Source organism: Hoplias malabaricus, chromosome 16 (assembly GCF_029633855.1).
Source record: "Hoplias malabaricus isolate fHopMal1 chromosome 16, fHopMal1.hap1, whole genome shotgun sequence".
Taxonomy (NCBI): Eukaryota; Metazoa; Chordata; class Actinopteri; order Characiformes; family Erythrinidae; genus Hoplias; species Hoplias malabaricus.
Genome location: NC_089815.1, coordinates 14,600,504 through 14,739,662, shown reverse-complemented (window position 1 = coordinate 14,739,662; position 139,159 = coordinate 14,600,504). Strand labels below are relative to the sequence as shown.

At 37.8% G+C, this 139,159-nt stretch overlaps 5 protein-coding genes across 16 annotated transcripts; 3 read left to right on the top strand and 2 right to left on the bottom strand.

Annotated features, from left to right (window-relative positions):
• Positions 1-49,378: 49,378 nt before the first annotated feature.
• On the bottom strand, positions 49,379-61,371 carry LOC136671287 (zinc finger protein 84-like). 3 transcript variants are annotated; one of them, XM_066646949.1, is made up of 4 exons: positions 61,288-61,371; positions 54,727-54,788; positions 53,488-53,572; positions 49,379-53,354 (listed from the first exon to the last, which is right to left on the bottom strand). In XM_066646949.1, exons 1-4 carry the CDS (start codon positions 61,295-61,297, stop codon positions 52,720-52,722), a joined length of 792 nt encoding a protein of 263 aa, XP_066503046.1. In that variant the 5' UTR covers positions 61,298-61,371; the 3' UTR covers positions 49,379-52,719. The 3 variants fall into 3 exon arrangements, with proteins under 3 accessions (XP_066503046.1, XP_066503044.1, XP_066503045.1); XM_066646947.1 differs by lacking the exon at positions 61,288-61,371 and adding an exon at positions 57,991-58,326; XM_066646948.1 differs by lacking the exon at positions 61,288-61,371 and adding an exon at positions 57,999-58,326.
• A 6,634-nt stretch (positions 61,372-68,005) lies between these two features.
• Positions 68,006-90,745, top strand: cherp (calcium homeostasis endoplasmic reticulum protein). 6 transcript variants are annotated; one of them, XM_066647568.1, is made up of 19 exons: positions 68,006-68,182; positions 74,329-74,502; positions 75,168-75,203; positions 75,907-76,070; positions 76,337-76,474; positions 76,570-76,721; positions 76,953-77,064; positions 77,470-77,559; positions 77,987-78,200; positions 78,844-79,004; positions 79,484-79,925; positions 81,205-81,443; positions 82,319-82,452; positions 82,544-82,630; positions 83,343-83,486; positions 84,734-84,850; positions 86,494-86,588; positions 86,775-86,960; positions 90,519-90,745. In XM_066647568.1, exons 1-19 carry the CDS (start codon positions 68,158-68,160, stop codon positions 90,554-90,556), a joined length of 2,748 nt encoding a protein of 915 aa, XP_066503665.1. In that variant the 5' UTR covers positions 68,006-68,157; the 3' UTR covers positions 90,557-90,745. The 6 variants fall into 6 exon arrangements, with proteins under 6 accessions (XP_066503665.1, XP_066503664.1, XP_066503663.1 ...); XM_066647567.1 differs by having other exon boundaries at positions 78,841-79,004; XM_066647566.1 differs by having other exon boundaries at positions 75,907-76,097.
• A 55-nt stretch (positions 90,746-90,800) lies between these two features.
• c16h19orf44 (chromosome 16 C19orf44 homolog) lies at positions 90,801-98,252 on the bottom strand. 3 transcript variants are annotated; one of them, XM_066647572.1, is made up of 9 exons: positions 97,672-98,252; positions 96,375-97,031; positions 95,031-95,268; positions 94,812-94,888; positions 94,343-94,517; positions 94,067-94,207; positions 93,705-93,794; positions 91,602-91,768; positions 90,801-91,200 (listed from the first exon to the last, which is right to left on the bottom strand). In XM_066647572.1, exons 1-9 carry the CDS (start codon positions 97,786-97,788, stop codon positions 91,111-91,113), a joined length of 1,752 nt encoding a protein of 583 aa, XP_066503669.1. In that variant the 5' UTR covers positions 97,789-98,252; the 3' UTR covers positions 90,801-91,110. The 3 variants fall into 3 exon arrangements, 2 of the variants coding, with proteins under 2 accessions (XP_066503669.1, XP_066503668.1); XM_066647571.1 differs by having other exon boundaries at positions 90,804-91,200; positions 94,067-94,517; XR_010795740.1 differs by lacking the exon at positions 90,801-91,200 and adding an exon at positions 92,047-92,137 and having other exon boundaries at positions 91,633-91,768; positions 94,067-94,517.
• A 7,250-nt stretch (positions 98,253-105,502) lies between these two features.
• On the top strand, positions 105,503-125,062 carry rad23ab (RAD23 homolog A, nucleotide excision repair protein b). 3 transcript variants are annotated; one of them, XR_010795742.1, is made up of 12 exons: positions 105,503-105,739; positions 109,147-109,228; positions 109,335-109,414; positions 113,499-113,995; positions 117,143-117,189; positions 117,280-117,407; positions 117,636-117,792; positions 120,014-120,180; positions 122,335-122,475; positions 123,189-123,390; positions 123,498-123,576; positions 123,934-125,062. XR_010795742.1 is itself a non-coding variant. In XM_066647573.1 (10 exons), exons 1-10 carry the CDS (start codon positions 105,671-105,673, stop codon positions 123,300-123,302), a joined length of 1,482 nt encoding a protein of 493 aa, XP_066503670.1. In that variant the 5' UTR covers positions 105,504-105,670; the 3' UTR covers positions 123,303-125,062. The 3 variants fall into 3 exon arrangements, 1 of the variants encoding a protein (XP_066503670.1); XR_010795741.1 differs by having other exon boundaries at positions 123,498-125,062; XM_066647573.1 differs by having other exon boundaries at positions 105,504-105,739; positions 123,189-125,062.
• A 2,280-nt stretch (positions 125,063-127,342) lies between these two features.
• Positions 127,343-133,165, top strand: LOC136672320 (kelch-like protein 23). Its single transcript, XM_066648324.1, has 3 exons — positions 127,343-128,402; positions 131,551-131,959; positions 132,350-133,165. Exons 1-3 carry the CDS (start codon positions 127,391-127,393, stop codon positions 132,654-132,656), a joined length of 1,728 nt encoding a protein of 575 aa, XP_066504421.1. The 5' UTR covers positions 127,343-127,390; the 3' UTR covers positions 132,657-133,165.
• Positions 133,166-139,159: the final 5,994 nt, after the last annotated feature.

The window sequence follows — 139,159 nt, the reverse complement described above, 5'->3', positions numbered from 1 at the left end:
ATGATTAGACAGGGGGCAGGATCACAGGAACTCCACTCCGGACTAGGCTCTTCTCAAAGAGAATATACTGCATTAGCAATGCTATGAGAAGCAGCAGTGTTTTAACTTTGACTGTTGCTTTAATTTAGAATCACCCTGGACATTTTATGACTAAGTAGAGTAAATATCCTACAGATTGCTCCTTTAATGAAATTATAAGTGATAAGAATATTGATGATTTTTCTTACTGAGACTTGGAGACTTGGAAACCCAGACTTACTGAGACCCAGAGAATATTTCAAATTAAATGAAGCCACACCAGTAGAGTATATGTACATAAACCAAGGTTGTCAGGCAAAGCAGGAGATGTAGGCATTATACCAAAATACCTTACACATGCACAATATGCACAAGAGTTGCACATTTACTTCTTTTGAAATCCTTTCTGTCAACATAACCAATCCCCCTACAAACAAGAGAATAGTTTCACTTTACAGGCCACCAGATGGCCACACAGGCCACAATGTTCTGTTTTATAACTGCTGTAATTCACATTATACATGCTGTGACTGGGCAGAGTTATAAGTAAACAGTTTCCAATGTTATGCTGATAATACACAGCTGTACATATCAGCCAAACCAAATGCTAAATTTAAATTAAATAAGATCAATGACTGGTTAAAAGATGTAAAACACTGGATGTCAAATAATTTCCTTCTAATGAACTCTGGTTCTCCTTCTGGGCCCAAAAGCTGCAAGAAGTAAACTGTCAGACTTTAGGTTAATAATGGAAATTTTCTCTGTAGCACCTGGGTCAACATCAAAAAATATTGGCACCATAATGGATGAAGATCTATCATTTTACAAACATACAGGTAACATTATTAGGACAGCCTTTTTTCATCTTTGAAATATTGGTAAATTAAAGCCCTAGCAGTTCAGAATGCTAGGGTCAGAATGCCAGCCAGGGTCTTAACTAAAACCAGATAATTTGATTATATCATTTATATAATTTGTGTTTGCAAATTGTCAAGTTAATTGTACTGTAGAAAAATGCTGTTGTACATCCTCTTGATATTTATGTAGAGCACAGTTTGCTTTGCTTTGGTTTCCATCATTAATTATGAAATATGTCCAGTTTGCCAATATTTTGGGTTCTATGCTCAATTAGCGCAGCAACATGCACAAGGTACATGGTATTGGAAATTGGTATCAGAGCTTTGTATAAGACTAGGAGTATAAGTATAGAGCATGGTATCCAGCAAATACTCGATAAAGTATTGGTATACATGCATGTCTTATTATTACAAAAGTAATTTTAAAAAGTTCTTGGAGTTCTAGGAAGCAGGATTAGATCTGATTAACTGGCTGTGGTGGTATAGAGCATGTGAGGTCATCAGTTGATAACCGACATGGACCTACATAAATACTCATATAAATAGCAGCCAAATGTGAGGATATGAGGTAAAGTTGAAATAACATCTATGTCAGGTTACATTGCTTTTCTCCAACATTATGGTATGTTACACTTTCTAAGTGGTTACTTAGAAAACCTATTGGAATTAACCTTTTTACGGCTATTGCAGATTTGAGTCAGGGCATGTAAGTGTCCTAGCCTTATGAACACTGCTACGGTGGACTACAGTGCTACTCAAGCTTAATTTCAATAGAATTTTTAAAATCTCTCTCTCTCTCTCAACTTGCAGTCAGCCTGTTAGGAAGATGAAACACCAATCAATCAAGCCTTGGAAGGTGGTGTGTAGAGGGCGAATCAGAAGCACATCCATTCCAGCACAGTCAAATTACCCCAAGGCACTGCTGCTCCAGCACATGTTTTTGTATGTCTAGTGCCAGTCATGCTCCTAGCATGGGTGTGTATGTTTGTATGTGTGTGTGTGTGTGTGTGTACAGGTACAGGGAGCAGACAGATGGAGGAACATGGGGACCCCTCGTCTGCACCATCAGGATAGTGAAAATATAACAGGCAAATGGTACTGTTATGTGCATCGTAATGTAATTTTCAGGCTGAAGGGATAATACAGATATACTGTTACATCTTTAGCGTACAGTTACACACATTTCTTTGTAATTAAAAATGCAGCCTTTATTTTTATTGATTCATATTTCCTAGCATATTATATAACCAGATCAGAACCACCTACAAAGCAAGTTTTGTGTTAAAAAAAAGTACAGTTCATGCAGAAACTAAGAATTAACTTCATGGTAGATTCTGCCCACTACAAGGTCCTGCTGAGGTATAGGTGTTGTTTGCTATGATGTTGCTAGGTGTTTGTTAAAGTGTTGCTTGGTGGTTGCTATGGTACACATTTTGGTTGCTAAGGTGTTGTTGTGGTATAGGTGTTGATTGCTAATGTGTTGTTAAATGTTTGCTAAGATGTTCCTAGGTGATTGCAGAGGCGTTGCTATGCTATAACTTTTGGTTGCTAAAATGTTGCTAGCACCCAGCTAGCAAGGTAGATCTGGGCCGATTCTGGCTCAGGCTCGGCACTGTCGGCTGGCTGTCGTCTCGGCATGAATGCGGCTCGCCGCGTCTGGCCCAATTGCGGCTGCACGTTGGCACTGTCGGCTGGTGATGCGATTGCCATTGCAGTTAGCACATTACACTGATCAGAGCATTTTATTAAATACTCCCTTACAAAAAAAGAACTACAGTTACTTTGCAATTAACTACAATTATACTGCAATATTTTGCAGTATAAAGCAGTTTCAGTGAAGTACCTCATGGGCAAAACATAGTTATCATGCAGTTTGTATACTGCACTACTGAAAATACTGCAATATTAGGTTTCCAAGGAACTGCATGTGTGAGCAGAACTGCATAATTTTTTCAGAACTACAGTAAAACTGCACTTTAGTGTTAACTCCTATCACTGTATTTTGTGCAGTTGATATATTCTATTTATATTGATTAACTTAACAGTATGAGGTGTATGTTTACTTAAGCCCCTACAAAATTATTTTCTTAGTTCATTTTCAACTAAGAACATTAGTTTTAACTGTTTGAATAGTTTGTGTTTTGTGAAATGCAAAACTTGTCCATGAAATTACATGATAGGTTATGTAAGCTATTAAAAAGGTCTATGTCTATAATGCCACAGATACTTCATGGTTGTGTTGTAACGGCTTTCTGTACATTGCATTTAAAAAAAAATAACACACTGGTAACTATCCAATGAAATTTTTATTTTTTGATTATTTGATCACTATTTGATCACTACAAAGTATTTACTTACTACAAAGTTATTGTATTACACTATTGATAAAACCATTTATAAATACAGGGTAAAATATTTGAAAAGTTCAAGCAATGTTAAATGTACACTTGTTGAACAACATACAAATGCCACAGAATATCATCTTGCTCTGTCATTAATCACGTTCATGAGTGTTTGGTAAAGGTAAAATAACCAGTCCATCCTTTGTTTTTCCAACTTCTATGCACTTATTTGTTATTTCAGATGGAAGCATTGCTGCATAACATGAGGAAAATTTTACTTGAAGCAAATGTGAATCCATGCACACATACTGTGTCTTTTAAGAAAAGGCTGGCTTTGTGCATAGTTTACAAGTAAGAGTGGTTGATCTTGCACAGACTGGGTCTCAACAATAATTATCTGTTCAATTCTTGCAACTTTTTGCCCTACTGTCACCAGTGAATTACATCTTGAGTATTTTGAATCATACTGGGAAGTGGAGTACAAAGTCCCATCAAAAATGCATCTCTGAAAGCATTTTGCTTGTTTTCGCACAATAGAAATCCCAGTGGTCTGCAGTGTGATTTCAAGAGACAATGGCAGATCTTTCATCTGACCTGGACCAAAATATTTGTACTCATTGACTTGTTCTATCTTTTTACGCAATGAGTAGCCACGGAGTACTGTATTAACAAATTCATTTGCTATTGAACATTCTGGAGTGTAAACTTTTGATAATGTTTTGAGCACTTTCAGTTTTGTCAGAGCTTGAGTTATCTGCAAGGGCACATGCTGTGTGCCATTGAAAAGTTTCAGCAATCTACCATTGTGTCCTTCAAATACAAATGTTGATGTCAAAGACAAAGGGCCATGCCTCCTAACACTCTCAGCAAGGTGGGTGAGAAGATGAATGTTATAAGAGACTTCTTCTCTACCATACAAACTTTCTGCAAGAAGTACAAACTCACAAAGAGCCATATAAGCCTTGTCAATATTCACATGTGGAATGTTTGAGCTAGTTAACAAGTAAATAGCATAGGCAAGTAGCATCCAGTGTTTGAAATACACGTTTGGAATCAATCCAGCAAGAATAAATGGAGAAATTAAAAGAAAAGTTCTCCACTCACTCCCTTTCCATGTTCGTCGTTCCCTGACAGATCGAGGCAGTCTGGTTATTTCACAAGGAGGACGTACTGATTTTAAGCGAGTATCTATTTCTTTGCTTACACTTGGGATTTTGACATTTATTGCTGCCACTTTGTTATCAAACCACAGGTCAGTTATTTGACGAACTACACCAAGAAGAACACAATGTAAGTAGTCTGGGACAAAACTTTCAGCCATGTCAAAACTCAGTAAAGTTGTCAAAAGACTTGGACCTTTAACTCCATTGACTGGGTTATTTATAGTGGCTAGTTCAGCATCTTGGACCATGCCATCATGTGTTCTTAAATTAGGAATAGGTAAAGAGAGTGGATAGACCCTAGCGTACCCGTCGCCTTTTTCCACCCTTTCTCCACAATGGGTGCAGAAATTACAGCCATGATCACCATTGAATTGGTTCAGATTTTGCACAGGAGCCCTTGCAACTGAGTCGACTGTACATAGGAGTGTTGCAACTTTAGAATGTTCTTGTCTCTTTGTTGTCATGTTGTACCACAGCAGACCTTCAGTTTCTAAAACCCTGCACTCCTCAATAAATGGCTTCAGAAAGGTTTCCATTTTTGGCTTGCTTTGTCCAAACCAAAGTGCTGGCACCAGCACAAAGTTTTTCTTGTCATGAATGTCTACTTCATTTATGGTACACTGAATGGGCCACATAGAATAATTTGATGAATTAAACACTGGAACACCATCTGTGTTCCATGTTAAAGATATATTACTCTCATCTTTAAGCATGGATATTTTCCTATATAGTGTTCCATCACTGATGTCTTTGATACAGTCTGAAGTAGTTCTCTGTGTTAAGCTGTCTTTGAGGTTGTGATTCTCAAACAGATTCTTGATCTCATCACTCAGAGAAGTGTACATGATATACCAACCCTTGTTTATGTGCTCTGAGACTTTACATTCACTATTACACACTGAACAAAGTACACTGTCAACATCCAGTACACCAATGTATGCACCACAGACAGGATTTAGACAGTAATGATGCATTTGCCAGCTAGTTATGTCAAAGGCACGATTAAACAGGTAACTAGTGTATGGTAAACTGCTGTCAGGGAGAAGCATCTTAAGCAAAGTCAGTAAATCCTGACACCCTGCTTTAGTCACATGGTGTCGCAACATATAGCCCAGCAGTACAGTCAGACTTTCTCCTTTTGTGAGCTTTGCTCCAGGATACAGAGGCTTGTCACCATCAGGGATAAAAGATGTAGTCATGATCATTCCATCTTCAGTAATGTTTGAACTGTAATTCTGTAATGAGAAAAAAATAACAATCACAATCTTAAATTCTTCTGTTTCTGAATTTACTACATGAGCACATTTTAGGATGACTGCACCATGCTTTCTTGTAGGTGTGGCAAATCTATTTTCATGAATTGGTGTCTATAGTACTTTTTTGTCCTCTCATTAACACATGGGGGCGACACAGTGGTGCGGCAGGTAGTGTCGCAGCTCCAGGGACCTGGAGGTTGTGGGTTCGATTCCTGCTCCAGTGACTGTCTGTGAGGAGTGTGGTGTGTTCTCCCTGTGCCCGTGTGGGTTTCCTCTGGGTGCTCCGGTTTCCTCCCACAGTCCAAAAACACACGTTGGTAGGTGGATTGGCGACTCAAAAGTGTCCGTGTGGGTGTGTCTGTGTTGCCCTGTGAAGGACTGGCGCCCCCTCCAGGGTGTATTCCAGCCTTGTGCCCAATGATTCCAGGTAGGCTCTGGACCCACCGTGACCCTAAACTGGATAAGCGCTTACAGATAATAAATGAATTACCACATGGACATTAATCTATCTTTTCATGTAACAATTGTGAACATCCCTGTTCTTGCACAGTTCTGCTTGATAAACTGATATTTACCTATTCGTCGCTTGAACATTGTGGGCTTTCATCTTCAAAGTAAGATCCTCCCCTGTCTTCCATCTGTGCCTTTGGGAAATATGTTGAAAAGAGTGTTATGACAAACAGGTTATTTTTGTTTTGAAACTTACAATGGAAGTGTATTGAAATTAAATTGTAAACAGGTAACCTGACATTTAAGAAAGCTGGCATGTGGACTGCATTTACAAAAGAAATTTAAAGGAACACCAAGTAAGATTTGGTATTTTTGCTCCAGGGCTTAACCTACAGTTGCAGGGTGTAATTCATATTTACATCACTGTCCTGAAATCAAGAGGGAGGAGGTGAGGGACAGAGGTGGTTTCATACCTTCCTCCAAAATTTATATAATGCAGTTTCTGCTGTGATGATCCCAGAGTAGCAAAAACAGAGGCTCCATTCTCCCTGATTTTGTAGCTGTAATTTTAAGATATAAATACTACCTAGTGTTCCTATTAATTTTAATAAGTATTTGGTAGTCTTAAAAGAAGATGGTAGTATTTGGAAAGTCAACTTATACCTGCTTTTCAACATTTCTGTACAGATGCCTGCAAAAGCTTGAACACCCCTTGTGAATTTACATGTATTGTTTATTTCCTAACTGAAAATACCTTAACATCCTCTTCACATTATACAATAAAATATGGCATTTGTCTGCAAATTTTAATGCACAATTTTTATGTGCTTAGTTTAACAAAGCTTAAAAAGTGAATAAAACTACTAAGACTGTACCTCATTGTTAGTAGGATTTCTCCTTCCCCCACTTCAAACTTTAGCGATGAAGAAGAGTGATTTTCAATTTATCTTACATGAAATTTGTTTGTGATCAAGCAGTAAACGATTAATAATGGTAATGTTAACACATGGGCATTAATCCATATTTAAAAATTTCATTTCTGGTTCACATTAAAAAACTTACAAAAAAAATCCAGTTTCATGTAACAACTGTGAGCATCCCTTGTTCTTGCACAGTTCTGCCTGTTAAACTACCGCGGTCACACCATCTGCACTTCGCGAAAACGCAGTCACGCCATCTACACTAGGATTTCTTGTGCACTTCTACATCACGGTTTACGGTAGAAGGTGTGTGAGCGAGAGGGGGGACTGGCAGAAAAGTGCAGATATTGAAAATTCATAAGAAATAGAATTTAAAACATAATTCAATACAGTTAATATTAAAAACAGGCCTGATTGGCTAAAGAACGGTTTGCAACCCTTAAAAAGTCCATAAAGATCCATAAAATGGAGGGAATACAGTTTCACTGAAATAAAAAAAAAATAAAAATCAAATTGTTACCAGATAATCTTACTGTTGTATTGAAAAACATGTCCTCAGGCACACAGGGTATAATATTTATGTGTATTTACTGTAAGAAGAAGTAATAGGCTTGAAAAAAACCTCAAATATTAAATTCCATAAAATGGTTAAATCAAACTGCATTCTTGAAAAGCATGTTCTCAGGTACCCAGAGAATAATTTTCATAAATTTTTACTGTAGGAATTTGAAGTAATATTATTTGATGATGTTTAATTTACATATATGGACAATTTTGAGTCTTATTAAAGGGTTAAATCAAACTTTTACTAAACCACTCCACAGCAGCCTTAAAGAACATGTTCTAGAGTACCCAGAGAATAATTGTCGTACATTTTTACTGTAGGAATTTGGAGTAATATTATTTCAAATCTCATAAGAATTTGGTTTAATTTGCATATATGGCAATATTGTGAGTCCTATTAAAGGGTTAAATCAAACTGTTACCAGACCACTCCACTGCAGCCTTAAAGAATATGTTCTCAGAGAACAATTTTTATACATTTTTACTGTAGGAATTTGGAGTAAGAGCATTTCAAATTTCAGTAAAAATTGTTACATTTGCAAATATTGCATAATTCTGAGAGCTATTAAAGGGTTAAATCAAACTGTTACCAGACCATTCCACTGCAGCCTTAAATAACATGTTCTAGAGTACGCAGATTATAATGTTCATACATTTTTACTTTAAGAATGTGGAGTAATATCATTACAAACTTCATTAGAATAACAACACAATTCCACAAATTGCAGATTTCTGAAGGCCATAAAATGGTTAAATTAAACTGTTACCAGACCACTCCACTGCAGTCTTGAAGAGCATGTTCTCAGGTACCCAGAGAATAATTGTTGTATATTTTTACTGTAGGAACATGGAGTAATATTATTTTAAATCTCATAAAAATTTTGGTTAATTTGCATATATGGCAAAATTGTGAGTCCTATTAAAGGGTTAAATCAAACTGTTACCAGACCACTCCACTGCAGTCTTGAAGAGCATGTTCTCAGGTACCCAGAGAATAATTGTCGTACATTTTTACTGTAGGAATATGGAGAAATATTATTTTAAATCTCATAAAAACTTTGGTTAATTTGCGTATATGGCAAAATTGTGAGTCCTATTAAAGGGTTAAATCAAACTGTTACCAGACCACTCCACTGCAGCCTTAAAGAATATGTTCTCAGGTACTCAGAGAACAATTTTTATACATTTTTACTGTAGGAATTTGGAGTAAGAGCATTTCAAATTTCAGTAAAAATTGTTACATTTGCAAATATTGCATAATTCTGAGAGCTATTAAAGGGTTAAATCAAACTGTTACCAGACCATTCCACTGCAGCCTTAAATAACATGTTCTAGAGTACCCAGATTATAATGTTCATACATTTTTACTGTAAGAATGTGGAGTAATAGCGTTACAAACTTCATTAGAATAACAACACAATTCCACAAATTGCAGATTTCTGAAGGCCATAAAATGGTTAAATCAAACTGTTACCAGACCACTCCACTGCAGTCTTGAAGAGCATGTTCTCAGGTACCCAGAGAATAATTTTTATATATTTTTACTGTAGGAATTTGGAGAAATATCATTTCAAACTTATAAATATGCTGTTTATTTTACAAATATTGCAAAATTCTGAGAGCTATTAAAGGGTTAAATCAAACTGTTACCAAACCATTCCACTGCAGCCTTGAAGGACATGTTCTCAGGTACCCAGAGAATAATTTTTATACATTTTTACTGTAGGAATTTGGAGTAATAGCATTACAAACGTCATAAGAATAACAACACATTTCCACAAATTGCAGAATGCTGAAGGCCATAAAATGGTTAAATCAAACTGTTACCAGACCACTCCACTGCAGTCTTGAAGAACAAGTTCTCAGGTACCCAGAGAATAATTTTTATACATTTTTACTGTAGGAATTTGGAGTAATAATATTTCAAATCTCATAAAAAATGATGTTTAATTTACATATATGGCAAAATTGTGAGTACTATTAAAGGGTTAAATCAAATTGTTAACAAACCATTCCACTCCAGCCTTGAAGAACATGTTTCAAGGTACCCAGAGAATATTTTTTATATATTTGTACTGTAGGAATTTGGAGTAATAGCATTACAAACTTCATAAGAATTTTGTTTAATTTGCATATATGGCAAAATTGAGTCCAATTAAAGGGTTAAATCAAACTGTTACTAGACCACTCCACTGCAGTCTTGAAGAGCATTTCTCGGGTAATCAAGGTATAATTGTCATACATTTTTACAGTAGGAATTTGGAATAAGAGCATTTCAAAATTCAGTGAAATTTGTTTAATTTGCCAATATTGCATAATTCTGAGAGCTATTAAAGGGTTAAATCAAATTGTTACCAGACCACTCCACTGCAGACTTAAAGAATATGTTCTCAGGTACTCAGAGAATAATTTTTATACATTTTTACTGTAAGAATGTGGAGTAATAGCATTACAAACTTCATAAGAATAAGAATAACAACACAATTCCACAAATTGCAGATTTCTGAAGGCCATAAAATGGTTAAATCAAATTGTTACCAGACCACTCCACTGCAGTCTTGAAGAGCATGTTCTCAGGTACCCAGAGAATAATTTTTATATATTTTTACTGTAGGAATTTGGAGAAATATCATTTCAAACTTATAAATATGCTGTTTATTTTACAAATATTGCAAAATTCTGAGAGCTATTAAAGGGTTAAATCAAATTGTTACCAAATCACTTTACTGAAGCCTTGAAGAACATGTTCCAAGGTACCCAGATAATAATTGTCGTACATTTTTACTGTAGGAATTTGGAGTAATAATATTTCAAATCTCATAAAAATGATGTTTAATTTACATATATACGGCAAAATTGTGAGTCCTATTAAAGGGTTAAATCAAATTGTTACCAAACCATTCCACTCCAGCCTCGAAGAACATGTTTCAAGATACCCAGAGAATAATTGTCGTACATTTTCACTGTAGGAATATGGAGTAATATTATTTTAAATCTCATAAAAATGTTGATTAATTTGCATATATGGCAAAATTGTGAGTCCTATTAAAGGGTTAAATTAAACTGTTACCATACCACTCCACTGCAGCCTTAAAGAATATGTTCTCAGGTATGCAGAGAATAATTTTTATACATTTTTACTGTAGGAATTTGGAGTAAGAGCATTTCAAATTTCAGTAAAAATTGTTAAATTTGCAAATATTGAATAATTCTGAGAGCTATTAAAGGGTTAAATCAATTTGTTACCAGACCACTCCACTGCAGCCTTAAAGAATATGTGTCAGGAGCGAGGGGCGGATTGAGGAAGGCGGACGCATTCGCTAAAACACGGGTTCTTTTAATTAAACAGCGGCAACAAGACAAACAGAGATGAACCTAGACATATTAAGCTAAACAACAAGACAGAGAACTGGAATATAACGAAAAGGAGAATAACACTAAACGACAGGACCTCACGGAGAACACGACAAAACAAACGAGAAAGGAGAAACTGTGGAGACAGACGGACAGACTTGAAAACACGACTGACTAAACATGACAAACGAGAATGTGAATCAAAATGTACGACAAACAGGACGTGACACAATAGGGCTTAAATACAGAGACAAACGAGACACACCTGGACAGATAACGAGGACGGGTAACACATGACACGGACGAGGAGGCGGAACAAAGGCGGAGACTCGAACATAAACAAAACGGAGCCATGTGCAAATAAAGCACATGGCGGGGACAACAAACTGACAGGACGAAGGCGTGACAGATGCCCCCCCCAAGAACGCGCAACTCCCGGGCGCGTACTCCTAAACCCCCCAGGAGCTGACGCAGGAGAGGGCACGAAAAACGAGACAGGACAACAAACCAACAGATGACAGGACTCAGGACAGGACGGGGACAGACACAGGAGCTGGGGACACGACATGACCGAATATACGAGACGGGACATGGGACATGACAGGAGACTGACAAAGGGGGGTAACAAGAGACGAGAACGGACTGGACAGGACAGGAGTGGACACATGGGAATTGACAGGATTTTTGACATTGGACATGACACTGGATGGAAACAGGGACTGGACGGAAGACGGGACAGGTGACAGGACTTGGTGCTGGGACTGGACGGGAGCAGAGACTGGTGACAAGACACTGGACTGGACAGGGGTACGTGACTGGACAGAAGACAGGACAGGTGACATGACACTAGACGGATACGGTGACTGGACATGACTAACAGGGGACTGAACATAAGACCGGACAGAGGGTTGGAACGGGGACTGGACATGAGACAGGACTTGAGACTGGACAGGGGTCTGAAACAGAGACTGGACAGGACTAACAGGGGACTGGACAGGGGTCTGAAACAGAGACTGGACAGGACTAACAGGGGACTGGACATGAGACTGGACAGGGGTCTGAAACAGAGACTGGACAGGACTAACAGGGGACTGGACATGAGACTGGACAGGGGTCTGAAACAGAGACTGGACTGGAGACAAGACGGGTGACTGGACATAGGACAGATACGGAGACTGGACCTGACTAACAGGGGACTGGACATGAGACAAGACAGGGGGTTGAAACAGAGACTGGACAGGACTAACAGGGGACTGGAATGGAGTTGGTAGGGGAACAGGGACCAAGACATTTACAGGGACAGACACAAACACAGTGACCGGGACCGGGACAGACACAAAGGCAGAAACAGGTACAGGGACAAGGACAGAGACGGGAACCAGGACAGGGACAGACAGGGGAATCAAAACAACAGGTGGGTGCCCAGGGCTGGCAAATGTCTGTGGGGCAGTCCGAGGAACCAGCCTGGGCACAGTTCTGGGGATCGGCCTCGAAGTCTTTCGGGCCGACCTACGGACATGGACAGGGGAGGCCGTAGCCACAGTCACGGGGACAGGAGCGGCCGTAGCCACAGTCACGGGGACAGGAGCGGCCGTAGCCACAGTCACGGGGACAGGAGAGGCCGTAGCCACAGTCACGGGGACAGGAGAGGCCGTAGCCACAGTCACGGGGACAGGAGCGGCCGTAGCCACAGTCACGGGGACAGGAGCGGCAGGTGCCGCCATCACGGACACTGGAGCGGCGGGTGCCGCCATCACGGACACTGGAGCGGCGGGTGCCGCCATCACCGAGACAGGAGCGGCGGGTGCCGCCATCACCGAGACAGGAGCGGCGGGTGCCGCCATCACGGACACTGGAGCGGCGGGTGCCGCCATCACGGACACTGGAGCGGCGGGTGCCGCCATCACGGACACTGGAGCGGCGGGTGCCGCCATCACGGACACTGGAGCGGCGGGTGCCGCCATCACCGAGACAGGAGAACCTGCAACGTCCTCCTCGGAGGCAGGGGAACCTGCAGCGACGTCGTCCTCGGAGGCAGGGGAACCTGCAGCGACGTCGTCCTCGGAGGCAGGGGAGCCTGCAGCGACGTCGTCCTCGGAGGCAGGGGAGCCTGCAGCGACGTCGTCCTCGGAGGCAGGGGAGCCTGCAGCGACGTCGTCCTCGGAGGCAGGGGAGCCTGCAGCGACGTCGTCCTCGGAGGCAGGGGAGCCTGCAGCGACGTCGTCCTCGGAGGCAGGGGAGCCTGCAGCGACGTCGTCCTCGGAGGCAGGGGAGGCGCGCGTCGCGCTCACAAAAACAGGAGAGGCGCGCGCCGCGCTCTCGAGGACAGGGGTTTGTGCTGCTCGCCGGGCTCGCGCTGGAGCTGTAAAGGGTTTAGGGGGTTTCACAGGCGCACCCATTAGATCACCTCGAGGTGCGCCCCTGTTAGCCTCAGACTTCAGAGCTCCGGAGGTGAGGCTAACAGCCCCTACCCTTAACGCCCCCCCAAAAATTTCCCCGGACCTGAGGGGGTAATCCTCCAGCGAGGGGGGAACTCCAGCACGGTTCTTCCGCCGACTCTTTCGACTCCCGCTGGCGCAACGACTCGATTCCCGAGTCGACTCCTCCGCTATCGGATCCGGAACAGCGCCAGGCAGGAGCTGGAGCCGGCGACTCCATTCCGAGGCCGCTTTCAAAGCCTCCCCCACAGGATCTTTGGGGCCTGTGCGGAATGGAGTCCGGCGAACGGCACACCCTTTGATGTAATAGTCCGTGCTAGCTGCGTCCTGGTGGTCGTACATTCTGTCAGGAGCGAGGGGCGGATTGAGGAAGGCGGACGCATTCGCTAAAACACGGGTTCTTTTAATTAAACAGCGGCAACAAGACAAACAGAGATGAACCTAGACATATTAAGCTAAACAACAAGACAGAGAACTGGAATATAACGAAAAGGAGAATAACACTAAACGACAGGACCTCACGGAGAACACGACAAAACAAACGAGAAAGGAGAAACTGTGGAGACAGACGGACAGACTTGAAAACACGACTGACTAAACATGACAAACGAGAATGTGAATCAAAATGTACGACAAACAGGACGTGACACAATAGGGCTTAAATACAGAGACAAACGAGACACACCTGGACAGATAACGAGGACGGGTAACACATGACACGGACGAGGAGGCGGAACAAAGGCGGAGACTCGAACATAAACAAAACGGAGCCATGTGCAAATAAAGCACATGGCGGGGACAACAAACTGACAGGACGAAGGCGTGACAATATGTTCTCAGGTACCCAGAGAATAATTTTTATACATTTTTACTGTAGGAATTTGGAGTAAAAACATTTCAAATTTCAGTAAAAATTGTTAATTTTGCAAATATTGCAAAATTCTGAGAGCTATTAAAGGGTTAAATCAAACTGTTACCAAACCATTCCACTGCAGCCTTGAAGGAAGTGTTCTCAGGTACCCAGAGAATATTTTTTATATATAATAAATAAATATATAAATAATAAATAAATATAATAAATAAATAAATATAAAATGTTAAGTTGGCATCTTGTTGGCTGGCTTTTTTCTGTTCCTCCATATATACTGGAGTAGGTAACGTTATATTGAGCCTCCTCAGTGTTTGCTGAGCTGTTTAAGGTAGAACGGAAAATTCAGGAAGCTATCTACCACAACGCTCCTTTAGTCTGATATCATTTATATGAAGGCAGCAGGATGTTATTACAAGTTTAAGCCGTAAAATATACAAAAATAGCCGTATTGTCGGAATCGGTTCAACAGATGCACAGACATGAATCAGTTTGGTAAAAATGTTTCTCATTACTTTTCCACATTATGAATAGGCTTAAATAGTGTTCAGACCTACTATTTGTTTTGCTTTTAAAAGTTTGTAGGTGTCTAACAGCACTAGTATTATACCTAACACTATACTTAGCAATGTCTGTTTATCCAAACATTTAGCTAAATGTAAAAATATATATATATATATATATATATATATATATATATATATATATATATGTATGTTGAAGCACCACGGATTCCATGGTACACGCTGGCCCTGTTTTCACTCCAATTGTGTGTGTTCCTTTAAAACAGCTGGTTCCTTGAGATGTCATCTTTCAAAATGTCATAGTAAAGTATCTACATGTCACCAAAGTTCTACCTTCAAATGTGAGCTTTGTGATTACAATGTTGTTGTTTGTGATATAACCCTGCAGGGCTGAGTGAGGATTCCTTGGATGAAGAGAGAAAGGCAATGAGGGCTGAGATGGATAAAATGGGTCCAAACATGAGTTGGAGCGAACCTTTTTTTTACGGCGGAAGGAGGTTGTTGAGCAGGAACCTTTGGTTGGTCTGGTTCAAGAATGATGGCCAGCACTGTTCTCACTGTTCTGAGAGTCAGGTGAGTAGTGTGTTTGTTTGCTGTACTTGTGACTCTGGCCCATTTCAGCATATTTTGCTTTTTATAGTTTTTTGTAGGATTGTTTCACACTGCAAAACCTAGTGTGAACCAATCTAGTTTACTTGTCTAGAATGATACTTAACTTTTTTTCCCCAAACAGTTCCAAAACTCTTATAATGCAAAGTCATCAGCTGTTTGGATTATTTATTTATTTACTTTTTTTTTTATTTTTTTTTTTACTTATTTACTTATTAACCAAGAAGCGTACAGCATTGTCCAACCACAGTAATGTTATTTAAAGGCAACAAGTTTTATCGCACACAACACTTGTCATGAAAGCGTCCCAAAAGAACAATTTTCCTGTGGGCTATTTTTTTGGCCTTGGGATGACGGGATGGTTTTACTCTGGATCCCTGCATAACTATTATCAACTGAACCACTGTTTTCTAGAAATGTACAGGCTCTGTACATAATGACTGATAATCTGTATTCTCTATTTTTTACTCTTCTCTCTCTCTCTCTCTCTCTCTAGATATGCAGTGAGTTTCGTAGAATAACTGCCATCAACCTGAAGAGTCAGTTGCATGGTGCACTGGACACGTGCCAAAACTCGTTAAACTGTACAGGAATAGAAGGGCGGCCTTTGGAGGAAATGTCCAGGCCATTCTTGATAATCTAGATGAAAAGGTTTGTTGCTTATTTTAAGCACATTTGTTGCTACTGCATGTCAACATGATTGGGGCATAGGGATTGGAGGCTGAATAGACTACAGGTCATAGTGCATTCAAAATTATTGTACAGTATTTCTAACTCACTTTTTTTTTTTAAATGATTATTATTTTTTTCCCCTTTTAGACATCGGTCATATTGAAAACGGTAGAAGCCTATTTGCTGAGAGAAAAAAAATAAACAAAAGCATGTGAAGTAGTTTATTTTTGAAGCTGTGAAGTTAGTTAAATTTTTCAAAATTAACAATGAACATGAACTAATTCATTTTCTTTATGTAAATATGCAAAGATGGACTGCAGTCCAACTAGTGGGCAGTGAGAAATGCAGGTGGCAGGGAGAAAAGCGGATAGGAGGTTAATTTAATTTATTTAGATGAGATCTTTAGCATCAGTTGTAGCAGAATCGTTTGTGTAATTGTTTGTAATATAACCTGATAATATTTTACATTTGAAGTTCTGTAGTTAATGTATCTGCATGCAATATTTTTATAGAAAATATATTGAAGAGAACAGAACATACATAATCTCTATATGTTTAATTATAGAGCTGGAATTCAACAAGGAGTACAACTGAGGTGACTACACTTGAGTGTTCTTTCACTACACTGCATATCCTGAAGGTCCCTGTTGTCCAGGCTGACAGAGATGAGGATACGGCTGATATTTCCATCATTGTTGAGGGCAGTGAGGTATTGACAAAGTGTGACAACACAGCAGAGGCTTGCAAACTGTTGATCAAACTGATGTGTGCCATGAATAAGTGTAAAATGTGTACTATTACGGCTTTGAGCCTCCCCTTACCCTCATATCTGGCTACACTGCTACGAGACTGCCTCGTGTTTGGGAAATGTGAATCTACCGTCAGTATGGCTGCTGCTCCACAGCTACGAGCTCTACAGCGCCTTGAGACTCCCATTTCCTCCTCTCCAGCAGAACAGCCTCAGCGTTCCAGTAACGTGCTCTGAAACAATGGCATTCCCTTTGCTCACTCAGCTAAAGAGAGAAACCCGTCTGCCGGTGTACGAAGCCCCTGCGTAGCAATGCAATGACGTCACAACCTCCTCTCTCTCCCCCGACTCAACGCCCCCTGCTGGCGCATTCTTCATCTTCCTGTTACCCTTCCTGGTTGTGTCTAAGCTAAAGACATTAGCCTCAATGTCTTATAGTCTTTGCTGTCTAACAGGTCGGTGCCTTAGAGGGCTGTTTTGATAATAATATAATTACCTGAGCTGCATTGGATAATGGCTTGGAATCTGCAATATTCATGCACAACACAGGTCACTAGTTCACCTACACTGCTTGCCAGGATGGTCCTATTTGAAATTTTAGAAAAGAAAGCAGGCAACATGTTTAAGCCTTCATTCCGATTCGGCTCCTCCTTCCCTCTGAATACTGCCATTTAGACACAGCCTCCTTGCTCATTTCTTTCTCTTTTATCCTCTCTACACATCATCCCAAATCCTCCCTTGCTCCTCCTCTCTACATCTGTCTCTACGCATCATCCCACCCCTCCCTTTCTCTTCCTCTACATCTGTCTCTATGCATCATCCCACCCCTCCCTTCATCATCCCACCTTTTCCCCCATTGCAGCCGCAGCTGCATGCCTCAGACCTTCTAGCCCGCACCCCTCCATAGGTGCTGCGGCGGGCCTGTCTCCTCTGTGCCACCTTGCTGCTCACACTCTACAGCTTCTAGCTTCTGCTCTGTTTTCTGGTGCTTCGGTGGACCTTCACCCCCCACTTATTGCTGCTGAACTACTCCCGGTCTCTGACTTTCCGGCTCATCGTTTTCTCGGGTGCTGTTACAGGCCTTGTCCTAATCCTCTCTCCTTTTCGGCTGTCTCACACCCCGCCTCTTCCTTTACAGCGCACCCTCTATCCTATCCCAACACCATAGCTTTGTGGCCGCATCGCCCGCCTCCAACTTCACAGCTTGCACTCTCTCCTCAGAAACTGCTGTGGATGCTCATCCCTATGCCTTCCCCTCACAAACAAACAGTGCCCTGTGTTCACTGTACGGCTTGCACTTTCTCCTGCTGGATCGCAGCAGGTAGTGTCGCAGTCACACAGCTCCAGAGGCCTGGAGGTTGTGGGTTCGATTCCCACTCCGGGTGACTGTCTGTGAGGAGTTAGTGTGTTCTCCCCGTGTCTGCGTGGGTTTCCTCCGGGGGCTCCGGTTTCCTCCCACAGTCCAAAAACACATGTCGCAGGTGGATTGGTGACTCAAAAGTGTCCGTAGTTGTGAGTGTGTGAGCGAATGTGTATCTGTGTGTCTGTGTTGCCCTGTGAAGGACTGGTGCCCCCTCCAGGGTGTATTCCTGCCTTGCGCCCAATGATTCCAGGTTGGCTCTGGACCCACCGCGACCCTGAACTGGATAAATGAATGAATGCTTGCAACTAAGCTTCTTCTAGCCGCTGCACCTCACCCTGCCTCTTTATGGTACTGTTGAACTGATTCCTCCAGCAGCTGCGGGATTTCAGCTTGACCTCTCCTCTTCGCAGTCATGCTGCTCCGAGCCCCCACCTTCCAGCTTATGCTCTCTTCTCAGGCATTGTCTTGGACCAGCCGGTCTACCCAGCACTCAGGCAGTTGACGCCACCTCAAATTCAAGCAGCTTTCAAATTCATGCTATACACCTCCCCAGGTCTGGTCAGATGATTCGGACAATCGGTTTGAGGGAGTAAAACAGGTGATTCCTCTCATGGAACCAACTGAGCTCTGCTATAAACATCTGAAAACTACAATACCCATACTGGCAGGCGAAAAAGGCTGCAGCTGTGGCAGTTGCTGAAGCAAAATCCAGAGCATGGGAGGAGTTTGGAGAGGCCATGGAGAATGACCTCTGGGCGGCCTCAAAGAGGTTCTGGAAAACACTCCGACAGCTCAGGAGGGGGAGGGGGGACACTGTCCAAGCTGTGCTCAGCAAGGATGGTGAAACTCTGAACCCGACTGAGCGTACTGTTGGGCATTGGAAGGAGCACTTTGAGGAACTCCTTAACCCGAGAGACATGCCTCCTATGCAGGAGGTAGGGCCAGAAGTATCTGGGGGGTCAGATTCCATTTCCTTGGCTGAAGTCAGTGAGGTGGTGAAAAAGCTTCTCAGTGGCAAAGCTCCAGGAGTGGATGAGATTCGCCCAGAGTTACTGAAGGCACTCGATACTGTGGGGCTGTCCTGGATGACATGCCTATACAATATTGCATGGACCTCGGGAATGGTGCCTTTGGATTGGCAAACCGGGGTGGTGGTTCCTATTTTCAAAAAAGGGGACCGGAGAAAACGTGCCAGTTATCATGGCATTACACTTCTCAGCCTCCCGGGGAAAGTCTATGCCAAGGTGCTGGAAAGGAGAATCCGTCCGATTGTCAAAACTAGGATTTTGGAGGAACAATGCGGATTTTCGTCCGGGCTGTGGAACTATGGACCAACTCTTTACTTTTTCACAGATGATTGAGGGGGCGTGGGAATTTGCTACTCCACTCTACACATGCTTTGTGGATTTGGAGAAGGCATATGACCGTGTTCCCCGAGAGATTCTGTGGGAGGTGCTCTGGGAGTATGGGGTGCCAGTGTCGCTCCGGCAAGCCGTACGGTCCTTGTACTCTCAGAGTTTGAGTTGTGTTCGCATCCTTGGTAGCAAGTCAAGCTTGTTCAGTGTGGGCATTGGACTCCGTCAGGGCTGTGCCTTATCTCCAGTCCTGTTCCTGATATTCATGGACAGGGTGGTGCGGTGTAACCTGGGGCAGGAGGGCTTCCGTCGAGGAGCTCAGGAGGTGGCATCTCTGCTTTTTGCGAACGATGTTGTTCTTCTGGCTTCTTCACACGGAGGCCTCCAGCGTTCACTTGAGCAGTTTGCAGCCGAGTGTGAAGCGGTCGGTATGCGGATCAGCACCTCCAAGTCTGAGGCCATGGTTATCTCCCGGAAACTGATGGCATGCTCCCTTCAGGTAAGGGGTGAGAACCTGCTCCAAGTGAAGGAGTTCAAGTATCTCGGGTTCTTGTTCACGAGTAATGGGATGAGGGACAATGAGATTGACCGTAGGATAGGTGCAGCGTCTGCAGTAATGCGGTCACTGTACTGCACCGTTGTGGTGAAGAGAGAGCTGAGCCATAAAGCAAAGCTCTCAATTTACCGGTCAGTCTACGTCCCCACTCTCACCTATGGTCATGAGCTCTGGGTAATGACCGAAAGAGCAAGATCATGGATACAAGCGGCCGAAATGAGCTTTCTTCGACGGGTTGCTGGGCGTACTCTCCGTGATCGGGTGAGGAGCTCAGTGACTACGGAGGAGCTAGGAGTAGAGTTGCTGCTCCTTCGCGTTAAGAGAAGTCAGTTGAGGTGGTTTGAGCATCTGATCAGGATGCCTCCTGGACGCCTCCCACTGGAGGTATACCAGGCACATCCAACTGGAAGGAGGCCCCGAGGTAGACCCAGGACACGCTGGAAGGTTTATATCTCCCAGCTTGCCTTGGAACGACTTGGGATCCCCCAGGAGGAATAGGTGGATGTTGCGAGGGACAGAGACATCTGGGCTTCTTTGCTCACCCTGTTGCCTCCACGACCCTGAAATGGAAAAGCGGAAAAGAAGATGATGATGATGATGATGACATTGGAGTTTAGAGACACGGAATCTCGTTTATCTGTGCACTGCTGTGTGTTGTCTAAATGACAATAAAGTTCACTTTGACTTTGACTATATTTTAAACATATTGCCTTAAGTGCAGCATTAAGAGATGTTCACTGTTCTGTGTATGTGGTCCAAAGAGGGAAATGTTTAGGATAAGCTGTCAGTAAGGATAGGATATTTTTTTCCTCTCCCTCAGTCCCTTGAATGTGCAAAGGTAAACTAATTCCATATTCCTATATTTGGAAAGGTAAAGGATCATATATATTGAAGTCCTAGCCAAGAGCCAGAGAGAGAGGGAGAACAGCTCGCTGAATTGGACACCTCTCTCACGGGACACGTAAGACACTGTTTCTGTAAATAAAGATGTATTTACACCTTTAACCGTGTCTGCAGAGATTCTTTTCCATCACAATACAGCAAATAAACAACACCTTCCTGAAAAAGTGACTGGGGAATGAGAGAGGGTAGAAATCAACCACAGCTCCACAAGAGTATGGGCCGGGTCAGAGGCGGTATTGTCTTGGCCGTGATGTACGGCCGTAGAGTGGGAAACTCTCTGCCCAGACTCGGCCGAGTGTTGTGGCTGAGGCGCGGCTCAAATGACTCTACCCTAGTCCGGCAAGCCATAACTAAATCGCGATAACCGGACTATGGCTGAGTTTGAGCCAGAAGCACGCCATTAGTGCCAGACTCGGCCCAGATTTGGCTCATTATAATTTGTAATAATTTATTTCTATACAATAGGATTCTACCGTTTTAAATATAACCCCCTTCAACCCATTACTCACTAGCCCAAAAACACTGCTACTGCCTAACAAAGAATTAGTGTATGTGGAATTATATATTTAAAACATTACATTACACCAAAAACCAGCACTGAGTTTGAGAATGTATTTTAACCTACTTAGCTAGTACCTTATGTCTTCTTAATGTGTTTAAGCAGTTTTTTTTTCTTATTTTATTAATTATACTGAGGTGTGCATTTCTGTGTGACATAAAAACCCACAAAAATGTGCACATCGTCTTGTAAAATACGCAATCAAACCACATAATTACTCAAATTAAAATATTCATGTGTGAGCGATTGTCATGTCATTTAAATGTTTTCTATGTCAGAGGAAAAAAAGCTAGCTAGAGTTAAACAGGTTAGCTAAAGGTTGTAGCTTGAAAAAATAAACAGTTCAATATTACGTATGTAACATATAGCAGTTGATAGAATAATATACATAACATTAATGATGTTAACTACATTTGGGCGATACCAAAATACTTATGTATCTAAAAATATATAGTTAAATACTTACGGGATGAAGCTGTTCCCTGAGGCCGGGGAGAGCTGCTCGTGCGCCGTGGTTACAGGAAAAAAGTACAAACCTTCATCGTCTTCTTCTGTGTTTTTACAGTGATTCACTTCTGCCACCTTCCGTTTTATCATTCAGAGTTCATTCATTTTAAAGCTGTTGTTCCAGTCCAGTTGTCTTCAAAAATTTAAACAACTATTTCCTCCCTTCAGCACGGCACTGTCTCCTTATTAGCCCTATTTATCATAATTATTTCTGTCATTTGTGTCCCAGTCATTACATCAGTATATATATGAAATATAACAGTATTAACATAGCTTACCTATAAATATGGTGAGGTATATTTAATTATAAGGCCTTAAGCACAGTATTAAGGAATGTTCACTGTTTTTTATGTTCAGCCATATGCTCTGTGTCTGGGTTGCACAGAGAGAAATGTTTAGGATAAGCTGTCAGTGAGGGTAGGAAACTATCAATTTTACCCCTCCCTTAGAACATGCGATTGTAAACCTATCCTCTAGATTACCATATTTGGAAAGGTGGGAGAACCTTATAGAGCGGGGTCCTAGCCAGGAAGGGAGAGAGAATTTAGACATGAGAGAGAGACTTTGAGCGCTGAATTAAACACTCCTCTCACGGGATCCTTAAGAACCCGTAAGACACTGTTTTGGTAAATAAAGATGTATTTACACCTTTAACCGTGTCTACGGAGATTCTTTTCCATCACCTGTCTTCACAACACAGCAAAGTTAACAACAAAGACGGCAACGAGGATGGGATGCTGAGTTGTGGCCTTCCTGCTTCAGATGGCTCCTGCATTCAAACTCCCACTTAAAGCCGGCAAATAGAAGGTGACATTTTCACAAATTTGAGCGCTGGTTGGGTGTTTGGTCTGATGCAGAAAGAGTTGCACCGAGATAGACTCATTAGTGTATGCAGTGTTGTGATGATGATGGTGTTGGATAAAGTTTCTACGCTCTAAATTTTTAACTATAGTCATAGTAATAGAGAAATGAAGGAAATAAAAGGGAATGAAGAAAAGAGTAAAAAGGAATAGAAGAAAAAGGAAAAAGAAAAGGAAAGGAAAAGTTAAAGTGTAGAATAGCTTAATAAAGTGTAAACAGCCATAAATTTTCTGTGGGTGTGTTTAGAGAAAGTGGAGAAAGGACACCTCTGCCCAGAGAGTGTCAGAGAGAGAGAGAGTGTGTTAGAGAAAGAGGGGAAATGTGATGAAGAATGAGAGATTTAGAAATTAATAGGGAAAGAAATTTGTAATAGTAAAAATTATGAGCTTCGTTCAAGGACAGTTATTTACATGATTATGAACCTCAATAAAATGAGGGGTTTGTTTATTTATGACAATGAGCCTGAACAGAAGACATTAAAAAAATAAATAAATAAATAAAAAGTAAAAATAAATGAGCTTTCTGGGAGACCGTAAATTAAAGAAAACAGTAGAAAATGAGCTCCAGAAAAACGATGAGCTTTCTTGGAGACTATACATTAAGAAACTATAGACAATGAGCTCCAGAAAGACGTTTTTAGATGCTGAGAATAGAAGAAAGGAGAGCGAGGTGTTAAAGTTGAGTAATTAATAGGGTACATTGGGAAACTGTATGGTTTAATCATGGGAATTAAAGGTAAAATTGTTATTGGGGAAAGGAGAGAATTTGAAATCTCCATATGTTGGCTTTTATTGGGAAAAAAAGAGATCATGGGTTTAAGTTCCTATCAATTTCGCTGAAGCTTTGAGATCTTACACTTTGATTGTTCCACTCTTGAAATGGAGATAGAAAGCAAGATTTTGATTTGTGACATACTGATAAAAGCCACGTTGATTTGGTTTAAATAGAAACTAATAGTTATTTGGGTAAATTAAAAATATAAATGTATGTATATATTGATGTATAGTGCTGTGTAGGGGTTTGGAGCTCCTGAGAATGGGTGCATTTGAACTAAGTTTTTATATGGGTGTGGTGCTTGTGTTGTGCTTATAATCTAAAATTAAAGGGAATAGAGGATTAATTTAACATAGTGGGTGAGAGTGAATCGGTGGAGCAGTAATTTATTTGGGTTCTTTTTGAATACAATAGTTTGATGAAATTGAGACACATTGAATGGGGTAATTGTTTTAGGCCAGTGGAACTGAGGAATGGCCTTATTTGTTTGGTTGGATGTTGAGCTTTAATGTTGCTCATTTGGGTTTAAGGAATTAACAGTTGTTGCTCAGAAAAAGGTGTTGAAACTTATAGTCTCTGGTGTTTAGATCTCTGTGAAGTACTGTTACTTTATATGAAAAATATTTAGCAGCCAACTGATAAGTGAAAGTACTGCCAATGTGTGAATATTGGAAAACTCTGAGTGTTTGACAGTGGTGCTTTCTGGGGTTTAAACATACCACTGCAATGTGTATATGTGAAAATTACAACATAGTACATTAATCTTATCTTAGTATATAAGTTTGAAGAACCAAGATGCAGGGTTGAAAATTTACATCATTATTTTTTTTTTTTACATTTATTTTTTTTTACATTTTTTTTACATTATTATTTACATTTATCAGGAGGTCATAAAATAGTATGTGACATGTTTATGTTAAACTGGTTAAGCAGGACCAGATGTTAAAAGAAGTTGTATTGAGGATGGACTTAGTTTTGCCATGAATCACTTTAGACCCTTATAGGGGGGTTGAGAAAAAGGTAATTTAGGCTTTAAGTCAATGAAGAAATTTGTTGGAGGTGTTTACAATATTGAATGAAGGGTAAAATGTTATGAATGAACTAAATGTTGGTAAATAAAATACAAACAAGCATATTGAATGTTTAATTACCAAAAAGTAAGCTGAATGTATTAAATTTCTATTTGTCTGTTTCTCTTATCCTTTGGGGTGTGTGTGTGTGTGTGTGTGTGTGTGTGTGTGTGTGTGAGTCTGTTTCTCACATCCTGTGAGGGTGCGTGAGACGGTGAGACATGGAGCTGGCTGGAAAAAGTGGGGTTGAAGTTACCCAGAGCAGAGCAGACTGCACAAAGGCCAGTTATTTTATCCACAAACTTCTTTCACAAACACCTGCATTGATACATTTAGATTAAATCATTAATAGGTCTCATTATTAAAAAAGTAATAATTAGAAATTCATTGATTTGTTCATCTATTTGCATTTAGTCCATTGTTGGTGCTAAAGTACATGACATAGACTTTTTCAAAGAAGGCTTGGCAACAGGTTGTTCACTTTTAAGATAATGTTTTGATTATAATTCCATGAAGAGTTAACAACGAGGTTTATGAAGAAAAATTATTATTTGGAAAGGGGTTTCTGATTTAAGCTTTGCTATATGTGTAATGGGGTTGCAAATATTTAGTGGTAATCATAGTTAGAAGTGCTTGGTGAGCCTTATATAAGTTTGTATATTATTTAATTACAAGGTAGTTATTGAATGTTTAATAAATCTAAGTTTATGGTGCACTTAGTAGATATATCACTTAGTAAAGGGGATTTAGTGGTGTGAATTGTATTGCATATTAAGGTTTGATTTCTCTGAAGTTGGCAAATTCAATTGGGGTTTAATTTTTATTGATTGTGGTAATATAGTGGCCTATAAGAAAAAAGGAGAGAAATAATTAATAAGTGTAAGTTGGGAACATATTTAGTCATTATTATGCCAAAAATGGGCACTAATGTTTCAAAAGGGGTTACTCCTGTTGATATAGTTAAGAAAAATAATACTCCTGTTGATATAGTTAAGAAAAATAATCCTTTAATATAAGGCATTGCAAGAATATCAGAAAAATTTTATAAGCGATGGCCTGACATAGACCAACCATGGCCGGTAGAGGGGACACTTAACCCAGATGTAATTAAAACAATAGAGGTTCTTGTATCAACATACAAAGCAGGACAGAAGAAAGGGCATCAAGGAGAAAAGCGAAATGAAAAAAGAGAAATAGAGCTTGGCATTCTCCAGTTATTTGAACAAGAGAGTCAGAAACTGATAAAAGCGGCAAAGGAAAAGAGGGAGAAAGGTGTAGAAGCAATGAATCACCATACAAAGACAATTGAAAAACAGATGGCAGAAGTTAATGTGTCTTTTTTTTACATGTGGACTCACATGTTAAGACACCACCACCTTATGAGAAGGAAGTGAAAACTGAGAAAGTCTATCCTCAGCTTCCAGTGATCAGTCAAGGCGGAAGTTATCACATTGAAGAAGAAGATGAATGCATCATTGAAACAGGACAAGCAGAGACAACGATAAAACTGTATCCGAGTTCCAAAAGCAAGACGAAAACTTGACGTCTGCAGACTAGAGGTGAACTGAGAATGAGAAGGAGGACCATTGGAGATGAGGATCTGAGTGACCAGGAGGAGGCCATGGGTGGATACGACCCAGCCATCAGACGAATGCTGGCTAAAGCAGAAAAAAGAGGAGAAGTGAGTAGAAGGAAAGAGGACTCAAGAGATGGAAGTTCTGATGAAACAGAGAATGAAGACAGCGATGATGGATGGAAGAGTAAGGGACCTCCCCAGGTCTGGTCAGATGATTCGGAAAATCGGGTTTGAGGGAGTAAAACAGCTGATTCCTCTCACAGAACCAATTGAGCTCTGCTATAAACATCTGAAGACTACAATACCCATACTGGTATCAGAACATACACCTATTGCACTTTTGGGAAGAGATGCTTTGTGCAGACTGAACAGTACAATAAAATGCACACCAGACAGCTGCCTGGTGCCGAGTGAAATGATTGATCAATTGATGATGAAAGCAGAGACTGAAGCTTCTTCAGTATTTTGGATTGGAAATCTTAGTGAAGAATTCTTGGAACCAGCCAAGATGTGGGAGAAGTTTATTGTAGCAAACATGCCTGATGCAAAGACTCCAGAGTATCCATTTCATTGTACACTGAAACACTTTAAGGATGCTGAACAATCAGATGCAGAACTATGGCTAAGTCATCAACCAAAGCAAGTTTTGGGACCACAAGGAGCTGCTATGAAGATAGACAATAATGATTACTTGCATAAAGAGTTTGAGATGGGAAAAAGTGTATCACATGTGACTTTGCTGGTGTCTGAAGATTATGAGCAGAAACAAATAGGTGAAATGATGGCAGAAGCAGAAGAAGTTGTCTTTAAACCACTAAAAGAGAATCTTTCCATCTGGAGGAGTGAAGATCAACAATTTATTAAGATTATGATTACTGCTCAAGGACAAGGACAGCCACAAGTCGTCAGGATGACACATGAATCACTTTACAATGAGAAGATGGATTCAAACTCTTTGAAAGAGGAAATGCTGCGATATGTTCCAAAATGTTTATGGTCACAACATAGCACTGACATTGGATTTGTGAAGTCAGCTCAACCAGTGAAAGTTGAACTCCGACCAGGAACAAAACCTCCATGGAAGCCTCAGTATCCTTTGAATGAAGAAGCAATCAAAAGGATCGAACCACAAATTGAAGGTCTTGTGAAAGCAGATGTTCTGAAGATAACACAGAATCCGCAGGGTAATACACCTTTGTTGCCTGTGAAGAAGCCAGATAACTCTTATCATTTAGTACATGATTTGAGAGCAGTAAATGAAGTAGTAGCAGACTTTCCAGTAGAAGTGCCAGATCCACATGTTTTGTTAGCCCAAATTCCTCCGGATGCAAAGTATTTCACAGTATTAGATTTATGTGGTGCATTTTTTAGTGTTCCACTAAGAATAGAAAGTCAGGGTTTATTTGGATTCACATACAAGGGGCAATTCTATGTGTATAAGAGATTACCACAGGGATATAAACATAGTCCTCACATTTTCAACAAAGTATTGAAAGATGATTTAGTTGGGGTAGATCAGAAGTTAAAAAGTACTGTCATTCAATACATGGATGATATTCTTCTTTGTGCACCAGATGAGGAAACAGGTCATAAACTAAGTGTAAAGATGTACAAACTGTTGTCAAGTTTTTGTGTAGAGAAGTCATATGCAGGTGGGGACTTCCAGATCGAATATCCTCAGATAATGGGAAAGAGTTTGTGGATAAAACGGTGAAATTAATTTAGCAAAAATTGGGAATTAAACAGCGTCTGGGAGCTGTGTACCATCCGCAAAGTCAAGGGATTTGTGAAAAAATTAATGGTGTCTTGAAAAATCGGATTGTTAAAATCTGTAAGCACACGGGGTTAAACTGGATAGCAGTACTTCCATTAGCATTAATGGCGTGTCGCTCAAGTGAGCTGCGTGATTTACACATGACTCCTCATGAGTTGATGACAGGCAGACGAATGCCAACGCCATGTTTGCATACAAGTGGGAAAGGTCCAAGTTTAGCCCTTTTAGAAGATGACATGAGAGCATGTTTCATACTTAGCTAATTTACATAAAAGAATATCCACATACGTTTCAGAAAAGCAAAGAAAAGAGGAGGAGCAGGAGAGGCTGAATGTGCAAAGGAAGAATACAGTGCAGCCTGGAGACAAGGTGTTTGTAAAGGTATTTAGAAGAAAATGGTATAACGAATGCAGAGAAGGACCTTTTGAAGTTGTTCACAGTACTGGAACGGCGGTTCAAATTAAGGGGTCTCCAACGTGGTATCATTTATCTCACTGTGTTAAAGCACCAAGTGAAGAGAAGCCTTTCTCAAAGGGAGGAGAGGTTGCAGGTTCAGGAGAACCAAAAGAACATGAGGGAGAACAGGTTGAAAATAACATGCAGGAAACAAACCAGAGTAGATCTCCTGAAGAGGAGATTGTCCCTGGTTTGGATGATGCTGATGACTCTGTGTATATTTCTGACGATGCCAGACATGACACAGCAGATTGTAAACAAGACAAAAAGTTTGGGGAAATTGAATTTCAATATGTCCCAGAAACAGCAGGTCCCATTCCAGAAAGCAGTAATTCCATTTCAAAACAGTTCAGAGACTTGGATCAAGAAAAGAGTCCAAGACCAGTTCGGAAAAATGTTAGACTTAAATGGTATGAGAACTAAAGAGAATGAAACTTTAGAGAATTTTACTTTTCCAGTGTCGAAAGTTAGTGAGGGGGTAAATGGATCACATCTAACTACACTAATGCCTTTGATAATTTCAACAACGTCGTCACCTAAATTAGGTAAATCAAAAGATTTAATACAGGGAGTAATAGTCCTCCTGAGTGGAAAAATAGTTGTGGTGAAGAAGTGGTGTTACCAGGACCTGAAGTTGATCGTTTGCCTCGTGACCAAAGAAAGTATCTTTTGTTTAATGCCTTTAGGTGGTTCAGAGTTAGAGATGATTGTTCAATTCTTTTACGTAATGTTACATGGGAAGATCAAGGGGAATACACTTGTACTTATTTGGAGCCAGAGCTTAAATTTGTGCCATTTCAAAATGTGTGGAGAGAAGGGTACACAACTCACTTAGTACAGTGATAGTGATGATAAAGGACCTGAGTCCTATTGAAGTTTTTACATCTACTAAAAGAGTTTAGGACCAAACCACTATAGCAATGACTCTGAAGGTTACTAAAGAACAAATTAAGCCAATTACTTTAGCTCCAGAAATAAGTAAACGAAATAATGTAAAAAATCAGATTACTACTTTAGATATGCCATTACTGGAGATGAATAGTACTACACTGCCAATGATGACTTCTGTTTCTAGTACATCTGAATCTATCACAACTGTTGAAAATGGGAAAAATAACAAAATCACATAATGTTGTAAAAGTAACTCAGACTCCAGAAGTAATGTCCTTTCCATTGCAGAAGGAAATAAACATAACACAGGGTCCAGAGTTAAATATAGAGCATGAAGTGAATATTAGTCAAGTGACTTTTGAAGCTAGAAACCCAATGGAAGACATGGATTCAAATGGTTTAGTAACCACTCAGAAAATCACTTTAAAAGGGCAGAGAGAGTTTTTTGATTTTGACTGGACCTCTGAAGAAATGACTGACCATTACCATGCATTACAGAAAAGAGAAGCAAAATGGAAAGCATATGGATTTGATTCTTCAGTGTTACAAATCACAGACCCATGGGCAGCTAGAAATGTATGGTTTTAGCAAATAACCCTTTCCGTAAGAATGAGTAAGATGTTGACTGGTCCATGTGTGGTGAAAGTTCCATCACCAAGCACATGGCCATCAATTTTAGAGACCGTACCAGAACCACTGCATGCTATGTGTCAATCTTATGCTTTATCGTGGTTATTATATCAACAAAACTCTGAAGAAGATAGAATAATGGCTTTATCAGTGCATTTGTTTAGACCTAGATTAAATTGTACTTGGTTGATGAAGTTGCCATACGTGAATTTCCTTGATAAGCATGAAAATATACTGACAGCATTGCCGATGCGATGGAAGTAAAATCTGTGGAGACTAAAGACTGTTTTTGTTCCAATGATACTCACAATGGACAGGGGTGTTTATGGGAATATCTGATTGTGCTCGTTATAAGATGAATTTTAAAGAACCTAAACCTAAGGATGCTTTGTTTAAAGTGAATTTTCATACACCAGATAGCAAACAGAGTAGAACTGAGTATAGAACATAATGGTGCAGTATGACATTTTGCCTCTAAATGTGACTATAGGAAATTCTAAGGATATTTGGTGGGTTTGTGGAGATAAAGCATACATATTTCTACCATATGGGTGGACAGGCTGTTGTTATATGGCAACATTAAGGCTTCCTTATGAGGTTTATACTCTCCAAAAAGTTGAAGTAACTGATGAAGGGAATTCTGAAGGTAATTCTGTGAGAAGAAAGAAAAGGGAAATGGCTCAGTTTCATAGCTTGGAAGCCTATCATTGGAGAATCAGTATAGGAGAAAAATGGGGTATAGGATTATTCCCATGGTATGGTGTGACATTTTTAGCAGATCATATAGATAATATTACGTACACTTTACAAGGGTTTGCTAATGAAACAATAAGAGGGTTTCAGTATTTGTCAAATACACAGAAAAGTCACAGATTAACATTGTTAAAACATGACATGGCTCTGGATTACATTTTAGCTAAGCAAGGAGGTTTATGTGTGGCTTTGAATCTAACAGGGGATGCCTGTTATACTTTGATTCCGGATAATTCTGATAATATGACTAGTGTTATAGAAGCATTGAAGCATATAAGGGAGGCGTTTGGTCCATCAAAACCAAGCATCTGTGAATGCTTGGTTATTGGAGAAATTAGGACCACTAGGAGCAATGTTGGCTCAAGTTTTTGGAACAGCTCTCTTGGCAGTGTGTATAATGTTTTGTTTTTGTACACTGTTGCTAACTTGTGCAAAAGCTATGATTTTGAAATGGGTTGGAGTTGTAATGCCTGGAGATCAAGTACAGATGCCATTATTAAGTAGAACCGACTCAGACAAACATGAGGAGGAAATTTTGGAAAGCAACCTGGTGGAAAGATATCCATTTTGAATATCCACTATTATATATTTTTACTATTCAATTATGACATTATTCTTTTATTTTGTTAGGTTTATTATCAATTATAAAGATTGTAGGATGAAGTATATGTAACCCAGAGTTAACTATGGTTGTAACTGAAGAATTATTTTTGATCTTGTAAAACACAAAAAGTTGTTGTTTAATAGTTGTGTTTTGTTTATAGTGAATTATTGTCATGGTCGGCAATTAAAGAGTTAACCCCCCTTTTTGAGAACGGGGGTATTGCTCTTAGCCAATGGGTTGCTGCCAAACGGCGCATTGTCCCGCCCACTGCTTTTGCCTCCAAGTGCGGGCCTTGCTCTCTCTTTTCCGGCTGCAGTTTCAGTGTTGAGCGGGCTTATTGAACAAAGGAGGCAGAGATTTGCTGAAAAAGAGAGTTAGATTAGAGGCTGCGCCATGTTTGTGCTGCTGCGCTGTCCTCTTGTGAGATCGGTGAGAAAAGTTTTCTCTTTATATAGTTAATTTGCAGTTTCATGAGTTTTGTGCGAGTAAAATGTTCCTAAGTGTGAGTAAAGAAATTGTTTATATTGTAAATTTTATTAAGAATGTTAGTGAAATGGTGAATGTTTAAAGAGTAGCGTTAAACGACTCTTCATTAAATTGTAAACATGGTTAATGTTACAGAAAGTGCTAACTAGTGCTAACAAGTAACGAGTTGTGATTAATTGAAAACTCATTGTGATTTATGACGCTGTCGTTGACAGGTCAGGTTTATTTTTCCTTGGTTTTACAGCAGGAAGTGGACCTGGTATGGACAGGTTGGATCCATCCCTCCAAACTAAGGTTTTGTTGCAACAGTTGGTGAGATCAATGCAATTTGAGATTTATTTTTGAAGTCGAAGTGGTTTTATTGTGAACTGAAGCCTTTTGTAAATTAGAAAGGTGCACCCAAATAAGTAGAAAGTATTGATAACTGTGATTGTGATTGAATAGAACTATTGGTACCAAAAAGAGAACTTTTATTTAAGAGAAAAATTATTTTATATTATTTGCTCCAAATATTTGATTTATGGTTTTGTTTTGTCTAAATACACAAGCCAGGCATGTACAAAAACTTTAAGCTTTTGTCTGAGTCTCATTCTTTTCCTATCTCCCGCATGAGCCGAACCTTCTGGCCCAAACCAAACCAAATCAAAAATTAAGTATTTTACATTTATTTTAGTAAAGTGAAATCCTTTAAGTAACTTGAGTGTTACATATACACTGTAGCTTATAAAACGTATTAATCTATTAGTATTACTATTATTAAAGTTTATTTGATGTTTATTTGCATCTGTCAATTCTGCAAAAGATACTGGCTGTTGTTTCTTTCTTCCAGAAAGGAAAAAGGGGGGAAGATCACTGTAAGGGAGGATGGTTGTTCGAGATTCCTGAAATGCTACAGGGATCCAAAATCTCAAGAGGACAATAAAATAGAAGGACTTTGATACAAGAATGGTGAAGACCTGCTAAAGCTCAATATGTCATCAACATCACATCAGAAGACAAAATTGCTGAAAAGACAATATTATGTCATATGTTCCTATTGAATTGTTTATTATTAGTAATCTTTGATATTGATAAACCATTAAATGAGTGATATTAAAAATTGTAACAACTGTTTATTATGAAGACTTATAGACTGATGAAATGTAATCTGTGAAAGTGTATTGAAATCTCAGATGTTTTTGTTTTTATCGATGTTGGGGCCAAGGGGTGTGTCAGGTAGGGACATGTTCATTGGAAGGACCGATGAGTCGACCAGCCTGAATTTGGACATTGGTTTGATTTTATTTTCAGAGATTTTCATTTACTTAAGTCAACTCCCTACACATATAGAATAAATTTAATTGGACTGGAGTACAGTTTTGTGATCGCCTAGGCAGAAGGGATCGTGAGGGAATTTTTCCTGTCTAAAATGTTTGACGGATTTTCAAGAAAGATGGCTGCCTGGCAGGTTTTTTCGCCCTCACACTCCATGAAATTTTGTTACATCATAATGCAAGTGATGTTAAAATTGTGTGTAGGAAGGTATCACTTATTTGTTATGACATTAACATGTATGGGTTGCTTAAAATTTACAAGACTTTAACAGTCTCGAAGGGAGGAAATTGTGAGGTATATTTAATCAGAAGGCCTTAAGTGCAGTATTAAGGAATGTTCACTGTTTTTTATGTTCAGCCTTATGCTCTGTGTCTGTGTTGCACAGAGAGAAATGTTTAGGATAAGCTGTCAGTGAGGGTAGGAAACTATAAATGTTACCCCCTCCCTTAGTCCCTTTTGAATATGCAAATATAAACTGTCCTCTAGATTACCATATTTGGAAAGGTGGGAGAAACTTATAGAGCGGGGTCCTAGCCAGGAGTGGGGGAGAGAATTTAGACATGAGAGAGAGACTTTGAGCGCTGAATTAAACACTCCTCTCACGGGATCCTTAAGAACCCGTAAGACACTGTTTTGGTAAATAAAGATGTATTTACACCTTTAACCGTGTCTGCGGAGATTCTTTTCCATCACCTGTCTTCACAACACAGCAAAGTTAACAACAATGGCATTAAAGTTAAAATAATGATTCTATTTATTTAACTTTTTTAACATTGTTTTCCAGACAGTTACCAGTATTGTCTTTTAATTTTAGATGTGGACCACATAAATGTAATACGCAGTATTTAATAAAATGCTCTGATCAGTGTAGTGTGCTAACTGCAATGGCAATCGCCGACAGTGCCAATGTACAGCCGGAATTGGGCCAGATGCAGGGTGCCGCATTCACGCTGAGACGGCAGCTAGCCGGCAGTGCCAACGTGCAGCCGGAACTGGGCCAGATACAGGGTGCTGCATTCACGCCGAGCCTCAGCTATTCGACAGTGCCAACGTGCTGTCAGACTTGGGCCACATGCAGTGTGCCACATTCATGCAGACTCACAGAGCCAGAATCGGCCCAGATCTACTTTGCTAGCTGGGGAGGTCCTAAAGGAGCACTACCGTTCGCTTCTGGATACCGCTCGGAAGTAGACGGATGCTAGGATCATCATCTCTGGCCCCCTGCCCACCTTCCGTCGAGGATGCAAAGTGTTTCGCAGGCTCTTCGGGCTCCACTCCTGGCTCCTGGATTGTCACTCCTGGCACTGTCGGCGTGGACTACATCGACAACTAGGAGTGCTTTCGTGAGCGCCTGGTCCTGTATCGTTGGGATGGGCTTCATCCGAGCCGCCTAGGATCCGTATTTCTCTCTGAAAACATTGAGGTGGTTCTGGGCCAGGACTGACTGGTCCTTCCCAATCACATCAGTCAGGTAGGTGGACTGCATAGCGAGCAGGTAAGTAATAATAAAGTTCCTAATGTTCCACCTGACCATCTCTCTGCTGTTAGTATGATGAGTAGCATGTTCATATCACTCACTCTGATTACTTAACACTAATAGGTTCTTCAGTATTGAGACTGTGTCTGTTCCCCACAAAGCTTATCACAGATGCCCAAAAATCAGTTTTAACAGCCTAATTAGAATTAACATCAAGGCGTTCAGCGAACGCAATATTTCAGCACTTCCAGCATTAAATTAGAGCTTTTAAATATACAATCTCTAGCATCTACAGCACTCATTGTCAGTGATATTATTACTGATAACAAACTTTATGCATTATGTCTCTGTGAAACATGAAATAAACCCAATGCATACATTGCCCTAAATGAGTCCACTCCCACTGGCTTCAGCTATTACAGTTGCCCACGAACATCTGATCATGGTGGTGATGTACCCACAATTTATGGCCCTACCATAGACACAACATAAAAATCTGGTTATGATACTAAATCCTTTGAAGTGCTTATTCTTAAAGTTACTGCATCAAAAAGGCAGCACTCTTTTATGCTCTATCTATCATCCTCCTGGCCCTTCTACAGAATTTATTTGTGAATTTGCTGATTTTCTCTCAAGTATAGTTATTGTTTCAGAAAAGGCCTTAATTGTTGGTGATTTCAATATTCACTTTGAGCAGGATTATGATCCACTTAAAATTGCATTTGAATCAATTTTGGATGCGCTGCGGTTCACTCAGGATGTTACTGGGCCCACTCATCAATGCAAACACACATTGGACCTAGTGTTAACACGGGGCATTGAGATAAAGAATCTATCCAATCTCTCACTGCATGAGACCATCTCTGATCACCATCTAATCATATATGAAATTGCGTTAAACTTTGATATCTGTCCACAGACACGCTATATTCGAAAGTGCACTATAACATCCTCAACAGTTAGTGATTTTATCAATAACCTTCCAAACCTTACCACCATTTCTTTTCCAACCCACCCTAATGACCTCGAGCTCATTACAAACAACCTACAAACTTTACTGTGTACAAATGTAGATTATGTAATGTAGCATTGCACCAGTCAAGACCAAACAATTTAGAGAGAAAAGACTTGCTCCATGGTACAGTCACAGCACGCGTGCCTTAAAACTGGCTGCTCATAACCATGAACGTAAATGGAGACACACAAAACTAGAATGTTTCCGAATTGCATGGCAGCACAGCCTCACCAACTACAAACATGCCTTATCTAAAGCCAAATCACAGTACGTCTCTTCTCTTATAGAAAACAACAAAGACAACTCTAGATTCTTTTTTAGCACTGTATCAAATCTAATTGGCAACAAAAAGGAAATCAACTCAATTGTCCCCTCTGATCTCTGTAGTAATGACTTTATGAGGTTTTTAAAGATAAAATTGATCACATTCGACTCAAAATCCAAAATCAGTCCAAAGTCGCATCAGCTTTTGTAGATGAACCCCCCACCAGCTCTGAGGTGCACTTAGACTATTTCAATTCTGTCAATGAAAATGACTTACTTAGTTTAATTAGCTCATCTAAATCATCTTCATGCTTACTGGATCCTATACCAATACAATTATTTAAACAAATCTTACCTAAAGTCATTAGACCATTGCTCACAATAATAAACTCATCCCTCAACACTGGATATGTACCTAAACCTCTGAAACTACTGGTAATCAAACCAATTATTAAAAAAAACCCAATCTTGACCCTTTTGTACTCTCAAACTACAGGCCAATATCAAACCTCCCTTTTATTTCTAAGATTCTAAAAAAAGTTGTGTCGCAGCAGTTGTGCTCTTACCTACAAAACAATGACATTCATGACATTTTTCAGTCTGGATTTAGACCATATCACAGCACAGAAACAGCTCTAACAAGAGTAACTAATGAGTTACTCCTTTCACTTGATAAGGGCTGTATCTTTATTCTGGTGCTGCTTGACCTTAGTGCAGCGTTTGATACCATAGATCATGTGATGCTTCTTGATAGGCTGGAAAATCTGGTTGGAATAAAAGGATCTGCCCACTCTTGGTTTAGATCCTATTTATCTGACCGTTATCAACTTGTTTATCTGAATAATAAATCCTCTAATCACACTTTAGTTAAATATGGTGTTCCACAAGGGTCAGTGATTGGCCTTGTATTATTCACACTCTACATGCTGCCACTGGGTAGACTAATCTGTAAGCATGGTATTTAATTCCACTGTTATGCTGATGACACAGAACTGTATATTTCAGCCAAACCTAATGCTTGTCTACGTAAAACAACAGAATGTCTAACTGAAATTAAACACTGGATGATGCAAAATTTTCTCATGTTAAATTCTGATAAAACTGAGGTCTTGTTACTAGGTACAGATACTCAGAATCATTCACTCAGAAATGCTGCTATTAATCTTGATAATTCAACAGTAAGACACAATGCCATCATTAAAAACTTAGGGGTAGCCTCTCTCTCTCGACTCTCACATTTGATACCCACATATCCAATACAGTCAAAACCGCTTTCTTCCACCTACGCAATATTGCCAAAATTCGGCATATTTTATCCTTAAAAGATGCAGAGAAACTAGTGCATGCTTTTATAACTTCACGTCTAGACTCCTGCACTCCTGGCAGGGAGCTCGTGCAAAGCGTTACACAAGCTTCATTTAGTTCAAAATGCAGCAGCCAGGGTGCTCACTAGAGCTTGAAAATTCGACCATATCACCCCAGTTCTCTCGTCCCTACACTGGCTACCTGTAAAATTTCACATTGACTATAAAATACTCCTCTTAGCTTATAAATCTCTAAATGGTTTAGGCCCGCGGTATCTTACTGAACTTCTCATACCTTATCGCCCGTTACGTACAGTTTGTTCACAGAATACCCATCTACTCTTTGTTCCTCGCATTAAGAAAAACACTGCAGGAGGAAGAGCCTTTTCTCACAAAGCTCCTCAACTCTGGAATAGCCTTCCAGTTACTGTTTAGGGCTCAGACACACTCTCAATCTTTAAATCTAGATTAAAAACCAACCTTTTCAAACAAGCTTTTGGTTAATCACTCACTTTCTGGTTACTCCTTCTCTATTGGTGTTAGAGCTAGATTTCATATTATCATTTCTTTGTATTAACCCTGTCATACTTCCATAGCTACAGCTTTTTTAGTTAGCTTTCTGGTAACCACTTACACATTGCCTGTTATTGGGTTCTTTTGCCTGATCCGTGGAAGCTTTTTTTGCAGGACAATTGTGCCTGTCCTTTACCACTTATTTTTATTTGTTCCCTTTGTCTGGGTTTCTTTCTCTGCTCTCTCTCATGCTTTGAGATGTCCTGCTGCTCTCCAGGTGTTGCCCTGATCCAGACCCTGTATATCCTGTACAAGATCCTGGCCTTGTCTCATCTACAATATCATGCTTGGCCATGCTGTTTTATCTCAAATTAAATCTCTGCACCTACATTTAACTCACACAGAATCACTGATCACCTCCTCCTTCCTCAGACTCATATATCACTAATATTCTACATTGACATTACTATAACCCATTCATCTGTCATCAGATCACTTTTACTTCTGTTCTGTTCTCTGTTGTGTCTCCGGTGTTGACCCGAGGAGGATGGGTTCCCCGTATGAGTCTTGGTTCCTTCCAAGGTTTCTTCCTCGTGTGCTGAGGGAGATTTTCCTTGCCACAGTTGCCCCTGGCTTGCTCATAGGAGGCTTGGACCCAGATCTCTGTAAAGCTGCTCTGTGACGACGTTTTGTTGTGAAAAGCATTATATAAATAAAATTTGATTGATTGATTGAGAGAAGATAGTTGGAGAAGTAGTGACCAGCCCACAGCTCAGTTTTAGCTCATGATGTGCTCATGGAAGCACGGAAGTCATAGGATTTACTCAGTTCCAGGCCAAGATGGTGAAACCCTGTTTCCTAAGTGGAGTGTCTGTCTCTCAGATAAGAATGAGGAAGCTCTTCAGATGAGCTCTTCACTTCTGTCTGAGGAAAACAGTTTCTGTTTGTTTAAATATTTTCTGTCTTTGCAGGTCACTGAAGTAATATCTGAGCTTCAGAAGTGCAGGGGTAAGATCTCAAGCTCCACAAGAAGCGATGAATAATCAGCAGTTTTCAGCTCAACGAGTCTGCGCTACAAGCTCCAGACACTCAAAACAAAATGCCTATGAAATTATTGTATTGAAATTTAATTTAAATTAAAATAAATAAATTAATTAATTAAATAATAATAAATAAATAAATAAATAAATAAATGGTGTCATTTTTTTAAATGTCTTTAGGAGATAGGACATTTTTACATTGTCAAAACAAGAGCACAAATACATTTATTAATTCATTTTCTGTAATGGCTTCATCTCTATCAGGTCTGTGGTGGCTTCACATCTCAGTCTTCACAGGACAAACAGCCAGAGCCTGATAAGACTGAAGATGTGGTCCTGTCCCTGGAGTGTGGTATTCCTTCACAGAGAGGAGAGCATCTACAAAGAGAGTGTCACAGGGTATTCTTTTTGATGTGTGGAAACCTTTAATGGACAGAGATCTCTAGAGATGTCACTTCACAGCACAGTGCGAGTGAGATCTGACAGGTAGTTGTTACACACACACATATATCCTCCCTTGACTTCCTCTATTGATAAGCTGTAATTTTCAATTTTTTATTTAATGATGTCAGCATATTTTCTGCTCAGGACATAATTCCTGTTTTGCATTTTTGCCAACTGTTTGGACATAATCTCTATAGTCAGACAGTGGCCTTCAGGAGTTTCCTATTTTCACCTTGTGACTGAGTTCAGGTCCTTTTGATATAAGAATTGACCTCTCCTGAGCAAGCAACCATGATATGTATGTTCTTTGGCAGTAAAGCAATATACTTATTCAAAATAACCATATAATTCCAACAGGAGATTCTAAAAAATGTCTTTGCAGCTCTTCAAGAGGAGTGTAGTTCCTACTCCCTCCACACCAGAGTGAGGTGGCAGCAGTGGTAGAAGCTCAAAATGAGCTCCCACTGCCAGCAGAGAGGACCAGGGAAGGAGGCTCCTCTTTCAGCTTCCCAAATTTTTTATTGAGGGCAACACGGTGGCGCAGCAGGTAGTGTCACAGTCAAACAGCTCCAGGGACCTGGAGGTTGTTGGTTCGACTCCCGCTCCGGGTGACTGTCTGTGAGGAGTTTGGTGTGTTCTCCCTGTGGGTTTCCTCCAGCGTAGGTTTCCTCTGGGTGCTCCGGTTAGCTCCCACGGTCCAAAAACACACACTGGTAGGTGGATTGGCGACTCAAAAGTATCCGTAGGTGTGTTTATTGCCCTGCGAAGAACTTGTGCCCCCTCCAGGGTGTATTCCTGCCTTGCGCCCAATGATTCCAGGTAGGCTCTGGACCGTCCGCAACCCTGAACTGAATAAGCGGTTACAGATAATGAATGAATTAATGATTTTTATTGACAACAGAACTAGAAAGGGAAAGATTGTGAACGAACTTTAATGTGGTGTGTATCAGGCTTTGTAAACAAGAGAGACGCTCGTGGGTTTTTAGCAGGAAGAGGTTTACTCCAGATATGTTCACGTGCAAAGCACACCGTAAAGAGAAAGTAGTCACAGCAAAAGGGGCAATCCAAAGAATAGTGAGGTACAGGCTGAGGTCAAAAACACAACGTACTAAACAATAGCAGTCCAGAACCAAAAACACAGAGTCAAGAGGAACGTAAGAAAGGGTCATACACGGGTTGGCTTTCAGAAACAAGGTTCGCTTGGTAAGTAACATAAGGTTAGCAATACTTCGTATTTTGGGTTTATATAGTACGTGAATTATTGTGATAAATACAGAACAGCTGTAAGTTAAAACTCAGGTGACCCGGAGCGCACAAAAGAGTTCCCATTGGTTGATGGAGTCATGTGACCATCCGTTGAACCATGGGAACTGAAGTCCCCAGAGTCATTCACAGACTGAAGTGAAGGAGGAAGCGAGACATCCACAGAGACAGGTGTGACAGTTGACCTCTCCTCCTCCTGGAGTCCAGCAACCCACGAACCTGATAAACCGGGACTCCATCCACAACCACCGGAGACGGATATGCCCCGCCTGGTATCACCTCATCCAAAGGACCTGGAACCACAGGCTTTAGAAGGGAGACATGAAAAGACAGTGAAACCTTATACTGTTTGGGTAGATCCAACTTATAAGTAACTGCATTAATTCTTTCCATAACCTTAAATGGGCCGATATACTTGGGAGTCAGTTTCTTACAACCCCCCTCAGACCTGAAGTCCCGAGTTGAAAGCCAGACCCGATCTCCAGGCTGATAGAGGGGGGTATCACTTCTATGACGATCAGCAAAGTTCTATCTGTTTAGTATTTCAATGTGTTGATGAGTAGATTCCCAGACCTCTTCACTCCTCTTCATCCAGCTGTCTACAGCTGGAACTTCTGTAATCACCGCTGTCCAGGGCATGATAGGAGGTTAGTAACCCAAAATACACTCAAATGGAGTGATACCAGTTGTTGAGTTTACTAAGGAATTCTGTGCCATTTCAGCCCATGGGAGAAAACGAGCCCACTCTAACTGATTCTTGTGGCAATATAGTCTAAGGAATTTACCCAGTTCCTGGTTCACTCTTTCACATTGTCAATTGGACTGAGGATGATAACCAGAGGTCAGGCTTAGATTGACCCCCAGATGTTCAAAGAATGCTGCCCACATCTGGGAAGTAAATTGTGGACCTCGGTCTGATACAATGTCCTCAGGGATTCCGAACAGTCTAAACACAATGGAACAGGGCTTCTGCAGTTTCAAATGCCGCAGGTATCTGACAAAATGGACTAAATCTCACAGCTCTTGAGAATCTATCTACTACTGTTAACACTGGTGAATTGCTGTGAGGGAGGTAAATCAGTGACAAAGTCAACTGCTATATGGGACCATGGGCGATTGGGTAATGGAAGCAATTTTCCATTTTTGTGAGTGAATTATTGTGATAAATACAGAACAGCTGTAAGTTAAAACTCAGGTGACCCGGAGCGCAAGAAAGAGTTCCCATTGGTTGATGGAGTCATGTGAAAATCCGCTGAACCATGGGAACTGAAGTCCCCAGAGTCATTCACAGACTGAAGTGAAGGAGGAAGCAAGACGTCCACAGAGACAGGTGTGACAGTGTGTTAAAGCACTTGAAGATAATTTGGCTGTTGGGAGTGATTATGGTAAGTAAATACCATAATACCAAATATAACTAAGTAAATAAACCCATTAGTAATTAGTAGATGGCAAAATTCAGTCACATATTGGCCATTTACAGCCAATCAGAGAACACTATGACATGAAAACAAGAGACCTGGACAAAATGTAACTTAAGGTTAAATATATGGCACTATAGCTCATGATGATGGACAGACATGAGCCATGTAAAACATTTCGTAATTTTGGAATCACCAGTGACACCACACTTACACTGAAGCATCACCTACAAAAGACTGCGTTCACATGACGCCCTCATTATCCAGTAATCGTTCCCTTATTTTTAAAGTTTCTGGTTTTAACTCATACAACACTGTCATCCTGAAATTGTCCCAAAAGAGCTTTTATCACATCCATATATATAGCAATTTCCAAACTGATAACCAGATTTTGCTAAATGTTTGATGTCTTATGGATTTCAAAAATGAGCTTTTCTAGAGGGAGAAAATCTGAGATTTGTGACAGTCACATTTTAAATGAAGGAACATCTGGTGAAATCCACAACAACAAGATACATTTTTTGCTAGGTATGCCCCTATGTCCCTAACAAATATGTCTGATTTTCATTTAAAACCACATCAGGGCTAAAATTCAAAAGATATAAACATGGTGACATATTGAAGTTCTTGTCCAAAATTTTCTTAATGGTTTGATGAACTTCTCTCCAAAATAATTGAATTTTTGTACATTTCCAGTGTACCTTCGCTAACATTGCATTTAGGGCAGAGTGAGGTTACATTGTTAAACATCTTATTAAGACACATTGGAGTAAGATATGATCTATAGAAAATTTTAAAATTCTGCTCTTGTATTAATAGAGGTACATTTAGGAAATATTTTCTTACACATATTGTTCCATGCATCATCATCACATTTAATGTCTAGATCCCTTTCCCAGACATGTTTAAAAAAATATATTGCTTGAACTGATGGCAGTAGACAGAGTAGAATATATGAAAGAGATTTTACAACGGAAGCCATCTGGTTTAACAAAGAACTTCTCCACATCTGTTAGCTCCATATGGAGTTTGTTTTCCCTAGATAGAGAGTCTACAAAATGACGCAACTGCAGATACTTATAAAAATCTGAATTTGGAACTTTAAACTGTGCTCTTAACTGCTCAAAAATCATTAAAGTTTCATTGTATATACTCAACAAATCCATTATTCCATACTTAGACCAATTATGCAGTCCTATAGTTCTAAGCTGGGAAGTAAAATCCGGATTAAAGGAAATTGGAGAGTACAATGAGATGTGATTTGGGATTTTCAAATATCTTCTGATGTCCCTCCAAGCCAGAAGTGTGTTATAAATAATATATTATTCTTTATAATATAAATTTTTTCTAATGAACTGACAAACGGAAGAGATTTTAACTCAAATGGTTTACAAAAATAGGCCTCAGTTTCAACCCATCTAGAATCTGACCTGTCTAAGAACCATGATGTCATATGTTTAATTTGCGCAGACCAGTAGTAAAGTTGGAAATTCGGAAGGGAAGTACCTCCCAGTTCTTTCAGTTTAGTAAGTTTTGAAAACTGAATTCGAGGTTTCTTTCTGTTCCAGATATAGTCTGTTATAATAGTGTTTATATTCTTAAAAAAATTAGAAGAAATATAGCAAGGAAGAGTTTGAAAATAATAATTAAGTCAGGGTAGAACATTCATTTTTATAATATTAATTCGGCCAAAGAATGAATTCGGAAGAGAAGACCAAACGTAAATCCTGTTCTATTTTGCCCCAAAGTGATGGATAATTGGCAGCAAATAAATTATCAAGCTTAGGTGTAATATATACACCAAGATATCTAAATCCCTCATCAGAGATTTGGAAAGGGGATGATTGCCGTATACCGGCATCCTGTGGTATGTTAATGGGTAAGGCCAATGATTTGCTAAGATTAATTTTATAACCAGAAACCATGCTATAATCAGATATTAAATCAAGAACAACATTAACAGAAACATCTGGATTATATAAATACAAAAGAACATCATCTGCATAGAGAGAAATATGGTGATGATCTCCACCAATCTTGATACCAGAAAGAAGTTTATTACATCTGACTGACTGAGCTAGGGGTTCTAACACCAGAGAGAAAAGAAGAGGAGAGAGCAGACACCCTTGACAACAACCCCTGCCTACAGAAAACATTTCAGAGAGAAAACTGTTAGTACTAACTACTGCAGTGGAGGAAGAGTAAAGTGATTTGATGAAACTAATAAAAGATGATCCCAGGTTGACTTTCTCCAATACAGTGAAATTAAAAATCCCAATGAACCATGTCGAACGCTTTTTCAGCATCGAGAGAGACAATCATAGCAGAGGCTGTGTTTCTATAATGTTAAGAGCTCGGCGTACATTATCCGATCCATATCTTGATCTCACAAGGCCCGTTTGATCGGGATATATCAACTGTGGCAACAAACCATCAAGTCTACGAGCTAGTACCTTAGCAATAATTTTAAAATCCACATTCAATAAATTTATTGGTCTATAAGAAGAACATTCCAGTGGATCTTTACCTTTTTTTAGAAGCAAACAGATAGAGGCAGTTTTCCGTGAATCTGGTATAGTATTATGTTCATATAAATGTTGAAGGACAGGCATAAGAACAGATGATAATTCAGGCCAAAATTTCTTATAAAACTTTACAGGGTATCCGTCCAATCCAGGGGCCTTACTAGAAGGCATGGACTGGGTCGCCTCCCAGACCTCTTCTTCAGTAAATGGAGCATTAAGGGATATTCTCTCGGCCTCCATGATAGTTTGTAGAGAAATTTGATCTAAAAATGCTTCAATATTTATGCCACTCTTATGTTGAGATAAATAAAATTTTTTATAAAAATCTCTGAAAGTTTTATTGATTAAATGTGGATCATATGTGATATTGTCATTGTCTGTTCTTATTGCTTTTATGGTTTTCATATTCTGATCCACCTTTAGTTGATAGGCTAACAATCTACTCGGTCCCATATTCATAATATTTCTGCTTAGATGAGAAGAGAAGTTTCTTTATGTAATCTGTGTAATGAAGATTAAATTTTACTCTTGCTTTAACCAATTGATACCAATTATTTTGGTTGGGTAATTGTTTATGTTGCTGTTCTAAACGGAGTATCTCATCTTCCAGAGCTTGCCTAATTTTTTCACACAATTTTTTAATAAAAGAGCTCTGACAAATTAAATGGCCACGAATGGTTGCCTTGGCAGCATCCCACAGTATGCATGGGGATACTTGAGAGTGTTGATTTTCTGGCCAATAAGGCAGAAAGATAAGTGCAGCAATACCAGTATGGTGTTACCCAGCATAAAATAGCAAAGACTTTTAAGTTATCATCACCAACCGTGCATAACATCATCAAAAAATTCAGAGAATCTGGAACAATTGCTGTGCATAAGGGTTAAGGCCGTAAAACTCTACTGGATTCTCCGGGCCCTTAAACGTCACTGCACCTCAAACAGGAATGCCACTGTCAAGGAAATAACAAAATGGGCTCAGGAATACTTCCAGAAAGCATTGTCAGTGAACACAATCCACCGTGCCATCCGCCGCAGCTTGCCTGTCTGGAAAGGCACCATTAATGCAGAGAACTATGTTCAGGTTCTAGAACAACATATGCTCCCATCTAGATGTCATCTCTTTCAGGGAAGACCCTGCATTTTTCAACAAGATAATGCCAGACCACATTCTGCAGCAATCACAACATCATGGCTACGTAGGAGAAGGATCCAGGTACTGAAATTGCCAGCCTGCAGTCCAGATATTTCAACTATAGAGAACATTTGGCGCATCATAAAGAGGAAGGTGCGACAAAGAAGGCCCAAGACAATTGAACAGTTAGAGGCCTGTATTAGACATGAGTGGGAGAGCATTCCTATTTCTAAACTTGAGAAACTGGTCTCCTCTGTCCCCAGACGTCTGTTGAGTGTTGTAAGAAGAAGGGGGGATGCCACACAGTGGTAAAAAAATGGCCTTGTCCCAACTTTTTGGGGATTTGTTGACATCATGAAATTTTGAAACAACATATTTTTCCTTTAAAATGATACATTCTCTAAGATTAAACTTTTGATCTGTGATTTGTGTTCTATTCTGAATAAAATATTAAATGTTGGCACCTCCACATCATTGCATTCAGTTTTTATTCACAATTTGTTTAGTGTCCCAACTTTTTTGGAATCCGGTTTGTAGATGAAGATCTATCTAATATATCATTAAGAACGCAATTAAAATCCCCGGCCAATAGTCCAAAACCTTTGCAATGTTGATTAAACAACAAAACAACATTAGACATAAAATGGGGGCAGTTGTCATTAGGAGCATAAACATTCATTATGGTAATAGACTGTCCAAGAATTGTGCGACCTTCTGGATCCCGTATTTCAAAATCAAGAACGAACGGGATATTTTTATTTATAAGGATAGCTACGCCCCGTTTGTTAGAACTAAAAGAAGAAAAGTAGACTTGACCTACCCAATCACGTTTAAGTTTTACATGTTCACTATCAGTAAGATGTGTTTCTTCAAGTAGCCCTATCAATAATTATGGTATTCAAAACAATTGTATTGTGCAGCAAGAAATCTAACAAACACGTAATAAAACAAAGTATAACATAGACAACAGGAACATCCTTTTACCCTCCCTTCAAGCCCCGTCCCCAACTGACGGAGCAATAAAAACAAATCTGACTGGTCACCAAAATTAAACATAACAAAAGATTATCACAGTTAAGCCAGTAGGGCCTTCCAAGAGAACATGCACTCCATAAACTTCTCCATATACTTTATAAGAAAGTGAGAGACCTCACTATTAGTCCCCTTCCTGAAGAACACTTTAACAGAAAGTCCTGTTGGGTGAGGAGACCGCCGTTTTTCAAGATTCAAGATTCTCCAAAAAAAAAAGAAAATAGAATGTTATAGATAACAAAAATTTCTTTTTTTCAGAAGAAAAAAAAACATGGACTGTCATAACAAAAGCAGTCATGACAGACTCACTCAGAACCAAGGGATTCTAGGAAGGCAGTGGCGGATTTCGGATCCTCAAACAATCGGATTTGACCATCATGGAGGCATCTAAGGGTATGGAAATCCACAAAATATATTCCGCTGTACCATACGTTTTAGTACAGTGTCAAAGGCACGACGTTTCCGAAGGAACTCTGATGACAAGTCTGGGTAGAAACGAAGTCGTGGGCCTTGAAAAGACACCTCACATTTCTTAACCGCTGCCCTCAGAACAGCCTCCCTATCCAGATACCGCAGAAAACGTACGAGAATGCTCCTTGGCGGGGAACCTGATGCCAGCAGCGGAGCAAGAGAGCGATGAGCATGCTCTATATCAAGGAGGTGAAAATCCTGCAGGAGACCAACCCAGATAGGAAGCATTTTTTGAAGAAACTGAGGAAGTGGTATTCTCGGGTAGACCGATGATTTTTAGATTCTTTCGCCGGCCTCCATTTTCCAAGTCATTATTCTTAGCTAGGAGCTGACCAACGGTCAACTCCAAGGATGTGAGCAACGCGCTTTGTTGGTGGTTAGCATCCTAGCCAGCCGAAATTCTGTTTTTAGCTTCGTTGAGCCTACTTTCAGTTTGCTGGACTCATTGAGTCCGGCTGGTGACAGCACCTTCCACAGATGAGATTGATGTAACAATGGTGTTCAATCGCCCATCTATGATGTCCAGCCGAGATCTGACAGATTTAATCTCGGCAAGGATCAAATCTGTGTTAGGCAAGGTGATATTAGCATCGCTGCTAATTTTAGCAGCTGGTTCGCAGGGCGCCTGCGTTTCTTTTTTCTTGGTTCTTTGTGGGTGAGTCGATGCAAAGATTGGAAAGTCTTTATCATTTTTGGAGTCTGACATGTTTCAAAAGTAGGTCAAGTTATCTAATTGAGAAACCATGTATTATTTTCGGAGAAAAAAAAAAGTTAAATTATTATGAGCAGAACGACCTTTCAAGCAGCCATATCCTGCTGGGTCAAGTGACACTCCCCATTTTAAATTCTGAGATTTTTATTTCTGAAAATAAAATAATACAAACATTACCAACAACTGTGCGAGATATAATGTGTAGCCCTGATTAAAAATATGATGATTCTGACCCTGATCTTTTCCCATCTGCAGCTACACAATTCCGTTGTTTAAATCCTACACATATACACTAAGGTTGCTGCGCCCGTTTATGATCCAATCAGCAACCAGCTATCCTTAACAACTCTTTTACTCACTGAGCCCATCACATAAGTACCCAAACTACACTATGTATAACTAGCTCTTCACATGGGTCATCAGGTAGACTCCTCCCCTTGTCTGCGTTTTGCTAAATTAAGCCCTCGACACCTCCAAGCTAGCTTTACAGCCCTACCATACCCTTAACCACTGACTACTGTAAATCCACACTAGCGGTGATTAAGTGTGTATCTTGCCTCACTGGCTAAATAAATAAATAAATAAATAACATTGATCGTTACTAGACATAGCACAAAAGTAAGGAAATTTGTGTTTGGTAGAATTTCTCTATGTTGTAACAATGCTTCTTGGCAATAAATCTTATATTGTTGGAAAGCCTGTTAATTTCCCTTTTAAATGGTGCCACATTTGTATGGAACATGCATTTGTGGGATGAGCAGTAGAGCTGAATATGTGAGTTGTACTTATGAAAAATTTGCCAAATCCTCTCTGCCAACGCCAAACAGCTTATTTTTTGTGTGATGGTGTGGGATCTCCCTTACTGGAAAAACGAGGCTTGCCATCATTGGAGGCAATCTCAATGCAGAGCAATATCAAGATCAAATTCAGCAACCAGTAGCAATCCCATATCTCCACAGTCTAGGACCGAACTCTATCCTCAAAGATGACAACGCTCACTCCAACAGAGCGGGGTTTATCAGAGACTACCTCCGGAATTCAGGAGTGGAGAGGAAGGAATGGCCTGCCAACTCCTGACTTTAACCCCACTGAACACTTGTGGAATCAGCTTGGGCGTTCAGTTTGTGCCAGAGTGACCAACACAACCACGCTGGCTGACTTGTGACAAATGCTGGTTGAAGAATGGAATGCCGTCCCACAGCAGGGTGTGACCAGTATGAGGAGGTGCCAGACTGTTGTGACAGGTTATGGTTCTTCCACATGCTACTGAGGCTCCTGTTTGTTAAATGAATAAATTGTTAAATTGCCAATATGTCTTGTTTCTTCAAATTTCAATCATCCAGTCACCACACACCAAACAAGTCAATGGCAAAATAAACTGTTTGGCATTGGCAGAGAGGATTTGGCAAATTTTTCATGGGCGCAACCCACATACTAAGCTCTACTGCCCATCCCACAAATGCATGTTCCTTACGAATGTGGCACCATTGCAAAGGGAAATTAGCAGGCTTTTCAATTGTATAAGATTTATTGTCAAGAAGCATTGTTACAATAAAGAAATAATCTACCAAACACAATTTTCTATATTAATATTTCTAATAATATTAGAAATATCCAGATATTGTGAATATACACAATGACATTCAGTGTTTAAACAAACACAACTTTATGAATTAAACTCTGCACTTTGGGATATTATATTTGTACTACACCTTCTGTAATATCAATTGCAGATTCTTGATAATCTGACAATTAAAAAATGCCATAGGACATTGCCCCAAAGTTCATGTTTCCACATATTCATCCTGTCACTTGCAATATTCACAGGGCCATAAGAAAAATTCCACAGTAGAATTTCTTCATCTGTGGAATATCATTACTCTGTTATATTGTGTCTTCAGTGAGCCTTTCAGATTTTTCAGACACTTTGATTATAAAGAGATAATGCCAGATGAATTAAACCAAATAAGCTATTTGCCTACATTGTATTACATCTAATGCTATGTATACAGGGCCATTACAAAATAATTCTACAGTAAATATTAATAGTCTCTTATATTGTATCTTCAGTGAGCCTTTCAGATTCTTGAGACACTTTGAAAATAAGAGATAATGTTAATTATTTAATTATGTTAATTAATTTAGCCAAATAAGCAATTTCTCCAGACATTTTATCATGTCCAATGCAATGTATATAGACACTTTGAAAATAGAGAGACAATATCCGCGGAAAGAAGCTAAACGTGTAGTTTTCCACAGTATGGAAGTTGTGTTCGTATTTTGCCATCTAGCGGACACAGAATGCAACTAGTGCACCATTTAAGAAACAGAACATCCTAATAAGAAACTGGCGAGTAAGTAGCCAACTTCAGCGTCGTGGTTCGATTGGAGACAGAATCGGTTGCTTATCCTTTGTATGCCGGATGTGTAAAAAATGTGAATTTTTTTAACTCGTATTTTAGCATCTGAATTTGGCCTATCGAATTTGAGCAACTTCAAAATATATTGTTTTAATTTTTTTAATCTGAATTTATTAACCTTAAATAATAACAGGGAAAGCGTGTTCTTGAAAATTCATGAGTTCAATTCAAGAGCAATTATATTCAGATGCATAATTGCAAAGCAAAATTTTCAGAGGTGGAAATCTGAAGACTTAAATTTGAAAGCAACAAAATTCAGATACATAAATTCAGTGTAAAAAAATCCAATGCTAGAAATTCAAAGGTGGTAATATTTCAAAGTCTGATGAGACATATTTGCTTCCAGTACCTGTATGAGTGTGTGAGCTATGCTATGCCAAAAAGAGCTCTCAGAGATTGTACGATCAAAAATTGTTAATTTACATAAATCTGGAAATGGATTTCCAACACTTTAGTAATTCAGTCTATAGTAAGGTAAAATACAAATCAAGAATATTTGGTACTGTGGCTACTAAACTACCTCAAGACCACAACAAATACACATCAATGAGGTAAAGGAAAAACCCAGAGTGACAGCCAAAGATTTGATGGCATCATTGGTAAAGGGTAAAATCTGTGTTTAAGAGTGTAAACTTTGAACAAGCAAGGTATATGTGGCAGGACACCTTGAAGAAGCCGCTGCTTAATATAAAGAACATTGCTGTATGCCTGAAGTTTGCGAAAGAGCACACTGACACTTCACAATGATACTGGCAAAATGTCTTGTGGACAGATGAACTAAGACTGAGCTATTTGGAAAGAACACAGCGCTACATCTGGTATAAAAAAAAATCACCATGAAAACATCATGGCGGCACGGTGGCACAGCAGGTAGTGTCACACAGCTCCAGAGAGGTGTGGGTTCGATTCCCGCTCCAGGTGACTGTCTGTGAGGAGTTTGGTGTGTTCTCCCCGTGTCCGTGTGGGTTTCCTCCGGGTGATTAATTACCAAGCAAAATATTCAGAGGTGGAAATCTGAAGACTTAAATTCAAAATTCAAATGCATAATTTCAGTGCAAAAAATTCAGTGCTACAAAGCATATTGCAGAGGCATGTGTAAAAGTCAACAGGTACACTAAACAAAATTAGCATCAAAAAGCCTTTTTAAAGTGCAGCATTTTATGTTCTCTTGTGGCATAACCCAGTGTCTAATCAAATCACACTTGTAATAATTTACATATCTGCCCAATACATAACAGTATGCAGCACATAGAGATTTGCAGCATCCTGGGTGCACTATTTTTTTCAATGAATGTATATTGAGTGTATTTATCACATTATACCAAGCTATTAAAAATAAGGAAATTATTTTAAATCAAAATGTTAATTTGAGGGTGGCATGATGGCACAGCATGTAGAGTCGCAGTCACACAGCTCCAGGGACTTGGAGGTTGTGGGTATAAGTCCCAATCTGGGTGACTGTCTGTGAGGTGTTTGGTGCATTCTCCCAGAGTATGCATTTATTTCCTCCCATGGTCTAAAAACAGACCTTGGTACGTGGTTTGGTGATTCAAAAGTGTGTGTGTGTGTTTCGCCCTGTGTAGGAGTAATGCCCCCTCCAGGGTTTGTTCCCGCCTTGTGCCCAATGATAATGGGTAGGCTCAATCCACCGTGACCCTGAACTGGATAAGCGGTTACAGACGATGAATGAATGAATATTAATTTGAGCTAGCTCAATTTTCAAATCATGTGTTGTTATTTATCACATATACTTTATTATTAACATTGTCTAAAACAGTGGTGTCAAACCAAATCCACGGAGTGCCGTGTGGGTGCGGGTGTTCTTTTCAACCACGCAAAAGCCCCACACTACTGAAAGTCAAGATCTATTGATTATATCCAATGATTAAAAACAGGTGGAATGAGGTGTGGCTTCTGCATGGTTGGAAAGAAAACCTGCACCCACACGGCCCTCCGTGGATTTGGTTTGACACCCCTGGTCTAAAAGGTTCTGAAGAAATGAAATTAAACAGAACTACCAAACTCACAATCTAGAACACTATAATCAGTGTTTCACCTTCAGTACTGAAAAAGTGCTTGGTTTCTTTGTGGGGGAAAAAAGGAAAGAAATAATGACTTTACAAATCGCAAAAGCATTATTGGTCAGAAATCAATTAAATAATTCTGGCAGATTACTCAGCTCTAGCAAGTGACAATTGTTGACAGATATATAATGTTGGGGGCAAACTTGATAAAAAACTTGTTTCGCCCCTCAAAAAAATCTTTCTTTCTTCCTAAATTTGCTGTTGCTCAATTTCCATCCCTGTTGATTTTCCTTAGTGTCTTCTTTTATTCATTTTCATCGTACGTTTCCCTTATACATTCACCACCGTGGACTGTCAATTTCTTAATTGACATACAACCAGAACTGGTATGAATCGTTAGACTTTAAATGTAATCTGTGGACAGAAACTTGAGAAAAACTCCATCCTTAATCATTTGTGTATGGATTTATGTCTGCGAAGAGCACTTGGGTCTGCAAAGGATTTCGGGCAGATATCGCAGGCATATGGTTTCACACCTCTGTGGATATTCTGGTGGAAATTCATGCTTGCTTTTCGAGTGAAACTCTTTCCACACTGAGGACAAGTATAGGGCCTCAGGCTAGCATGTGTTTTAATGTGTTCTCTCAGTCTTCGCTCTGAAGACAATCTTTTTCCACAGAGATTACAAATAAGGGAACTTCCTGTCTGCCCCTCAGGATTATGGGGAACTGAAGCAGTCACAGTTCCATCAATCTGAATAAATGTACATTGTACATCTGGTGTCTGTTGCAAGTAAGTATCATAAAGCTGCTGTTCTTTCTCTTGTTCTCTGTCTCCTGCCTCTCCATTAGAATTAGCATATGGTATATATTGAGTGTTCTTGTTCTGCCCCTCCACAGCAAGCGAATTCTCCATTCCTTCTTCATAGTCTGTAAGACTACAGTTGTTCCAGTCAGGCTGTATATTGTGAATAATTGTAGTATTCTTTTCTGATTCAGCCTTGAGTTCCAGACTAAGATCAGAAAGCTGAGCATTTCTTTCAGTAACTACAGATCCAATAACTGCAACTTCATCACTGAACACACCTAAAGAAATCAAAGAAAAAAAAGCACAAAGAACATATGGTTATTCGTAAAATTTTAGACTAAAACATTTAATAATAAACAAATACATGTTAACTTCTCCCAAACATTATTAGATAAGTCCATAGGACCTTACCATCCACCCTATTCTCCAAATTCTGAGAAACAGACAACTCCATCAGCTCCTCTTTAACTCCCACTGATGCAGGGCTCTGTTTCTGCTGCTCCACAAACAGAAAAAAAAATCTTCAGTTTGGTGAGGTTTCTCAAATAATTACCACTAAATTCTGGCTAGTCCTGTAAACATTATTACATAAACATCTGAGCACAATTATTTTCAACATTTCTTAGCTTTCCCAAACAATGTAGTGTGAATCATGCATTTTCTTTGGTTGGGGTGAAGCAAAAGCATTCAAATAAAATAAATTATTAATTAATGCTACAACGTTCACTAAAGTAACAAATGTTCTACAAAGATAAACTAGTAGTAGTTGTATAATATACCACTGAAGCTTGGCCCTCATTTTTATGCACATAGCATCATGCCCAAGTTGCTCAAATTCCAACTTTGAGCTACATTCTCAATTAAATAAACTTATGGAATTTTTTTTAAAATTGCTGCTATCTTATCCATTATTAAACAAAAAAACTGTTTTAAACCCCACGTTTTGGTATATGGACTTTTACCCCAAATGTTTCCGGTTCCTCCAAATTATAAGGTCATTATTCAGAGAGAACAAATAGGGTCCAATTATTTTCCTACATCCACGCTGACACTGTTTTGCACCAAACAGACATCATTAAACAGACTAATTAACAAAAAATACCGTAAACATACTAGCCAGTCTGAATAGCTGGTATTGCCATCTAGTAACAATTTTAATTGTGGCAAACAGTAATAGGCAAAATGATAGGTTTAAAAAAAGTTACTACAGGGTGCACCAGTTTTCAAAAATCCAATTAATTTCTTTTATTTGAAAATTAAGCTTAGCCACAGTATTCCTAATAAGTGTATGATGCTGACTAAAGAATGACTGACAACTGTGGTAGTCTAATTGAGCACAGGCTCTCACTGGTAGCGGCTACATATCAAAAGTTTGCATGTAATATAATGTTAATCAGAAATGTTTATAAGCAATTAACTGGCTGTAATTTCATGATTATGACAGGCTTGTTTGTGAACCATTTTGTGTAAAGCAGGCATTATCTGTAAGAATACACATGCTGTTTAAGATGACTTTATTTTACATTCACATTCATTAAAGTCCTTTAGTAAATAATATTAATTTTTGGGCAACTACATTGAAAGTAGGCCTAATGAAGGAGTCACGTGGGTATGGGTCGATCAAATATGTACCCTAAATGTATATATTACCTGTTTACCACAGGTGACGATTCCAGTATCAATGCCCCTTTCAGCAGCCTTTTGCTTGCAGTCTGAAGAAAGAATAAACAACTTCACAATTTAGAACACTTTACATTAAAACCACTGCCAGGTGAAATGAGTGTTATGGTCAATTTATACTATATAGATCTCAAATATTGTATTTGAAAAACTTGATTTTGTATAAAAGTATAGGAAGCCTGTTATAGACTGATACAGCCAGTTTGCTAAATGCTGTATATGTTCACCTTCTTCTTCATAAGGATTTGATTAATCATACCTCCAATTTGTGTGAATGTTATGTGAATCCATTAAAATTGTCAGCAAACATGCTGAAGTTTGAATCCATGTTTTTGAACACAACAAACAAATCTCTCCCAATCAAGAATGAGCTTGTAGTGTCTGCTTGTCATGGAAGCTGGCAACATGATTTTGATATATTGCATCCTTGTCAAAATTATACAAATCCAATTTCCAGAAATGTTGCAAAATTTTGTAAAATACAATAAAAACTTGATTATGATTTGTTCATATTTATTTAACTGACAAAAGTACAAAGAAAATTATTCCAATATTTTCAGTGAACAACATGATTTTATTTTGTATGTATGAATACACTCAAAAAGGTAGGGACAGATGCATTTAACAATTTGGGAACATTTTAAAAGTTGTGCAAGTATAATGTTTGTGTATTCTTGTTTGATACAAGACTTGTGTTGCTCTGAGCACACCGTTGCTTGATTCTCCTCTTCATGATGCACCATGAGCAAACATGCTAGTCAAGCAAACACACAGTGTCTACAAAGCATATCATATATAGAATGATGACTGGCATTATCTTGCTGAAATAAGCATGGATTCCCCCAGAAAAGACACTGTCTTGATTGCAACATGTCTCTCTAAAAATCCAATGTTTGCCTGTTCATAAATGTAATCTTCACACATATGCAAGCCACCCATGATGTGGTCACTGATGCATTCCCTATACAATTAGAGATGTTGACATTTGCACCTATTGCTGATAATAATGGATTCTTCTGTCAGTAGCATGGAAAATCACAGTGTGTTTTTGCTGTGTTTTGGACCATCTGAGCTTGGGTCCAGATAGCTGATTAGTATTATTGCATAGAATTGATGCATGACTTTCTCCTTGCATAACGGACTTTCCTTGTTGCACTGGCAGACAGTTTTTCAGTTTTTTTTTTTTTTACTTTTTTTTACAAAACACAATCACACAAAACACTGGAAATCATTTCTCCATCCTTGAGGGAATAAGGGCATTATTGTGAGGGCTAGAGAACTGCGTCAACGGATTTCCAAAACAGCATGTCTTGTGGGGTGTTCCCAGAAAGCACTGTATTACCTATCAGACATTGTCCAAGCAAGGACAAACAAGGAACCAGCAACAGGTTAATGGGCACCCAAGACTCATTTATTGGCATGGGGAGCAAAGACTAGCCCTTTTTGTCTGATGCCACAGTAGAGCTAGTCTACTGCCTATGACTCCTTACCACTGCCAAAAGGTCAAGTGGTTGGGCTTATAAGCATCAGAATTGGATAACGGAGGAAGGCATCCTGGTCTGATGAATCACGCTTTCTTGTTCATGATATGAGCATCCAGAAGAGGCAGTGTGATGCAGTAGGTAATGCTGGGATCACACTACATGATATTTATGCCTTTTACCATGGTCATGTCAGATTATCAATAACTGCTGCGCCATAATTTTTCTATAATATTTTGGTCGGGAGACAACATTACAGGTGTGTGATGATGGTCATGTTCTTGCATAAGTTCATGAGTGTAGGGGAGTAACGGAATACATGCAATGTTGTTATGCATTTAAAATACAAAATATAAGTAACTGCACGGTGGCGCAGCACATAGTGTCGCAGTCACACAGCTCCAGGGACCTGGAGGTTGTGGGTTCAATTCCTGCTCCAGGTGACTGTCTGTGAGGAGTTGGTGTGTTCTCCCCATGTCCGTGTGGGTTTCCTCTGGTAGGTGGATTGGCAACTCAAAAGTGTCCGTAGGTGTGAATGTGTGTGTGTGTCTGTGTTGCCCTGTGAAGGACTGGCGCCCCCTCCAGGGTGTATTCCCACCTTGCGACCTTGAACTGGATAAGCGGTTACAGATAATGAATGAATGAATGTATGCTGTTACAGTGAATGAGTTCTCCACTACAGCATTCACTGCTGAAGTATTCAAAAATATACACTCTACACAATTCTGACTTTTGTAATGGAATATGTCACAGAATACATTTTAGGGCATATATTTTGTATTCGGTAATAGAATATACTTTAAAAGTATCCCTCCCAACACTGTTCATAAATCAATGTGGAGACTCAAGAAACTGTCAATCTTGGCTATGGAAGTGATGTGTTTGATATGGTGGTTTGGTGCTGTGAAATATTAATAAAAAAGGGGGGAGGAAATATGTTTGAGAACCTCAAACATGCAGGGATATTGTTACCACAATTCAACAAATCTTTCCTCAGTTTCATTGTTCCACCTTACAGCAGCAGTGTTCCTCTTCCTCTTTTCTTCATTTTTACATGTTTGTCTGAGTGCTCTGTCCTCACATTAGTCATTGTCCAGAATAATGTCAAACTAGGCAGAAAAATACAAAAAAACTGGCAAACTAGATTATATTGTGTGTCGTGGGGCATCCCACAAGAAACACTACTGTTCTTTGATTATCTCACCCCACATGGCCCATTTTTCATTCCAGACATTCATATTCATGTCAGAAGCTGGTCATTTGTTGGATATGACAAAATTGTCAGTAAACATGTGTAGTTTGAACCCAGCATAATGTTTTGATGGAAAATCTGGGAAAAAACCTACCTAAGCATTGCCACAAACCTAGTACACCACTACCTGAAAATGTTGGCCTCTTTTAGCATGATAATGCTACCTCTCTAGAAGAGATCTGTTGCCAACATCTTGGTGCCAGATTCCACAGGACATCGTCAGTGTCAGCGTTCTTCACTTCCACATTTTATTAAACTTCCTATGTATAAATTGTTGCCCTGTCTAATTGGCTGTGATAGCCTTTCTCACGTAGCATACGTTATGAGTGTTTCAGTTAGTAGGTGGGCTTTTTAAATTATAGAAATTAAGAGTTTCTGGATATTAGTTATAATGTATAAAGTAATTAGCTACAAAGGTTAGTGTTATCACAAAACTTATCAGGACCATTAAAAATGTAGTATATTGGTCCTTTAAACAACATTCAATCTTACAAAACTGACCGTGTGACCTTTTAATTCCATCCTGTACACTTCTGATGTCTCTCTCGCTGTTATTCGAGGGAACTGTGCCTGTATCCGCTAAACTCTTTTGCTCCGCTCGGAAACTCTGCAGCTGTCGTCTCAGTTCCTCATTTTCAGTTGAACATCTCTCTATTTCTCTTTGTAAAGACGCGAAGACGCTGTCAGCAAGAGCACAAATGTCCACAGCTGCTGTTTTAAGCAGTACGTCAAGAATCGAAGTCAGCTGGACGTGAAAATAGGAATCTGCCATTTCTATAAAGCCAGCTGAAACGTCACTACTTCACTCCTCTGCGTGTAATTTACTCCCGAGCTCTTTGTTTTTAGACGAAAGAACATTAACGGACGTAACTCGTCGGTGACCGTAAGGGAACTTTTCAAATTAAAAGCCCCAAGCGTTAAAATTAGTCAAAGGTCTCCCTTGGTCATTAATAAAACCCCAGTAACTAATGTCTGTTCTACTTCTGTCGGGGGATTTAATAGCTGTAAATCTACATTTTGACCTTCATTGTGTAGTTCTGTCTCGAACACACCCCTCTGCTAATCAACTGCAGCTTGAGTGTGCTGATTCTTTAGGTTTATGACATAAGTAATCCTAGAGGCCTGATTCCACCTTATATATATATATAAACAGAGAACACGCTTTCCATTGGTCGCCACCTTTATTTAGACAATCAGCAGCCAGAATTATCTGTCCATTTTTCAGTGCTGCAGCACTGAATGGAGTCACAATGGAGTCACAGTCCTTCCTACAGGGAGTTGTTTTACAGTGGTGCTCAGGTCAGTGGTGAAACATTTGGGAACTACAGCTCTGCTTTCAAAACTACTTTTTAGAAATAATGTTAGCACCGTGTCCTGGAATCCTTAACTCTATGACATTTTGACTGGACATATATTAAATATGATAATGTAATGAGGATGAGACTTAAGATCCAATTGTAATTAATTAACAATTTAAAATAATAGTTGTACAGTATTTACCAAATACATGGACAGATTCCAGAAGGCAGCATCTCCTTGTGTCTTTGCTTAATCTGTACCTTCATTCATTCATTATCTGTAACCGCTTATAGAGTTCAGGATCGTAGTGGGTCCAGAGCCTACCTGGAATCATTGGGCGCAAGGCAGAAATACACCCTGGAGGGGGCGCCAGTCCTTCACAGGGCAACATAGACACACAGATACACATTCACACCTACGGACACTTTTTGAGTCAGCTACCAACGTGTGTTTTTGGACTGTGGAAAACCGAAGCACCCGGAGGAAACCCACGCGGACATGGGTGAACACAAGGACACGAGAACACCAACTCCTCACAGACAGTCACCCGGAGCGGGAATCGAACCCACAACCTCCAACCTCCAACGTGCTGCGCCACCGTGCCGTTTGTCAAAAGAAATTTGCGGTCAACAAGATAAAGCTTAGCCACCCGAATCATTATCTCTAGTGACAGGCCTGTCCTCACAGTTTTAAAGTGGGCTCTAGAATGTTATGTTGAAATCATTTCCATCAACACAAAACTGTACTGGCACACTGAGAAACAGTCTCATGAGTTCCTGGACCACACAGTTTTGTTTATTTGGAAGAGACCTCAAACAATTATCAGCATGCAGTTGTGGAACCAAAAGCTTAGGATCTCTGTTTGCTAAAAACCTTTGTAGTCTGTATATATAATAAGCTAAAAATATGTTTATTATCATATTTATTTGTATAATACATAACATTTAAAAGTACATTATTTTATTGTTTTTGCAAAAATTAAAAATAGTTGTCAGCATGCATTTTAAATACATAGTGTCAGCATGTGTTTACATGTTTTCATTTAAAATTTGTTATATTGATTATTTTAGATAATTTTCTAATGATAAAATTAATATATGTAGATTTTTTTGTCCATGACTGATGTAAAACGCTTACTTTTAGAGTTTGAATTATAATGCCCTATATTACACATATTAAGGTATTTCTGTTATGCATTTATTAGTGTTTTTTTTTACATTTTAATGCATTATGTATAGTAGCTAACTGTTTTCTTATTTTTAAGTGTTTTTGTCATGCTGAAAAAAATCTTTGTTCTGTGTTTATTCTGTTATTAAAAATATTTTTGAAACTTACAAATATGTTGAATTTGTGAATTTTCTTCACTAAATTAATACATACCCAGTAAACTAGGAACGTCCCTGGACGTTCAAAATAGGTCTAAAAGTAGTCTGTCCGTCAAAGACATATTTTAAACGTCAATGGACGTCCAAAATCCATCTTAATAAGTTAGTTAAGTGGTGACCAATCGATAACGTCAGTGGACGTCCAAAACGCGTTTTATACAAGTAATTTATTTCGGGACCAATTAATAACGTCAATGGACGTCCAAAATACGTCTAATAGTCGTCTTTTCAATGTCTGTGTTTGGACGTCTTTTCAACTTTCATTTTCAACCTTAAGAGACCGTTGATTAGACGGCAGTCATTACGTTATTTCAACGTTGAATCAACGGCTTATTGTTTACTGGGTAAGCATTGGGTCTTTGTCTTATTAAATTGACTGATTTTATTTTAAGGCACACGACACTAGAAGCCCTGATCATTTAACAACCGTGATTGCCCCATTATGATTTTATCTACTTACAACTCTATTAGACAGTCAAATTAGTCACAGAGAAACTGTTACTGAAAATAATGATCGATAGATGGCCCTCACTCTAAATCTCTGAGAACATCCAGTTCATAATATATAGCTAATACAATTTAGCACTAATTACAAAATCTCTTTCTTATGCAGTTTCCTCGTAGAAGAACAATAACATTGCCAGTGGCAAGGTTTATCATTACTAATGATGCACTAAAGTTGTGATTAATTCAGAGTTCAGAACCCAAAGACTTATAATAATGTCACTGAAACTCTATACTTTTTTATACGTTATGTATACATTAAGCATATGCATTATATCATACTCAAAAAATAACAAAATAGAATAAAATAAAATTATGTCTCTTGAATATGTTTAGAATGGACTTGTCTGTTTTTTCTTTAAACCATAACAAAAAATGTTGATTTGTGAGCTCATTCTAAAACTGTGAGGAGAGGAACCTCCACAACAACCTCCACCTAAGCCTCAATCCCAATGATGTGTGAGCTCACTCTAAAACTGTAAGGAGAGGAACCGCCACTGCAACCACTATTTCCGCCTCACACCCGCCACGTAAAGAACTCTTTCATTCATTATCTGTATCTGTATTCATTCTCTACCCAGTTCAGGGTCACTGTAGGTCCAGAGCCTACCTGGAATCATTGGACGCAAGGCAGGAATTCACCCTGAGGGGGCGCCAGTCCTTCACAGGACTGCAGGTACTCAAACGTTGAAATTATTTAATATGCCTGTGATAGATTAAAATAAAGTAGTTTATTATCCTTAAGGTGGTCAACACACAAAAGTACAGAGCACTATGTGAATGTGAACAAAAAAGGTGTTTTCATAGAGTTTATATAGATGGTTTATACATCAAAAGCATACTTACAGTTATCAGAGAGGTAGACCTGAGTGCTTGCGATAAATGTGCTGAGAACTGCTCCAGTGGCATACAAGAACAATGGCAGGACCGCGTGGTGCTTGTGTCTGTTTGCGAGAGAAAAACAGCCGAATGTGACATGTGTGACAGTATAAATGTACTGTTGTAGGAAACAATTTTTTTACTTTGTATTAGTGGACAAATATCCTAAAATGATGATTAGTTAAAATTAGAAAGTATAATTATAGATTCATTGTATGAAATCTTGTATCTTATATGTACTCATATGAATGATTAACCAGTATTTACCCATGTAGTAAACAGTTTAGTTCCTGCACACTAACTGGCATGTTGACTCAGTATTTACACCTTTCTAAATACTTAAACATTTAACATTGAACAGACTAAACTTACTAAATTTTGGTGACAGAAAAGGAGGCTTGGGAAAGAAAAGGTATATTGTCAGAAGGGCATGATGAATGTTTTGGGGTCACGGGTGCATGTGAAACTGGCACGAGAGAGCTGAGTACTAACATGTCTTATTATGCATATTAATATATGTTAATCAGCCAGAAACGCCCCACCAGAAGGGTACACGTCATATGAGGTATAACTGTGGAGTCAGAGGGGGAGAGGTCAGAACTTTACTTGGGAAGGCTATTAGACTGTTTTTTTTTTCATGTATTGTTCTCTTGGATCCAATATTGTTAAATAAATACTTTGATTTGCTTTGAATTTCACTCGACTGGTTTTTGCAACGCTTCCGGAACGAGCACGTCTCCCCGAAGAGGGAGGGTGTATTTTGGACCTTTTGGATATTTTTAAATTTTAATTACTTTGAGAACGGTCCAAAAGAACATTTTAATCTTCAGTACTCAGATGGAAATCTGCTTATCCTCGGCATACTCAAACGAATATCGTCATTTTTAAAATCGTGTAAAAAAATACTATGGAATGTAAAGGTATATCCCCCAGCTTTAACTTAAGCTGAAGTCACGTTCAGGCGCCAACATCAGAAGCTCGCGCCTAGGTCACAATATCGCGATATGGCAAAATTCTTAGAGAATTAAAAAACATACCGGTATTATCGAACAATATTATATCTAGTAATCTAGTAACATGGGATGCAACAGGCTTTTGGTATGCATTTGTACATTGTTGTGCATCTTTGGTAAGACAATTTCCGTTATACAAAAATGAAAGTGAAGGACAGTCAAAACAGTGAGGCATACTCAATGCTCTTGGATTTTCTCTGCAGTCCGCATTGCTTTGGGTGCCATCACTGATTGTGAAATAATTCCAGATCGCTGACATTTTGAGTTGTCTGCTCATTAGCGCAGCAGCGTGCACTAGGCACAAGGTATCGGATGTTGGTATTGGAGCTTCGTTTGTGGCTACAAATAAATGAACACGTTATTGGGCAAATACCCGATACCAGTATCGGTATTCATGTAAAGTATTCATTCATCTCTACTTTAATTAGTATCTTATTCTGTTATAATTGTAGATTTGTAGTTATGCTGTGTCTGAATGAACACATTTTGCTATTTGCTATTTACCACTACTACTTATTTGTAGTAGTCTACTGCCTGTCTATTAATGATTCAGTATTTATTATACCCTAGTGTGCTGGTTTGCAGGTTGGGATAAAGCGGATGTAAGAGTGGCAATCACAATTGTTTACATTTTAGATTTATGTTTACTACAGTAAAGTAATATAAATGTGCTTCCACACTGTGCACAAATTGAATCTGGGTTTGACAGAGAAAAGACCACCTCTTTTGGTAGGACGAACATTGTTTGCATTGCATTTCAGTGTACCAGATCTCACCACGTGTTTGTGTGTGAGGGAGAGACGTGTGTGTGCATGTTTATAAAGGAGCATATTTTGTGGGATGCTTACATGGTATACAAACTTGTGAGGGTTGCAGGCCAATTAATACACGGCTGGGAGAGACAATTGTCATACATGTGCATCCAGAAAAGCTGACTTGTTAATAAGAATTTCTGTATGTTCTCCAAGGCTGCCATGCAGTGTTTTGATTTAGTCATATATAATGGCATTCAAACCTGACATTTTTATGAATTTAGATTACTACATCTTCTAACAGAAACAAAAATAAAAATTATATAAACACTTGAGACCATATCCTTTCAGACTGTAATTGAGTTTTCTGATTTGCCTTTATCAATATTTTGCTAGTGAGTGTGTGAGTGAATGTGTGTGTGTTTGTGTTGCCCTGTGAAGGACTGGCGCCCCCTCCAGGGTGTATCCCTGCCTTGCTAAAGTGGTTACAGATGAATGAATGAATGAATATTTTGCTATAGAATGTCATTTTCATTTTTTTTAATTGGCATTGGTTAATGTAAATTCCTACTATAAAAATATAGATTTTCATACATTCATTATCAGTAACCGCTTATCCAGTTCAGGGTCGCAGTGGGTCCGGAGCCTACCCAGAATCACTGGACGAACGGCAGGAACACACACTGGAGGGGGTGCCAGCCCTTCAATATAGATTTCATTCATTCATTCATTCATTATCTGTAAGCGCTTATCCAATTCAGGGTCGCGGTGGGTCCAGAGCCTACCTGGAATCATTGGGCGCAAGGCGGGAATACACCCTGGAGAGGGTGCCAGCCCTTCAATATAGATTTTATCCTGTTTAATTCAATAGATTCATTCATTCATTATCTGAAACCGCTTATCCAGTTCAGTGTCGCGGTGGGTCCAGAGCCTACCCAGAATCACCGCCGCAAGGCAGGAACACACACTGGAGGGGGTGCCAGTCCTTCAATGTATATTTTATTCTGTTTGATTGAATACATGTTATTTAATATTGTAAATAAATATTGGCGAAAGAGTTTGATTTTAAATTTTAATGACAGGAAAATGATTTCCTTCACGCAATGGACCTTACAGTCTTATTTAAGCAATATGATGCAGTTTTTGTCCAGTCGGGTTTGTTTATTGATTAAAACTCTTATTATTTCAAAGTCTATTTCTTCTGCATATATCATATCTCGGGTCTGTGAGTAGTGAGGTGTGTTCTTGCTTCGTCTACGGTGGTTTCCTCCGAGTGTTTCGTTCATTAGGTCAACGACTGTATGTGTGTTTTAGTATGTGGTACCCACCACGGTAAAGTTAGTTTTCTTTTCGATATTCGGTTTTCCGGCGTCAATAACTTTTCAAACTAAGGTTATATCTGACACAGGGTTACATATTCTGAATGGTACGGACACGGAAAACAATGCACACTGTTTTTATGGACGCTCCGGTGCATTATAGACATTAATCACACTAACCATGCACACCCTTTGGTTTGTCTGTAAAATTAAATTCTTGGTTTTTATTGAATTTTTAAATTTTTAATTTTCAATAACTTTTCAAAAAAGTTATATAAGACTTTAAATTCAACTGTGCCTTGTAGACATTAATCACACTAACCATGCACACCCTTTGGTTTGTCTGTAAAATTTAATTCTTGGTTTTTATTGAATTTTTTTATTTTTAATTTTCAATAACTTTTCAACCAAGTTATATAAGACTTTAAAGTCAACTGTGCATTTTAGACATTAATCACACTAACCATGCACACCCTTTGGTTTGTCTGTAAAATTAAATTCTTGGTTTTTATTGAATTTTTTAATTTTTAATTTTCAATAACTTTTCAAAAAAGTTATATAAGACTTTAAAGTCAACTGTGCATTGTAGACATTAATCACATTAACCATGCACACCCTTTGTTTTTTCTGTAAAATTAAATTCTTATTTTTTATTGAATTTTTTAAAGTTGAATTTTCAATAACTTTTCATTCAACCAAGTTACATAAGACTATAAATTCAACTGTGCATTGTAAACATTAATCACACTAACCATGCACACCCTTTGGTTTGTCTATAAAATTAAATTCTTGGTTTTTATTGAATTTTTTAATTTTTAATTTTAAATAACTTTTCAAAAAAGTTATATAAGACTTTAAAGTCAACTGTGCATTGTAGACATTAATCACACTAACCATGCACACCCTTTGGTATAAATTAAATTATTGATTTTTGTTACATTTTTAAAAATTTTGAAATAAAAAAATTTATAATAATTTGCTTAAAATATGAAAAACAATTTAAAATAAATAAAATAAAGAGAAATCTGCCTCAAGCAAATCATGTGCAATCCTTATTTATAAATTTGGATTGCACATGATTTGCTTGAGGCAGATTTCTCTTTATTTGTCTTTATGTTTACATAAATTAAATACTCATGCAAATATCTTAAAAAATAAAAAGTTATGAAGCAGAGAATGTGAAAATTACTGGTCTGAAACCAACTGTTGTTCAGCTAATAGCTTTTTTTTATATTGTAGCAAATACAATTAGAGGACAACTAATGTTCTCGAATGACAACAATTTTTGTAAATTGTTTTTCATATTTTAAGCAATTTAATCTAATTTTTTTTATTTCAAAATTTTTAAAAATGTAACAAAAATCAATAATTTAATTTTATAGATAAACCAAAGGGTGTGCATGATTAGTGTGATTAATGTCTACAATGCACAGCTGTATTTAAAGTCTTATGTAACTTGTTTGATAAGTTATTGAAAATTAAAAATTAAAAAATTCAATAAAAAGCAAGTATTTAATTTTACAGACAAACCAAAGGGTGTGCATGGTTAGTCTGATTAATGTCTACAAGGCACAGTTGAATTTAAAGTCTTATATAACTTGGTTGAAAAGTTATTGAAAATTCAATTTTAAAAAATTCAATAAAAATCAAGAATTTAATTTTATAGACAAACCAAAGGGTGTGCATGTTTGGTGTGATTAATGTCTACAATGCACAGTTGAATTTATAGTCTTATGTAACTTGGTTGAAAAGTTATTGAAAATTAAAAATTAAAAAATTCAATAAAAATCAAGAATTTAATTTTATAGACAAACCAAAGGGTGTGCATGGTTGGTGTGATTAATGTCTACAATGCACAGTTGAATTTAAAGTGTTATATAAATTTTTTGAAAAGTTATTGAAAATTCAATTTAAAAAAATTCAATAAAAAATAAGAATTACATTTTATAGACAAACCAAAGGGTGTGCATGGTTAGTCTGATTAATGTCTACAAGGCACAGTTGAATTTAAAGTCTTATATAACTTGATTGAAAAGTTATTGAAAATTTAATTTTAAAAAGTTCAATAAAAATCAAGAATTTAATTTTATAGACAAACCAAAGGGTGTGCATGGTTAGTGTGATTAATGTCTACAATGCACAGTTGAATTTAAAGTCTTATATAACTTGGTTGAAAAGTTATTGAAAATTCAATTTTAAAAAATTCAATAAAAAATAAGAATTTAATTTTACAGACAAACCAAAGGGTGTTCGTGATTAGTGTGATTAATGTCTACAATGCACAGCTGTATTTAAAGTCTTATGTAACTTGGTTGAAAAGTTATTAAAAAATAAATAAAAAAATTCATTAAAAAAAGATTTTTCCATCCATCAATCATTTTATTGATAAAATAAATCATGTGCATGATATCAAACACAATGTACACTTTATATTAAAAAAAATAAAGGCTTAACATTTAAAAGAACAGATTCCAAAAACAGAATTACACAGTTAGAACTTTAACATTCTCTTTAAATAAAGCTTTCTGCTTCACTACTTCTCACAGTCTCTGGTATTCTTCACTGTGTCCACAGTCCTCACTACCTGACCCCTCCTGGGTGAATCAGATCAGACAGACAAACAGAGTGAGAGACAGAAGACTGAGAGTGAGACAGACTGAGTGAGTGAGTGAGTGAGTGAGTGAGTGAGAGTGTGTGTGTGTGTGTGTGTGTGTGTGTGTGTGAGTGAGAGAGAGACACAGAGAGAGAGAGAGAGAGAGAGAGAGAGAGAGACCTAAATTCTGAATTTAACTGTTAATGAGAGGTCAGTATGAAAACACATTTGGTGTGCATTCTTCCCCATCACTCCAAGTATCTAACACGGCCAATCTGATGTTTATAAACACAGTGAAAACGAAGCTATTGAAGATTGTCACCTGTTGTTAGCGGCGACAGGAAAGTACGTATTTAATCGTATTTAAGCAAATTAGACTGAAATACGATGGTGTGCATTTCTGTAGACAGAGTCTAGAAACGAATGCACTTTGTTGTGATGTCAAAAACGGTCTGTTTTTTTAGCTATTGAAAGGAAAATGAGCATATATCAAATGCACCGGAGCGTCCATAAAAACAGTGTGCATTGTTCTCCGTGTCCGTACCATTCAGAATATGTAACCCTGTGTCAGATATAACCTTAGTTTGAAAAGTTATTGACGCCGGAAAACCGAATATCGAAAAGAAAACTAACTTTACCGTGGTGTGGTACCCTACGATGGACTTGAGCACCTTTAGAGTGTGATGATATTTCTGGAGTACAATCGATGACCATTGGGGGGCTAAAAGCCAACAAAACCAGAATAGAGCTTTTATTTTGAAAAGTGCGGGTGAACGCGGCCTGAAGTCAGCCCCGCGTCTGGCCATGATTTCACATTGCATAAAAACTAGTCTCATTTACTCGCCAGTTTTGTAAAGAGTTTTTATTTATTTTGTTCGCATACCAGACTTCAAGACACCGGTAAAAGGTTTGGTTTTCGACAGCATGGAAATCCCAACTCCCCCAGAAGGTGAGAGATGAGCTGGAAGATTGAGCTAATGATAATAGCGCTGGCTTCTTATACAAATTCTCCGTTCCACCTTAAAATAGTGCGCTTTCTGGCGCTTAAGCTTCGCTATAAAAACTAGCCCCCCTCACAGTACTGAACATTATAGAGGATATGGGCTTAAAAACTTATGTGAATAATTTATTCTGTTTACAATTTAGTACTTTCAGTTCTCGAAGCAATTGTCTAGTGCTAATGTAGCATCAGATCGGTCCCATGTCTGAAAGAGGCGAAGTTTCTGTTGGTTTCTCCTTTGTCTTTGATTAAATTAATCATTCTTCACGATGCCTGGGAATATTACAAACATCCGCATAAAATATGAACGCCAGAAAACGAAAAGAGACAGAAATGAGCAACAACAGTCACTAAAATTATATCAAGCGTTATCGTCATGAACTGATACAAAAATAGATGTAAAGTATATTTGCAAAGCGACAGATGTTTGAGGAAAGCTTTTCCTTCAAGTCATTGATTTTAAGTTATCGAATAAATGTCATATTAGTAACGCTATAAATAGGACTGTTTTTTTAATATTTATATTTAATATATAATCCTAGTTAATACCTGTGACATTTGTGATCATTTTACATTGCACATATTTTAATGAGTTTCCTTTAGAGTTCAGCATACTGTTTTGATTGGCTGCAGTATATTGTGATATATTTGTTTGTAAAACACGTTCAACTTTAGTATGAATGGCTGTGGTTACACTATTGTGTACACTGCCTGACCAAAAAAAGGAGAAAACATTGCTGTCTTATGTTCTTAACACCCCTTGCACATGCATGCTCAAGGGTAGAATGCCCCAATAACTTATTTTCTTTATTAAGGCTGTTATAATTTTATGTTTTATAACATGCTGAAGGTGCATTGTTTAAGTTAATAGAATAATATCAAGCAGTTCTGCTCATACCAAACTAAAAAACTGATCACTGTATTGAAATGACATTCATGCAACAAATTTGCACAAGTATACCTGTGATCATGACAGGAACTGACAAAATTTTTAAATTTTAACATCGCTAACTGCAAGCACCTTTACAATTTGTAAACCATAATTAAAATGTTGAGAAAAAAAACATTAATATATACCTTTTAAAAGAAAAAGTAATTGCTGGGAACCAGTTATTTATTCACACATGCTTACATTTTATATAGTTGTTTCATTGACAAAACCCTATATTAACAAACGTATTCACTCGTCTGCCCTTAAACACACATGATGATATCCCATTCTTATTCTGTAGGGTTTAATATGATGTATACCCATCCTCTGCAGCTGTTTAAGTCTCAACTGTTCTGGGAAGGCTTTTTACAAAGTTTAGGAGTGTGTTTATGTTTATTGATTACTGATTTTTGACCATTCTTCCAGAAGTGCATTTATGAGGTCAAACACTGATGTTGGACGAGAAGGCCTGGCTCACAGTCTCCACTCAGATCCATCCCAAAGGTTTTCTATTGGGTTGAGGTCAGGATTTTGTGCAAGCCAGGCTAGTTGCAAACTACTGCAAACTCACTTATCCATGTCTTTATGGACTTTGCTTTGAGCACTGGTGCACAGTCATTTTGTTCTTGAGCTAATCTGAAGGCCACATGAAATGTGGAGGTCGGTAGCAATTGATTCTGCAGAAAGTTGGTGACATTTGCGCACTATGCATCTCAGCATCCACTGACCCAACTCTGTCAATTTATGTGGCCTGCCACTTCGTTGCTTCACGACTGGGCTTATTGCACAGGTGCCATCCTATCACGGTATCTTGCTGGCCAGCTAACAGCCACTTGGTTTAGCAGGGCACTGAGGCTCAAAACGCACATAATTAGAGGATAAAGCTTCATAACTGTGAGCACAAAGTTGAGTTACTTGTGAGTATTTTGTCTGGTTTCATCCTTCTTCCTCACTTAAAGCCTAAGCACCACTTAATGGAAATAAAATGAAAATAGCATGCTTAATTTGCTTTAAAACTGACAATTTTATTAAATTGACGGAAAAACCAGAGCTTACTACGGAAATTCTTGAACGCAACCGTGACGTCACTGGTGGACAACAGCCGAACAACGCTGCGGTAAAACACCGTTATGACTGACTGTTATGACAGTATCTAGCTAGCTAAACCAACGGTCTTTTAAACCGTATTCCTTGAATTAGTAAGATTAGTAACATGTTTTCTGACTATCAATAAACACAAGTTAGGAACTCAAATTCCACTGTATTTATTTGTTTGCCACTTTCATATAGCTGGTGCTTAGCCTTTAACCAAAGCTCAGCGCTAAAATCATAACTGTGGTGGGCTAATGGGCTTGTTTTTGTCCACCCAGTTTCAGACTGATACATCTCCAGTCCCACAGCGCCCCCTCCCTGTGGGTCACTTAGATGCTCAAATGTTTGGCCATTTTCTTAGAGACAGCAGAAATTTGACACAGCAACACGTTTCATAAATACTGCCCTCGATTTGAGATGTATTAAATATGGGATATTTTTCTTATATTGCTGAGTGCTTGTTCGTTTTTTGAGCACTGTTTATTTTTGGTGTGTGATTTTGCTTTGGTCACTGAAACTGTTTTTTCACAGTGTTTACATTTGACTTCTTTCAGTGTTGTCTTAATTATAGTCAAAATATAGCCTGTCCAAACCACAGCAGCGATGTTTTTCTTTGGTACCTGCTGCTCGGGTCGCTTGGTCGGCCTCGGCATTTAGGTTGCTTCCATATATATGATAGGGGCAGGATCACGTGACTACAGCTTGGTAGCATGGTTTTAAAGAGACAGTATATGAACACACAGTTGGGACATAACAGAATAAAAATATTCTGTATAATCAATATAGACAAGTATATGTCGATTAGAACTCTGAATGTGGATTTTGATTAATTTTCATTTAATTGCCCAGCCCTACTTTTAAAACTAATTTCTATTAAATGTCTAGTAAAACACTGTAGTGTTAAGCCTAGCTTCACTGTACACTGCTATAAATGGTGTTTAAGCATTGTGTCTCAATTCTGCTTTCAGCTTTTCAACCCCTTGAATGCTTGGGCCCCTTTTGCTTATCCTTCAGCAACATCATCAAAATTTTTAAGCATGTACTTTAAGGAATATCTTTAGGGATGCACATATTTTTAAATGTTTTGGGTCCGCTATGATAACCAATAATTAGCACCTTGGAGTAGCCGATACCTATATTAATAACCTATAATTCCGATAATAACCAGTCTATTTGTAATTAAAACAGATTCAGATTGGATTAAAGCAAAACAATTTTTTATTTATTTTTTTTTATTTTAAAATGTGTGTTAGTTGTAGTTTATGTATATTTTTATCAAAGGTTTACTGCTGATTCCGCATGACTAGTTTTTAGAAGGGCGCTAATTAGAGCAGTGCCGGGTTTATGTTGAGAGTGAAGGAGAGAGGTGTGTGTGTGTTTTTTTTTTTTTTACACCACTATCTGTGTCTGCAAGTACTGAGCATCGCTGATATTTAGGGGTCCAAGCACAGCAAGTGCTGGAGCCCTATTGTTTTTGGTCTGTTTCCTCCTCTTCTTCTTCTTCTTCTTCTTCTTTTTCTCCGATGAAACATGATGGGCAGCCCAAACTATAGGTTCTACAGACTTTCCGTTTGGTCAACTGGTAGTAAACCCTCCCGCTACTCAGGCGCAAAGAATCAGCCCGATCTGCCTGATGGTGGCGCTATAGCAGACGAATTCAGCAGAATCCTAAGAACCTGAACTTTAATAATTATTCAAAAAAAAATTGGAATTTCATCACTGCTCGGCTTCCAGACTCCGCCCAAATACAGGGGTGGAGTTCGCGTTCCAAAAATCAGACAAATACAGCCATAACTTTCAAACGCTTTTCTTGAATGATACAATACTTCACATGCTTGATCCCTATAAGGGTTGGAAGACATGAGTACTTGGTTGTTCAACTGCAAGCCTAGGGGGCGCTTTAACAACAAAAAATTTGTTACGCTTCACAGGATTGTCCGATTGACATGCTGATTGGTATGATGTCATTTTCGAAAAAACATGGCCGCCTTCGACCAATCAAATTTCAGCAGCTGTTTAATGACCTTAACAAGGTCTTATCATCGTGAGACTTGCATGGTATGTTCATGGCAGCACTTCCTAAGCCCATAATTTTCATAACAATAGCCACTAGGGGGTGCAATTCGAATTTTCAACATGGAAAATAAGGAATGTCTCAGCGAAAATTAAACATATCGAAAAGCAGTTTGCTTTATTGCATACTCTGCATAGTGTCTTACAATTTTGCTATTACAACTATTGTCAAAAATGCATAGTTTATCCATAATAGTCAGGTATGTGAAAATGGAACTTTTCGAACTCGTCCCTGGAAAATTGTCTTATCAATAAACAACTATTATTTTTGAAATCTGTATAGACTGTAGTTAAATAATTATTTAAAAAAAGTTGAACTTTTGACACGCTGTTGCGGCAGTTATTCAACAAATATGCATGGGCGGGGCTCAATGCACTCTTTGAGCTATAACTCAAACAAGCTTTGCCCAAATCAAACAAAATTTTGTACACATATGTCATTACTCTGAAGTAGTGTGCCAAATGTGACCACATTGCACAGAAAGGGGGCGCTACAATTAGACAGCAACTGGTTGCACAGGTTATTATTTGATTACACCGCCACCTAGAGATGCAGTACCAGCAAGATGAGCTTTATATATTCTGGGAAAGGCCATGGGAAAGGAGCTCGTGCATTTTCCTAACATATGACTAAAGCATTTAACCCCAGAAAAGGTTCTCTGCAGAGATAATATTTAGGCTGCCGATATATTGTGCATCGCTAAATATTTCAGAGAAGGAATTGGTTAGGGGGTAATTGTATATTTCCCAGGCTCACTTCCCATATTTGTACTCTTTGTATTTATACAATTGCAGACTATAGCTACAATTACGGGTTACAGATATGATGCTCTGCATATGTTGTTAACCCTTTTTACAAGGGAAGCACCGATTGGGAATTTTTTTGAGCCAATATGATAACCGATACTTGAATAATAATTGAATCTTTTTGTAATTAATGCAAATTCACACGACAGAATATTATGCAGGTGGACACAATGTTTAGATTTCATTGTGGTGTTAAAATTCTTTGCACAGATGCTCACCTGAGTGAGTTTTCTGAATTTTTTTTTACAGAAATTCCAAAATTTCCAAAAATGTTGTAACACTGCAAAATGTGCATAAAACATAATGCAATGATGTGCAAATACTGAGATACAAACTGAAGGACCAAAAATTGTGGAGTCAATGGCCCTTTCAAGGTAAAAATAATCAGGCACCAATAATTTGTTTTGAGGAGTAACTAATACCATGCACCGAAATGCAAGCTGCTGCACCGTTTAAGGTGTAAAGGGGGGTGATTCTGGTTAGAATGTGTTATTAATTTTGGATGGGATGTTTTTCCATTAACAATTAATCAAAATGATTAATCCATGTATTTACAAGAGCAGCAGCATTAGCTAACCTATATTTGGCTTAATTTTCACTAAGTCTTAAAGCTCAGGAATGACAAACACACACACAAGTTTTATTTTTTTGTTGGCATGGCTGCAGCAGGAAGACAGGAACTTGCTTCATTTGTATGTGTTTCTGGGGCTGTGTTTGGCGAGACACCAAGCGTGTTGGCCAGAGCCTTGGCTTGTAATTGGTTAATTCACAAGCTCAGCAGGACTGCTCAGAAATCAACAATGATTACACATGTATTATATCTGATATATCTATATCAAATCTTTATGCTCCTTTTTAAATTTCTGCACTAATTAGTTCAGCCCTCTATATTTTCTGTAAAACACAATTACATAATAAAAACCACTTGTAAACAAATACATTGATATGAAACACCGAAGCTTCTCCAGACCTTCCAATGACAAGGGTATGTAATTTGGTCTTTCCTGTTTTTGAAATGCCAGAAACACCTGTGTGACTGGCTATATGGCTAAATGGCAGTCCGACAAACCTAGGCTTGCCTAGTTTCTCATTTTTGCACATCTTTGCATTTTGATTTAATTTAAATTTTGGACAGCATCCCATCTTATTTGGAAATAAAGTATGTATTTTTGCTTTCCTTTTCTCCTTTCAGACCAAGAGCTTCGCAATGTCATCGACAAATTGGCACAATTTGTTGCCCGCAATGGACCCGAGTTTGAAAAGATGACCATGGAGAAACAGAAGGATAATCCCAAATTCTCCTTTCTCTTTGGAGGGGAATTCTTTGGATATTACAAGTACAAGCTTGCTATTGAGCAACAACAGCGTATGTATACTAAATAATTTTGTGGACATACCCTTGCTGCAATTGTGTACAGTAGAAGTTGGACTAAACTGTTTGTGTTGCTGCTTATAATGCTTGCTGTTGTGTAGTTTTTACTTATGGAAGTCCATTCCCATAATGTAGAGGAGGGGGGAAAAAAGTCATTGTCTAATTTTGACCTGCTGTGCTGAAAGTATGTTACAAATTTTTAAATGTTTAAATTATAAGTGAAAAGGAAATATATTTTTATCTGTATATTTGGCTTTTAAATACAAATATTAATTCAATATTCAAATATTCATGTTTTGTGTTTTGGTTTACTGCACTGAAAATATCATTTAATTGGCCATAATGGTTTTAAGATGAAGTAACAGTTGTTTTAAACTATTTTGTCAAAAACTAGAGGAAGTGGGTCATCATGTTTAGATACATAATGTTGAGATAATCAATGATTCAATATTTCATACAGCATAGAAAGAAAGAGTATATAACTTCCCCTACTTTATCTTGTGGGTATAAGCTTTCATAAATGTAGCTGTGGCAATAAAAAAAGACGTGACTCTGAAAATACGATTCTGAAAAAGTCAGTAAGGTTCCCCAAATAATTGTGTCTTGGGTACAGAAATATGTATCTGTGCTGTGTCTAAGACCTCCTTCTTTTCTCATAGATCCTACCACTCATGATGATGAATATAAAATGGAAGGTATTTACTAGACTGATGATTAAAAGCAGTTTTTATTTACTGCACAAATTTCACAATTTGCCTGGTGTCATTGAGTATTTTTGCATCATCAGTGCTTATTGGACCTTTCTCTTCACTTTTGTATCAAACTTTGTCAGATATTTCATTTTATGTTTTGCCCAAGGTTATAGGAAAAGACCTTCCATTGCTTTTGACAGAATCAGCCCATCAGAAAATTCATTCCCATCTAAATACAAAACTGACTAAAAGTTTGACATATCGTGTTTGCTCAGAAAGGAGATATATCATCTTATTTTTCCCTTGTTACGTTCTTGTTCTATTTTATTTTTATTCCGTTAATTTGTCTGAGTTCTATGTAGCACCATGCTTTCCACAGTAGTTTTGCCCTAAAAAGTTTGTTCTAGTTTTTCATGGGCATTATTTCCACATTATGAAAAACAGGGCAAACAAACCAGCATGTGTGACTACGAATGCATGCCTGTGCTTTTAATATGCCAATAGAATGGCTTTGCTTTGAGAATGCCCAGAATAATTTTCCTTCTTACAGTTGTTCTTCCTAGTTTACGATTTTGGAGATTTTTCCCTCTGTTCTTTCATCAGAATGTTTCAAAAGTTTTATTAAAATTTTATCTTAAGGTTTCTTTGTGTTATGATAATTTCAAAGTGCCCCAACATGTATTAATAATCCTGTCTTGAATTGCAGTGCTCTGCAAGCCACCAGGTAAAGAGGCAACTGATGTTCCTCCTCCGATGACCATGCTGGCCCCTCCACCAATACCTCCTAGTACACCCTCAGTGGAAGAACTCATTCAGCAGAGCCAGTGGAATCTCCAGCACCAAGAGCAGCACCTGAACAGTCTCAGACAAGTAAGACCGTCCCCACCTTTATTGCAGGTAGTCATTTGAACCACAGAGATTTATTTTTTTTTTTTTTACCAAGTATATGTGTATGATGAACAGATACAAGATGAGATAATGCATTTACTGTTTTGCCATCATACATAATTTGTTAATCTTATTTAAGAGAAATTTTTATTAGGTTTAGAAAAAGAAAAAAATGTCTTTGCAAAGATTTCCTGCAACAGGTTCCGTTATCTGTTTTTCTAAGAAGGTTTTTAAAACTCTTTCTTCAGGAGCAGGTGACTGCAGCAATTGCACTGGCTATGGAACAGCATACTCAGAAACTGCTGGTGGAGACCCAGCTGGACATGGCTGAGTTTGACAGCCTCCTTCAACCAATCATCGACACTTGCACCAAGGATGCAATTTCAGTGGGTGGCGTAGAAGGCCTTTTGTAGAATGTCATTTATGTCAAATAATTTGGAGCTTTTAATTTTAATTATTTGCTTTTTATTTCCTTTTCCAGGCTGGAAAAAACTGGATGTTCAATAATGCTAAATCGCCACAGCACTGCGAGCTGATGACCTCACACTTGCGCAACCGCATCACTGCAGAGACAGCACACTTTGAGCTCCGTCTACACCTTATCTATCTCATGAATGATGTCCTGCACCACTGGTAAGCTACAAAAAAAACTAAAGATATGTAAATGGAAAAGAGTTGCAAGCTGCTAGTTTTGGAAAAGTTTAAATAAAAAAATAATCTCAAAAACACACACACACACTAACATATGTATTGTAATATCACCAGCTGGCATTCTTGCTTGATATAAATAACTGACATGTTTTATGTTTTATAATATAGTGAGTGGTATATTATAGTGATGAACTCTTGTTCTGGTTCTTGTAGCCAGAGGAAGAACCAAAGGGATTTGCTGGCTGCCTTGCAAAAGGTGGTGGTGCCCATCTACTGCACCAGCTTTCTAGCTGTGGAGGAAGACAAGCAGCAGAAGATTACTCGGGTATGGTTTTTTTTTTTTTTTTTTTTTTACAAGTTTATTCTTAGCACACCAGAAAAATAAAAGCATGTAGCTTTACCTTAATAACAGCACCAGTGCATCCCATTACATTTTCCTGTTTCATCATTTCACCTGCACTTCTTAGACTGTGCTTTTTATTTATATATATATATATATACACACACACACACACACACAATTTTTATTTGTCATACATTGTGGAAATATTTTATTCTGCTTAAACACGAAATACATAGTAATTGGAAGATTGGACTGGAAATATCCTATGAGACATTTATAACTTATTAAATAACAAAAATATAATCACTTATTCATTACCAGGTTGATATGGGGGGTGGGGTTTCCTTCTTCAGTTTTCTTCTTAAGAACTTTTTCTGCCTATTCCAGTTGCTTCAGCTCTGGGAGAAAAATGGCTACTTTGATGATGTAAGCATTCAGCAGCTTCAGAGTCCTGCACTTGGCCTGGGACAGTATCAGGTAAATTACCTGCAGTAACCATTATTAGATCATAACTTATGTGTATCTGGACTGGTCTGACATCAAGGCAGTCACAATGCAGCTAGTATGTACAACGTTTCAAAATTCATGTCAGTAACAAAACTTAAGCAACACACATGACAAACTTAAATAGATGGCAGCCTCAACATATCTAAAATAAATAAATGTATTAGTGAATTAACTACATCTTACTACCTTTCTTGCAATGAATGTGGCCAATGGGGGAAGCTACAGTGTTGATTACAAACTAATTATGTACAAAGTGTCAATTTTATAAACACGGCACAGCTAACATGACTATTTATTTGTTTGTTTATTTATTGATTTATTGTATTATGTATGTATGTATTATATTTTATACCAATGATGGAAGGCCTGAATTAAGTTAAATTTGTTTATTTTCTAGGCATCTCTGATTACAGAATATGCTGGAGTGGTCCAGCCAGTTCAGCTAGCCTTCCAGCAACAGATCCAGGCACTAAAGACACAGCATGAAGAGTTTGTGAGTAACCTGAAGCAGCAGCAGAGTGTTGCTGTAGCAGCTGCAGCAGCTGCTGTCGGAGGGTTGGCTCCAGAGGCTGATGTTAAAATAACCCAGACACCAATGACCTCTCAGTCTGGTAAGGAGATATTGCTATGTATTCTTTCTTCACCTACTATCAACAGTCTGCTAAATGCTTTTAAGGGTATATTTGTAACACTTTATTCAGTTCATTATGGTACATAAATTCATCACAACACCGGACACAGGTCCTTGATTGATCAGAGGGTGTTATTAATTTGGACTAACAAATTTGTTTATTTTTTAAAATAACATTTCATTTGCATTCCAAAGTTGTGGGTAATTTTTTTACAACTAAAGGATTATCTGATGTAAATGACATTTATAAACAACTGAGATAACAATTGAGCTGTCTTTCAGAGATAATACCTTGGGAACCAACAGTTCCATGTGCATTTCACTTGGTGGAAACTGAAGTCTATATCAATGTGTGTCATATGTTTTAATACAATGATTAGTCCAGTGCTCGATTTCTATAAAGAAAATTGAAGGTCTGCTGAAAGCAAAACCTTTGCAGTAATGTCAGCATACTGCCTTGATAGAACGCTTCATTCTAGAGAGCTGTAGGCTATTGAGTCTTCAGAAAACGGACTTACTGATGACTTTTTATTTTTGATGCTACAGTCTAGGTATTGAGATTCAGCCTTAGTAAATCCTTTACTCAGAATGCCACTCACCATTTCTCATAATGTTATCAGCAGAAGTGAAGCCTCCAATGGCAGGCCCACCTCCAGGTGACTATGATGGTACACCAGCAAGGCCCCAGGACTCTAATGCATCTGCACCTCCAGACATTCCTTCCACCAAAACCAACTGGTTTGACTCTCAGCATGGCATGCCTGCTTGGAACCCACAACAACCAGTGAGTACGATATCAAAAAGTAGATTCTGCAAAACCATTGTCAAGAAAGTATCCATGAAAAATGACATCAGAATCAAATCAATATTGGCAGATTTTTCTTAATGTTATTTTTGTGCTCTGATAGTGTATTATGTTTGGGACGATCGGCTATTGGCTAAAGTGTATGCATTGTTTTGTTTTAAAATTTTGAGCCCAACATTTGTTCTGCTAATCTAGGGAGATTTAATGCTGATTTCTACATTTTTTTTAAATTCTCATATATACGTTGGATATTTTGAAAAACGTGTGTGTATATATATGTGTATATATATATCATGCTGGATTTGTCTTTGTGTTTTGACCTATTGTGTCTGGGTGGCATCATGTAAAATTCTGAATCATTAATTTAATTTCTGATAAATTATGACATTTTGATTTTTAGTTAGCACCTTTACTGTCTATTTCCAAAAACATTGCTAACCTCACTGCTTCTCCCACAGCCACCATTTGACCCTTCTCAAGCTCCACCTCCATGTCCACCTTGGAACAGCCATGAGGGGATGTGGAGTGAACAGAGAGACCCCAATTGGAGTGGGCCTAGAGAAGGTGGCCCTGGTGGTCCGGGTGGACCATGGGCTGGCCAGAATGAGCCCCCGCCTTCCTGGAGTGGGCAATTTGACCAACCGCCCTGGAGCAACCAGTCAGACCAGCCGCCCTGGAGCCAGAGAGAGCCCCCTTTCCGCATGCAGCGGCCACCACACTTCCGGGGTCCCTTTCCTCCCCACCAGCAGCCACCCCCTTTTAACCAGCCTCCTCCGCCACACAACTTTAACCGCTTTCCACCACGCTTCATGCAGGATGAATTCCCACCCAGACATCATTTTGAACGCCAACCATACCCACCCCATCGCTTTGATTACCCACAAGGAGAGTTTCCTGGTGGTGAGGATGAAAGAAAAATAATTTTAATATTGCATTAGCATTTTGCAAGAGCTGAAATTATAGCATAGTTTTTCAGAAAATCTCAATTAGACGTTTTCAACAAATTGTACAGGTTTACAATACAGAGTTATAATTGGTGGTTAGATATTGGTAGTAGGTGAGTGTTTTAAACTGGTATGACAGTGCCCTTATTTAATAATGACTGTGTTGTGATTTTCTCTCATTACTAGTTTTTATAATTGTGAGACAATGATGGATTTAAAATGAATATGTATGAAATGATTTTGCAGCAAAACTTCAGATAACGTAAACTCATTAGCTCACAGAAGATTGAAAACATGGTAATTGAAGTTTCCAGGAATATTTTAATTGTCTATATAAAACACGTTCAGTTCATAGCAACCCCATTTAATTGGGTTAGGATTTAAATGGCCAAAGATTACAACAATATTGTTGTTACAGGTAGGAGGAGAATGGGGTGAGCCCTATGTAAACTCTAATTGATTGGCATGGGATATACAGAAAGAGTTATACATTTCACTACAAGTTTCCAACTTGTTTGACATTATTAATTTTGGTCTAGTTTAACAAAGCTTTTACAAAGTGCATTGACTCTGTGTATGAAAATCTTACATTCTCATGTGCAGCATTTAAGGAGAAAGGGATCATTTTACCTGGGCCACATTATAATTGCTGCTCTTATTAAGATGGAATGAAAAGTTCTGCAGCTGACAGGGAACCATTAGTAATTTCTGCACCATTATATGGAGATAGGAAAGATCTGCAGGTGCCAGATTATAACTGTAGCACAATGAATTCTGCCCCATTTAAACTGAAATGAAAGGTTGGTAAATGCCAGAAACTGCTGCAACTACATTTAACAGTTTTACTATGAAATTTTAGTACAATATAGTATGAACTAACTAGGTGCCTGTCAGACCAATTACAAATAAGCCACTTCATACACACTGTTATAATACTGAATTAATAACATTGGTTTAATATGGCAGTACTAAAGTCTATGCTTTTGTACATTCAATAGGCATGAGGTTATAAACTTTTAGTTACCTGAGTATAGATTGAAGCCTACTCAATATTAGATCATATTAGTTCAATATTGCTAACCAGACAATTGTAATTAGTAAATATGTTAGTGTACTGTCATGTCTGTTCTGGGAAAACATTGTGGAGTTCTACATTTAGCAAATACTGATATGTCATTTTAGCTGACTAGTTCTGAAGTAACTTTAGACTAATAATTGTTGCAAACTCATTTTAGAAATGGGACCTCCCCACCACCACCCAAATCAGAGGATCCCTCCACCAGGATTGGCTGAGCATCCTCCATGGAGTAGTAACCAGCATCCTGAATTTGGACCCCCACCCCACGGTTTTAATGGTCAGTCCCCCCATATGAGACGCCAGACCCCTACTCATGTGAACCAGGACGATCCTAGTCTGGTTCCCAACGTCCCGTATTTCGACCTGCCAGCAGGCCTCATGGCACCACTGGTGAAAGTATGTTTTCATTCCTCTTCTAGATTCCAAATCAAATAAATATCATGTCATCTTGGTGCATTTTATAATGTGTTACTAAGGGAGTAAAACACCTTATTCACCTTGAGGTATAAGCAAATCATATCTTTAATTTCTGTTAAATGAACTTTTTTTTTTTTTTTTTAAGATCTTTAGTCTAATTCTAGGTCTCACCACACCCATTTTTGGGAGGATGTCGTTGTGTATTCAAATTATTAAACTCATAGATACTAAAAAAAAATTAGTACAAGGCCAAAGAGTTTATGTGGGTTTAAGTGAGCCACAGTGAAGGGGTGCTCTGGGAGCTTGCAACCTGGGACAAAACCTAAATCCGGCAGTATAAAGTGGCCCTAAAGCATGGATAGGACAGCAGAGGAAGGAGAATCTGGCGGATTCCCTTAAAAGCCTGTGGTCGCAAATTCTGAGGCTTACTGAGCTGTCTAAGTACTGTCTACATAGACACCTGTTTAAGTAGGCATCATTCTAAAAGTCATCTGTCCTCATGAGGCGATTGAGACGCCCTAGTTAGAGATTGATTGCATCAGGGCTTGTTCCAACCCCCCACATGCAACCTGTGTTTTCTTACCTCAGCGGCTAGCGTCACCTCACTAGGTTTTGGGACAGACTCAGTGTCTTGTGTGTAGTAGTTATGAGCCAGCTGCAGTGTCATTGTTTAATTGAGAAACCCTTTTCCGTCACTCTTTTTCTCTCTTCACATTTCAACTTTAAATATTATTTTGCTGTATTTGGGGGAGTTTTCAAATTTGGGACCTCTTCAATTCATGTATTTTAAAAACTTGATGTATGGAAACCCACTGCAAAATTTAATCTGATTTTCATCCATTTGTATCATTTAGCTGGAAGATCATGACTACAAGCCTCTAGACCCCAAAGACATAAGGTTGCCGCCACCCATGCCACCTAGTGATCGTCTGCTGGCTGCAGTGGAGGCTTTCTACAGTCCTCCTTCACACGACAGACCCAGAAACAGGTAATCTTCTCAGACACATGTTGTCAAACAAATTATGAGGTATTCTTTAATACAAGACTCTGAGCTTGAAAATACTGTTTCTTATGTTCAGTGAGGGCTGGGAGCAGAATGGCCTATACGAGTTTTTCAGAGCCAAAATGAGGGCAAGGAGAAGAAAGGATCAAGAGAAACGCAACAGGTAATATACTGTAAATGTAGGTACGTGAAAGAGAGGACAGGTGAGTGGGGTGCTGTGTTGTGTTATTGTGGTTGCCGGTGATGTATTACGTAAAGTTCACATGGAACTGGTAGCACTGATGGTGCCAGTGGGGATTGGTACAGTGTTAGTCACCAAGTGAGGCCAGTGTGAATTTGTTTATAGAAGGATGGTAGGGCTGTAAAATTGGCTTGGATGGGCGGTGGGGTCTGGGATGGCAGACTTCACTGTTGAGCTATCCAAAGGTGCCTGCGTGATGACCCCTGTAAAGTGCTAGCTTGGCTAAGTTTGGTACACTTGGGCTGGGCTTAATGAGTAACCTTGGTTGTTAGGTGTAGCTGGTTGCTGATCAGATTATAAACAGCCACAGCAACCCTATAGGCTTGGGTTAGAATTTAAATGGCCAAAGATGGATGATTGCAGGAATGTTGTGGTTGCAGGTAGGAAGAAGGTGTGAGAAGCTCTACGATTACAATCTAATTAAATGTCGTTTATTTAGAAGTCAATGCAGTTGAATGTTATACTTAGTAATGCAACTGTTGCATGTATCATTGTGTTCTATATGGGTTTTTTTAAATACATTATTTAAATAAAATTACCTTTCTAGGTATTTTTCAGTATAAGAATTTATTCTTCTTAACAGTACTAACTAGGACTTAAAATGTAATATTTTATACATATCTGTCTCATACAGCACACGTGGAAGTCGCTCTCGTAGCCACTCCCGTAGCCGTGGCAGGTCATCATCCCGCTCCAGCTCCAGATCCTCCAAATCTTCCCGCTCCAAGTCTTCCAGGTCACGATCTCGTTCCCGCTCTTACTCAAGGTCACGCTCCAGGTACTGCTGCAGTATTCCTGTCTGCTATAATACTATTCCCTAATTAATAATACCGGGAATGTACATTGCTTTTATACATTGTTCTAATACTCCTTAATAATAATCTTTATTTCAGAAGAGAATATATATGTATTAGGGCTGTGCAATTAAACAAAAAGGAATCAAAATCAACAGTCAGAACTAATAATCAACGTAATCTTTCCTATATCAGTTACATTGATTTTTCTTTTTAATTCTTTTCATCCTTTCTTTGTTAATTCTTTAAATATCCCCTTAAATCCGTACTGCGTATGTAGTCATGTAATTCTGCCCCATCCAGTTTTCCATATAGAAGCAACATGGAGGAGAATCTAAGCATTGAGGCCACCTGAGCAGCTTGTACCAAAGAAATACTGTCTGTGGTTTGAACATGTTTTGACTCTAGTGAAGATAAACATAACTGAACCTAAAAAAGCTACATCTTACCACAGACGAAAAAAAAAGGTTTCAGCAAACATAGTTAATCCAACCAGTCCGTTTCAACACTTGAACCACATTTACATCACCAAATATGAACAGTGCATGGCTCAGAGAGACTGATAAGTTCCCAACAACATTACAAAAAAATATCCCAGCTTTAATACTTGAGTATTATTGCAGTACAAGACTTGAGTGAACAGAAGGCAAAAAACAAAAATTAATGTATGTGTGAAAATTTCATGGTGAATGGACAAATAAATATCCTTGGAATAAAACCTTTTTACATTGAAGTATAACAACAGTTTTCTCTTCTTGCTATTGGGAGATGCATGGACAGCGATGATGTATATAAAAATGTGTGTTCTTAATAAACTCTAAATTTTGCTATTTAAAATAGGTTCATTTTGTTACAGACATGAGTGGACAGAAAAACCGTCAGAATATATATTACAATATATATAACAATTTCAACATACATTTTGAACACGGTTGTTTGTTGTACCATAACATCTTTAAGACAGTTTGCATATCAAAAACACCTATATGATTCCTGATTTCAAGTAAACAATTTGTGTAGTGTGAAGAGAACAATGGAATACTGTGTACATGGCGTAAGTGTTGGTGTAATTAAATCATTAATTCATTTTTTTTACAGTATTAACTAAAATAAATTGGATACATGACTTTGTACATGCTATCACAGATTCTGCATCATTGTCCTAGGTTATACCCTTGACTAAACTTTTGTGCCTTTTTTTTTTTCGGTCCATTTCCTTTTTTGCTCTCAGGAGCAGGAGCCGCTCCAGATCAAGGTCAAGAAGCCGCTCACGCTCCAGGTCACACTCTAGATCACGCTCTCCTGACCGAAGACGACATACTGCAAAGTCCCGCAGTCCCACTCCACCGCAAGTGTCCATGCCATCCAACTACATATGTCCCTTTCACACATGAATGGTATTCCAGAAATATTCAATAGGGGTGGGCGATATAATATCGTTCACTATAATACCAGTATGTTTATTTAATTTGATAAGACATTTGCCATATTGTGACGTAAGCGCAAGCTTTCAAATGCAGGCATGAGAATGTGACTTGACTATATTCATTATGTTGAGGATATGCGTGTTTCCATCTGAGTACATTTCCGTCTGAGTGCACAAATGTCCCATTCAGCTGTTTTTCCTCTTACACGCACACCCACCTACACATGCATATGCACACACACACACACACAGACACCCCCCCCACACACAATTATTGCGCACACTCAGGTCTACCTCTCTGATAACCACAAGTAAATCAACAGTGGACAAAAATGAAAGCTTTAATTCCAAAAAAAGAGCGCTGTTAAGACCATGATTTGTTTGAGACATGCTGTTCTCCCTCAGCTGGAGGGGGGGGGGGGGGGCAGACTCTATGGCTCCCAAACAGAGAACGCACTTTTCATTGGTCATCAATTTTATTTAGCCAATCAGCAGTCATACTTAACTGTCCATCATTTAGTGCTGCAGCCAATGGAGTCACAGTCCTGCCTTCAGGGGTTTGTTGGTCTTATTTCTGCGAAGAAACTATTTAATTTCTCCTTCAGCACATTTAGACTTTTAGAATCAAAGAAATATTTTATACATAAAAATCATTAGATAATTTCATATAAGATTAAATATAATTTACTGTTGCCACTCCAGTCTGGTCCCGATCCAGTCTGACACCAAATATTTTAGAAGGGCCTTATATACATTGGAGTAGTGGGGGAAGGGAATTGGAGGAAGAAGAGGAGTTTGAGGAGGGGTAAAGGGGATGATGAAGATGATCAAAGAAAGAAAGAGATAAGATAGAGGAAGGAAGGGTAAGAAGAGGTGTGAAAGGAGGGGTATGATGTAAGTGGGGGAATGATTGGTGGGAATGGGGGATGGGACTATGAGAGGGATAACAAAAGGTCACACAAAGATACAAAAAGACCATATAATTGCGTTCAGGGGCAAAACAATCATGATCGGGACACTATTTCTCAGACATACAATTGATAATTACAGTTAGATAATGCAGCATTTTCTTTTTGGTTTTAAAAATAAATACTAATACTTTGACATTATATCTTTTTTTATGGTTTTCATAATATTGTTTGGTATCTTATATCGCCATTACTTTTAGGCATATCGAGATATGAGTTCTTTGGTCATATCGCCCAGCCCTACTGTTTGAGTTTACCTGGAGGAGGCGTGTGTGAACCTGACCACCTGACACTTGTCCCAGACCTTACCTGTAGTTTATCTTCCTTGTGCTCTAGTAAAGACTCTGGGTAAAGTCTAAGTCAGCACATATGAGAACGGTGCAGGAAATGTTATGGAGTTTATGAATGTTATGGAATGTTATGCACCAGGCACTGCACCACGCCTAAACGTGTTTAATCTTCCTCAGTTCACTGCATGTGTGAACGACCACTCTGGAGTTTCTCTAGAAATTAGGGAGTTCATGTGTGAAACAGGCAATTGACATACAGCTTTGCTTGAGTTATTTTATAGGCTAAAATTTCTCTGTCTCACTGTAGATCCACCTCTGGACTAGGCTCAGGGCCCTTAGCTCTGCCTCCTGACCTCAGACTGGGAGAAGAAAATAAGGGCCATCAGATGCTGATGAAGATGGGTAAGTGTTTTCAGCAGCCTGGGTGCAGTATTTATTTATTAATCTGGACAGGACAGAAAATGTGTATGTATTAAGACAGCATTATATAAGAAATAACTAATGATATTGCCAGGTCCAATTGCAAGGTAAGTTCACAGAAGACATATTAGCTGTATTTTTGAGTGACCTGTACTTAATCGTGTGCAGGATGGAGTGGCTCTGGAGGACTTGGGGCAAAAGAGCAAGGCATTCAGGATCCTATCAAAGGGGGTGATGTGCGAGACAAATGGGACCAGTATAAGGGTGTGGGAGTGCCACTGGATGACCCTTACGTGAACTATCGAAGGAACAAAAGCTACAATTTTGTTGCACGGATGAAAGCAAGAGAGAAAGGTAGTGCTTTTACTCAATTAATGCTTTGTCTAAAAGACTAATGCCTTTTTTTTTTAACAAATAATATAAAAATATTTCAAAAGGTGATGAATACTATAGCTCAGTATTTCCCAATCCTGGTCCTGGAGGTCCACTGCCCTGCACTTTTGTTTCCCTATTACCAACCAACCTGGGGTGCGTTTCCTGTACAATGACGGAGCCTAGCATTGAACTAATGTGGCACGATGAATCGTTAACCTAACCACCATCTGAAGTCCAACCGTTTCCCAAAACTGTCGTATTTCCTTAGTACCAAAGTAGTTTGAAACATGTTGGTTTAAACCACCCTAGTCTAAACTACAATGGTTCCAGATGTTTGGTCTGGCTTTCACAGCGGGGAAACTCACGCGTTGTGTAAAATTATGCGAAAATGAGAGATCGTTGTGATCGAAATTACTCATTGTAATCATATATAATTAGCAGCAAAAAGAATAATGTTACTTGAATAAAAAATAAAAGCATATTTTAAAATAAAAGAAATAACAGTGATAATAGACAAAGAATATTTTGTAACCAAGTGTTTCAGTGTATATTTTATTAATAAATATAGATGAAGTATATTACAAAATTTTATAAATATAACGGCGAGGACTCAGTGTTTCTCAGTGGTGCAGTGGGATACATGGGAAAACCCTTCCTTTCTGTATTGCACAGAAGTGTGTTCGAGACATGAGAACGTGCAGTGTCATTTATATAACAGCAACTGAAGTTCTCAGTGATAACTTGGATTCACTAAAGTACTGTAAAGTATTCTATGTTGTAACAGTATTTGAATTATTTCTGCTTAATTGTGGTTATTATAAATTATTACTATTATTAATTTGATATCAATATTAATAATTTATCAGAAATTTGGATATTACACTAGAATGTGAGTTTTCAGGATCTTCAGATTATATGGACAGACTCTCAACACAGTATTATTTCAAATCAAAGAACACTTTATTGGAAAGGAATAATGATCATTTAATACACAGCACAATTATTGTAATCTTAAACGGGGATCAATGCAGATGAAACCCTTCTTATGAGTCTAATAAGTGGCTAGGCTATCTAGCTTTTATGACTAATATGGTTTGCGCTAAATGAAATATAAATTATGATTAATATGTAAATTTACCAAGAGACTTAATTAGACATCAGCTCTGAAAATGATATTTTTGGAGCTTACTCTTGGCGCAGTTCAAACAACCGATGGGCACAGTGGTTCCATTGCGGTGGCAGCAGAGGGTCCAAGCCCTGGCTCGTCGTGTTCTCCCGGTGGGAGCTGCACAGGGGGGCAAGGCGCTTCAGGCACCCTTGGAGCGTTGTGACGTCAGTTGGGGATTCCCCTCTGGTGCTAGCTGTCCTGTTTTTGAATTCCCTGAAACGAGGGAGCGTCAAAAGAAGCTCTCTGTTTTTCAAATTCAGAGGTGACGTCTTGAAGTCCGTACATAATGTTAATATACTAGATATTAACAAATCTCAGAGATGATCTCTTATTCTAGGCAAAAATAAGTTTCACCTGCTTTGACCAGCTGTGTGTAAAAATGCTTTGACTGGGCGATACAAGAAAACAACAACGATAGCAAATTGAGGTTGGCGCTGGCGGAGTTATTTCTAAAGGCTTAAATATCTGACTCAATTACTCAAATAAGCTGACAAGAGCATCCCCTGTCCAGTCCTAAGATTGGTCCGTTCTCAAAGTCTTTTTTCAGAATGTGCAGAGTCAGCGCTCACTCTGTTGATCCGATATAGGTTGACTCCATTCAGCAGCTCAACTCTCTACCTTTCTTTTCTTTAAGCGACTCAAACTTCTAGCTTGTACAACTGTTTTTCTGGGTTTTTTTTTTAGCCGTTCTCTGATGGGTTATTGGGTGTGGGGAAGTACACGTGACTGTCTCAAGTTCCCCAGAGAGAAAATGTTCAACTCTGCTTAAGTGGATAAAACGTTCGTCAGTTAATACCTTGTGTGTGTGTGTGTGTGTGTATATATATATATATATATATATATATATATATATATATATATATATATATATGTGTGTTAATACATTGAGTATACTGATGTTGTTACACAAACTATTCTAGTTATTAGAGATTAACTTTCTTTTAAATTGAGAAAGGAATTGGCCTTCATGACTCAAAATTCACATCAATTCATGTTGGTATACATTCACCTGAGAATAACATGATTAAACAATTATAAGACTTTGATCCCAGGGTCAACCTGGAAAAGGGTTTGCTTGACCTTCTGGCCTTCACACGTGTGGGCGTGGTTTCATTTTCCTCACAGCTCAAGCTTATATAATGTAGAATTCCTCTTTGATCATAAGAATTGAAAGTCAGAGGCTGAATCTCCATTACTTGATCTGGATAATCCATAGTCTTAAAAGTTCAGCATACCTTGGCTATCCTCCTCTACAATGTTGCCTCTTCTGATATATAGTTGTAGTATATACCAAGTTGATAACATCTTTTTACACACCCACACAAATGGTACAGTTAAAGTGCTAGTTGTACTTTAAAAAAACACCTGAAGAACCTTTGCATGATTAAAGGTTCTTTTGCATCATGAAAGTATTCTTCAGTTTGATGGTGAATATGCTATAGATGGTTCTATATAGCACCTTGTAGAAAACGCTTCTGTGTGGCACCATAAACGGTTCCTTTATTGAAACAAGCTTGAAATCATAGTAGTAGAAGGACACTTTTTTTATTTTTATTTTTTTTGTGCTGTATAGAATTCTTTTCTAAATGTTGCTCTATATAATAACCTATAGCACATTCTCCATCAATCTGAATTTGAACACTTCTCTAAGCTAATACAACGTATATCATAATGGTCATTCATAATTCAAAAACATAAGGTATAAAATTAAAAAAATCACGATGTGTTTAAATGATGACTGTGTATTAAATTAAGACCAGGGTTTTTTTTAATATACAATTTTTCTAATTGTTATTGAATTCAATAAAATCTAAACATTAATAATAGTACTTAAATTATTTATAGGCTATATTGTTATTTATTTATTTAAAAGGGCCCTCTTTGTATCAAATCTTGTATGTATGCATGCATTATACAGTACCCTAATTCCACTGTGTCTTCCGTCATCGATGACGTAGTCACCAGGAACTAAGCTTCTAACCACAGGTGTGAAGCTGAAGTTCCAACCATATAACTTAATGATAGTGTTTGCGAACATTCGGTGGAACTACAGTTTTGAGAAACACCAGTGTTGTTTAACGATGGTTCTGACTATGCAAGTTACCATCATAGTTACCTCGACAATTCCAACGACGGCGTTGTGAAAAACTAGTATCGTAACTGCATCGTTCAAACTATGTAAGCTGCTTACATAGTTAGCAACTAAGCTTTAGGGAAAGGAACCCCTGATCGGTTATTCAGTAAAAGTGGGTGTTTGAAAGCAAAAACAGTATACAGGACAGTAGGCGACTAGGTTTGTGAAGTGCTGCTCTAGATTAATGTTTTTACATGAAATATTCTTCTAACTTTTGTGTCTTCTTTTTTTTCAGTCAGTCGGGATCCCCAGGATGCCTCAACTACAGAATGAAAGTGTTTGATTTTTTTTATTTTTATTAAATCCCCACATAGATGTCTTTCACTTTTGTTATTTTGATTTTAATAAATCAAAATGTCGTGGTGTAGTTCCAATTTTGGTATCAAAGTTCTTGCAGTCAAATGACTTTAGTCTAAATTTAATGAGACCCACTAGGAAATAAAGACATTTTAAACATGTAAATATACTGTTTGTCTACAAACAAATGTTTATCCAGGTGAATATGAATTAATAATCTCTTTGCAAGGGCACTACAGACATAGTATATTGTTGTTATTCAATTACACTGAACAATGAAGTGATTTTATGTACAAACATTTAATTACACTGTTGCACAGTGGTATGCATACAAAAATCTTAATTACAATCAGATTTATAAACACATTACCCACGTTCCTTTCCACAGCCTCAAACAAAAGTGCGTATTTCAAACTTCAGACAGGGTTACAAAACCATGTGTGTTCAGAAACAATGCTGCTATTTATCTTCTTGCCATCAACTGGCTATTTATGTTGCTAGTTACCATGATTCAGGCTTATCTGTATACTTCAAATGTAGTGATACTCCCTCATTTCTTGCATAACCTCTTCCAGAGCATCCTCCATGGTTAGCTTGGGTGAGCTATTGCAGAATATGAACTGAGAAAGAAATTTAAGGCCCAGATAAGCAAACTTGGTTGAACTTAACACTTGCCAATACATTATTAGAGTAAAAATTAATTAAAAATATTTTGCATTCAACACTTTTCTCTCTAAAATGGCTACTTACAAAAAATTTATTTTAATTAAGGAATGTAGTGCAATGATACCCCAGGACATTCACAAATTCAATGTCAATTGGTGCTAGCTTAGTGTTTTAGTTTTATAAGGTTTAGGTGGTGGGTGGGTGCGCACACACACACACATATATACATATACACATATATATATACATATACATACATATATATATACACATATATACATATATACATATACACACACACATATATATATATATATATATATAAATAATGAGAGAGAGAGAAAACTTGTTTTACCTCTTTGGTTTCCTCCAGTGTGGTGTATCTGTAGTCAGCAGGACCCAGGGACTCCATTATGTTATGGTGCAGATGTCTGCTGGACTCAATGAAGCTTCTGGTTAAGGCTAGTTGCTGTTTCAGCATGTCATTCAGAGCAAACACAGCAGGGCTGTATGCAGATAATGCTGCAGACCACAAGATTACACAAACGTTTAGCATCCCACATGGAAAATAAAACTTTGCTGCATAAACAGCCTGTTTCCATAGCTTTAACTGGCCGTTGTATACAAAACATTCAGTTTATTAATTAAAATCAGTGTTGCTTCTGGCATGTGACAAAAATACTGCTGAATTATTTAATTAGTGGATTTGGGACTGTTTGATGGTTAAATCGACAAAGAAATAACTTTGAGATTATGCTCACTGGGCAAAAAAAAAATTGTCACCTGTCACTGAAACATACCTCATAACTGGGGTCCTCAAACTTTTTAATCAATATCAGGTTTTCAGTCTTTAGGGGGGCCGGACCGCAGCCAGAGAGGGAAAAAAACTATCTACAAAAAACATGTATACCTGTATGTCATAAATATTTAGAAGTTTAAGTCATTTATATTTTGAGATTAAAATCATAACATTTTGAAAATGTAGTCAGTTTAGTACCGCAATACTTTTTGTGCATCTACACTGAGTTTTAAGGTACAAGTATGTGAGCGGATCAGGAAAACTTGCTGAAAAGTGCAGGCAATGAATATCCATTATAATTGAAGTTGCCCTAAAAAAAACCTTAGTAGCAGGGGGGCACTGTCCCTTAATATGAGATGCGAAGTGAATGTTGCCTCTCCTGTAGCCTTGTGTATACAGCACTTTGTCTCCTTACAGTCACAGCCTTTCACATGTTAGGGAGAAACCATGAGGGTTTGAGAGGCTGGGTGTAGAGAACGAAATTTCAACTGTTTGTACCAAAATCATTGACTAGACACTGACGTATTGTATTGTACTGACTGATTGTATTGTAATTTTCATCCAAAATGATTGCTAGAGACAATTCAGTAGTCGCTAGATTGCTGGTATCCTGCCATAGTTAATCCTCCTGCCTAATAGCATGCAATACCTCCAACAAGCACAAGTTAACAGCTGTAGTCCATTTGGCATAGCCTGGACCAGTGTCTGGATGTAGGCAACATCAATGTTCAGCCACACTTGCTTCATGGAATAATTGCAGTTTGGCTGGATATTGTGGATGCCTTCCTTGCCATGAAACTCATTGTTCCAGGTAATCACACAGATTTCCAAGTGGATTCAAACCGGTGGTTTTTGTGGGCCAGTCTTGGTGTACAAATCTTCCTAAATGTTTTATCCCTGACTGCCAATCAGTCACATTTATAGATGCAGAATTTGTATCTTGGAATATAGAGATGGGAATGTTGCGTTCCTCAGTATGATAAGCAAAGGGCAAACCCTGTTTGTTCAACAGCTCAGTGTATGCTTCATGATTCAAACAAACCCAGAACTTCACAGGGCCTCTTCTAGCTTGAACTTGCACTCCGTCCTAACTGAAGGTGTCCAATAAGCACGAATGTTTAGCATCATTTGCATACAGGCAGAAACGCGACTTATCTGACCAGACAACACGTTTCCAGTCAGGAACAGTCCCATTTTGTGTCTTTTCGCCCACTGAAACTGGGCAATTAGTGTAAGTGAGCAGTGCATACCACTGCACCGTATGTTCCCAGCATGCAGTTCTGAAGAGTGTTCTATAAGTAATTGGTTGTGAAGGACCTACCTTCATTTTTTGAGTCTGTATTAAGTTGAAAGTGGACTTGAGTTCAAGTTCTACAATTCTTGCTTAGAAGTGATTTTCATTCACAACACTTGAATTATCCTCATGTAAAGCCATCTGCAGGAGCCTGAAGCTACTACCACCTTACAAACACAAGCTGACATTTTTTTGCATGGAGAGCTTACATTAAAAACTAAATGTGTCTCTGACTTCACTAAAGATTGTGAACAAAATCTCATAAATGTAAAGCACTTAGAGAATCTGTGAGTTACAAGCCAGTTCCATGAGTTGCTAAACCTCTGAAAACATTCAAGTATGACTTAACAAAAGAGAGTCCTTACCTTCCACTGCTTCTGCGCTGATTGTGTGGCTAGCCACAAGGGTCGGATCCGCGTATGACATTCCTACTGATGGACCTGGTACAGCCTGCCCTGCAAGGGAATAATCATAACTCAATTTGTAATAGTAGTTCAAGCCTGATTATGCCTCTATAGCACCAAGCTGTGCTAGAAGTATGTAATAAGGACTACTTGAGCAGTTTATTCAGTACACCAACTTTGAACCACTAAATCACTACACATCTGCTGAAGTGCACAATTTGAACACTGATGTGCTGCAACACCTATATAAAATGTTACTCTTTCGCCCTTTTCAGTGATATTATTAATGATATTCTGTTAAGGAGGAATAAATACAAACCCACCAGAATACCATGTACAAGTTAGTCCATCTCTTTGTGTTTGCACAGTAGCATCCTTCACAGGCCGTCCAGCACTCCTTGGTTCATTTTGAGTAATGGTAGCATCACTGGTGTAGGACCTTGTGTTAGAACTTTTACTGGGGCTTAAAGAAGATTCAGATTTACTATAATTATCATTTGATGACTTGGATAGATTTTCTGAGAGTGTGTGTTTATCATTGCTGTGTGAACTGCTTGAGTGAGACTGAGGCTGAGTAGCCATGGAAGAAGAATACTTATCTCCACCTGAAAAATATTTAGAGACCTCATTGGCACTCAGTGCTGTCTCAGTCTGAATCTCACTTTCAAAGTCACTCTCATACTCTACTAAAGCCTCTTTGCATCTGTCCGTAAGTGAGATTGTCTCGGCTGAGGAAGGCTTAAACTCTTCAAATCCCCTGGGACTTTTGTTGGCCTGTAGAGGAGCAGGAATTTAGACTAGACATGGCAATATACAGCCAATAATGGGCATTTTTTTAATGCTCTGTATATTTGAAGCAACCGAACATCAAAAAGTAAGCACACCACATAGCAAACGATATCATACACAAGATCACTGAGATTATGAGCTTATTCAGGCTAAAACATTTTCTAGTATTGAGCCTAATTACTTTATCTCTTACAATTCTGAAAATTCTGAATGTATGTAATTCATAATTCACATTTTTAATACACAAATACATAATATTTTTCAAAATGATTTGCCCACCTTTTCTTTTGACATTTCTGTTGTCTCAAAGGCAACTGGGGCCAGGTCATCCAGCGTCATGACATTTAATTTGAAATCTGTAAGACAAGGTAAATTAAAGTCAACAGACAAACAGTACACATGACAAATACAAATTTTGGGATAAGATGCATATGATGCAGAGACAGAAATGTTGCTTTTCTGTTGAACTAGACTACAATTACTTTAAACATCTCTTACCATTTGATGCTACACTTGTTTTGCTCAATGTGTCATCATTAGACACATATGAGAAAGGTTCCCCCAGGGACCTGACCTGCCTGTGGACTGTTGCCGAGTTCATAGACACCTGAGTGACCACAGGTCTGAGAGGGCCAGACCTGCTGGCTGAGAGTCCTTCAGGTGAAGATGGTGGAGAAGAGGGAATTTTGTGGCGATGTGCTGTGAATGCTGATGAAACAGGTGACATTTCTTTATACTTTTCAGGTGAAACAGAAAGAGACAAAGGGACAAACAAATGAGTACAGACTTGACATTGTACCAGATGGTAACATCAGTAAATGTTTTTCTCATCAAATTTGTAACTATAGTTAAAAGGTTTTAACACTATGTGCATAATATTTTGTAAATATCAACTTACTTGTCAATTCATTACAAAATTAATGAAAAAAGGTAAGGGTATATAAAACTATGGATGCATCGGATCATAGCAGCATCAGAAGACTGCTTTAAGAAATGTAACAGACAGATTTGTCTAATAATTCTAAACAATATATGATGAATAGCAAAATGTTAAGGCTATTGTTCTATAATTATTGCATTTCATTTATTGCACTTGTATACATATGTATGTAGTTTGTATTTAACGCCACATCTGCCCATAGGACCACATTTATGGCAAGAAAGCTAGTAAGATGTTATTAATTGACTAATACATTTTATTTTAGGGACGTTGAGGCTGCTATCTATTTTAGTTCATCATATGTGTTGCCTCAAATTTGTTACTCACAGGGATTTCAAGTGAGCTTTTGCTTTCATATTGTTAACACACAGCAATAATTCTGTTATGGACTTTGCAGTTAGGATCTGTTGCCTCTCGCGGCCAAAATCAGTACAGTCCAACGTTAAATGTTTTCAGGGTAGGTCTGCTGTTTTCGTCCAATAGTTGTATTTGTGTAATTTATTATCCTGGCATGTATCCCATTCACTTTGCCATTTGTCTTTGATATTACGGGTTTGACGTCCATTAGTGGAATCTGGTACATCAGACCTGGGTTACATGAGGCCATTTTGGCCACTCTATCTGCTCTTTCACTGCCAAGAATTTACAAGAGTCAATTTGTAAACTTGTACAAAGGAGATTTATATTTCTCTGTAATGCCTATCCAGGTGAATGTCATCCCAATTTCAATATTTTACAAATGTGCAGCCCATGATAATGGCAGTTGGGCCAACATGTACATAAAAAAAATAACTGATATCAGTCCACATTGCCATAATTTCCATATTGAAGCATCTTTAATAAAGAGATTTTGTATGTGAATGGCTTTAACATTTACATCACTTTCAGAAGTGAGACCATACCTCAGAAATCATTTGAGAACTTTGTCTCTGAACATTTGTCAGACTCCCATTTTGTGAGTCTACTGATTCTCCTAGAAGTCTACGCATATCCTCTTCATCACTATCCAGGTCTGATTCTGTATGTGAAGCCATCCATGTGGGAGCTTTAGAACAGCCCACAGGTGTGCTGTCCTCATCCTTCTGATCCACAAGAGATGATATATTCTTTTTGAAAAATTTACTACCGGCCATGCTCAGCTTATTGCTGGACTGGACAGAGATAACAGGCTTCTGTGACTCTGTCAGTTCTGTCCTAGTATCTGGCCCAAGCTTCTTGTTTTTATGATTTCTGATGTGTTCTTCAGTTAACACAAGGCTACTTAGTTCCACGCCTTGTGAACTACCCTGAGGGACGAGCTTTAAGGCACTTGCATCAGCAGAAGCTCGACCAGTGCCCAATAACTGTCTGTCTGCTGTGGCACTGCTACCAGGCTTCTTTAGAAACCTGCTTCCACCCCCTATGACAAATTGAGAGTCTAGAGACACTGCAATTTGCGGTTGTACTTTAGGTAGGTCATTATGATCGTTGTCCTCGCTTTCTGCATCTTCTGAGGAGAGATCACTCAAGCCATGTAAAGGAGCCAGCCTGGCTTGTAACATGTCATTCCCCAAATTTGCCTGAGGACAAAATAACATTTAAAAGAGAATTAACATGACTTTTCCAAAATATTTGCATGGTCAGAATGGGAGTTCTTGAGATGTAGTCTAATATATTTGCTCACAGTGGGACTGATTGCCCTGAGACTTTGGGAGTGTTTAAAGCCTCTAGTGTAATCCCTTACATGAAGCTACAAATATGGTGCCAGGTGTCTGAGACAATAATTTTGAAATTGCCTTAGCCTAATACATATTTTTTTTTCATTCGTTCATGATGAAGAAATATATGCAAATGCTTGTTTGTAAAAAAAATTGTTCCTAAGGAAACTTTTTTAATCAGCTTTACTATTATTTGTAACAATTGTTTAAAATACAACAGTGGATATAAAAATAGAATATGTGTAGGTTCACAAGTAATTTTGAACCGTAATCAAATGGCTATATTTGCGTGTCGACCCCTGGTTACTATCAATACCACTGCAAACAACTATGGAGTATGTTTCAAAGTTACCCTGCAATGAACCATTTCAAATCCAACCACTTTGTGTGATTTGGTTTAAATCTCAAGCACTAAATTATGGACATAAAAAGCAGTGCAATTTGCCTTTAGGTGGTGTTGGTAAAGGGTAAAAGTAAAATAGGCCAAAATATTAATACACACATTCCTCGTGCTGCTTCGTGTATTCTTTCCTGTTCCACTGCTGGTAAGCCGTCGTCCAGAGAGCTGTGCTTTAGCTCTTTCCAGAGCTGCGCTGCGAGAACTTCCACGGTTCCACATTTTGGACAAAATGTTAAAAATGAACGGCACCCTGATTTCGATTAAGTCCTTTATCTAACTAGCAAATATTACATTTCATCTCAACTAACGTTCATTTATGTCTGATGATATATTCACATAACGTCGACTTTCATCACTGATTAACGCATCTCTCCAGCTGTACATTTAAGCTAGCAACATTTATATGTATATTTCAAGTAGAAAATATATTTTAGCTGCTTAACTGGCTAACTTAAAGAAACGCACTGAATTTCTCGGTAAATGGCTAATGCTAGCTAGCTTTCGCGATTTAACTCGTTTAACATGTACAACGGCGTGTTGCAACAGCTTTGACTGCGAATCAGTATATCAACATTACCCCAACCTTAAAACTCCTGTTTTACTGAATTAATTATTAACCCATTTTTTTGGGGGGGGGCGGAAATAAATACATTTTCGGTTCCTATAACTACCAAAACGTCGGGGCGGTCAGTAAGTTTACAAAACTTGTGTTGCCAGATATTTTAAAACGGGAGGTAAATTCAGTGAAAAAAAATTATGAACAATTATCGTAGGATATTCTGGTTCTGTATTGTTTAATACAAACATTTAATCCTTTAAAACGAAATAATAATGCATGGAAGATGCAGTAGTTCTAACAACTGTGGATACATTTAAAATAAACTCCCAATAATGTGTATTATTTTAGATCCTGAAATAACTGCTGCTACACGTGAATATAATGCATTTTGTCTAATAAATCGCAACGTATATTCAGCCACAGGCTACATAACTTCCTAGCTAATATTTTTATTATTATTATCATTATTATTACTGCGGCATTGTTTTTTACTGGTAGAAATGGTAAAGACCAACGTGAACTATAGATGGAGTACGGGGGATTTTAAATTCTATCTGGCAACACAACTTTCATGCCATCAACAGGCGCAAGTGGACGATCCCAGAGCAGCTTTATGTCTCGCCACATAGTCGTTTGATTATGGGGAGAGATTGGTCTCAAAATACTTAAGAAATTTGTAAATCATATTCTACCAATCAGACACAAATCATAGATGTTTCACTATTTACAAATAAATATATCACAATCTGTCTCTCGCGGTCTGCAATGTGTACAAATACAGTAAAATTCATTAATGTTTTTGTTTTTTATAGATATATAATTTTAATATGAAAATTAATGAATTTGTTTAAAAGTGTATTGCATATTTTTGTAACGTTGCAGTAACAAATTTTAACATTTATTTATAAAGTGTTGAATCTGCATTTGTGGATCAAGTCTTTTGCCTGTTTTCCGTAACGTATTTTTGGAGAAAAACACAAAAAACACACGGGAGCTTTCGCAACCCGATTTGCGCCGCATGACTGATTTGGACGGCGCATGCGCAGAACATGCTTGCGTACACTTCATAGCTCCGATGTTGTATTAATTTCATCTTCGAATATAATTGTGAAGAGACTTTGGTTGAACGTCATGGGTGTCCCACATCGTTATTCGTCATGTTTTGTTTAAACAAAAGGCTACTCCAACACAGATATCGTCAGTTGAAAATAAACACACTTTGCAGGTTCTCCCGTTGTTTAAAACTGTAGGACCGTGAGAAAGGCTAACTAATGTTTAAACACACAAAGTTGCTCATTCTTGAAGATAAAGCTCTTCTTAGCTTTGGAAAAACAGTCTGTTTGCTGCTATAAGCTATATGCGTGAAGGTCGTGCAAGTCGGATAGCAACAGGAGCCATTGCATCCACAAAATGTGGCCAGCAGGCAAACAAGCTATCGCTACTGGCACTTGTTTAAGGAGGTGTGGAGCCACCTTACAGGCCTGATATTTTCCCACTAAAATATAATGTTTCCAAATTGCTCTATATATCATTATACAGACACAACAAGATTAACACAACAAAACAACAATAGATTCCTTTGTAGCAGTGCCAAACTAATTGGCAACTAAAATGATAAAAAGTCATTCCTTCTGATTTTTATAGCATTGCGTTGTAAATGTACATTTCATTGCTAATATTGAAGACATCTCACAGCAACTATGCACCTACTTTTGAAACAATGGCATTAATTTTTTCAGTGTAGATTTAGATGCAATCACAGCACTGAAAGAGCTTTAACAAGAGTAATAGTTGACTTACTTCTGCTGCTTGATAGAAGCTGTATACCTTCTGTATGAATGCTGTTAGGTTTAGTGTAGATTTTGATACCATAGATCATAGGATATTCCATAGGCTTTAAAGTCTGACAGGGTCTGTTTTCTTGGTTTAGATCCTAGACTAATAGTTATCAATGTTATCAAAGTTATCAATGTTATCAAAAACAAAGGATGTTGCTTGTCTAAAGAACAGGCTGTTAATAGAAATTAAAGACGGGATGAAACAACTTTCACCTATTAAATTCAGATAAAAAAGAGGTCTATGCTTGCTAATACTGTTAGTAACTGACATGATTTCTCAGTAATATCCATTACTACCACCAACACCTTCAGGAGTTTTAAATTTTTTTTACTTAACTCTCACATTTAACACTGTGACATAGCTCTTCATGTTAAAAACATTTAAAAAATGTTTTTACTTTGCTCCTTTATCTTGTAAGAATCTTACCTGTGAGTCAACAGCAAACCCCTGTTGATTAAGGCAATCAGCGAGGGCAACCACTGTTCAGAGTGGAAACTGCCTGTTACATATATTCTTATCACAAGAAGTTGCCAATACAGTTTATAAATCTGGTCATTTGTGCTAACTAACTAGCTAACTAATTAGCAGTGGGGTCTAATAGTATTCATTACCTGCTGACAGTTTACCAGCATTCATCATGTACCACTAGCTGTACCACTACTTTCTGTTCAAATTCAAGATAATTTATTACTTATTAGATATAGTTTCACACCTTTTCATGTATTCAGCATATTAAAACAAATAAGCCCTTAATACACATTGTTACTATACTTTATTGAAGAGTTATTGATAATTAATTCTTGAAATATTAGTTATTTACAGAAAAAATACCCATACATTTATATACTTTTTCACCTGCTCAAATAAGCAGTCCCATAAAATACAGAGCTGTCCTGTATTTGGATACTAATGTCATGTTCTATATTCAACTCATATGAGACATGATTTATGTGTTGCATGTGATTTTGCCGTGCATGTAGGTGTCGAACAGCAGGTACTAGAGGACCTGCCAATTTGGGACCTTCTGATAGCCTCAGAAATATTTACTCATTTTGGTTTCTAATTTCTGTATTCTGTAATTATAAGAATAAATTATACTAGGCTGCATATTTCATGATACGTTCTGTAATCTGCATTTTGTTTTTTAATTACTTCAGCCTGTCCCATCCATCACCTCAAAGCAAATGTGGTCTGACCATCCTGCATGTAAATCTATCATGCAATTTATGTGTTGATGTGTTTAGGTATTATTATATAAATGTACAATATTCAGATAAATGTATTTAAAATATACAAAATTGGACCCAGTTAGGGCTGTGCCTTGTCTCCACTCCTCTTCTTGATATCCATGGACAGGATATCGTGTTGTAGTCTGGGACAAGAGTGCTTCTTACAGGTGGGCTCCGGAGGTGGCATGTCTGCTATATTTGCGGACAATATTGTCCTTGTGGCTTGCATGCACTTCAGTAGTTTGCAGACGGTTGTGAAGCGGTTAGTATGCGGATCAGCACCTTCAAGTCTAAGGCCATGCATATCATCAGGGACCATGTACGTTTTATAGATTCTTGGACTGAACGGAGAATGGGAGAAAAGAAAAAAAAACGGCTCATTTTTTTCATTTCCTGTTTGAACACACGATGACAGAAACGAGAATTGAATCTGTGTTTTGTATACAGCTCATTATTTTGATTGGGGAATGTAGATGGGCCTAAAGCACACCTTGCACATTGGTAAGTCTGAGCAATCACCAGTTCTTCAGCGGCTCTCTGCCGTTAAAATAACAGTCCCAAACTCTTAGACTTTCCGTGGACACACGTATTATCAGTTTGTGTGAAATTAAAGACATGTACATATACTGGATTTTAGCATTACAATTAAACATGGGGTGAGAGGTTGCGTTTTATTGTTAATGGATTATAAAAAATCATTTTTAAATTAAGTTTTGTGACCTTAAATATAGTTTGCCTACTCAAAGAGCTTTAACTATAGATAATGAACATAGGAATATTTCTATTTTCTGCCATTATAATTCAACAATACATGCACACATAAAAATACATTATATGTTATATTTTAGATTATTATTATTATTATTATTATTATTCATGCTCCAGGCACAAAAGCTTCATATTGCACAAGCAGGAAACATTACAATGAAATCAAATAACATCGACCAAACAAATGACCAAAATAAAATAAAATAAAATTTTAATTAATTTACTTTTAATAAATGTGTCTTTTTCATAAATATAGTTATTTCTCTGTGAAATGCAGTCACAAACTGAACTGAAAGGTTATGATTTTCCACACAGGTGGTTCCAGACTTGCATTCTTCACATTCTTCACTTCATAAATTTTATTAAAAGATGGAACTATCCTCTGTCCATCAGAGCAGTATTATTATGTAAAATGTGGACAACTATTGAGGAATCTGCTTCAAAAATAAAACACAAAAATAAAATGCAGAAATATAAAAAGGAACTGAAATTAATAATCTGTACAAAAGTAAAAGTCATCCAAAAGGTATAAATCATTCATCAAATCAATGGGCTGCTTCTTGGGATTATGAATTGACAAAGTATTTTTCAGAGAAGTGTTCAGATTTCTATATATTTTAATTGTAATATTTGTAATCCTTGATTGTATAAGAAATAAAATAAGAAATAAAACTGCTTAAACACATTAAGGTACTAGCCAAGTGGGTTAAAATACATTCTCAGTGTTGGTTTTTGGTGTAATGTAATGTTTTAAATATAATTCCACATGCACTAATCCTTTGTTAGGGAGTAGCAGTGATTTTGGGCTAGTGATTAATGGGTTGAAGGAGGTTATATTGAAAATGATAGAAGCCTATTTACTGAGAGAAAAAAAAATAAACAAAAGCATGTGAAGTAGTTTATTTTTGGAGCTGTGAAGTTAGTTAAATTTTTCAAAATTAACTATGAACATGAACTAACTCATTTTCTTTATGTAATTACGTAAAGATGGACTGCAGTAAGAAAACTAGTGGGGCAGTGAAAAATGCAGGTGGGCACGGAGAAAAGCAGATAGGAGGTTAATTCAAGTTTAGATGAGATCTTTAGTATCAGTTGTAGCATAATCGTTTGTACTATAACCTGATAATCTTTTACATTTGAAGTTCTGTAGTTAATGAATCTGCATGGATAAGCAGTTCACAGTTTTTTCATTAAATATTTTTATAGAAAATATATTGAAGAGAACAGAACATGTACATAATCTCAATATGTTTAATTATAGAGCTGGAATTAAACGAGTACAACTGAGGTGACTACACTTGAGCGTTCTTTCACTACACTGCACATCCTGAAGATCCCTGTTTTCCAGGCTCACAGAGATGAGGATACGGCTGATATTTCCATCATTGTTGAGGGCAGTGAGGTATTGACAAAGTGTGACAACACAGCAGAGACTTGCAAACTATTGATCAAACTGATGTGTGCCATGAATAAGTGTCAAATGTGTACTTCCACACATTTGAGGAAACTCAAACTGTTTTAAAGTACGTTTCTGCCTTTTTTTTTTCTTTTCCAAACCAACTGAAGAACTTTAGGTGATTTGTTATATGGCCTTAGCATAGTATATTTTTAAAGAAAAGTTCTTAGGGTGTAAAACCAATTGTTTTTTTGAAAAACAGTTTTTGAATGTTAATTGGATTTAGGAAATCATGACCCTGCCAATTTCAAATTTCAATGCCAGTTACAAATGTATTTTCTATTTATTGATTTTATGTACTATTTGTATACATTGCAATTGCTGTATGTTTACACTGTTTCAAGGTTGTATTAAAAGCACACTTACTAATATTACATTGTCAGATATGTTGTCATTGTGGTGGTACCCTCAGTTGTACATATTTGTACATTTAATTAGGGAACATGATTATATTATAATTGTAGATTTTAAAATGTGTTGATTTCATACACCCTGTTTCATCTCCAGGACTTTTATTATGTTTTTTGTTATATGACATTTCTATAATGAAATACTACAAACATGTATGTCTCCCTCCTGAGAAGAGAACGCAATGTACCTTTAAGGAACAAAACTGGACTTTTAAACACTTGTACCTTTAGTGACCAATAATGTACCTTTTTTCCTGAGTGTAAAAGTTATTTAATAAAGCAGTTATTTCACCATGAACCTGATTGTACCCTTTTCTGAGGGAAGGGAGGGAAGAGAGGGGTGTGTGTGTGTAATAAACAATTACAACCGATAATGAGCCAGATCTGGGCCGAGTCTGGCACTAATGGCGTGCTTGTGGCTCAAACTCGGCCGTGGTCGGGTATCACAATTTAGTTGTGGCTTGCGGGACTAGGGCCGAGTCATTTGAGCCGCGCCTCAGCCCCAACACTCGGCCGAGTCTGCGCCGAGAGTTTCCCAGACTCGGGCTAGAACTATCGGCCCATTCTACGGCCGTACATCATGGCCGAGACAATGCCGACTCCGCGTGCCGGCACCGGGCCGAGTGTTTTTGGTCCGGCGTGCGTGATGTGGGCCGATACAATTTTGCTAGCTGGGAAGGCGCAGCAGACCATGCACGAGCATTATATATAGATTGGTCGTCTCGATGCATTTGCCTGTGATTGCAGCTACATTTTTTCGAGTTTTCTCACTTTTCAATTCGTGTTCCTAGTCTAGAGGTCGTACCTGTAATAATTCAAGTCGTATGCGTAAGTCTTTATAATCGTATATTTTTTTTTAAGTTGCAGTCGTACATAACATACACACAACTCTTTTGTGCACAAATTAAATATTTACGAATGTACATTAACACATTGAACAAAGTGCTTGCCCAGGTTAGCGCGCCGTTAGCGGAGTCCTGTGCGACTATAACAGATCCTTAAAAAGTGACTCCAGAGAATTGGTCCACCATTTCAGTTGACTATAGAACACTTGACTCTCGCTGTAGCCCCCCTTGCGGCAACGCTCAGAATGCAGCTCGAGCGTTGGTCCACCTTGTAGATGTAAAGTCACACACAGTAACCCATTTGTTGCTGCACAGTTTGTGTTGGTCCTCCTCGGGAGGTAATATTGGTGTATAAACAATCAGCTAATAAGACTGAAAGTATTATGTAACCAAGTTGATATTCCCTATCTTGCCCCTGAATTTTGATAATGCAGTTAATACTATGACATCAAAAATAAGACAAATAATAATGTTCATATTTGAGTAAATTAGTGTAATTCTTGTCAAATTAACTACAGCATTAAATTATAAAATGGACGGCCAGCTTACTTGCCTTCACAAACAAATCATTACATTATTGTAATTAATTATAATAGATTTTTTACGATAGTTATAATGAGATTTTTGGGATATGAGTTGAATTGGGGCTATTTTTGAACTGGGCTATCGACCTTTCCTGCTTTCAACGAATGCTTCATTGAAGCTGGGTTTTGCCTAAAATGTGTGTATATAGTGAGGTACAGTTGTCTAAATGTGTCTGAACTGTGTCACAGGGGAGCTCCATATAAGGTTTGTGATTACAGCATTCGTGCTATAGCCCTATTTGAATGCTGTTTCTCCAGACGTCGGCAGAGGGCGCCTAAAGCCAGGTCTGTTTTCCTATGCAGAAAGCTGAGTCACATCTAAAGCCAAAAAATAGACACTTCTGCGCTGACTGTGTGGGGATTGTGTGTGCGTGTGTTTACATGACAAACAGTTTCTGAGCCCTGTCCACGATGTTGACGATAACGCTTAAAACTCTCCAGCAGCAAACCTTTAAGATCCAGATCAGCGAGGAGCTGACGGTAAGTGGCCGCGGGAGAGTGAGGGCAGGCGGGTAGAGAGACGGCCTCAGCCCTGTGGGGCAAAAACACACACACCGGGGTAGAACGAGGTGGTAAAACCGTTTCCAGATCCATATACACTGTACTCACATAGTGTTCTTGTAGAAGCAAGCAGAAGGCCAGGATACGAGTTGTTAAAAGCCACCAACTTAAGAAACTGAAGTTGGTTTCTTGCTGGAATTTTTCGATCCACCTTAAATGGAATTTCCGTTAGTTACATTCTAGACGCTTATCCTAGGTGCCAGAACGTATATGCCGCAGTATTTAAGGTGGAACTGATTCAGATCCGAAGTTCAGCCTCATCTCCAACTTTTCAACTTACAAAAGCGATCACTTATGGGAAACATGACCAGGATCGGTGGTCACTTTGGGGAAAACATCTTAGTATTTTGGCCTCATGTTTTCCATGTTAAAACTTTAAGTGAGCCATAGTAAAACCTCCTAAGGGAAATGGAAATTTAGTCACCAACTTTTCAGCTGAGAATGACGGTGCAGTTATTGGACACATGATCAAGATCTTACTGCAGCTCATAATGGATAACACACGGGAGAGTCTAAACGCTTAACGTGGAAAAAAAGCTTAACGTGACTTAATGTACTAAAACAACGAAACAGGAGCACCAATGATTTCTTAATTACTACTGATCATAAGTACTCTCTGCTGCTGACAAAAATCATCCGTAACACAAAGGGAAAATAAAACAAAATACGTGAAGATAGTATCTTCCCATTTAAACCCAATATAAGGAAACGCTTAACGTGGCTTCATGTACTAAAACAACGGCATAATACAAAAAAAAAGTTATTACTAATCATAAGTAAGCTGAAATAATGCTTGTAAAAATAACTATACATATGCCACGTATAGCTGTTTATATATAATGTGTTTAAATGGGATGAAAAAGCTTAACGTATTTTGTTTTACTTTCCATTTGAGTTACAGGTTAAATGATTCAGCAGCAGAGAGCACTTATGATATCAGTAGTAACTGAGGAAACATTAGTGCTCCTAGGTCGTTGTTTTAGTACATTAAGCCACGTTAAGCTTTTTAGACTCTCTGTGACAGCTTGGTACCTGTTTAAATGCTTTTAGTGAGACCAGTAAAGCTGCTAAATAAATCTAAATGAACACACTACTGATAATTGCATATATAACTACTAAATAAGCTTTTTCACACATATTTTATACAGCCACATATGAGCCTAGATTTATTATGTCAAATGTCAAGGATGTGAGGGATATAAAGCCCCCATCACAACAGTATTTTAGGGGGAAATGGAGTGACTTTTGTGATCCAGAACAAACCATGCAAAATTAGGCACTGACCTCAATAATGTTCTTTTGCCTAAACAATATAAAATCCTCAGATATATTTCAACATTTAGTGTAAGACCTTTTTGGGAGAGTAAAATCTTTTCATTTATAATCATAATTTCATTATGTTAACTCACCTGTGCTGGTGATTTAACAAATCCATATGATCAAGAAGAATATCTGGAAACAAAATATGTTCTTCACACTAGCTCTCAAAACATTTACTACTTTTTAGGAAAAGTAAATACTTACGGTTCCAAGCCGGGTTTTGTCTAACCTAGGGGTCGGCAACCCGCGGCTCTTTGATCCCTCTGATGCGGCTCATTTTTTAAAATAATTACTGAGCATTTAATTAAAATGTATTTTATTTTGGTTCGTTCATTTTCAAAATGTAATTCTATGAAAATTATGGCGATTTTGTATCATCTAAAATATTTTAATATTTAAAATATTTTGTCGCTCTTAAAACACGTCACAACTTCCAACGTGCGACACCCGCCAGTGTGCGGTGTCTTGAACTTTTTGACAGCTGACTGCACAGCGCCAGTAAAATAATGACGGCATGCAGAGAGAGGACAGCATTTTTGTTTGCTGCCAATGGATAATTTAAGTTCGGCGTTTTTTTCCCCATTACTACAAGGACTCAAATAGACATTGAGTATTTTACTTATCCGTCAACCCAACGTCTTTTTCGGAGTTAAAAATGTTTTGTTGCATGCAGAAATGTTATTTCATTTTTCTACAGTCGTTCATTAATTTCATAAATGTAACACAGTATAGTTTGTTTATACATAGCACAAATGCAAAAAAAAAAAAAACCCTGTTATATGCAGTGTTATTTCATGTAAAATTTCAAAAGGGTTTGTGGCTCCCAGTGTTTTCTTTACTGTGTGAAACGGGTCCAAATGGCCCTTTGAGTGGTAAAGGTTGCCGACCCCTGCTCTAACCATTAGACAGTGGCTGCCCCAATGAAGGGAAGTGCCTGATATCCTTTGTGAAAATCTTGGGAGATAGTGGGTGCTTAAGGATTTGTGAAGGTAGTAGGTCCTATGAGTAAATCCAAAGTGTAGGATTGTATCCTAATATACAAGTACAAAAATGCACCTCATTGTTTGGCATGAATGTTTATGCCAGTGTTTATTTTAACCTAAATCTATCATTAAACAGTGTCCAACATCTCATGCATCACTCAGTGTCTCACTTTTAGAGATTTAAAAAAACAAAACTTTGGGTCTTGTGAACACAACTTTTAACATTTCTGACTGATTGAACAATTAGGACTCCAGACTCCTGAGGATTCATTTTCTGTTTGTTATTTTATTTATTTTTTTTACTTTTTGTTTGCTTGTTTGTCTTTCATGTACTTGTATTTTAATGTGTATGTGGATTGCTTGTATGCTTATGTCTTTGTGTTTGGTTCTTGTTCTCATTTTGTGGGCTTGTTTGTCTTTTATGTATTTCTTTTGTGCATATGTTTGTGATTTTATGTACATTTTTTGTAGAAGTTTTTTTTTGTCTTATCTGTGTGCATTTTTATCTTTTGTACATGATTCTGTTTGTGTACATGTTATTTTTTTTATTGTGGTTTTGTGTGCATATTTTTTCTGTTGTGTGCATGTTTGAGTATTAGTGTGTATGTGTGTGTTTTTATCTATTTGTTTGAGTTTTGCACTTACAGGAATAACATGTTTAAAACACTGATTTAAATATTAAAGATACTAAGTTATGCTTACTTTCATCTTATGTGAAAATCCAGTGCTAGAACATGTTTTTTGATGGCTGAGGTACTCCTGACACTAAATATATTTCTAGCCATACATTTGAAATTGTATTCTACAAGACATTATTTCTTTTTGTTTCTGATTTTGGATTTAAACAAGCAGTAAGTAGATTTCTTCAATGATTTTCCTTCATGTTATGAAAGACACTTTACTGATACTAGTAGCTGGTAAACATGACTAATTTCTCAGCAGATATTACTTACTATTGGCTGATGTACATGGTAATATTTAAGGACAGCTGTGGTTGTTTATTTAGCTTTATTGTAACTGCAGGTACGTGCCCTTAAAGAGAAGATTGAGGCTGAAAAGGGCGAGGAGGCATATCCTGTAGCTGGACAGAAGCTAATTTATGCAGGTAGGAGATCCATACTTTTTGATTTATGTCTTACAAAAAATGTTATTTATTGATAATATTTAATGTGTTTTTATTTCTAATTTAATGCAGTATTCCTTTATTTTAGGTAAAATTTTGAATGATGATATACCTCTAAAGGAATATAAAATAGAAGAGAAGAACTTTGTGGTGGTCATGGTTACTAAGGTGGGCTTTCATTTCTGGTTAAAACTATCAAACATTTTCTGTAATATTTTGCACATTATATTTCCTGCCAATATTTTAGAAGATGCATCGCTGAAGCAAGTAATCAACAAGTTCAGTAAAAATGTATATACACTATGTTTTAAAATAGTTGGCAAAAATGTCTTTATTGATTAATTTATATGTTGTGTATTCCATTGTTCCATGGTAAAATATTGAATTTGTATGTTCATGTGTTGTGATGTGTTAGTCCAAAGACAGGATGTATAAACTGAGAGGGAGTGCAACCCCCTTGTCAGTTTTCAGGTCTATTCACTTTAAATGGGTTTATCTTCATGCCACAATAAACCAGATGAGTAGTGCTACTATGTACTAAAAGTAGACATGATAAGCAGACTTTTGATTCTAGTTTTAATTATAATAAATGATCTAATAGAAAAAGCTTGTTTGGTTTAAAATGTATAAAGGAATGCAGACAGCGAGATGTTTTAGGGACAAAATGATAAACACTAGATAAAAGAACCGAGTAAGGTTTATGGCGCTTTAACACTGCATGGGCCCTACTCAAATTGGCTCTGCTCTTTTGCTTTTCCACTAGCCAAATCTGGTACCTGGTCCCTGGAACTGGGAACTTTTTAATCCTTGCTTGTGCCTGGTACAAAGCGAGCTGAGTAGGTACTAAATGTGGCATGTAAACCTTGCAGAGTGCTGATTGGCCAAAGAGACATGTCAGTCACCACGAAATGCAGACCTCCAGCACAGCACAGACTAGTCACTTGTAAAATTTCTCAATTTACAACATTTTTTTTATACGGCACACAAAGGAGGCATGTAAAATTACACCACCCTTTGGTGCTTTGAAAAGTTTGAAAAGCTCCTTGGATCAGTGGTTCCTATTTGAAAAAGGGCTTTGCATTTGTGTTGGTTTGTGCCATTAAAACAAACATTTGTGAATCATTCATTCATTATCTGTAACCGCTTATCCAATTCAGGGTCGCGGTGGGTCCAGAGCCTACCTGGAATCATTGGGCGCAAGGCAGGAATACACCCTGGAGGGGTGCCAGTCCTTCACAGGGCAACACAGACACACACATTCACTCACACACTCACACCTTGAGTCGCCAATCCACCTGCAACGTGTGTTTTTTGGACTGTGGGAGGAAACCCACGCGGACACGGGAAGAACACACCAACTCCTCACAGACAGTCACCCGGAGCGGGAATCGAACCCCCAACCTCCAGAAGCTGTGTGACTGCGACACTACCTGCTGTGCCACTGTGCCGCCCTTCAAAATTTTCAGTTATAGGCTAATTTATCTGAGCAAGTGACGTTACACAGCTTCCATTTGTGGAGCTAATTTGCTGCCTTAATTATTTGAATGTGAATATTGTGAATATTTATATTATATTATAATATAATTATAAAAAAATTATATATAAACTTTGCATATTTAAAATATTTTTTATGGCATTTGATAAACTTGAAATTTTGAATGGTGTAACTCATGGATTTGAATTTTAACAGTGCTTGTTTGTGTAAGGTGGTGAACATTTAAGGTTAAAATAATTCAGATCCATATATTAAAATCTTTCAAATTCAGTTTTCAAATATATGAATCTAGGCAAGAGGTGATCCATCTGGGGTCTCAGGAAAAGTTAATTTCTACAGAGTGAAGTGTTTAAGGGGACATATCTGACTGATACTCTTTTCGGAACAGTTCATCTTCATTTTTTTTTAAATAAACAGAATTTAAACATCCAAATAAAAAAAATATAAATAAAATAAAAACAAAACAATACTTCCAAAGTTTCATATACATCCAACAATTCTGCTGGGTAATGTCTCCAACAAAAATGGTCAGGAATGTTGGCTAGATTCCATATGTCTCTTAATAAGGACTTTGGAGCAGCAGGTATTGTCACAGTCACACAGCTCCAGGGATCTGGAGGTTGTGGGTTCAAGTCCCACTCCGGGTGACAGTGTGAGGAGTTTGGTGCATTCGTGGGTTTCCTCCGGGTGCTTCGGTTTCCTCCCACGGTCCAAAAACACATGTTGCAGGTGGATTGGCAACTCAAAAGTGTCCATAGGTATGAGTGTGTGAGTGTATGCCGCCCTGTGAAAGACTGTCACCCCCTCCAGGGTGTGTTCCTGCCTTCCGCCCATTGATTCCGAGTAGGCTCCGGGATCCACCCCGACTCGTAACTGGATAAGCAGTTACAGATAAAGAATGAATGGACCTTCATTACATACAGCACCATTTTATCAATAAAATGTGTATACAGAAATGTCCGGAGATCTATTTAATCTGTAGATTATCCTGTTCTCATATAACGTTAAATAAAAAATTTTCGTGACCACATCAGAAAGGCATTAACCACCAGATGTGTCCAGTGTGTTGACATGGGTTAAAGGGGCAGATGAGCTGATATTAAGTTTAGTAAAATGTCATAAAGAGAAAGGCTTGTGAGTCACAGAAATGCCACCACACATGAATAATAAATTATGATAAAATATCTCAGTAGCTTTCAACCCATTCCTGTCTGAGCATTCAGTAAAACAATAAAGTTAAGCCCAGGTTTGTTTCACATTTTGGTGGATGGTGTTTAAGCTGTAGTGATGTATCCAGCTGAAGGGACGCAATATTATATTATTATTTTATTATATTAAAAGCTTACAATGACATCAAAGTTCACACTTCACAAAATGCCTTAGGGAAGGAATTGAGAGAGAGAGAGCGAGCTCTGAGATTGGCAGCTGTGAGAAGAGGATGCTGTGATTGATTAATGATGTGTTTCATCACTCTATTTTAGTTTATTTCCCTAAGAAGCCCATATGATTCACCTCTGGCCTAGATTTCTGATTTTGAGATCTGAATTTGTTGAAAATTAAATTTAACAAACAAAAAAGCATTGCTAAAATTCAGATCAATGTCATTAAATATTTCAGGTTTATCCAGTGCCTATAAATTTAATTAAAATATACAAAATTCTTATAGCAGCTGTTTGGCTCCATACCCATCAACCTCTATTTTGCAACACAGTATGTTATATTAAGGTAAGAAAATTCAATGTTTAATTTCTCACAATGAGTACCAACACAAACAATTCTTGTAGAACCTTTGTATCAATTTGTATTCAGATTCTAATAATATGAGGGGTCAACTTCACTGAGGTTTTTGCTTATTTCTTTTATATCCTCTTTAATGAAACGTGATTTAACAGCTGTTTGTTTTCAAATGTTTCAATGTCTATTTACACTGCACATTTGTCTCTCTTGTGTCTGAAATGAACGTTATTGGGAGTCGATTACGAAAGAGCCAATTCTTTGACTCAGGACATGTCCTATTTATGTACCCCTGGCACCTTAGCCCTATCTAAACACCTGTACAGTGGACACTTTCTACGTCACCAGAGCAACCACAGACCTTTGGAACAGTGCAGTTCTACCTTCATATTTTTTAAAAATATTTGTAAATATATTTAATTTTCAAGCATTGTCAAGAAATACAGGTTTTGTCTAATATAAAACTGCATTTTGCTTGTTGTTTTAATTAATTTATTTAAAAAATAATCAACAGATACATCGATTATAAAATTGATAATTAGTTGCAGACTTACTTTATAGAACAGATTTATATAATAATGTAAAAATGATCAATATTACTTTTAAAACCAGTTGTATTATATTACATTCAAATAGATATATTATATCCAAGCTATATCAAACAAACAGGAATTTAATTTATTTTTACTGAAATTTGCTTGGCCCACTCCAGGGTGTATTCCCGCCTTGCGCCCAATGATTCCAGGTAGGCTCTGGACCCACCGCGACCCTGAACTGGATAAGCGGTTACAGATAATGAATGAATGAATGAAATTTGCTTTTGCTTCTTTTTTATATCTTTTGAATATGAAGCATATAAATGTTAAATATGGGGATGAGTACCAACATAACCTAGAAGTACTTTGTTATCTATTCATGTAATTCCACAATTAGTCTAAGTAGTGTAGTAAAACCAGAGTAATTACTCTAGGTTTCTAGAGGTTTAACACTACAGTTGCAATAAACTTTTCTTTTTCTATACAGCCAAAACCAGCTGCTCCTCAGCAGGCCCCTACTGCTCCTCCTGTGGTTGTAGTTCCCCTCCCTGATCTCTCTGCTCAGATTCTCTCTACACCTGCCCCTGTCCCTGCAGCTGCCCCCTCAGCCACACCCATTTCAACACCAGACACTGCTTCCACAGCCACACCCACTCCAACACTTGCCTCTATCCCCACAGCCACAATATCCCCAACACCTGAACCCACCATCACACCCACACTGACATCTCCCCCAGCACCTGCCCCTGAAGCCATCCCAGCTGCTGCACTCACACCCACAAACTCACCTGCTTCCACCCATGTAGAAGCAGCAACATCAGTAGAACCTGCTCCACCTTCTGTGGAGCCCCCTGATGCCCTGGATGTTCACACAGAACCTGTTGAGGACATGAGTGTGAATCCAGAACTTGCCCCAGCAGAACAACTCCAACCTACCCCACAAGAGCAGCCTAGCATCCCAGCTGCTGCCCTCTCTGCTGCCAGGTATGGAGTCATGCTTTTATTTATGCCTAACCAAAAAGAATGTTTCCTTACTTGAAAGAGGTGCTATGAAATATTTTCTTTTTACTCTTTGTTCACCTTATCAAATGACAGAAATGTCAGACATAATAATGTTTAATCTAAAACACTTGGCCAGAATTATGGAATCAGCACACGTAAGAGGAAGTTTACTCAGCTATTTACTTGCATGCAATATATATTGATCTTCAAACTCACTCACACCTACTACTTTATAGAAGAATAAGTTGTTATATTTCATAATTGTTTTATATTATTATTTTTTTTGTATTTACTGAGATTATATATAAAATGAAACAAGCCCCACGCTTACTGAGGATGCATTAATTTAAATATATATAATGATTTATTTTAGGTGCCTAAGACTTCTGCTTAGTACTATTTATTTATTTAAGTAAATTAAGATAAGATTAAGATATTTTTTCAATCCATTCCTAATCACCCAATATATTATTTGTGAACAAAACAGCAAACCGTTTAACTCTTCACAACATTTTCATCCAAATTTATTAACTTTCTCACATTTATTCATAAGCAAAACCTACCAACAGTTGGATAATTGAATTTACTTTAATTTTCAACTGACTAAGAATTTTGCATGCATGATACTTTTGATACAATATGGTTTGTTGTTGTATTTCTGTTTTCTCTGGTTAAAGGGGACATAAATGATTATGGGGGAAAACATTGGAAACACATGCATTTCACTCTGAGATCCTTGAATTTCCCTCTGGGATCAATAAAATATCTAACTGTCTGTCTATCTGGCTGTTTGTCTGTTCGTTCTCTGGTTTGTTTACATTCAGAAGCTCAGCATTTTTTTAAGGTGGAACTGTATTTTTGAGGTGAGAGAGAGAGAAATCCTAGCATACTGGACTGAAACACTGAGTGGCAGGCAGAGACAGATATGCACACATCTATGAAGGACTCACAGCTCCACACATTATTTGAAGCTACAACCAATCTCTTATGACTTGCTAAGGATAATATGTATATAGTAAGGTTTTATTTTGTCTCCAATGGCAACATATTTCTCTTGTATTTTTTTTATTGAAATCAATACTTTGTATTATCTACCTCATCAGGATCATATAGCTTCATGGACGATTTCTGTTACACTTATATGAGCCAACATTTATACCATACTTTGTAAAACCAACTTAAATATACTGAGTTAGAATGTATGCAGGTTTAATGCACCCATTAAAGTGACTTGTCTAGAATTTCTTCATTATTAGGAAATATCAATTGCTTTTATTGAAGAAGGATAAATACATCAGCTTTTTCCAAAACCGATATTATAGAAAAATTACAAAGTTTATATGCACCCAGTAAAACTAGGATTGTTCGGATGTTGTTGAAGAGATAAGAGAAAGAATATGTATCATTCAGATGTGAAAATTATCATCGTTCAAATGCTATTGTCAGTGTAAACCATACAAAACTCCTACTGTATTCCATATATACTTTCAAAGATTTTGATCGATTTTTTAATAACATATGTAAAATATTATGTTTAGAGTTTAGAGGTTTTAGCTGTTATTTGAACAGACTTCAATACATTAATAAAACAGATGGTCTGAATGTAAGGAAATTCTAACTCTCTTAACACACAATCTTGTATTGCACTTAATATGTTCATGCCAGATTTAAACTTAGTAGATCTGTGGCACATTCAAAAAAATAATACCAATAATAATACCTTCTACTCCACACTTCATAAAATGTTTTCCTTTGTTGACTACATTTTGGCTGATGCTCTAATGATGCAATAGGTTCTTTCAAATTATATATTTCATATCAGTTACATTCACTGGTTAGTTGTAGCATTGCCTTATATCTATAACCTTCTAGAAGCAACGAATGATGCTTTAATCTTCTTCCAATCTAATTTCAGTGAAATATGAATAATAATAATAATAATATGAATAATAATAACTTAACAATATTAATAAGCCAATAATAATATCCTACAGCATTTTGCAGTTGTCACTGCAAGCCAGAAGTTCCTCAATTACAATGTCATTTTGTCAAACAATTGAACATTTGTATTTCTTATGCTACCACATAAACCCACCCCAAAGTTTTTTGATGAAATCCATTCAGTTAATTACTTGAACTGATGTACAACCTAGGATTGGTATTTTCAACACTACAACAAACCATACTGTAGGGCTGCTTAGGCCTTCCAAATTTCAGATGTTACCACTGGAATTTTCAGATTAGGGCTGTGTGAATATGGTTCCAAATTTTCCTGGTGGGATATAGAATCAGCCTCCTCATAGACTTCATCCACTGCCCTTTACTGGAAAAGGACAGAAGAGTCTTCAACACAAATTTGATACTGTAATAAAAAGTTATCATGACAGTCTCGCTTAAGGCACAACAATTACCCGTTAACTGTGAGTCAGCATTTTTCTTTCTATACATGATGCTCACGGGTATTTTTATTTTCAGATATTTTCTTGAGGACACTGGATTGCACACATTCTGGTATATCCTAGCAGAGTATTCCCTGCCAGGCAGCTCTTTTTCCTATATCTGTATCTCTATGTTTCCTGTATCTAAGATCTGCAGTGAAAGCCTGAAATATGTTCTTTGGGGCCATCATCCATTGTTACACTGGATTGTATATAATTATTAGAAAATAAGGGTGGCTAATTTATCCATGTTTTGGTGAAAGGCCAGCTTAAGCATGCCTGATTGCATCGTGTGCAATTCCTCACGTGAGCAGCTCTGAATTAAATTTGATTTCACAAATAAACCATGTCTCTTGAAGCTAAACAAACCAAAATTAATTTCCTATGTTTTGTCCTATGATAGTGCTATCACCAACATTAACAACAACAACAACAACAAAGAAGAGGGGAAATCATTAAAAGAAAACAAGCACTTGAAATACAAAGCTGGCATCAAAGACCAAAAATCATTGCACAGAGGCAGCTTTGGGTTTGGGAGACTGAAGCAGAAGTGACAAACTGTATAATGTGAAGTGACTCCCAGTACAGAAGAATCATGCTGTAGACTTAGAATATCAATTAAATTGCTTTTAAAATGAGGCTGTTTGGCTCCGGCGTGTGTGACATAATATTTTCTTTTATTTCCATTTAGCATGATGGAGGAATTGGGTCTTCTAGAAGAAGCAGCATCAATATTAGGTACTTGATTTATTTCTGTAGATTTAGAATAACTAATGGTGTTTAAAAAAATTCCTGTAGTTCTGACTGTTACTGATTGTTGTTGCTTAGTGACAGGGCAGGCATATGAGAATTTGGTGACAGAGATCATGTCCATGGGATACGAGAGGGAGCAAGTTATTGCTGCTTTGAGAGCAAGCTTCAACAATCCTGACCGGGCAGTGGAGTACCTCCTCATGGTGAGAGAATCTTATGGTGTATTAATATTTAACAGTCAGTTTAAATTCAGAATTTGTACTGCCAAATTGACCACTGGCTGACATTGTTGGCTGATTTTGTTTGTTTATTTTGACTGAGTATATGTGCATGAAACACACTAGCACTTTCCCAGTACATTTTATTACCCATACCCAGTGAGACAGTTACTGTTTCTCTCTCCACATTCCTAATCTGTTCACTGTTATAAGGGTATTCCTGCTGAATTAGAGCAACTTCCACAGGAAGTAGTGAGACCAACCCCAGTGGTCAATCCTTCCTCTGCCTCTGCCCCTGCTTCTGCTCATGCCCCTGCCCCTGCTACTGTTCCACAAACAGAGAGACCGCAGCATCCGGCAGCAGCAGCAGGTGTGTGTCCAGTTCTAATAGTCTCCTGTGATATAGGCTTCCCATAATCTTAAAAAAAAGCATAATCTTAATAAATGTGAATTTTGCTGTGTTACATCTGTTTAATGTAGGTCTTGGCCATATATATATATATACTGTGGTGGCCTATAGCAATGATAACTAATAATAGCTAATATTAAATTTCAATATTTGCACCATTACATCTTTATTTATTTTATAGTACTGACGCACCAGAAGTGGAAAGAGTGTTTCTTTGCAAAATCTCTCATTTCAATGTAAAACAACTTCTCTAAAAAATGTAACAGGTACAGTGGTTTTGTCGATTTCTTTTGATTTTTACCAGCCCTGTAAGCAAACAGCTATTTGAGCTTTTATTTGAATATATTTAGCAATTTAATGTTGGCAAAAAAATGTTTGTGATCTTGAGACATTCAATACAATTAAAGAAGCAATGAGACCTTTTTACCACTACAAAGTGGTAAAAAAATTTTATCCCATTTTATATGAAGTGTAGTTACACATGAATAACATGTGCAACAACAATGTAACTACTGATAAATTAGTACAGTGGGTCGTAAATTTTTCTATCATTCCCCACATCAGACAAAGGGAAATTTCCTTGCCCCACCGACCCATTTCGCCCCACCAAAATGGTAATAAAATACACTTACAAGTTTACAATTTTCTAACTTTTCTAAATTTAGATAACGCCATCTTCTATCTCAAATCAGTAGCTTAACATTATAATAACACCAGTTACAACATAAATATCAATGTTAAACTATTCAAAAATACAGAAAATTGACCTACTTATTAAATTGCACTCCAGTTTCTCACTTTTCAAGGGTGTAGGAGTATGTCTGAGACTGGAGTGTGTGGGGGACATATTGGCTGAATCAAGCACACCCATTCCCAAAATATTAGATAGAATAAGCTGATTCCAGTGCAGATAAGGCAGTAAAATACTGCATTTATAATGATGTGGAACAGCATTTGATTGACATTAATGTTAGAGTGTGAGGTGATGTCCCAAACATCATATTATGGCACTTACATAATGCACTACAGAAAGCACTGTTAAGGGTGGTATATTATTTTTTTGCAGTTTGGGACATGGCCAGAGACATTAACCTGCTGCATGCTTACAGCGCATTCACAACATGCAAACAGCTAATATTAATGTTAACTCAGATCTTCCTCTGTTACCCTAACAGCTGTTTTATAACTGTAATTAGCCATCATTGTTATCTTTTGTGCTCTCGTTACTGACCTCAATACCAGAGCTGGTAAAAGCTAACTTTATAAATCAGATTCTGATAGTAAGCTTTATTGGCAAAACAGAAAGGCATTAATAAAGGCAGGTATAGAAATGCTATTTTCTTCTGATTCCTTGCGCCCCACCTGCATTGAGAAACGCTGTTACAGATTTATTGCTTTATACATTTATAATTACGTATGTGTATCAACTTCAGTTTTGCCTTTCAGTTTCAGTTTGTGGATCTTCATAAACCAAAAAAAGTCTTCTGGAACAAAAAAAGTCTGATTACTAATGTAATTACACATATGTTATTGCATGCGTGTAATTTCATGAGAGAGAATATGCTGTTACAACTATGAAGATCCACTTGTGTAATTACAAAAGGCAAAACTGAAGTTGATGCACATATGTAATTACATAAGCTTTACTACTGTAATCCATCTGGTATTAATTTATATGTAGTTACACTGTTGTTGCATATGTTATTCATGTGTAACTACACATTTATTAGAGACACTTCATATAAAAAGGACCAAATATTTTACTGAATGTGATTATTTTTATTTGCTGAATGAACCATCTTATAATCCATATAGTGGGTTCCATATGAAATGGCCCTATTTAAAATGAATTTTAGTACAGAACCTCTTGTACTTCTGTTGTTATGTCTGTGTCAGTATAAAGTGCAAAAGTAATTATTAGAAAAACTTGTTGATAGGCATCTTATTTACTAGAATATGTTAAAATACACACATCGAACATAATTATTGGCATCTTTATTGGGAGTGAATAAAGTTGCATTTGTATATCCTAACTTGATCCCCTCCTTAACTAGAACTTTGTGATGTGAGTTGTTTTGAGAAATGATGATACTAACCTTTGGTGCACCTCCTAACTGGTGCACTGGTGCCATGCTTGGGCCTGGGCAGACTCCTGTACAGTGCCTCTCTATGCAATGAACAGGTGCAGTGTTGGCAGCCTCCCAGCCCCCTGCTGTTTCAGGTAACCCACTGGAGTTCCTGAGAAGTCAGCCACAGTTTCAGCAGATGCGTCAGATCATTCAGCAGAACCCTGCCCTCCTGCCTGCATTGCTGCAACAACTCGGCCGGGACAACCCTCAGCTACTGCAGGTGAACTGAATACTGTTTACCATTTGTCATTGCTGAGTGGGGCTTACACCAAAAAAAAAAAATAAATATTATTAAAGAAACAATGAAAAAAATAATACACGATTGCTACATATTTCTGGACAATTTTTCCTGTTTTTTGTGATTAAATTATTTTCCTAGAGAAAGCATTTTATTCCATTGGCAGATAATTTGCTCCTTTCAAGTATTATTTTTTGATAAATGCAAAATTATTTGTCAGTGGAATAAAATATTTTCACTGGAAAAAATGACTATGATAGATAGATACATGTATACATACATACAAACTTACATACTTTATTGATCCCAGAGGGAAATTCAAGGCATCCAGTAACTATATATTTGCAAATATATAGAGGAATATGAATGCACATTTTCTATTTATTTGCTAAGTTAAACATTTTCGATAAAATGTAAACATAAAACATGAAATGTTCCATATCCCATGCAGATTTGTTTGAGATTTTCGATATGACACAGTATTAAAACCTAAAAAATATCTGGTCTCATCACAGAATATTTACTTATTTTCTCTTAAGGAAAACCAAGAGACTTGTAGGGGGCCAAATACATTTAAACTGTAAAATGATATATTAATACATGTTCATTTTTACTGTTTAATGTAATAAAACAGAGCTCATGAATTGGGTGTACTGCTCAAAGTTGATGCATGGATTTCTTTGTTTACAAAATAGTAATTTGAAGAAATAATTATATTTTAATGTGCCACATTATATTATGATATTGCTCATAAAATCACAATTAGACATATTGATCACCATTATTGTTACGAATATAACAATTCAAAGCAATATTATATAAAAACATTCCAACAAAAATTAAATGTGTGAAATCTAAATCTCCATAACTTTATGCTACTCTTTTTTGTCATCAAATCTCATTTGTCAGTGTGAAAGGGGTGAATAAACCCCTCTCACTGGCTCACAGCCCCATGAGCCTGGACATATGCTTATGAGAGACGCGACACTATTTACACACACGCATTGCATATATTAATGTCACTTTGTTTAATAATATCTGGGTAAGGGCCGGCTAAAACTCACATTGTTCCTCACGGGGCGCGTTGGTCTCGTGGTCGCTTCAGTTTTCGCCATGTTATATGAATCAGCGTTTTCATTAACATCGGGTATCCGTTCAGCGTGTGGCCATTTGTTTTCATAATGCGGTTTTCTGTATGTTGATAGGTGGACGTGTGGTTAGTGAGGTACCCACTACCACACGCTCCATTTAAACGATGGTCATGTTTTAAAATACCGCTGTTAAAACTTGCACCCACGCTGATGACGGCGTTTCCCACTTCCACATCCATTATTAGGGACCGGTTGGAACACGCGCACTGCTCTTAATGGCCCTTTATTGGAGGTTCTGGGGTGGAAGATGTCGGTTTTAGAAGGAGGGGTGTAATTTATCTCTAACATGACGGTGGTATTTACATTGTGTATGTTTTAATTTCTCAGTTCAATAATATGAATAATGTGTTGTATTTGGGTGCTTGGTGTTATTTTAAAGTGATAAAAAGTGATTGTTGTTTCTTTAGGAACTGCATGTTCCTGGCTTACCATACCTTCATGGATGGTATATCCCAGGTAGGGTTAATGAGGGGAAGGTATTTAAGCATGGGGTGTGAGGAGGAAAAGGGAGTTGGAGTGGGCCAGCTTGAGGAGAGGCTGCACCCAATATAGCTCAAGAAATTTGTGTTTTCTTTTGATGTTTTTTTTTCTTTTCCTTTTTTGTCTCTTTGTTTTGGTAATCTCACCAAATAAAACAAAAAGATAAACTTACTCTGCAGTGACTGTACCTCTGCCAGTTATTGATACACGCAACATCTTCACAGTCAGCTTTCATCAAAGCTATGAATTTTCATGTGACTTTCCAATGTAAAATTGGCAGCGTTATTTTTTTTTCTCTTCAGGCTTATTTTATTTAAAAAAGTAGTGTTTTCCTCCAAATGTATTTGGCTTTCCAAGAGTGTAGCTTTAATAGCAGTATGAAAAGAAGAGGTGGCTGGTTTTTGGGGTGTTTTTTAAGTTTGCTTCCACACTGTATTTTCTTCATCACTATGTGTATTTTTGTGGCTGTTTTGCATATGTGCTCAGAGTCCAGTTTTGTTCGCAGCAAATCACACAGCATCAGGAACGATTTGTGCAGATGCTAAATGAGCCACTGGGAAGTGAAGCTGAGGCAGCACAGGCCCAGGGAACTCCACAAACCAGCTACATCCAGGTCACTCAGCAGGAGAAAGAGGCCATTGAGAGGGTACCGTTGCCTCATAATTTTTAAACTCCTGTTATGAACCCATAGACATACATTACTATAGTAACACATTGCTGTAGGTCATTGTACATAATGCTACATTACTCCTATATAAGACTTGCAATGCAGCTGATATAGATTACATCTTTACATAATGGATAATGTCTGGGACAAATGTTGCAGGTGTTTACATTCACACTTACATCTCCTCCAGGTAAATTCCTATACATTTTTGGGTTACCACGCATGTGTGAAAGGGGCTTAAGAGGAAATGCATTTTCCACATTGAAAAGCATTGAAAACACAATACCTGATATCATCAATGTGCGGCACAGTTGCACAACAGGTAGTGTTGCTCTCACACAGCTCCAGGGTCCTGGGATTGTGGGTTTGAGCCCCATTCCAGGTGACTGTCTGTGAGGAGTTTGGTGTGTTCTCCCTGTGTCCACGTGGGTATTCCAGTTTTCTCCCACGGTCCAAAAACACACGTTGGTAAGTGGACTGGCGACTCAAGTGTCCATAGGTGTGAGCGTGTGGGGAAAGTCCCTATAAACATGCACCACAGTATACCAAACACTGCATTTGGGTACTTTTTAAGACAATAACTAAATAATAATAATTATAATAATAATAATATTTTTTTCTGTAAATATATGCTGATTTAACCTTTTCTAATTCAGTATTTAAAAAAAATCTTTTGTCTGTTTGCCCTGCAGTTAAAAGCCCTGGGTTTTCCAGAAGGACTAGTGATCCAGGCTTATTTTGCCTGCGAAAAGAATGAGAACCTAGCAGCCAACTTCCTGCTCCAGCAGACTTTTGATGATGAGTGACTGTGTGAAACTGGCATTGGAAATCTAGAGGAGGACAAAATTAAATCGCTAGTTTGCGTGTAGCGTATGGCTGTGTTGGGAGAAGATTGTAAGTGTGATTGGGAGTATGCTATGCTGTGCTGTTGTAGCATGGGGAGAAAAGCCATGATGTGAATTTTTCTAATATCAGAAATGCTGTTCCCCTGTCTGTATTAGATGAGTTCACTCTTGGACAGAAGGCCTGTCTGTCTGTTCTGCTGCTGTTCCTTGCCGAGTGTGCCGTATGAGTTTGCAGGTTTTTATCTCTGCTGTTTAATTTATTGTGATTAAATCCTGCCAAAAGACTCCTCAGTATTATCTCTTGTCAGTATTATCTAATGTTTTTCAATGTTTTATGTTCATCCTGCTCAAACATTTTCACAAATGTTTACACAGTCTATGATGTTTAGTACATTATAGATGGGAAATACCATTCTTTAAAAAGTTGTTTGTCTGGGTTTTTATGACTTAGTTTCTAAAAGAGGCTTCTGGTCAAATTTACTTATGATGTATAATGTGCCATGACAGACTCTGTAGTGAGACATAAATGTTTAAAACTAAGAAAATTATACAAAAGGAAGTTCTGAACTGACTGTTTACATTTTTTCCACAGACAACCAACATTTTTGTCTCAAATTTGAGTCTCATCACATTTGTTAGCTTGGACACCAGTGGCTACACTAACAGCCAGGTGGGGAATTCTGATGAACTGTATGATGTTTATCTGAATAAAGTATACTGGGTATTGTAATGACTGATAAAGGAAACCAGAAAAGGATGCAAATTTGTGAATTCTGCAGAACCATTGAGGCTGAGGGATATAGATATGCTACTGAATATTAAATGAAAACTAATCTTAAAAATGGCCCAAAAAGGAATTAAGGAGTTTAGTCTTTAATCTTGGCATAACTATTATCTGCCTTTTAGCAATTCTTTGCTTATTTTGCAAAGCCTTTTTTTTAATTTCCTCTGAAAAATATTGTGAGTTGAATATTGTGAGTCTGCTGTAAGAGTTCGCATTTTGGTAACTATAAATTGTTCTCATTTTAGAATTTGGAATGAATTTGGATTATGAAATTTGCCTTTTATCCACAAGAGATGATTTCTGTTTCTTGATAAACCATTTCTCTGTCAAGTAAAAGGTTTATAAAACATATTTGAAAGGCATGCCATGGTTATACAAAAAATACACATTTCCACATCATGTTTATTTTCCATTTATTTGTTTTCTTTTAAACTTCACTGTTATCTCCTGGACAAATATCTTATTTGAAAGCTCAAATATGAGTCCAAGTTCACCAAAATCCAATGTATTATGCATTTTAATATCATTTTAATCATTTTAATTTAATTTGGTTTACCAAAATACCTCAAAATTAAGTTCAATAATCATTTTGAATTCATGCATTACAAACTGTTCTGCAGTTATTATTAGTGATGCATTTGAAGTGAATTTTGTGTTTTGGTGTTCTCTATTGCTATAGTTGTATGATAAATTATACATGGGGAATGATGAATGGCTTATTAAACTGCAGTATCATGCTCAACCACCTATATAAAACAAAATGGTTATTTTTAAATTCATTTTTGCATTACTGGTAAATTGAGAGATATTCAGGTTTTGAATTTTCAAAGCTTTATTTTGCTCAGCCCAATCTTCCTGTCTGCAAAGTTCTGTTTGCTTTGGTCCACCAGTGGACACTGAGCATGTTTTTGCTCATTACCATTTGTATAATAAATTTAAAGACATTTAAGAGATCAGTCCATTCTGGCATACAATAATATAGAATGAGAATGGGAGGCCTGCCCTAGGAGACCCTAGAAACTGCCCTACACTGTGAATAAATGGTTAAACAACCTTAAGACAGAGTTATGGATTTTTAAACATTTAAAAGGTTCTTCACACGCATTTGTTAAACAAATTATTTTTTATGGAACCAAAAGTGGTTCTTCTCTTGTATTGATCAAAGAACCTTTTGTAGCACCTTTATATTTAAGAGTGTACAGTGGTGCTTTAAGTATGCATAATTATGCCTTAATATGACATATGACAAAAACAGATTTTCATGCAAATTTTAAAAGATAATGAAAACCAATGAAACAAAATTAAATAGTTTTCCAATATTACATATCTGTGAATGTAATCCAGCTCCAAACCTGGGATGCTGAAGGATTTCATCACTTAAACTACTTGTTTCAAGTCCTTCTACAACATTCATGCTAATATAGGTTAGGACTTTGATTTGGCCAATCCATACATCAGCTTTATTCTTCTTTATCCATCCTTTCATAGAACGATTGCATGCTTGCATAAAGCTGTTGTCTTGCTTTATGAAATGTTTTCTTCAGGTTTAGCTCATGGAGAGTTCTCCTTCCATCCCTGCAATTTACACACACAAGTGTTCATCAGTTCTCTTGATTGTGGACTCAAGAATGCTCACATAAGCTAATGTGAGAGAGTTATTTAGTTAAAAAGAATTTACCCTGGGTTCTTTGTGACCTTGCAAACTAATACTTGCTGAGCTCTGGGAGTGTTTTTGATTTTTGCTCCTGGGGTGAGTAACAGTTTCTTCCATTTGTTCTGAAGGACAAAAATTTGGTTCAACCTAAAGAGGTGGTCTCAACTGGTTTAGACATTTGGACGAACTACAGGAGGTTGAGACAGTTTAAAAGACAGAGATAAAGGTGACTAAGAAAGTTACTCACATTTAATAAAATCATAACAAATGTATTTGTAAAGCACTTTACTATATACTGATGTTGTCACAAAGCAGCATCACACAATTCCAGTAAAGACAAAGTTTTAACATGAAATGTAAAACCCCTAGGTGAGGGGCAACTGTGGCAAGGAAAAGCTCCCTCAGAGCTGAGGAAGAAACCTTGAAAAAAACCAACCATCCTCCTCTGGTCAAACTGCCTATGAAATTATTGACAAGAAAGGTCCCTATAACATCACATATGTCTGCTGTTATGATCATGTGTACTGATATAATCATAGTATTAATAGTAGATCATGAAATCAATAATGGTTATATTGATAATAATAATAATAATAATAATAATTGCAGTAGTTGTAGTAGTACTAATTGTAGCAATAGTGAGGAGTCCATGAAAACGTCAATGTAGAGTGGGCAGATAGTCAGTAGCAAGTGGCAGTAGCTGGAGCTTGGGCAGCTATTCTTAGGCGGGTAGGCTTCAGGAGGGCTCAACAGTCATCCATCAGTGTCCGGTCGGACAGGTGGGCAGTCGCTTACTATGAAAAAGGTAGGGAGAGGAAATTAGTTTTGTTCTGTTTGGGTGTGTGTATGTGGACATTTCCAGAGTCTGGCTAATGACTCCGGCAGACCTGACTATATCTTAAGTAAAAGGAGAGAACCAGAAGGACACAAAGACCCAGGATCGCACTGAAACAATTGGCATTCCCCTGCTCCACTGTCCACAAACCTGAGTGATTGTGTGCGAGTGGCAGGATGACAGCACAAGTCTCAGTTTACCAGAATACTCACTGCCTTCACTCCCAGAAATCATAACATTACCCCTCTGTCTTAAGTGAAAACTGCTTCATCAGTGAAGAGTGAACATCATTTTATATCAATTTTTTTACAGTGGTTATAAATGGTTTAATGTTAAAGTTATACATATGAGGAAGAGTATAACCACAAACCAGTCTCACACATTGACTATCTTGGTTTTTATGCTTATGTTACTGTAGTATAATTTTCTGAACGTTACTTAGTAATCTAGAAGTTTGAGTGTGATTTGAGGACAGTGCAATATGTTTAACCATTTAAAGTGGACCCAAAGTATATGACCAATATAAATTGAGTTCTCTTTATCTACTTTTAGAACTGATGAGAAAATCTAATGATGTTTCAGGGCATATTTATTTAGAAATATAGAAAACCCTAAAGTGTTTTATACAAACACCACTGTATTTTTAGCTTTTGTTTTTCTCCCTGCTTGCTGACCCCATTCCTGTGTGGTGTCAGTTATAAGCTAGAGTTGGTTATAAATATCACAGAAGTCAGCTGTAGCCCAAGCTATGTTGTCAGTGGAGGGTTGGTGCAGAAATGGCTTGTGTAAAGGAGCAAGTAGAGAGGAAATGTCCAGATTCAGTGTTCGAGGATGGTTTACTCAGCAAAGCCAACAATACTGAAAAATCAATATATAAAGGGATCTGTGAGGAGAACCACAGGAGTATCCAGGAGAATATGGAAGATGTAGGGCCTGATGCTGTACTCCAGGTGGAAAATGAGCCCTTCTTTGTTAACCGTGAAAGACTAGCACAAATGAGTCCTTATTTCCGAGCTCTTTTCTTTGGTGGAGGATGGGAAAGCAGCAGGAAGCACATTGAAATAAAAGGTTTATATCTGGGCCCTTTCCGTACACTCATGGAGTATGCTCAAAGCTTCAAATTGCATCTCGACAGGAAAAACGTTTTGGGAATCCTGGAGACAGCCAATTTCCTTCAGCTAGAGAAGGCCAGGATGCTCTGTTGTAAATTCTTGGAGAGGGAACTCCACCTCAGCAACTGTTTGGGCATGATGGCTTATGCATTGCAGCTGGGCTGTCTGGAGCTTTATGCTGCAGCAAGGAAAGTGGTTCTCACACATCTTCCAGCTGTAGCTTCTGAGGAGGATTTCCTTTACCTGTCCAAGGAGACCATTGCAGACCTTATTGCAAGTGATGATCTTTGTGTTTCACAGGAAGACCAAGCATTTGAAATTACTTTACGCTGGGCTGCCTTTGACCCCAGGCGTGAGGATTACTTCCTGCAGTTAGTGGGGCTGATTAGACCAGAGAGTTTGAGTCTGTCATATATCACTGATCTTCTGACCAACATAAAATGTACAGACCCTCGTGCCAAACTCATCTGCAAACTTAATGGTCACCTGCCTGCAAGCTGGACTGCAGGCAGGTCTGTGCCCAGGACTGCGTCAAGTGAGATGATGTACATGCTTGGTGGACCACATGAGCTTGACCAGCAGTCTCTCTACCAATTTAACCCCAGGAATGGAAGGTGGCATTTATGCCCCCCCTTGCAGAGGAAATGTCTCACACAGTACTCTGTGGCAGCAGTAGGTAACAACACAAGTAACGAATTGCTTACAGAAATTCTACTATTATAATTCTATCATGAACTGAGCCACCATTATGTAGATCTGCTGCATGTATCTTTTTTCTTTTTCTTTTGCTAATACTTTGTAACGTGTCCCATTGCAATACGGAGTAATCTTATATATATATATATATATATATATATATATATATATCTTATATACTTACGGTACTCAGTCATAAATGTCTTTATGTGTAATTATAGATTAAGGAGGCATGCTAAGCACTAACATCCCTGAAGTACTGGCATCCCAGTGCTAAAGCCAGTATATTCTCTTTGAGAAGTGCCCATTCCGGAGCAGAGCTGTATTGGATTTTGGCACCCAAATCACATTACAGTCCAAACCCATTGAGTTGCGAACAAACACAAATGCTGACATAAACAGAGTCCTTCATCCATTAAGTGACCAAGCAAACAGTGATAATGTTGGATTAAAGTTGTGAGATTAAAGTCAGAATAATTCAGAGAATAAAGTCAGGATCTTTATTCATGACCCAGTGCACTGCAATTGAGGAAGGAAGTGTATTGTTGAAGTCATACTATCATATAGATTTCAGGAATAAATACTCAGTCTTCTGGCACATGACCAGGTTGTTATTAATATTTGAAATCTGAATCGTATGTGCAAGAACAGGGCATGTAGTTTCACAGGACACAATTACAATGAAAATGATGATAAGGCTCCAGTGCGAACAGCAAATTTTTTTAGAAGAACGCATGTTAGTGAATATCAATGTTAGCAAACTGGGAGGGCGTTCACATTTTTTTGTAATTAACATACAATTAACATAATCTAAAACCATGAATATCAAACGACCACCACATAAGGAAGCGCCAGGACTGAGAAAACGCAAGGGAAATAAAACGTAAAAATCTCTGCAGAAAAGCAAAAAAAAAAAAAAAAAGGTTCTGAGTGAAAATCAACATGTTATTGGAGTGCATTCAAACACTCACCTTTTAGTTTCATTCTATATATATTTCCTGCTCTTATAGCAAGGTGGATTATGCAGTCTAAACACATAGATTATGCCATCTAAATGCGAGTTACACAGTACTGTGAAAAAGTTTTAGGTGCCTGAGAAAATTAGATTTAAAAAGCTATTTATCTGAGCAATAAGATATTATATACACATAGGCATACTTTTAGAAAAGAATATATGTATTTATAATTATATATAAATGTCTACAAGCCCAGTTCTTATTTAGAAGATACATTATTTTATATAGTTAGGCAAGAACTATATATATTAGTACAGATGTATAGATAAAATGGTTACAATACATAGTTTGTTTGTTTTAAAGAAAAATGTGTGTTTTTCTGTGGTGTGTGTGTGTGTTTGTGTGTTTAAAACAAATTGAGCAGTAAGAATTTTTAAAAAACCCTGCATATGTGCATATTTAACGTGGAACAGAGAATTTATATTGACAAATAACTCCAGGATAAGCATTTCTAAGGTAGGTAGATATTTTAATGACATCATGTACTTTTGTTTGTGTATTTGACATGGATGAATTGGGAATAAAGTATATAAAATATTTGTATATAAATCCAAGCGCTATCTGTACCTTTGCTAATTGTCTATTTAAGGTAGCATTCAAGCAGGAACCTGGTGAATAACACGAATAAGACTTTTAAACAAACCCATTTCAGCTCTAGCTAAATATCTGAACACGAATTCTAAATAAGAAGCAAGGATGTGCTTCCTAAAATGACATTTATGTTTGAAGGGAAATTGTTAACACCAGCCTCATCAAGTCTAAACATTTAATGTGGATTTAGACAGTTACTTGTAAATGCAGGATCACATGAAGTAGGTAGATATTTTAGTGACATGATGTACAATTGGTTTGTATGTATAAAATGGATAAAGTGGAATAATAATGTAATGTAAAAAAAGTGGAATTAAAAAAGTGATATATTTAAGTCATGTATTAAAGTAAGAAGCTTTTTGAATAACACCAAAAAGTTCATAAGCTGACCTGTTTAAAATTAAACTAAGTGCTTTAATATGAAAATTGTTAATAAGAAGTAAAGATTTCCCTCTTACAATTACATGATGGAAGGTAAAATCAATAAATAACAACAGCCTATATTCAAAATATTTATTTAGACATTAAAAATAAATGCAGGGAAAATGGCAGCTGTACATTCACATTTTTGTAGGTAGCTGTTTTAGTGAAATTATGTTCACTTTTTTGTTTATTATGGCGCATTCTTTTTAGCTATTGGCCCCAAGTTCTTAAAAGTCATCTCTTGCTTGTTCATGTATGTTCAGTTTTCCTCTAACAGGTGTTACATGGTTGAGTTTAATATGCATATAGGGAGAAGGGGACTAGGCAGACAGCTCTCTCCACCGTTGGGAATCTGTATTGTAGTTCCCATTTTAAATGCTTGGTGTCAGTATTACAGATTGCTCCTTCAATAATAGCAAACATCAAGTTAGAACGCTAATTTAATCCTTAAAACATTACATCTCTTTAGATGTTTTTTTTTCCATTTTAGACCTCCCTTACTTTATATATATATATATATATATATATATATATATAGTATTTCATCTCAGCCATAATATATGTGCTTATTTTAGAATTTCACTTGTTGTTATGAACTGAGTTAGGTTTTAAAGTCTAGCGATATTGCTGGTCTGTCAAACTGTACCAGTGTTCCTATGGGATAAGCAATCGCATTCATACCCATATCACGGTCATCCTTAAATATGGGGATGGTTGTGTTGTGTTCTGCCTAAAGATGAAGCTGGTGGAAGAATGAACTGATATGGGTAGAAAAGGGACAATGCCACAAGATTTACATTACTTACATGACAGGATTAGTTCAAATATCAGGGGAATATGCATAGCCAAATATTACAAAAGACATAAGTGCAAAAAATTTCTTCCTTGAGCTTTTAACCAGTAGCTATTTTCATCCATGCATTGCTTCAGGAGACATTCAGTTTCAGAATTAGGTTACAGTGGTAATGGGACAAGTTGCTATAATGTATAACACTCGTTGCTAGCTTAGCCAAAATACTTAGGTTATAAATTGTACTACTCTTGGAGCATGACTGGACCTGTTTACTCAGTCTGACCAACATTGTCATCTTTTCCAAGGAAACAACATCGTGGTGACTGGTGGCTACTTTCGTGATGTTCTTTGGTACAGTGTGGACTGGGTATGTATTTACCAGTGTTGTAATGAGCGGTGGGTGGAAGGCCCAGCAATGCAGAAGTCCAGGCACTGCCACTGTTCAGCAGGGCTGGATTTTTCACTTTTCGTGCTGGGTGGAAGCATGGATGAAGGTCCTGTGGCTGACGTGGAGAGGCTGGTGTTGGGAGCAGAAGGCTGGAACAGTGTTAGCCCCATGATACAGGCAGTGGAAAGGGCAGCAGTGGTCACCTTGGGCACTTGCATATATGTGGCTTGTGGCTTGGATGAAAATGGTGAAGTGTACAATGGCATCCAAAGGTACAAAGCTAACATTGACCAATGGGATGTTGTCTCTTATTCTCCTTTTCCACGGTAAGAGAACACAATACAGAATATGCCATTGATACCAGTTGACAAAAATATGTGCATAGTTATGTGCTGCTGGTTAAGATCATCTTTTTAAGATCATTAACTATAATAATAGTTAATTGAGGTTGTATCCTGACTAGGAACCTGGATTGTATGATTGAATGCATTACTTTAAAACCATAGAACAGTGGCTGTTGACCCATCTTGTCATCCTTGTCTTATAATAACCATCAGGGCAGGGATTCTAAAAAGCAGCTTTACTCAAAGATTATTCTTAGATATTTTAACACTAAGATGCTTTTGAGAAACTGGGCCCAGTTCAGTGTCTATATAATTCTAAACGAGGCTTGTGTTACAGTGGTTATAATATGTTTTATTTATCATCTACCCCAGTTATGACCTGCTTGCCACTGAGTTGAATGGTGCCATCTATCTGTTGGGAGGTAAAGCTCTGCGCCTGGACATTGATACTGATGAGTGGACTCTTTTGGAAGAAGAGTGTCTGGACAGAAAGTTCTTCACTGGCTGTACTACATTGAATGGGCAAATCTACTTGATCAGTGAGAGAAAGATTAACAAACTCTTCAATAATATGATCCTTTTGGACCCCTACACTGACACATGCTTAGAAATTGATGATGCAATCACATGCCCTGTCCCCATAAGAGGTTGTGTCACAGTCCAAATGACAAGCAGATGAAGGAACAAATACGTGTCACGGTTCTGTGTATACAGCCTTAATTTCTTTGCAATGTAGGTATGACCAACATTTTTGGTAGTAATTTCATTCAGACTCTTCAGTGGCCTGATAATGTATTGAAGAAGCACACAGTAGAATAGATGTTTTGGTACATTTATATTTTATGTATGTTAAAGTAAGTAGCAAAAACATTACTGGACATTGTGACATTGGACACCATGCATTTCCTCCAATACATTTATTATTAGATACCTTGTTTACTATCCTTAACAGATATTGTTGCAATAATGCGTGTGTAAACCATGAAGAATGAAAAATGAAAAGAAGATTTCTATACAAGCTGCACAAATCTCCTGAGAAGTATAATACATGTCAACATTTCTAAGAACCAACATTCAGGACTAGTTCTGGCCAGCTTTATTTTGGCCAGAAGTGTGTTGTCAGACATTTCTTAAATATTTGGCTGTGAAATGTATAAAAGTGGATACAACAAGGATGCAAAGGCCATGCATCAGATTTATTTGTTTGGACATTTCTATATGAATAAAATATTGTTGCTGTCTAAAAACTCCCAAACACATTCAAAATGATGATGTATTAATTAAATACCTTTTTATTTTTATATTATTAAATTAAATTAATATAATTAAATTAAATCAATATTTTTTAATTAAATTTTCTTCCAAATGTGGCCGATACAGTTACTGACTTTTATAGTGGCAAATTTCAAATTAAGGTATTAGGATTAAGAGCAAGAGTCGCATGGTTGTGCAACAAATAGAATAGCTGTGACACAGGACCTTGTGTGATCAGATTTCAATACACAAATGTTCAGACCAGATTCCAATACACAAATGCTGATATCGATACAGATTCCCATACAAAAACTATAATATAACCATTACTGTTGTTTGGTTTGTGATATAGACCACACATCACTTATAATCAGAAGAGGAAAAAATATACACACAGTGCATTGAATTTGAAAGCATTCCAAAGGACTTAATTTGTTACACTCCTACTCCTGTTTCTTCTAATTCTTCTACATATAATCTCACACATAGTAACAGCAAGCAAAGTTAAAATCATTACAAAATAAAATCTGTAACAATGCAACATTAAGGTTAAAAACCAGCTATGACACTAACATAGATCCAAAGATTAAAGTTCTCCATTGCAATGATGGATTTCTATCACAATAAGACATTACAAGTCAGTTAACTCATGCTGTTGACAGTTTATGGTATGTGTTTAACCATGTTTCTGAATAACAGTTGATTAAAACAAGCGAATATTTGCAGCATACACTGGCAGAAAAGATAAATAAAAATTTTGGAGTACTTTGGAGTAAAGAAATCACAATTTCACACAAACAGGAGTTAAATAGATTTTAAACTAGATCTCCCATATAAGATTTCATGAATTTAGAGTTAGAGTTTAGGAAAAGTCATGAAAAGTCTTCTGGATCTTAATCCACTGCAAAAATTATGTTTTGTGACTCTTCAGTCAAGTGAATGGTATTCAAGGCATCACAACTTCTTGCTCCAGCATCATCATATCCATTACACCTATAGAAACATCCCGGAAATGGGTATCAGGAGTAGCAAAGCTTCAGGCTCATGTTTTTACTGTACAGGAACAGGAATAAGTTAAAAACATTTGCAATCATCTCAAGAAATAAATTTAAGTTATGTAATGTTACTGTTAGCAGTGTTTTGAGGCTTTATTTTCTTGTCTGGTTTTATAATAAGTTGAAATAAATACATATGTACTGAACATTTATGTACACTTAATTACTTGTGAAGCTACTTTTATTTCATACAGGGTGGGCCATTTATATGGGTACACCTTAATAAAATGGGAATGGTTGGTGAAATTAACTTCCTGTTTGTGGCACATTAGTATATGGGAGGGGGAAAACTTTTCAAGATGGGTGGTAGCCATGGTGGCCATTTTGAAGTCGGCCATTTTAGATCCAACTTGTGTTTTTTTCAATGGGAAGAGGGTCAGGTGACACATCAGACTTACTGGGAATTTCACAAGAAAAACAATGCTGTTTTAACGTACCTTTATTCTTTCTTGAGTTATTTACAAGTTTCTGACCACTTATAAAATGTGTTCAAAGTGCTGCCCATTGTGTTGGATTGTCAATGCAACCCTCTTCTCCCACTCTTCACAACACCGCAGGAGATATGCTAGCACAGGTTTCCAGTATCCGTAGTTTAAATGACCCAAACTGTAGTTTAAAAACAGCTTTAATATAACACATAGGCAAACAATAGAAAAGCTGTCCAAAGCATTTTCATCTCTTAATTAATATTAGTAAATGGAGTGTAGGTTAAAGACTTTTTACAGCTTGATTGTTGCTATGGAAGACAATAATTACGTGGCACGATGTGGAAATATCATAATTGGACTTGTTTACCAGGTGTTGAACACACTGACTCACACAATGCCATGCTCCATTTATTTACCTGAAAACCTACAGGAATCCATGAAAAAATAATGAGAGATAGAGAAATACAGGACCTGTTTAAAAGAGGTCCTTTTTAAAAAGATTTCTGCAAATTGCTGCTGAATCGGAGACCAGATTTCTTAAAAGAGCACCTGTTCTTTGTCAGGAACGTGGGGGCGGACTGACGGAGCGGACGCACACGCTGAAGCACAGATAAACTTTATTTAAAGGAAAATAACAAAACAAAGAGACTTTAACAGAAAGAACAGAAACGGGGAGCCAAGCAGGCTAAACGGGACACGGGAAACTAAACAGGGTAAACGGGCCAGACAGACTAAAGAACCAAACGACAGAGGAAATAAAACAACGACGTGGAAAACTATAACGGACGAACTTGCAGAAACAGACAGATTTGAGAACACGACAGACTCGAGAACACGACAGACCTGATACAATACAAAGAATGAATGACCAACAAACAGGAAGGGGACTTAAATACTGAACACAGACGAGACACATCTGGACAGATAACAAGGGGGCAGGTTAACAAATGACAGACGAGGAGGCAGAACTAAGGCAGGACTAGAATAACAACAAACAGCCATGTGCTAAAAGAGCACATGGCTGGAAAAACAGACTTGACGAGACGAGGGCGTGACAGTTTATAAAACTTCACTGTCACCACACTGACAATGGAGTTTTCAAAAATCTCCACCTAAGAGTGTTGATGGGGACTGCGAGTCCATAAGGTGTGGAATGAAATCATGTTTTATATACAAGTCATGTTTTATATAAAAAAATAAGTGTGCTACAAAGAACCTTGTTTATGTCACGCCCTGGCCCTGTCCTGTCAGCTTTTCCCACCATGTGCTTATTTAACACATGGCTCTGTTGTTGTTGTCTCCACCCTAGTCCCGCCTTCGCTCCACCCTCTTGTCAGTGTCTCCTTTGTAGTCCTGTCCTCTGGTTATCAGTCCCAGGTGTTTGTCAATGCTCTGTGTATATATAGTCCATTTGTTTCAGTGCTCCCTTGTCGGTTCTTGTGTGCGCAGATGTGTTTTTTTGCCTTTCCTGTTTACATGTATCTACCCCGGTTTATGGCTGTTTCCTGTCTGTCCTTGTTTAATTCTGTTTAGTTAAGTCTTGTCTTCATTCTGTCTGTATTGCCTATGTATATTTTGCTTCTGATTTGTTAATAAAATTCCTTGCGTGTACATCCGCCTCCCTTGTCTGTCCTGCCCAACCGTGACAGTTTAAGACATTTGTAAGTGTGAAGAATCTTTTTAAATTTTTAAAAATTCAATGTAAATGTTCTTTACCAATTTAAAAGTTATTTAAAAAGTGGATATTTATGGAACCAAAAGTGGTTATGTTTAAGTAGTAGGTTGTTATGACGTGTTTGTAGTTCAGTGCAAGCTGCAAACTGGAAAATGGATTAGTAAATGAACTGGCCTCATCTGTCTGATATCCACAGGACTGATGGTGGAAAAAATTCCTGAGCCTGAACTTTATTCTATGCCTGTGATGTAGGAAGGGTTGGGGGTGCAATGTATGTGACACACTTTTAACACAACTTTTTGGCCTTTGTAGACTGCGCTAGCCCCAGAGAGAGAGAACAGCACGCTGACATGGGCACCTCTCTCACGGGATCCTTAAGAATTATTTTCCATCACCAGTTTTCACAATAGAGTAAATAAACAACAAAAAGAAGACGACGTGGATAGGATTCGAGTTGTGACCTTCATTTTACTGCTCCTTCATACAGACTACCGCTTAAAGGCAACAAATAAAGGTGATTGTTGGTGAACGCTGGTTGTATGTTTGAGCTGTTTGATTAGTTGAAGGGTTGCACAGTATTAGACTCGTTAGTGTATGCAATATTGTGTTGATGGTGTTGGGAGAGTTTCTTTGTTCTAAATTTGGGTAAACTAGAGTAACATAAAAATAGAAATAAAGAAAAAAGGGAACAAAAAAGTAAAAATGTAAAAGGAACAGGTGTAACAATGTAACACAGGAAAGGTAACAGTTGTTGCAACAGTGTAATAGAAGTGGATGAAATAGTTTTCAGTTGAAGTATAAGTGTAAAATAGCTTAATTAGTAACAAAGTGTGTTAAGATGTATTTGGCTACTGTGTAGGCTTTGAGTTATTGTGGGATTGGATTATATTGAAAATAGTGAGAAGCCTTGAGGCCCAGTGGCATTTGGTTAAAATTTATATAAGATTAAAAGTGAAGGAATATAAGGGAAATGGAAGAGAAATAGGGTATTAAAAGAGAAGTAATAGAAGGGAAAAGGGAATAAAAGGAAAATAGAGAATAGTGAGTTAAATAAGGATTAGGAAGCCGCTATTTGGTTAAAGCCCTCTTTTTAGAGGCGGGTTAGACCGGCTGTAAATCCTGAAAAATTCACTAGGTGATTTTTTTGGGTAAGTTCAATGGTGAAACTGGAGGTGTAATCTGAGATTTAATTTGGGGTGTCCACTTGAATCACTGTTGATGAACACTGTATTGATGCTGCCTCTTTATTATTATACCTCATAAGGACGCATAAATTAAAAATAAGGAAATGGGAAATAAGGAGCGGCAATGAAATTATAAGCATGCTGTTAGTGTGAATGAGTCAACTATGAAGAATTTGTTAAATGTTGAAACTGATGTGTCTATGGGTGAGCTTAATTGATTTGTCTATGTGTACGTGCTGTTGGGTTTGTTGGCTGATGTGTGTGTGCTTTCTGAGTGAAGAAAAAGAAAAAAAAATGGGGGAATCCTGTATGTGTGTGTCTGTGTGAGTGTGTCTCTCACTCACCCTCCCTTCCTCATCCTCTATCTCTGTCTCTCAGTCTGTAACTGTGTGTGTGTATGGTTAGGGGAAAAAGTTATGTTGGTGAGTGTGGCCATCCCTCCTCCCTTCTTTTGGTCCATCATGAGAGTGTGTGTGTGCAGAGCTGGTCTCTCACTTGCTTTGTAAGGAGCCATACATTTGTGTGTGTGTTTAGAAAACAGGGGGTAAAGGATAACTCTGTCCAGAGAGTGTCAGAGTGAAGAAAGTGAGGAAATGTGATGAAGAATGAGAGATTTAGAAATTAATAGGGAAAGAAATTCGTAATGGTAAAATTTTATGAGCTTTGTTCAAAGACAGTTATTGTAAATGATTTCATGAACCTCTTGTTTATTTTTAAGTCTAATATGAGCCTTGAATAGAAGACTTTATTAAATTAAAAAATAAATTTAATGAGCCTTTGTTGGAGACCTTAAATTAAGTGGACAATTGATCAAATGAGCTCCAGAAGGATGTTTTTAGATGCTGAGAATAGAAAAAGGAGAGAGAAGTTATATATCTGAGTGTTGTAATAATTATTGTTAAAGCGGAATCACAACTGATGTGTCTGTCTAATTTAATAGGGTACTGTAAGGTTTAATCATGGGTATTAAAGGTTAAATTAGTATTGGGAAAGAAAAGGAGAACATTTGAAATCTCCATATGTTAGCTTTTATGGGGAGGAAAATAAAAAAAAAAAGAGAGAGAGATGGCAGGACTTTGATTTGTGACGTACTGATTAAAGCCATATTGATTTGGTTTGAACAGAAAATAATAGTTATTTGGGCAAATAAAAAATATATATGTATAAATATATGATGTACAGTGCTGTGCAGAGGTTTTGGCTCCTGAGATTGTGTGAGTTTGAATATTTTCATTTCAGTGGGTGTGGTGCTTGTGTGGAGTTTTATGTGAGCACAGCAGAGATAAAAGTATAATAATCTAAAATAAAAAGGAAGTATAGAATAAATTTAACATAGTGGGTGTGAGTGAGTTTGTGAAGCAGTAATTGGTTTGGGTTCTCTTTGAATGCAATCGTTTGATAAAATAGAGGCACTTTGTTTGGGGTAATTGTTTTTGGCCAGTGGAAGGGGGTGATGGCCTTATATGGAGAGAACTGCCACAAGATGAAATTTGGAGGGGATTTAATTAATATTTGTGTATAGAGTGTGTGTTTTTGGAATGGTGTTATTTGGTTGGATGTAGAGCTTTATTGTTGTTCATTTGGGT

What these genes read in the sequence shown, in the direction of transcription:
- LOC136671287 (XM_066646947.1), bottom strand. Translation starts at nt 58,261, where the DNA reads ATGGCAGATTCCTATTTTCACGTCCAGCTGACTTCGATTCTTGACGTA. An exon ending in TGGAATTAAAAGGTCACACG is followed by an intron (nt 54,789 to 57,990) that starts GTCAGTTTTGTA and finishes TTCTTTCTTCAG; the next exon opens with ACTGCAAGCAAAAGGCTGCT. An exon ending in TCGTCACCTGTGGTAAACAG is followed by an intron (nt 53,573 to 54,726) that starts GTAATATATACA and finishes TTTGTGGAGCAG; the next exon opens with CAGAAACAGAGCCCTGCATC.
- cherp (XM_066647565.1), top strand. Translation starts at nt 68,158, where the DNA reads ATGGAAATCCCAACTCCCCCAGAAG. An exon ending in TGCTATTGAGCAACAACAGC is followed by an intron (nt 74,503 to 75,167) that starts GTATGTATACTA and finishes CTTTTCTCATAG; the next exon opens with ATCCTACCACTCATGATGAT. An exon ending in AGCAGCAGAAGATTACTCGG is followed by an intron (nt 77,065 to 77,469) that starts GTATGGTTTTTT and finishes TGCCTATTCCAG; the next exon opens with TTGCTTCAGCTCTGGGAGAA.
- c16h19orf44 (XM_066647571.1), bottom strand. Translation starts at nt 97,788, where the DNA reads ATGTGGAACCGTGGAAGTTCTCGCAGCGCAGCTCTGGAAAGAGCTAAA. An exon ending in CAGAAATGTCAAAAGAAAAG is followed by an intron (nt 94,518 to 94,811) that starts GTGGGCAAATCA and finishes GCTCCTCTACAG; the next exon opens with GCCAACAAAAGTCCCAGGGG. An exon ending in CAGCGCAGAAGCAGTGGAAG is followed by an intron (nt 91,769 to 93,704) that starts GTAAGGACTCTC and finishes TGTGGTCTGCAG; the next exon opens with CATTATCTGCATACAGCCCT.
- rad23ab (XM_066647573.1), top strand. Translation starts at nt 105,671, where the DNA reads ATGTTGACGATAACGCTTAAAACTCTCCAGCAGCAAACCTTTAAGATC. An exon ending in AGAAGCAGCATCAATATTAG is followed by an intron (nt 117,190 to 117,279) that starts GTACTTGATTTA and finishes GTTGTTGCTTAG; the next exon opens with TGACAGGGCAGGCATATGAG. An exon ending in AGAAAGAGGCCATTGAGAGG is followed by an intron (nt 122,476 to 123,188) that starts GTACCGTTGCCT and finishes TTTGCCCTGCAG; the next exon opens with TTAAAAGCCCTGGGTTTTCC.
- LOC136672320 (XM_066648324.1), top strand. Translation starts at nt 127,391, where the DNA reads ATGGCTTGTGTAAAGGAGCAAGTAGAGAGGAAATGTCCAGATTCAGTG. An exon ending in GTACTCTGTGGCAGCAGTAG is followed by an intron (nt 128,403 to 131,550) that starts GTAACAACACAA and finishes ATCTTTTCCAAG; the next exon opens with GAAACAACATCGTGGTGACT. An exon ending in TCTTATTCTCCTTTTCCACG is followed by an intron (nt 131,960 to 132,349) that starts GTAAGAGAACAC and finishes CATCTACCCCAG; the next exon opens with TTATGACCTGCTTGCCACTG.